Genomic DNA, 121,896 nt, shown 5'->3' on the forward strand with positions numbered 1-121,896 from the left:
TACCTTAGTCCCTTTCTTGAGGTGGTTTCAGCTGTTTTAAGATTTCTATATTCATTCTTGTACAGAGAATATATCACCCATATTCAAGTTCTTAGTTTCCTTCTTTTACCCTACTCCTTCTGTGCATGAACTCCCCTTAGTGTGACCACTGTTTCATAATATTGTTGCTTTTATGTTAGGTCTGTATTCCACATATGAGAGAGAACATGAGACTTTTGGACTTCTGAGTCTGGCTAACTTCACTTAAGATGATGTTCTCTAGTTCCATCCATTTACTTGTAAATGACAGAATTTAATTCTTCTTTGGGGCTGAGTAGAAATGCCACGCTTTCTTAATCCATTCATCAGTATTGGGATATCTTGGCTGTTTCCATAGCTTAGCTATTGTGAACAGTGTGTCAATAAACATGGGTGTGCAGTGACTTTGTTTTATGCTCACTCACATTCTCTTGAGTATATCCCTAGGAGTGATATTGCTGGGTAGTACGGCAGATCTGTTTTTAGTTTTTTAAGGAGCCTCCATACTGTTTTCCACAGTGGTTGCACTAGCTTACATTCCCACCAGCAGTGTATGAGGGTTCCTTCTTCCCTGCATTCTTGCCAACATTTGTTGTTGTTTGTGTTCTTGACAGCCATTCTAATGGTGGTGAGGTGGAATATTAATGTGGTTTTGATTTGCATTTTCTTTATGGCCAGGAATGGTGAGCATTTTTTCATGTGTTTTTTAGCCATTTGAATTTCTTCCTTTGCAAATTCTCTGCTGATTAAGTTCATTTGCCCATTTCTTCATTGGGTCATTGATTTTTGGGGAGTTTAGTTTTTTGAGCTCCCTATGTGTTCCGGTTATCAGTCCTTTGTCTGATGTATACCTAGAAAAGATTTTCTCCCACTCTGTGGGTGGCCTCTTTAGTTTAGAAACCATTTCTTTTTTTCTGCAGAAGCTTTTCAATTTCATGTAGTCCCATTTGTCAATCCTTTCTCTTAGTTGCTGAGCCACTTGTGTTCTACTGAGGAAGTGTTTGCCCATGCCTGTTTCTTCCAGTGTATTCCCTGTTCTTTCCTGTACTAGCTTCAAGGTTTTAGGTCTTTTATTAAGGCCCTTAATCTACTTTGAGTTAATCCTTGTGCAGGGTGACAAACATGGATTTAGTTTCAGTTTTCTTCATGTAGATAGCCAGTTCTCCCAGCAACATTTGTTGAAGAGGCTGTCCTAGGCTAATTTTCTATGAGAAATTGATCAAGACACAGAATTCTGGTGGGATTCCCATGTATAGCTATAAATATTTGTAAACAGTGACATCAGTTTCCCTTCTGTTGCTCTCATTTGTTTACATTACAGTGTGGAGGGTAAGAGTTCAAGCTTTGGAGGAGCTGACGTCACTCCAGTTCTGACTCAGTCATTTTGCTAGCCATGTGACTTTGACCAAGATACTTTGGCTCTTTGTTGGCAGTTTTGTTGACTAGGATTTATACTTCTCTTTGCTAGGATGAACAGTTTTCATTTTCACCTTCTATTAAATAAATATTTAGCTATTTGAATTTTGCTTAATCCACATTCACGTTCCTCTTTTCAATGGGAATCCAAAAGTAACAGCAAAGCAAGTGGTTCATATGATGACATCTCAGAGAATCACCAGGCAGTGGAGGTCAGCTCACTTCCTAATGCTAATTAGTCTTAATTAGACCTCAGTTGCCCTAAAGCTGGCTCTCTTGACATCCATAATTGTAAACCTAGGCCCTGTGAAAGACCCACAAGATAAAAAGTCCCTATTTTAATAATGTCAGAATAAATGATTCTGTGTGGGCCCATGAGAAAAGAGGAAAGAGGAGTTGTCAGAGGATGTGGTGCTGGATAGGGAAGTGTCCTCAGGGTTACTGGACACCACTGCACTATGCTGCCCCTGCAGGAAGGACGTCATCTTAATGTTGAGATGAAAGTGTTAAATCAGGGGTCACATGCACAGTTTACTCCTGGGTGCTTCGTACCTAGCCTTGGGAATAGTGTGAGGTGAAATTTTTCCATTCCTTCCTCACCAAGGAGATGATGGTTTTTCTTAATTTCTGTGACCAAGAAAATCAACTTTGTCCTACCCGCCCAGATTCCTCTGCCAAAGACCTGCCAAGCTTCTGTGTTAGCATCTTTATTATCTGTGTAGGGCTCTCACTTCTCTTTTGTCAACTGGGATATGCAACTTCTCCTTGAAAAGGGGTTGGAGATGGAATAAGAGACACTTGTTATCTGGTCTAGCACCAGGATTTCAATTTTGTTAGTTGACTAAATAATGTCTTTTATAGCATTTCCGCCTTGTGGATCTAGTAGAAGACACAGTCTACAGTCATTTAACGGCTATGTCTTCTAGTCACCTTCCATATGGTACATTTCCATACTTTTCTGGGGTTTTCTTTTTTCCATATCATTGGTTCTCTTGCCTTTTTTTTTTTAAAGGATGTTTCTTATTTTGGATATGCCTGATCCTCAAGAAAAGCCCTACATAAGTGATGGTCCTTCACATGCTGAGGCTCTTGGGTGTTGGATTTCCTCAAAAGCTTTTTCACATCTATGAAAGCAATCATATTTATTTTCTTACTCCTATTAATATGGTGAAGTACATTAACATATTTTTCAATATTAAACCATCCTCAAACCCTCTGCCTAATCATGTTGTATTTAGTGTATTAATTTTGGTTGCTTAAGCCACTCCATGCCCCTAAATATGTTTCTTTGGCAAGTATTCTTTTTTTTTTTTGGCAAGTATTATTCTTGTAGATCTTATGTAAGATAGTAGTTCTCATGTTAAGAAGTCCCTGCTCTACTTATGCCAGAAGAAACTGTTTAACACAGGCATTGGTGGTATGGTGGTTAACATAGCTGCCTTCCAGAAGAAACTGTTTAATACCGGGCTGAAGAGAAAGGAAGCAGGGAGCAAATAGGGATCTTCTCTGTGGTTGAGAAATGTAAGAGTATTGTCATGTCTATGGTAATATCTTGCCCCTACAATGAAATAATCCATTACAAGTGGCTAAATCCATGTTCTGTAATGATTTGTATATACAGTAGCATGGTAACATAAATATGCATCTTATATAGCAAGTGGGAATATGATACACTAGTTTCTGGTACTTTCTTTCCAGTGTTTCCTACTTTAGAAAATAGTGGATTCTCTTTATTTAGTTTGACCAAGAGAATACTTTTCATTCTAATATATCTGAGTTCCACACATTCAGATTCTCTGGTCATCTCCTGTGTGTCTACACTATTATTTTGCCCCAACATTTGGGTGGGAATTGTCACTTTCCCTGTGTCAGGACATTTACTGCTATTTTCAGGGTATGACATTACTTCTTCAAAAGAGGATAGAAATAAAATGAAGAGGATACGGGTAAAGTTTAAAATATGTGGAGATCTTAGTGTTTTATACCCATTGAAGAGATGCAGATAGAATGGAAGCAAAGGCTTTAAAAAATATTAAAAATGTATTTAGGATTCCTTCATTCCTAATTCTCTCTACACTTACCATATCTTTTTTTTTCATTTCTATTTAAATAGTTTTCTGTTGCTATAACAGAACACCACAGCCTAGATACATGCATATATAAAAGTTATCCCATGGTTCTGGAGGGAGGGAAATACAAGACCAGATGACTGTATCTGGTGAGGTCCCAATGCTATGTCATAACATGTCAGGTGATATAACATTGTGGGAGGGCATGTGAAAATGACAAGAAGACATGTAGAAAAGATGAGGGAACAAAGGATGACCTTGCTTTACAACAAGTTGCTCTTGAGAGAACTGATCCATTCCAGTGAGAACTAATCAAATCTTCTGAGAAACATTAATGCCTCTTAAAGGCACATTCCCAACATGGATACACTGGAAACAAAATTTTAACATTTTGACGGGGACAAACCACATTCAAACCATAACAATATATTTACTGATTATTGTTGTATGTCAATCACTGTGCTAGGCTGTGTGGAAAGAACAACAGGACAGGCATGAGTGAAACCTTACTCTGTCAAAATAAATAATTCTAGGGAAAGGCAGAATGTTGGTAATTTGACAGCTTAGGTGTGATGGGAGATTTTTAAAGTAAATAAAGAATTCATCCTTCTTCAGCATGCTTGAAAGTAGTGCATTTATTAAGGGCCTGTAGACCTGACATGTCAGTTTTCTATTGTTACGTAGCCAACCACTTCAAAACAACCATTGTTTATTTACTCTTACAATTGCTGATAATCTAGCTCACAATTTTATAGGTCAGAAATTTGGGCCAGACTCTGTTAGACAGTTCTGGTCTCAGCTAGGCTCACTTCTGTTTCTGTGGTTATCTGCAAGACAGATACTTCTGCTTCTAGCAGGTTGGTGGCTGTCATGTAGGGTAAGTGTCGTGGGCCACAGGTTTCTCTCATTACTCAGCAGCTACCTCAAGACAGATTCCCCAGAGCATCCCTTAATATGCAAGCACTTTTCAAGAGCTTGCAACATGTTTTTTTAACATCTCATTAGAGACAGCAATTAATAAAGGCAGCTCAGATTCTGAGGATAGAGGAAAAACTGCATCTATCAAAGGGAGAAGCTATAAAGACACATTGTATATGATGCAGGCACAGGAAGATTTGTGGCCATTTTTGCAATTTATCATCTATGTATGTATGTATGTATCCATGTATATAATTTGTCTACCTACCCACCTACCTACCTACCTACCTATTATCTCTCTTATCTACCTGAGTCAGGATGAAGACCAATGCTCATTTTCTATACATTCTGAGGGAGAACATTAGGAAGGACCAAAATATGCAAGGACTACTTATTACATATTTTGCATTTGTTTTAGGTAGAAATGTTATAATTTTCTCCTATATTTTCCTTGAATAAATTTATTAAACTCTACTTTGTTCCCATAAAATTTTAACAATGATTTTACTGTGCATAGTACTGAAGTTAGGACAGACATAGGAAAATAGGTTCCAGAGCAAATGTGCAGAAAAATATGTCACAGATCATTTGTATAAGAAAAGCTAGGACATTGGGAAACTACTTTTTGCCCTCATGAACCTCTTGACTTCTGAGAGAGTGCCAACAATTTTGCTAAGCATAGATTGGTAATGAAGAAAATCCCTTACAACTAAGTTTGAACTCAGGGCCTTACACTTGCTAAGCAAAGGTACTCTATCACTTAAGTCACTCTACCAGCCCAAGAAAATCCCTTACAAAGATGAGCACTTCCCTTCCAGAATTGGGAAAACTCTGGTATTGGTGTCTGATTTACATTTTAAAATGTCTAAACATGAGCTGGAGCTGTATGTAACAACAGCAGGCAAAGACAGAGCTGCACTTTCAGTTTGGCAGGAATGGTGCGTGTTTCTCATGACTCACTGTGAACCAGTCTGTATTACTTTAAAGGTGATCTTGTTGCAAGTATATAAAGAGGATGAGGTGACCTCAGCAGAGTTCTATTCACCTGTTGCTGTATTTATTTCCTTCATTCTACTATTTTGAGTTTACTTGAACTTTTTCTAGGCTAAAATGTAAGTTTAGATAATTAATTATAAATGATGTTTCTGTTTATAAGCATTTAAAGATGTAAAATTTCCTCTGAGCTTTACTTTAGCTACTTTCCACAAATTTTGACGTGTTGTGATTTGAATTTCTAATTCCCCTGGAGATTTTTTCTTTGATTCATGGCTTTTCAAGAAGTGTGGAATTAATTCTGAAGTATTGTAAAATTTTAATTTATGTTTTTACTCTTGATTTCTAATTTAATTCCTTTGTGGCTAGAGAACTTTCTTTGTATGACTGAAATCCTTTGATACCCATTTTATAGGCCATAAAGTGAGTAAGTCTTGAATATATTCTATATAATTGAAAAAAAGATTCTTCATTGGAGAGTGTAGTGTTACACAAATATCTATCAGGTCAAGTTAATTGATTGTATTGCTCACATTTTCTGTATCCTTATTGATTACTTTGTCTTGCTTTTTATGTGAAGTAATTAATTCTGTGAAGGTGGGAGGAAGAAAAATGACCTGGCTGAGGGAACAGTAATTATTTATGTCTCAAAGAGGAATGAAGCATGTAAACAGACTTCTGTCCAATAGCTCCTTTAGAAATGCCAGTTAACTGAATCTTGCTAGTAAGCTAGCTCCTCCACCAAGAGATTCTTCAAATCCCCTTCACAGTCCAGCTTCTGAAGGGGTATCTGCCAGTTCTCCATTCTCAGCACACATAAGCAGACCTTGAGATAGGTTTTACCCTTCATCTGATCTATTTGTGGGCCTGTCTCATTATAGTGGGAGCTTTCTCCATGGGATAGCCTTATCACACAGTCTCCATAGAATTGCCATATCTTTGTATTATTGAAGACATCTAGTGGTTGCTCAATAAAGACTGAGAAAATTGATGAAACTGCCCACTTACCTAAGTCATTGGCCATGACCCATGCAATCTATTTCCCTGAGGAAACTTTCCCCAAATCTATATATGTAGAGATAGCATAAAAGGTTTGACAGGCCCGTGGACATAGGCTGATCACAAGAAAACTGCAATACTTCAAAGCAATTATGTCTAATTAGGACAGTCAGAACTACAGACCTTGCAAAGAATGTGGACCTAAGTCGCAGGTGATGCATGTGGAAGACTCAGGTAGGGACTAGGCCTGACTTACTGCTCTTCTTTCTCCTCATTCACAATAAGGGTTGCCTATTGTGATCTAAGAGCTACTGTGTAGACACATTATTTTATGCTCTGCACATCTCCTCAGTGACTTGGGATTGGCTGTCATTCCCATTATGCTCTGTGGAACTGTCCCCTTGGAGTTTTACAGTGCACAACCAGGATGACCCAGGAACAGGGACAAAGTAATACCCAGCAGTAGTTTTGCCTGGGTAGGTCAGCAGCTGAGTTTCCTCTTTCAAGGAAAAAAAAAGAAGCCTGTCTTTATCAGCAGAGGGCAATCTACTCTAACGAATCTTTGAACTTATTATAAGCAGCAGAGACAAGCTCTTAAGAAACAAATTTACACCATCCTATTAGCTATACGTGGTTTAAAGTTGCTGTAGAAATATGTGTGTGTGTTTCTCCAGTTGAAGGCATTTTAAGTAATTTTAACTGTATTTATTTGCTAATAGGTAATATATTTACATGGTTCAAAATTCAATCACATTCCCATCTTCAGCTATTTAGTTTCCATTCTTGCAAGCAACCTATCTTATCAATTACTTAGATAATATTTCAGAGAATTTTATGCATAAACAGATAGCTAAGTACACTTGTGTTTGCTTTTCTTTTGGTATAAATGGTGACATACTTTACACATTGTTTATTATTATCTTCTCTACACAATAGCTCTTAGAGTTCATTCTAAGTCAGTCCATAAATTCCCTGTGCATTTTTATAGGTGAATACTATTCCATTACATGGGTGTAACATAATTTAACATTTCCTCTGTTGTTGAACATAAAGATTGGTTCTTATTGTTCTATATTTCAAACAATAATGCACCGTGTGAATCTGAGTACTTGCTGTCTAGCATAGTTGCTCCATTAGGAAAGGGTTTTTTTTTCATTTATTCACATGTGCATACATTGTTTGGGTCATTTCTCCACCCTGCCCCCCTCTTCCCCTCAGTTCCAGGGGGAAGGGCTTTTTGTATGGGTTATTAATTAATGTCCCCAGTGCCCAGAGCAGTGCATAGTGCATAGTAGATGATCAATAAATAGTTGTGAAATTAACATATTATTTCATAAGCACAAAGACAAATAAGCACATATACCCATATTCAAACCCATCTCTCTCAATATGTGTATATATGTGTGTATATGTGTTAGATATATGTGTATGTTGACTAATTGTGTCTGCTTATGTATTGATCCACCCTCTAATATACAGCACATACATCACACAAAGAAGTTCCCTTATATTTCTTTCTGTCCAGTACACATTCCTCATCCCAGAGCAGCCTCTTTCTGATCCTTACAGCAATAAATTAATTTTGCCTGATGTTGGACATCTTAAAAACTGAACCATACAGTATATTCGCTCTCTGTCTCTTTCTCTGGTAGTACTGGGGTTTGAACTCAGACCTTGCTCTTTCTTGGCAGATACTCTCCCACTTGAGCTACATCTCCAGTGTTCTCTTTTGTTCTGGTTTGTTTCACTTGATAAAATGTTTGTGAGAGTAATATTATGTCTTTTGCATTTATCAGTAGTTTGTGTTTTTTAAATTGCTGAGTACTTCATCATTGTATGAATCATGATTTACTTATTTGTTCTTATGATGCATATTTGGGTAATCTCTAGTTTGGGGCTATTATGAATAAGGTCATGATAAATATATCCATACAAGTACTTTTGAGAACTAATATTCTTATTTATCTGGGATAAATATTAAGGAAGGGAATTTGTGGGTCATAGAGTATATTACATTTTAAAAATAAATGAAAAACAATCCTTCAAAGTAATTGTACTATTTTATACTGCCACAAGCAATGTATAAGAGTTCCAGTTACTCCACATTTCCTTCCCCTGAACTTGGGGCTTTGCACTTGCAAAACAGGCTTTCTATCACTTGAGCCAAACTTCCAGTTCATTTTGGTCTGGTTATTTTGGAGTTGAGGGTCTCTCAAACTATTTGCTTGGGGCTGGCCATGACTGTGATCCTCCTGATGTCAACCTCTCAAATACCTATGATTACAGGTGTGAGCCACAGGTGACCAGCTGGCTTTGCTTAATTATAATTAGTTTGCTCATTTCTTATGCTTGTTTTGTAGGAATTCTTTTTTTTTTCATTTTTCTTTTATTATTCATATGTGCATACAAGGCTTGGTTCATTTCTCCCCCCTGCCCCCACCCCCTCCCTTACCACCCACTCCGCCCCCTCCCTCTCCCCCTGCTCAATACCCAGCAGAAACTATTTTGCCCTTATTTCTAATTTTGTTGTAGAGAGAGTATAAGCAATAATAGGAAGGAACAAGGGGTTTTGCTGGTTGAGATAAGGATAGCTATACAGGGCATTGACTCACATTGATTTCCTGTGCGTGGGTGTTACCTTCTAGGTTAATTCTTTTTGATCTAACCTTTTCTCTAGTTCCTGGTCCCCTTTTCCTATTGGCCTCAGTTGCTTTAAGGTATCTGCTTTAGTTTCTCTGCATTAAGGGCAACAAATGCTAGCTAGTTTTTTAGGTGTCTTACTATCCTCACCCCTTCCTTGTGTGCTCTCGCTTTTATCATGTGCTCATAGTCCAGTCCCATTGTTGTGTTTGCCCTTGATCTAATGTCCACATATGAGGGAGAACATACGATTTTTGGTCTTTTGGGCCAGGCTAACCTCACTCAGAATGATGTTCTCCAATTCCATCCATTTCCCAGTGAAAGATAACATTTTGTTCTTCTTCATGGCTGCATAGAATTCCATTGTGTATAGATACCACATTTTCTTAATCCATTCGTCAGTGCTGGGGCATCTTGGCTGTTTCCGTAACTTGGCTATTGTGAATAGTGCCGCAATAAACATGGATGTGCAGGTGCCTCTGGAGTAACAGTCTTTTGGGTATATCCCCAAGAGTGGTATTGCTGGATCAAATGGTAGATCGATGTCCAGCTTTTTAAGTAGCCTCCAAATTTTTTTCCAGAGTGGTTGTACTAGTCTACATTCCCACCAACAGTGTAAGAGGGTTCCTTTTTCCCCGCATCCTCGCCAACACCTGTTGTTGGTGGTGTTGCTGATGATGGCTATTCTAACAGGGGTGAGGTGGAATCTTAGCGTGGTTTTAATTTGCATTTCCTTTATTGCTAGAGATGGTGAGCATTTTTTCATGTGTTTTCTGGCCATTTGAATTTCTTCTTTTGAGAAAGTTCTGTTTAGTTCACGTGCCCATTTCTTTATTGGTTCATTAGTTTTGGGAGAATTTAGTTTTTTAAGTTCCTTGTATATTCTGGTTATCAGTCCTTTGTCTGATGTATAGTTGGCAAATATTTTCTCCCACTCTGTGGGTGTTCTCTTCAGTTTAGAGACCATTTCTTTTGATGAACAGAAGCTTTTTAGTTTTATGAGGTCCCATTTATCTATGCTATCTCTTAGTTGCTGTGCTGCTGGGGTTTCATTGAGAAAGTTCTTACCTATACCTACTAACTCCAGAGTATTTCCTACTCTTTCTTGTATCAACTTAAGAATTTGTGGTCTGATATTAAGATCCTTGATCCATTTTGAGTTAATCTTGGTATATGGTGATATACATGGATCTAGTTTCAGTTTTTTGCAGACTGCTAACCAGTTTTCCCAGCAGTTTTTGTTGAAGAGGCTGCTATTTCTCCATCGTATATTTTTAGCTCCTTTGTCAAAGATAAGTTGGTTATAGTTGTGTGGCTTCATATCTGGGTCCTCTATTCTGTTCCACTGGTTTTCATGTCTGTTTTTGTGCCAGTACCATGCTGTTTTTATTGTTATTGCTTTGTAATATAGTTTGAAGTCAGGTATTGTGATACCTTCCACATTGTTCTTTTGACTGAGTACTGCCTTGGCTATTCATGGCCTCTTGTGTTTCCATATAAATTTCACAGTAGATTTTTCAATCTCTTTAATGAATGTCATTGGAATTTTGATGGGAATTGCATTAAACATGTAGATTACTTTTGGGAGTATCGACATTTTTACTATGTTGATTCTACCAATCCATGAGCATGGGAGATCTCTCCACTTTCTATAATCTTCCTCAATCTCTTTCTTCAGAAGTGTATAGTTTTCCTTGTAGAGGTCTTTCACATCTTTTGTTAGGTTTACACCTAGGTATTTGATTTTGTTTGAGGCTATTGTAAATGGAATTGTTTTCATACATTCTTTTTCAGTTTGCTCATTGTTAGTGTATAGAAATGCTAATGATTTGTAGGAATTCTTTATATAGTCCAGGAACAATTATTTTTCTTATTGTGACTGTACTACTTTTTTTCCCCAAATTGTGTCTTTTCATAAGGAAAAGAATTTAAGTCTGGGTGTGGTGATACACATTTGTAATCTCAGCACTCAGGAGACTGAGGCAGGAGGGGCATGAGTTCAAAACCAGCCTGGGCTCCACAGTGAGACCCTGTCTCAAAAAAAAAATGGAAAAAAATTAACTTTAATGAAGTCCAATTTATGAAACTGTTGTAAATTATTTCAGCTTTTGTTTCTTACCTAAGAAATCTCTGCTTACTTTTTGACCACCACCAAGACATTTGCCTATGTTTTCTTTTTGGAAGATTTATGGAAGCTTTGTGTTTTGCGCTTGCCTCTGTGATCCACCTCAATTATTGTTGTTATCATTATTACTATTTGTACTGTATTAAGTAAGAAAGAAACCAGGTTCATTTTTTCCATACAGATATGCAGCTGATCTGGCACTATTTGTATTTTTTTAAGCCCTTTTTTCTTCTGATTGTACTAAAGTGCTGTCTTGGTCTTACAAAAATCAATTGACTCTATATATGTGGATTTATTTCTGAACTTTCTACTGTGTTCCATTGATCTATTTGCTCATTCTTAGGCTAATACCACACTGCCTTCATTACCATAATAATCTTGAGATCAAAGAGTTGATGTCCTTCCATATTTTTTTTCTTTTCTCAAAATTGTTTTGGATATTCTATACCTTTGCTATTACATAAATTTTAGAACCAGCAATTTGATATGTTTAAAAAAGCAAGCTGGACTTTCAGTAGGGATTGAGTTTAATCTATGGATAAATTTAGGAAGAATAGACATATTTGACATTGTTGAGTACGCTGATCCATGAATATGATGTAACTATTTATTTAGGTCCTTAATTTCTTTCAGTGATAGTTTGTAGCTTCCAGTATAGAGTTTGTGTAAATATTTCATTTCTTAAATATTTGATGTAGTTTGACCCTGTTACAAGTGGCATTGCTTTAAAATTTTATTTTCTAAATTTCCCTTAAAATATTGAGAGCCAATTGACTTTGTTTTGGCCTTGAGACCTCCAGCTTTGCTAAATTATTAGTTCTACAAGGTTTTTTTCCCATAGACTTTCTATGAGCATAACCATGTTATCTTCAAATAAGAATAGTTTTGCTTCTTTTTAAATTTTTGTTCATTTTCTTAATTTTTATCTTGCCATATTGCATGGTGAGGGCAGACGATTCAATGTTGAATATAGGCAGATAACTTTGTTTCCAACCCCCCACTGTTATGAGTTATTTCTCCCCCAAAAGATGTGTTGAAGTCCTGACCCATAGTACCTGTGACTATGACTTACTTTAGAAACAGTGTTTGCAGAAGTAATAGAGTTAGGATGGGATCATTAGAGTGGAGCCTAATTCAATATGACTGGTGTCTCTGTAAAAAGGGAAATTTTGTCACAGACCATAGAGAGAACATTAGGTGAAGATGGAGGCAGAGGTAGGAGTTATACATTTACAAACCAAGAAACTCCTGCAGATACCAGATGCTGGAAAAGGCAATGAATGGTCCTCTTATAGAGGACTCAGAGAGAGCATGTTTCTGTCAAAACCTTGATTTTGGATTTCTATTCACCAAACTGACAGACAATAAGATTGTGTTGTTTTAAGCCAGTTTGTGGTACTTAAAAAAAAAAAACCCAGGAAATCTTAAACATCTGCACTGTCCTTATCTTTGGCTTCTTTTGTTGCTCCTTTATTTTCTGACCCATTCTTTGAGGAGCTCTTCTCTGCCCCAATGCATCAGGAAGGAATGGAAACTAAAACTTGTTTACACTGACTAACACATAACCTAAAAGTGGTGTGAAGTTCACTCTCCCAGGCCCCTGGCCTGCGGGGGTTGCATGGCTGCACTAAAGAAATTGCTGATGCATTGGCTGGGAGTTAGTAGAGGCCTCTTGGCTTCTCAGCTTTTCTATGTGTCAAAAGTACATAATATTGAAGTTGTCTTCCTGATCTCACATTTGTTCATTCTTTGAGTCTATAAATGAAGTGCCATCTGTGGAATCTCAGATTTTACCTTGATGGAGGGAATAATTTTGCTTTTTTTAGGGCTCCTGACTCTATTGAAACCACTTCAGTTTGTTTTCTGACTTCCAAATTCAAGCCCTCACTGTCTCTCTCCAGACTATTATAATAGTCCCAGTTAGTTGCTTTTCTTGTCACTAAGACAAAATATCTGACAGAAACAACTGAAAGGAGGAAAGATTTATTATGGCTCATGGTTTCAGAGGTGTCAGTCCATCATGTCAGGCAGGGCTTGGTAGAGTACAGCAGTTCACGTCTTGCCCAGCAGGAAGCAGAGAAAAGGGGAACACAAGGTCAGGGATAATATTCCCCTAAGGATAGCCTCCAATGTCCTACTTCCTCCAGGCAGGTATGGCCTCCAGAAGTTTCCAGAACATCTCAAAACAACCACCAGCTAGTGACCAACCTTTCAATGCATGAGCTTTTGGGGAGAGATACTTCATATCCCAACCATAGGATTCCCTAAGAATATTACTACCCTTGGTCCAACCCTCAAAGCCCATCAGAATTATCTTCTGCTTTTATTCCATTTCTCTTTTTAGACTATCAATTCCAAGTGACGACAAGTCAATTACCAAACTTCTTGCCTGAGGACTCAATGCTGCTGTAATTTAAACATTCTTTGTCTCTTTAGACTCTTCCCCCACCAATTTCTTCTACACTCAAGTCACATGGCTCATTTCCTTTTTCCCTATATATACCGATGTTTCTGCCCTTCTGTGATCTTGATGAGGCTCTTCCTTCAGTATGAAATATTGTACCCACATGTTCACCTATTGCTACTCTTATATACCTTCAAGGATGACCTCCTAATCAGATTCAATTTCCCTTTTTCTATTTTTCTGGAACATTTTCTATCTGTGTTCTAATTTTTTTATTATAATTTGCTAGACTTTATACTATGAGTTTAAATGTTATTGAAGTCTGTAGCAGGAAAACTTTGTGCTTATATTTGAAAGAACATAAACAAGATTTATGGAGACTGCATCTCACCAAAGGTAGTCTTGGGGAAGGGGAAGGAGAGAGGACTCAAGAAAATTTTGAGCACATGAGAAATGGAGAAAGAAAGATATAAGGAGCCATTATGGATTTGGGAAGGAGTCTGGATCTGCTAGCAGAGGTGCTCATATCACACACTTCAAACACACTTTCTTCACTTTACAGCTTTAGGAAGGCCCATGGTAGACCAGGTGATCCTGCAGAATGCATTATTAAGGTGCCAAGATACGATGGTATAGACCTATCCCTGGATCTGCAGTGAGACAGTCTAGAAAGGCATCATCAAGGCTCTGTGTTGACCAAATTGAATCAGTTTCTAGATAATGTGAAGAAGAGGGAACAGGATGACTCAGGACCATCCATTGACCCAGTTGATGGGCGATTATGGACAAAAAGCAATGATGCTCAAACACTTTGCACATGTTACACATCTGAGAAGTTCTTCAATCTCCTTGCATTTCTATTTGGCCCCTGCTCCTTTTCCCTGCTCTCATGACATAAAAGCATATGTTCATTTATCTTGTAAATACAAAATAGCGATTTTTCTCAGAGTAGTGACTTTTCTAGAAGCCCAGGGTCTGTTTCTGCTCCCTTTACTTGATCTGATTTATCTCGTCTATAAGACAAATGATAGAGCAGAGTAGGGAGGAGGCAGGTAAGAAAGATGCCCACATTTTCTCCTCTCCCCTTCCATTACTTCCATCCCACCTCAGGCCTGGGTGGGTCTTCAACTCTGGAGGATGTTTATATTCCTCAGTAGACTCCTTTACATGTTCCAGTCTAGACAGACTTTTGCCTCTCACAGTCTCACCCAGGAAAATGGTTGTCTACTTCACTTCACATCTTTGTCACTCCCATCATGGCATCCACAAGGCAGTAGGTAAAGAATGTTGCTTTACATACATTAACAGACCAAGGCAGAGCCTGTCAGAGACACAAGATTCTCACTCAGTGCTCATCAAGAGCACAGAGAAGACGAGAAAACTTATGCCCTGGCAGAGGCCTAGAGTTTGGATGAAAAGCTGTAGAGTAAATGAAACAAAGAATCATAATTTTAAGTAAATGTAGCTATAACAGAAATGGGCAGTAGGTGCCAGCAAAACATGTCAGAAAAAACTAGATGGAATTATCCACAATTCAGCAGGCACCCATCCAAGGTATGCAGGTATGAGACCAGGCCACCCAATTACCAAGGACACCAGAGAGGAAATTCACTTCCCACAGTTTCCTCCTCTGTCACCTCCAGAAGAATAAGCATCCTCTCTACTCTACCCACTCTTTCAAGAGGGAAAACCAAAGAGGATTCCCTGGTGAAAGTGAAATAAAATAAGCCTATAAGGAGTGTAAATTTGGAATTCACTGAATGTGTATGCAAAAGAGGTTGACTTCAGATAAAAGGGGCCATCTATTTTTTCCTTTTTTTTTTTTTTTTTTTTCGGTGCTGGGGACCGAACTCAGGGCCTTACACTTGCCAGGCAAGCGCTCTTCCACTGAGCTAAATCCCCAACCCCAAAAGGGGCCATCTAAAATCAATCAAGGGTGAGGTTGGTTTTAGCTGGTATATATTTAATTTTATTTATATATTTAGTTGGCATACATTTTCTGATGACATCAGCAAGGGTGAGAACTCAAAAATAAGATAAGAAAGAAAGAAAGAGAAAGGAAAGAAGGAAGGAAGGGAATAAAAAAGAAAGAGAAGAGAATTTTAAAAAGAAGAGAAAGACTAATTAAGTCAAAAATTTGACTAACTTCTGATAGCCTCTTCCTCACCAGTTGGGCAGTTCATGGTGCACTCTTACTTGGAAGCCTGAAGTGGGAAAAAAGGGGAAGCTGTTAGTTTCCTTCCTCTTTTTTGTTTCACTTCCCTCCCAACTCATTAGCTGCTATTTCAGTCCCTTAAGAAAAGGGGACAATAGCTGGGCATGGTGGCTCAAGCTATTTGGAAAATGGAAATAGGAAGATTGTGGTATGAGGTCAGCTTGGGGAAAAAGTTCACAAGACCACATCTCAACCAATGACTGGGTGCAGTGGTGCACACCTGTCATCCCAGAGATGTGGTGAAGCCCAAATAGGAGGATCGTGGACCAGGCAGGCCTGGACATAAAGTGAAACCCTATCTCAAAAATAACCAATGTAAAAAAGACTGGCAAAGTGTTTCAAGTAGTGGAGCATCTGTCCAGTAAGCACAAGGCCCTGAGTTTAATCCCCAGTACCTCCAAAAGGAGAATGGGCAGGATGGGAGTATTAATGACAAAGATGTCTTCTGTGAGGGTCAGTGATAATGGCCTGGTACCCCTTGGGCAACACCAGTGTTCCTTTGCTGCTTCTTTAGCAGTATTTTGCAACTTCTTTGGAGATTTGTCTGTATGAACCTACAGTTCCTAGATGCAATAATGCTTCCTTTAGCCAACTACTTATCACTGCCTCACTCTTCTTGAGTCTTTCTCACTTCTGAGGAGGTCACCTCCCAGCTACTCTCTGGGTAGGATCACCTTCAAGATGATCCAGTCTGGCCCACAGAAGACCCTGGGAAACACACATCTTTCCCAGCCAAAATTTGAGTGCACAGAATAGGAATATCCTTTAGATGTTTGCATTAAACCACCAGCCAGAGACCAGTTCAGGGCCCTCCAAGTTCCAGTGGATGCATGTAAAACTATCTGATGAATTTTCTGAGCTCCTGTCTATGTTATGGGGAGGATAAAAGAAAGTGCATAACATATTAGAAACTATTTAAAGAAATTTCTTGTTACAAATTCCATGTAAGCTGATGAAACCTTGGTATTGTCTTATAAAGTTTGGATGTGTAAGAGGGGCTAATCATGATGGCAGTAACCACTTCCACAGCCTTTGAACACATTCTGTGCAAATGTCCTACAACTTATTTTCCCCCTCCTTGGTGCTTCAGCCAAAACTGAAATCATTTGTAAACTCATGCTTACAAATAAAAGAGATGCTACTAAGGATTTTATAGTGGAGATATGAAAAAATGTCAAGAATTTACATTAGTTCCTCACAATGACAAAATCCAAACAAATTCTTACTAAGCATTTAAATTTTTCCAAAGTATTTCTTGTCATTCTCCCAGAAATTGAATCTTGATTCTAACCCTGAAAAGTATAAGGTATCAATGTTCATGTCATATCTGTGTCTAGGCCTGTATCTAAATTTATCTATATCCTTGTAGGGATATTATGCCTTATCTTTGTTTAAGTTTGTGTTATCAAACATTTTATACCATTTTTCATAACTTATTGGTCTCTTTCTGGTGTCAAGCTTAATATTAAAATATTAATAGCATTTAAAATATTAAATCAATTATCAACTATAACTACATAATTAACCACATTAATTAGTATTATCATTGTTAATAAAATATTAATTAGTTAATATTTACCAAATATTAAGGATAGATACTGTATTAATAGTCATAGGGATATAACAAAGACTATGAATAAAATTTTTTCTTAAAATTCTTATACTTATATGGCATCATTAAAAAAATCCTGCCTTTCAGGAAGAAGAAATAAGAGGAATACAAATAGGTAAAGAAAAAGTCAAACTATCCCTATTTGCAGATGACATGATCTTATACCTAAAAGATCCAAAAAACTCCACCCAAAACTCCTAGACACTGTAAACAGCTTCAGCAAAGTAGCAGGATACAAAATCAAATTACAAAAATCAGTAGCTTTTCTGTACACTAACAATGAACCAATTGAGAAAGAATATAGGAAAAGAATTCCATTTACAATAGCCTCAAAAAAGATCAAATACCTAGGAATAATAAAGGATGTTAATGACCTCTATAAGGAAAACTACAAACCATTGAAGAAAGAAATTGAAGACTACAGAAGATGGAAAGATCTCCCATACTCATGGATTGGTAGAATCAACATAGTAAAAATGGTTATACTACCAAAAGCAATCTACATGTTTTATGCAATTCCCATAAAAATCCCAGAGACATTCATCACAGAGATAAAAAAATCTCCCTTAAAGTTCATTGGGAAACACAAATGACTGTGATTAGCCAAGGCAATACTAAGCAAAAAGAACAATGCAGGAGGTATCACAATACCTGACTTCAAGCTATACCACAGAGCCATAGCAATAAAACAGCATGGTACTGTCACAAAAACAGATATAAAGACTAGTAGAACAGAAAAGAGGATCCAGATATGAATCCATGTAGCTATGCCCACCTAATTTTGACAAAGGTGCCAAAAACAAACTCTGGAGAAAAGACAACCTGTTCGAAGATGGCAACTAGAGGGAGGAAGCAGAAAGCATGCTTCCTAAAGTAAAATCTTGGAGAGATGCTAGAGATACACCGGCAGGAAAAAACACAAAGAAGAGGCAAAACTCCAACACCTCCACACCCCGAGCCCGCGCATAGCATCCCCACTCCATGTTAAATGGAGAAACCAGGAGGGCTCCCACACCGCCAAATGCCAGCTCCTAACTTACTTGGCAGGCCCTCAGGTTAGCAAATAAGTGCCACGTGGTACTCCCTGGGACAAATCAGCATAGCCCCCTGGACAGACTGACCCCCGCCCAGGGAAAAAAAGGAAAAAAACCAAACTGAATAATAAACAAGCAGCTGAAAAAAAAAAGACATGTAGCAAAGAGGGCAGGGTGCCCTGAGCTCTGGAGAGTGGAGGAGGGGCACTCTCTCATGTGACCTGTAAATAAACAAGCCTGCCAGAGAAGGCAGGAGTGGAGGCAACCACCCAACAACCTTGTGGGGGAAAGCTTGTAACAGTGGTTGTCATGTGGAAAGCTCCACTGGAGGGGGGGAGGGGCACTCCCCCATGCGAACTGTAAATAAACAAGTCAGCCGGAGAAGGCAGGAACTGTGGCACCTGCCCAGCAACCTTGGAGTGGGGAAAGCTTGTAACAGTGGCTGTCATGTGGCATGCTCCACTGGAGAGTGGGAGAGGGGCACATCCCCACATGAACTCTAAATTTAGAAAAAAAGATTACAATTGCAACAGGCTGGTAGGGCTGTATACTGGAGAAAACAAAAGAGGCCCGCATCCAGGAGAACTCTAAATAAACAAAGCCTGTGGGGCCAGGTGAGTGTAAAGATCATTCCTGAGATCTGCAATCAATAAAGCCTGCAGCAGCAGCTGGCTGACAGTAGGTGGCAGGTGAGCCACAGCCTCAGATAGACATTCACAAAGCTGTTTCCAGACTCTTTTTTTTTCCATTGATGAGACAATGACAGAGCTACTACTCAAGCACCAACACCAGTACTAGATGCTGAAGGACTAAATGAAACTATATTGTATTTGAACATGAGATATATATTTTTCCCCCTTTTATGAGACAATGACAGAACTACTACTAAGACACCAACACCAGGACTAGGTGCTGAAGGACTAACACCAAAACTATTAAGGCTGAAACTTTATTGCATTTGAACTTGGAGATTTTTTTAAATCCTCTCTCTGTTTCTCTAATGCCTGTGTATCTTACTGTTGATTAGTACACTATCTCTCCCTCTTTATTTCATTGGCTCTGTTTTTTTTTCCCTTTTTCTTTACCTTCCTTGCTTCCCCTCTCCTCTCATCCTTCCATTCTAGATATCATCATAGTTACTATTACAAGCTAGACAATACTGAATTAAACACAGTACAGGGACAGTAACACTAGCAAGGGCAATGATGGGAAGAGGGAAATAAGAGGGAAACCATTTTCCACCCAATAATAAATCAGTACAGGAACCAGAGGGAAATGAAGAAAACAGATATCCACATCCAGACTCCAACAAAATGAAGATAAACTATGTCAAAGAACCCAATGAAGCCCACAAGAACACTTTGAAAGAAGAAATCCTGCAAGTAATCAATGAGAATTTTAAGAGATGATACTGGATATCATCAACCAAAATGTACAGGAGACATTCAAGAAATTCCAAGACAACAAATATAGAGAATTTGAGAAAGCACAAGAACAAAAAGAAACTGTAGAAGCACTGTATAAACACCAAAGTGAAACAAAGAACACTATAAATAAAGAGATAAATGAACTCAGGGCGAAAATAGACAATATTAAGGAGGAAGTGACTCAGGATATGGAAAACCTCAGAAAAAAGAATGAAACAGAAATCCAAAACAAAATGGAAAGCCAATATAGCAGACTAGAATAAGCAGAAGACAGAATCCCAGAACTCGAATATGAAATGGTAATTAAAGGAAAAACCAAAGAACTACTAGTTAAACAACTCAAGACCTGTGAAAAGAAAATGCAAGAACTTACTGACTCCATCAAAAGACCAAACCTGAGAATCATGGGCATTGAAGAAGGAGAAGAGGTGCAAGCAAAAGGAATGCATAATATATTCAACAAAATAATAGCAGAAAATTTCCCAAATCTAGAGAAAACTATGCCCATACAGGTACAGGAAGCCACCAGAACACCAAACAGACCTGACCAAAATAGAACTACCCCACGGCATATTATCATTAAAACAACAAGTACAGACACTAGAGAAAGAATATTGAAGGCTGTAAAAGAGAAAAAACAAATAACATACAAAGGTAAACCCATCAAAATCACACCAGACTTCTCAAACAAAAATATTAAAAGCAGGAAGAGCTTGGGGTGAGGTCTTCTGGGCACTGAATGAAAATAACTTCAACCCTAGGATACTCTACCTAGCAAAACTATCATTCAAAATAGATGGAGCAATAAAAGTCTTCCACGATAAGCAGAAACTAAAACAATGTATGACCACAAAGTCACCACTACAAAAGATTCTTCAAAGGATTCTGCACACAGAAAGTGAAACCCAACATAACCATGAAAGGGCAGGCAGTACCAAACCACAGGAGAAGAAGAGGCAAGAAAGTACAGAGTAACATCGATTTAGCTACACACAATCAAACCCTCAAACAACTAAAACAACTAAATGACAGGAATCATCACATATCTATCAATACTAACACTTAATGTCAACAGACTTAATTCCCCCATCAAAAGGCACCGTTTGACAAACTGCATTAAAAAGGAAGATCTAAAAATCTGTTGTTTACAGGAGACCCACCTCATTGATAGAAATAAGCACAGGCTTAAGATGAAAGGCTGGAAGAAGATTTATCAAGCCAATAGCCCCACAAAACAGGCAGGATTAGCAATACTTAGACAAAGTATTGATCAAACGAGATAAAGAAGGACATTCCACACTAATAAAAGGAGAAATAGACCAAAAGGAAATTACAATTATCAACCTATATGCATCCAATGTCATGTTTCATCAAACACACCCTGAAGGACCTAAAAGCATATATTAACTCTAACACAGTGGTCATGGGAGACTTTAACACCCCATTATCATCAATTGATAGGTCATCCAAACAAAAAATCAATAAGGAAATCCTAGATCTAAAACATACCATAGATCAAATGGACTCAGTTGATGTCTACAGAACATTTCATCCAACTTCTACACAATATTCATTTTTCTTAGCAGCCCACGGAACCTTCTCCAAAATAGATCATACCCTAGGGCACAAAGCAAGCCTCAGCAAATATAAGAAAATAGAAATTATACCATGCATTCTATCTGATCACAGTGCAATAAAACTAGAATTCAACAACAAAAATAAAGACAAAAAACATGTAAACAGCTGGAACCTGAATAACTCATTGCTTAATGAACAATGGGTCATTGATGAAATGAAAGGAAATTAAAAGGTTCTTGGAAGTCAATGAAAATGAAAACACAACCTACTGGAACTTATGGGACACAGCAAAGGCAGTCCTGAGAGGAAAGTTTATAGCCATGAATGCATATATTAAAAAGACTGAAAGATCTCAAATCAATGACCTAATGACACATCTCAAAATCCTAGAAAAACAAGAACAAGCTAATCCCAAAACAAATAGAAGGAGAGAGTTAATAAAACTAAGAGCTGAAATCAACAAAATAGAAACAAACAAACAAAAAAACCATACAAAGAATTAATGAGACAAAAGGTTGGTTCTTTAAAAAAATAAACAAGATCGATAGACCCCTGGCAAACCTGACTAAAATGAGGAGAGAAAAAACCCAAATCAGTAAAATCAGGAATGCAAAAGGGGAGATAACAACAAACACCATGGAAGTCCAGGAAATCATCAGAGACTACTTTGAGAACCTATATTCAAATAAATTTGAAAATCTTGAAGAAATGGACAGATTTCTACATACTTATGATCATTCAAAACTGAACCAAGAGGACATTAATTACCGGAATAGATCTGTAACACAAAATGAAATTGAAGCAACAATCAAGAGTCTACCCAAAAAGAAAAGTTCAGGACCTTATGGATTCTCTGCTGAATTCTATCAGGCCTTTAAAGAAGAACTCACACCAACCCTCCTTAAACTGTTCCACAAAATAGAAAGGGAAGGAAACTGCCTAACACTTTTTATGAAGCCAGTATTATACTGTTCCCCAAACCAGACAAAGACACCTCCAAAAAGGAGAACTATAGGCCAGTCTCCTTAATGAACATCGATGCAAAAATACTCCATAAAATAAAGGCAAACCGAATTCAACAATGTTTGGTCGGTGGGCAGCCACCCCATGGCGATCAGGGACTTTCCACTCCACCCCTTCCTTCCTTTCATGGTTACCTGGCAACTCCTGCGCATGGTGATTAGAGACTTCCTGTTTCACCCTCCTCCTTTCTCTCCCCCTCTAGTTACCATGGCAACTCCCACTGGCAGGCAATGGGTCCAGACCTATCCTACAGATCCATATTACCCTGAGCTCCTCCCCACCAAACCTTAACCTATTCCAATGCCCCATAATACCTTAAGCTCTTGACTTCACCCAGGCTATAAAAACTGGGCTGCCATTTCTCTGGTGTGACTTCTCTGGCCCTGTTCTTTGGGGATGGTGAACCTCGCCCAAGAGCACACTCTCAATAAAGCTTGCTTTTAGCCTATTTGCTTTATTATTTGGCTCCAGTTTGGCCTTCCCATCCACATCGACCTAACAAACAACACATCAAAAAGATCATTCACCACGACCAAGTAGGCTTCATCCCAGGAATGCAGGGGTGGTTCAACATATGAAAATCAATAAATGTAATAAACCACATTAACAGAAGCAAAGACAAAAAACACTTGATCATCTCAATAGATTCAGAAAAAGCCTTTGATAAGATCCAACACCATTTCATGATAAAAGCTCTAAGAAAACTCAGAATAGTAGGAAAGTACTTCAACATTATAAAAGCTATATATGACAAACCTACAGCCAGCATTATACTTAACGGAGAAAAACTGAAACCATTACCTCTAAAATCAGGAATGAGACAAGGATGCCCACTATCCCCACTCCTATTCAACATAGTACTGGAATTCCTAGCCAGAGCAATTAGGCAAGAATAAAGAATAAAAGGAATACAAATAGGTAAAGAAACTGTCAAAATATCCCTATTTGCAGATGATATGATCCTATACCTTAAAGACCCCAAAAACTCTACTCAAAAGCTCCTAGACACTATTAACAGCTATAGTAAGGTAGCAGGATATAAATCAACATAGAAAAATCATTAGCATTTCTATACACTAATAGTGAACAAACTGAGAAAGAATATATGAAAAAAATTCCATTTACAATAGCCTCAAAAAAATCAAATACCTAGGTGTAAATTTAACAAAGGATGTGAATGACCTCTACAAGGAAAACTATAAATTCCTGAAGAAAGAGATTGAGGAAGACTATAGAAAGTGGAGAGATCTCCTATGCTCATGGATTGGTAGACTCAACATAGTGAAAATGTCTATACTCCCAAAAGTAATCTACATGTTTAATGCAATTCCCATCAAAATCCCAATGACATTTACAAAGAGATTGAAAAATCTACTGTTAAATTTATTTGGAAGCATAAGAGGCCACGAATAGCCAAGGCAATACTCAGCAAAAAGAACAACGCTGGAGGTATCACAATACCTGACTTGAAATTACATTACAAAGCAATAGCAATAAAAACAGCATGGTACTGGCACAAAAACAGACATGAAGACCAGTGGAACAGAATAGAGGACCCAGATATGAAGCCACACAACTATAGCCAACTTATCTTTGACAAAGTCACTAAAAATATATGATGGAGAAAAGACAGCCTCTTCAACAAAAACTTCTGGGAAAACTGGTTAGCAGTCTGCAAAAAACTGAAACTAGATCCATGTTTATCACCCTATACCAATATTAACTCAAAATGGATCAAGGACCTTAATATCAGACCCCAAACTCTAAAGTTGGTACAGGAAAGAATAGGAAATACTGTGGAACTAATAGATATAGGCAAGGACTTTCTCAATGGAACCCCAGCAGCTCAGCAACTAAGAGATAGCGTAGACAAATGGGACTTCATAAAACTAGAAAGCTTCTGCTCAACAAAAGAAATGGTCTCTAAACTGAAGAGACCACCCACAGAGTGGGAGAAAATATTTGCCAGCTACACATCAGACAAAGGACTGATAACCAGAATATATAAGGAACTCAAAAAACTAAACTCTCCCAAAATTAATGAACCAATAAAGAAATGGGCAAGTGAACTAAACAGAACTTTCTCAAAAGAAGAAATTCAAATGGCCAAAAAACACATGAAAAAAATGTTCGCCATCTCCAGCCATAAAGGAAATGCAAATTAAACCACACTAAGATTCTACCTCACCTCTGTTAGAATAGCCATCATTAGAAACACCAACAACAACAGGTGTTGGCAAGGATGTGGGGAAAAAGGAACACTTTTACACTGCTGGTGGGAATGCAAACTAGTACAACCATTCTGGAAAAAAATTTTGAGTTTTGAGGCTTCTTAAAAATCTAAACATAGATTACCATATGATCCAGCAATACCACTCTTGGGGATATACCCAAAAGACTGTTACTCCAGAGGCACCTGCACATCCATGTTTATTGCGGCACTATTCACAATAGCCAAGTTATGGAAACAGCCAAGATGTCCCAGCACTGACGAATGGATTAAGAAAATGTGGTATCTATACACAATGGAATTTTATGCAGCCATGAAGAAGAACGAAATGTTATCATTCGCTGGTAAATGGATGGAATTGGAGAACATCATTCTGAGTGAGGTTAGCCTGGCTCAAAAGACCAAAAATCGTATGTTCTCCCTCATATGTGGACATTAGATCAAGGGCAAACACAACAAGGGGATTGGACTATGAGCACATGATAAAAGCGAGAGCACACAAGGGAGGGGTGAGGATAGGTAAGACACCTAAAAAACTAGCTAGCATTTGTTGCCCTTAACGCAGAGAAACTAAAGCAGATACCTTAAAGCAACTGAGGCCAATAGGAAAAGGGGACCAGGAACTAGAGAAAAGGTTAGATCAAAAAGAATTAACCTAGAAGGTAACACCCACACACAGGAAATCAATGTGAGTCAATGCCCTGTATAGCTATCCTTATCTCAACCAGCAAAACCCCTTGTTCCTTCCTATTATTGCTTATACTCTCTCTACAACAAAATTAGAGATAAGGGCAAAATAGTTTCTGCTGGGTATTGAGGGGGGGAGCGGGAGGGGGTGGAGTGGGTGGTAAGGGAGGGGGTGGGGGCAGGGGGGAGAAATGAACCAAGCCTTGTATGCACATATGAATAATAAAAGAAAAATGAAAAAAAAAAAAAAAAAAAAAAAAAAAAAAGAAAAAAATGTTCGCCATCTCCAGCCATAAAGGAAATGCAAATTAAACCACACTAAGATTCTACCTCACCTCTGTTAGAATAGCCATCATTAGAAACACCAACAACAACAGGTGTTGGCAAGGATGTGGGGAAAAAGGAACACTTTTACACTGCTGGTGGGAATGCAAACTAGTACAACCATTCTGGAAAAAAATTTTGAGTTTTGAGGCTTCTTAAAAATCTAAACATAGATTACCATATGATCCAGCAATACCACTCTTGGGGATATACCCAAAAGAATGTGATACAGGTTACTCCAGAGGCACAATAGCCAAGTTATGGAAACAGCCAAGATGCCCCACTACTGATGAATGGATTAAGAAAATGTGGTATTTATACACAATGGAGTTTTACTCAGCTATGAAGAAGAATGAAATCTTATCACTCGCAAGTAAATGGATGGAACTGGAGAACATCATTCTGAGCGAGGTTAGTCAGGCCCAGAAGATGAAAAATCGTATGTTCTCCCTCATATGCAGACATTAGATCAAGGGTAAACACAACAAGGGGACTGGACTTTGATCACATGATAAAAGCGAGAGCACACAAAGGAGGTATGAAGATAGGTAAAATACCCAAAAACCTAGATAGCATTTGTTGCCCTCAATGCAGAAAAGCTAATGCAGAAACTTTAAAGTGACAGAGACCAATAGGAGAAGGGGACCAGGAACTAGAGAAAAGGTTAGTTCAAGAAGAATTAATTTAGAATGTAACACATATGTACAGGAAAGCAACGTGAGTAAACTCCCTGCATAGCTATCCTAGCTCAACTAGCAAAAACCCTTGGTTGTCCCTGTTATTGCTTATATTCTCTCTTCAACAAAATTAGAGATAAGGGCAAAATAGTTTCTGCCTGGTAGTGAGGGGTTGGGGGCGGGGAGACGGAGAGGGTAGAGGGAAAGGGAGGGGGTGGGGGGAAGGGGGAGAAATGACCCAAACATTGCATGCACATATGAATAAAAGAAATTAAAAAAAAGACAACCTCTTCAACAAATGTTGCTGGGAAATCTGGATATCTGCCTGCACAAAACTGAAACTACAGTCATGTTTGTCATCCTGTACAAGTATCAAATCAAAGTGGATTAAGGATGTTAATATCATATCTGAAATTTTGATGCTAGTACAGGAAAGAGCAGGGAATACACTGGAAGGAATGTGCATAGCCAAGGACTTCCCCAGTAGAACATAAGTAGCTCAGCAACTAAAAGAAAGGATGGATAAATGGGACTACATGAAATTAAAAAGCTTCTGTGCAACAAAAGAAATAGTCTCTAATATTGAAGAGGCTGCCCACAGAATGGGAGAAAATCTTTGCTAGCTATACATCAGACAAAGGACTGATAACCAGAGTATACAAAGAGCTCAAAAAGCTAAACTGCCCCCAAATCAATGACCCTATGAAGAAATGGGCAACTGAACTGAACAGAACTTTTTCAAAGGAAGAAGTCCAAATGTCTAAAAAACACATGAAAAAAAAATGCTCACCATCCCTGGCCATGAAGGAAATGCAAATCAAAACTACACTAAGATTCCACCTCACTCATGTTAGAATAGCCACCTTCAAGAACACCACCAACAAACAAATGTTGGTGAGGATGTGGGGGAAAATGGAACCCTCACACACTGCTGTTGGGAATGTAAGCTAGTGCAATCATTATGGAAAACAGTATGGAGGCTTCTTAAAAAACTAGAAATTGATCTGCCATAAGATCCAGCAATTCACTCCTAGGAATATACCTGAATGAGTGTGAGTCAGGCACCTGCATGCCCATGTTTGTTGCAGCAGTATTCACAATATCTAAGCAATGAAAACTGCCAAGATGCCCCACTACTAATGAATGGATTAAGAAAGTATGGTATTTATATACCATGGAATTTTACTCAGCCACAAAGATGAATGAAATTTGTCATTCAGAGGTAAATGGACTGGATTGGAGAACATCATCTTAAGTGAAGTTAGCCAGGCTCAGAAGGCCAAAAGCCACACGTTTTCCCTCATATGCAGATTCTAGACCTAAAACAAATGCAGCACTGTTAAGGACACAGATCACACTAAGGGGAGGCTGTGCAAGGGAGGGATAAGGCAAGAGAAGGAAACAAAAAACTTGAATGTGGTTGATGTGCTCACTCTACAGGAATGAATATAGAAAGTTTAAACTGGCCAGGGCCACTATGGGAAGCAGACTAGGGAAGTGTGAAGAGGACTGGAAGAAGTAAATGAATTGGGGCTGTAATACATATACACAAAGAAACAATACAAGGAAACTCTTTGTGTTGCTATCTTTATTTCATACTAGCAAAAACATCATGTTTCTTGTTTTTTTGTTTTTTCTTCTACAAAATCGGAGAACAGGAGGACTAAACAGGTTCTGTGGGGACAGGGGGCAATTGTCACTGGTAGGAGGGGAAAGGTGGTGGCAAAAGGGGTAGGAGGATGAATATGGTGCAAACAGTGTACACACGTATGTAAATGCAAAAAACATACCTGTTGAAACTGTTCCAGGAATCATGGGAGGGGTGAGGGGAGAAAGAAGTGGACAGGGGAATTTAAGTATGATATATTTGATACATTGTAAGAACCTTTGTACCCATATCCAGCACAACAATGAAAAAAAAATCCTGTCTTTTAATATGGTGCTTAGGTCTTAGAAGAACAGAATATCATTAAATCATCTCTACCTGTTATCATCCCCTTTCTAAGATACAGAGACAGTAAATGGTACACAAGAGATAATCAATAGATAGTTGTGGTTAAAGTAGTAATATTTGATTAAAATTTTATTACCAATTTTGGGAGTACTATGAGAGAGGATGACAGAGAATATCTCAGTCTACTCTTCATCTTACACTTCCCTCATATCACTACCAACTCTTTTTTTCCATTTCAACCTCTTTTTAAGAAAGATAAGCTAGTTAATAACAGAGGAGAGAGGAGCTGACAAAAGGCCACTATATGCCTGCATAGGCTACATGCAACAGGAGTCATACAGAGACAAGAGGATTAGCAGACCCTGAAGAAGAAATCTGGTCTTGTAGAACAGAGGTGGTTCTCGTGGTCACATAAGGAAAGCCATCATCTTCTTGGTGAGGAAGGAATGGAAAAATTTTATCTCACACTATTCCCAAGGCTATAGGAAGGGAGCACCCAGGAGTAAACTGTGCATGTGACTTCTTAAGGTGCTCTTTCATTTCATCATAAGGATGACATCCTTCCTGCAGGGGCAGCATAGTGCAATAGTAACCCTGAGGACACTTCCCTATCCAGCACCACATCCTCTAACAACTCCTCTTTCTTCTCTTCTCATGGGCCCACATAGAATCATTTATTCTGACATTATCAAAATAGGGACTTTTTATCTTGGGAGTGTTTGTCTTTCACAGGGCCTGGGTTTACAATCGTGGATGTCAAGGGAACCAGCTTTAGAGAAATTGAGGTCTAATTAAGACTAATTAGCATTATGAAGTGAGCTGGCCTTCCTTGCCTAGTGATTCTCTGAGATGTCATCATATGAACCATTTGCTTTGCTGTCACTTTTGGATTCCCATTGAAAAGAGGAACATGAATGTGGATTAAGCAAGATTTAATTAGCTAAATATTTCTTTAATAAAAGGCAGAAATGAAAATTGATCATCCTAGCAAAAAGAAGTATAAATCCTAGTCAACAAAATTGCCAAGAGTCAAAGTACCTTGCTTAACATCACATGGCTATTAAGTGACTGAGTTAGAATTGAAGTGAGATTGGCTCCTCCAGAGCTCAAGCCCTTAGCCTCTGTGCTGTACTGTCTGTTTTTAGGGATGGTTCCAGAAAAGTTCAGAAAATCACAGGCAGAGCACATCAGGGGCACAAGGACAATCAGTACCAGTTTTTCTGCCAGCACGACACAGATAGCCCTCAGATACAGACAGGGCAGCCAGGCTGACAGGGTTTCCTCCCTGTGGACATCTACTCTGCTGCCTGCTGTCATCTGTCCTCCTTCCTCCTGGATCCCTCATTTCCTATCCTCTTTCCTCTTGGATCCCTCATTTCAGGCACCTGAAGAATAGGAGAACATGATAGCTTTGCTGTGCCTGAGATTTCTCAGCATCCAGAAGGGTCCCCAGACTGACAGGGTCACTGTTAGAATTTTAATAAGTCGTTAAGGCCTCTTTCCTGTGAGTTGTTAGAATTTTTCAATAAGAAATCTTGATATTTGGTGATTTAAAAGATCATTCCATTAAGTAATGAAGTATCTATTAACAGGTCATGGCTGAACACCTATAGTCATAGACAGTTTATGGTCACAGGCACAACCTATTCTGTTTTCAGTTTTTTTTTCTCATAATGAATTAAACGAAATGTTGCCTTGTGGTATCCACACATAGATGGTGTTTTCTCCTCAGAAATCCCATAGAACAAATTAATTCTAAATGCCTATTGACGGTGTTTATGCCCCTCAACCCCCAAGGCCTGGATCTATTCCTCATGTGACACAATTTGAAACTCCTTTTCCATCCTTTTCACTATGAGTGAGGGTACAGGTAAACAAGTGAGAGCAACAGAATGAAATGGATGTTATTGTTCACAGGTGGTTAGAGTTGTATGCAAAACAATCAAATTTACCATAATGCTGTGTTCTGGATCCACTGCTCTTAGAAACTCAGCCCAGAAGAGGTCTGGTCATTCTGGCAACCATCTCAGAGTGTCAGTCCAGCCCACTATATGAGACAATGTGCAGAAGGGCCAAGAGATGGCATTTCTGGTGAATCTAAAGGCTTAATGATGTGCTTTGTCTGATAATACAGCCACTCACTCATTCATTCATTGAGCCAACAATCCTTTTATTGCATGCCAAGAACTGAGAAAGAAGGGGAACAACTCAGATGTTCTCAGCTATTTGCATGGAGTCCACTCCTAATTGTCATACACAATGATTTGCCATTTACCTTGATGCCAAGCCAATAGCACATGGAACTTGCCCTTCATGAAGGTCCACAGAGTGCCTTCCTGCTTCTGCTGCGTGTCATATATTGATGTCCTCCAGACAATAATCTACTTCCACACCGCTTTAGGTTTCCCCAGCCTGTGCCTCCTAGACCATTGTCCTCTTCTGGCTAAGCCTCTTACTGATATCTTTCTCAATTCCCTAAACTCCTCTGCTTCTGAGATCTCCACCTTTGCTTTCTTCCAGGCCATGTCAAGGTCTTGTAATTGCCCAGAACTGAAACTCCTCTAAAACCTGGGGCACTCTTCTTCAGTCTCTGAGCAAGTCCCATCTCTCAAATTTTCTAACACTTTCCCTCACCTTCTCCTGCCCTTCCCCACTTTTCTCCCCACTCTTTCTCCATCCTTCCTCACTGAGGTCCTCACTCTGAGAACTTCTCTTTTATCCTTTTAGCAGCCCATCTCTAGATCCTTTCTAAACCTTGTAACAATTTGAATTGGTCCCTCAAAATTGACATTTTGAGGCTTTTCTAAATCCTGCATCTGTTATGAATCACATTGGGATCTTGAGAAGGAAAGATGTGAGTAATTAGCACTTAGAAACCCATTAATAATAAATCCTTTATGCCATCACTAACCAATATCTTGTGACCACCAAGCACCAGACAGACTGTGATCCAGTCATTCCAAACTATCTACCTGTCATTCCTTACGTAGGCGATGCTGCTTTTGTCTGCTGCACAGCAAAACCTTTTCCCATCCTAATTCTTCACGCCACTCACCATTTAACCTCTGTTCAAGCATCACCATCTCTGTGAAGTCTTCTCTGATTAGCTCTAAGCAGAGGTGACCATTTCCTCTATAGAGTCTTCAAGTTTTCTTTCTTAGTTTTCTTTTTTGGTGGTACTGGGGTTTGAATTCAGGGCTTCAGTCTTGTTAAACAGGCACTCTACTGCTTGAACCATGCCTCAGCCATTTTTGTTCTGGTTATTTTGGAGATAGAGTCTAGTTCTTTGCCCAAGCTGGCCTGGACCTCAATCTTGCTATTTTGTGCTTCCTACCATAGCTGGGATGACAGATGCACACCACCGTACCCAGCTTTCGTCCACTGGGATGGGGTTTTTAACTTTTTTTGTCTCCTGATCTCAGCCTCCCATGTAGCTTGAGATGACAGGAGTGCACCTTAACAGCCAGCTATTGCTTGAGATGAAGTCTTGCTAACTTTTTGCTTGAGTTGGCCTTGAACCACAATCCTCCTGATCTCAGTCTCCCAAGTAGCTAGGATTACAGGCATGAGCCACTAGTGCCTGACTAAAGTTTCTTATGCTTTTCTCTCCGATAGCAGTTTTGACAGGATATTGCTATTACTAGACCTTATCATTTTGGTATGCCAAACTATCCCTCATTTCACAGTGTACACCCTCTATCCAGCACATTGTCTGGAGCTCATAGCTGCTGAAACTCTTTTGGACACAATTATAAGCAAATGAAGAAATACAGGACTAAAAATGAATGCCTACAATGAACCATGCTTTGTGCTAAGTGACCCAAATATTACAAAGAAACTAAGATGTCCCATTTTAGAGGAAAAATCACCCAGCTTGAAAGAGCAGGGGTTGTGTTAGCAGATGCAGTTGAATGCTTGACTAATTTAGAGTTGAATATCTCTTAAAGCACATCAATCCAATATAAACTAATATAGCAAAGCAGAAGGGTCTTAGAATACTGGGTCTTGCTGTTCAGTCTCTGTCCATCATACCTTAGGCCTAATATCTACCTGAGTTCAGTGATAAGGATGTCTATCACAACAGGACTTGTTGCCACTCAGCTTCTAAAAATGGGTACAAACCAGCACAAACATAAAGCAGACCTTCAGATCGGATCCTCAGCTCAGCACTTGGAAAGCTGGTTAGGAATTAGGAAATCCTGGATTATGGCCTATGGGACAGGCCTGCAGGTTATTTCTGCATTTATTCTATGACCTCTGGCTTCTACATTCTCTAGGTACTTCCTTCTGTATTAAAGTAATTCAAATTGGCTTACTTTCCCCACAAACCATCCTTGGAGGCTAAGAATTGTCAGATCTTATAACGAAAGAGGGCCATGTTTGGGTACCTGTTTTTCCTTGTGGAGGCATTTCCTTTGTTTATGTAGTGACAGGGCTGAAGTAGAGATGGGTGGATCTAGGCTTTCAGTAGAATGCAGTTATAATACCCTCTTATAAAAATTTTTGTTTTGTTTTCAGGATCTTTTTGCCAATTCCAGCCACCTCCCTTCCTCTAAAACATGCTGAACCCAGCAGCTCTAGCTCTATCAGTTCTGCCCCCTGGGTCCATTGGTTCTGGTCATCTGATAATGCTTCTGCTACACACAGGACCCTCTTTTCTTCCTCCTCTTAGTACACTTGTAGCTAGTCAAAACTGAATATTGTTACTTGAGGCCTACTTCCAGCCTAAAGTTTCAGTTTATCATCTTCAGCTGCCTGGGTCATGGCTCTTCTGTTCTCCTTGATCCTTGGTGAGTATCTCTGCTTCTACTTGTTTAGAGTTCAGGGTTTTCTGGAAATTTGATTAGAGAATCTCTCTATGAAGTTTCATTTATTGCTCAGGAATGCTTTTCTCCTTCTTTCTACATCTGGCAACTGTTCTAAACCCTTAAATAACCCTTAATCCATTTATGGATTATATATAATCCATAGGCATATATACCTAATTTACTGTATATATATTTATGAGAGTTTATCCTATTCTCCCTTTACAGAATTTTTTCTGAATGTACTATTATGAAGTCAAATGAATGGACACAGAGTAGCAGCAGGTATAAAAAGTAGAGCAGAAAGACTATCACCTTTTATTGGTCCTTTTTTCTAGTTTCCTCTGAAAAGTATTTCATACAATGTTTCACTAACTTTTTCTAGCTCTTATTTTACACAGGTTGATCTAAAATTATCTAGAGATAATCTGGAGTTTTTGGAGCTAAAGAGACCTGGGTTTTGTCCTGGCTCTTAGGTGACTTCACTGTCTGAATTTGTAGATTATTATACCTCTCTGAAATCTTGCTCTCTAATGAAGTGAAGATAATGTTACGTTTCTCAGAAGTTTTTGAGAGCTATCTCATAAGATAACTAATGTAGGATATCTAACAATGTCTTCTAAGTCTTTATACTAATCAATGGCATCTGTTTTTATTGTCTTGGTGATCTAAGGCATTACCAAAGCCCATACAGTTCTTTCAGTTTAGCACTTATATGTCCAGTATAGGATGCTGGCCATAACTTGAACATCTCTACATTCCTCACAACACCCAACAGCTAGTTGTGCCCCTCATGGGTGAACTATTGAACCTCCTGGGCTCCTCCACAGTCCCACCTCCTTTATGAAATTTTTCTGATCTGAGCCACCTGCAGTTACCCACCCTGCAAGGAACTTCAAGTCACATACTTCTTATGTCACTTTTGCACTGTATATCAAGCTTTTCTTTCCTCCTCAGGTACCCAAGTTTTGTGTGGGAGGTTATACAATGATTAACATGTGTAATATAATCTTGAGTTTTAGACAGTTGCAGACAAGGTTTCACTCAGATAGTTGTGGTTATAATCTGAAGATTAAGAACATGGGGTTAATGAGAAGTTATCTGGAAACCCAGGGAAGGAAATACTCTGGTCTTCACCACTGAAATATTTGGATCTTCCTAAAAAACTCTGACTAGAGGCCCTAAGATATTTGCTCTTTCAGAAAAATCCTGTAAGATGGGGGTGGTTGATCAGTTTTTTTTTTTTTTGTGGTACTGGTGTTTTTTTTTTTTTTCATTTTTCTTTTATTATTCATATGTGCATACAAGGCTTGGTTTATTTCTCCCCCCTGCCCCCACCCCCTCCCTTACCACCCACTCCACCCCCTCCCGCTCCCCCCTCAATACCCAGCAGAAACTATTTTGCCCTTATCTCTAATTTTGTTGTAGAGAGAGTATAAGCAATAATAGGAAGGAACAAGGGGTTTTGCTGGTTGAGATAAGGATAGCTATACAGGGCATTGACTCACATTGATTTCCTGTGCATGGGTGTTACCTTCTAGGTTAATTCTTTTTAATCTAACCTTTTCTCTAGTTCCTGGTCCCCTTTTCCTATTGGCCTCAGTTGCTTTAAGGTATCTGCTTTAGTTTCTCTGCATTAAGGGCAACAAATGCTAGCTAGTTTTTTAGGTGTCTTACCTATCCTCACCCCTCCCTTGTGTGCTCTCGCTTTTATCATGTGCTCATAGTCCAATCCCCTTGTTGTGTTTGCCCTTGATCTAATGTCCACATATGAGGGAGAACATACGATTTTTGGTCTTTTGAGCCAGGCTAACCTCACTCAGAATGATGTTCTCCAATTCCATCCATTTACCAGCGAATGATAACATTTCGTTCTTCTTCATGGCTGCATAAAATTCCATTGTGTATAGATACCACATTTTCTTAATCCATTCGTCAGTGGTGGGGCATCTTGGCTGTTTCCATAACTTGGCTATTGTGAATAGTGCCGCAATAAACATGGATGTGCAGGTGCCTCTGGAGTAACAGTCTTTTGGGTATATCCCCAAGAGTGGTATTGCTGGATCAAATGGTAGATCGATGTCCAGCTTTTTAAGTAGCCTCCAAATTTTTTTCCAGAGTGGTTGTACTAGTCTACATTCCCACCAACAGTGTAAGAGGGTTCCTTTTTCCCCGCATCCTCGCCAACACCTGTTGTTGGTGGTGTGATACTGGTGTTTGAACTCAGGATCTATATCTTGAGCCATTCACCAGCCCTTTTTCATGAATTTTTTTTTTCAAGTTAGGGTCTCTTGAACTATTTGCCTAGTGTGGCTTCAAAGTGCAATGCTCCTGATCTCTGCTTCCTGAGTAGCCGGGATTACGGGTATGAGTCACTGGTGCCCAGCCTCAGCCAGTTTTGTAGTTGAAAATGCTTTTTAGTTGAAAATGCCCCAGAGACTACTGAAGGTTTCAGGGAAGCATTAGGAGGAAACTTAATGGGCAGAGGAGTCTAACCATACATAGATCCTATAGGAAAAACTCCAATGTTCCAACTATGTGCTAGTAAATCTGGTGGTTTGGAACTAAGTAAAGAGTTTCTTCTGACATGTTGATCTAAATAAAGTGTCAGCAAACTACAGCTTACCAGATGAGAATGGCTGTCATATTTTTAAATATAAGAAAAAGTCAAAAGAAAAATAATATTTCATGACACACGAAATTTAAATTTGTGTGCATAAACAAATGTTTACTGGAATGTAGCCATGCTCTTTCACCCACATACATATAACTACTCTCATGTGTTACAATGGCAGAAATGAGTAGTTACAACACAGACCACATGGCACACAAAGCCTAAAATATTTTACTGTCTGGCTCTATCCAGAAGAAATTTGCTGACCTCAATCTAAATGCAGTGCCAGTGAACACAGCCAAGTCCTGCCACTGTCCTCTGCCCTATGTACTGCCCATGTGGTACCATTACCTTGCCCACCAATATACCTTCCCAGTGGCCTCCAGTACTCTTTGCCGTTAAGCCAAGGGGCTGCATCACACTTCCACTTCAGGTGGTTATAACCAATCAATTTAATTGACAAAAACAGGAAATCCAATCTATCTGTGCCTGGGGTGGAGCCACAACCACATATAAAGGGAATGGCTGGTAGAATTTGTCTCTGTGATTCCTAGCCAGTGTCCTTTGAGGCTGTTTATGCCAAGAGAAGAAGGTCACAACAGGCCTGACCTTGGAGGCTCTGTATCTCCTACACTCTCACAAAATATTTGACAAGGACTTTCTAGAGAGTTGTATTCTTTGAACAAAACTTTGGAAATTTACTCTATGACCTCACTCCCTTTGTTTTTTATTTCTTTAGCCATCTGTACCAGACCCAGCCTCTTAGGTAAGTTTTTTTTTGGGGGGGGGTGGGGTTAGGGGTAGGGTAGGGTTCCTAAGAAGGTGGTCTCCAGGTTTGGGAGAAAAGAAATTTTGAAGTTTCCAGGGCCATGGAGAGAAACTATGATTCAAGACAGGCCAGTAACATTACTTTCTGGTTTGCCACCTCACCTTATCAGTCTTGTGTGGACGTATTTTACCTCCAAAAAACATGGACGGGTTTATGATGGTTTATTCTGCCAACAGAACCTCTGTGGCAGAGAAGTTCAGCCAGCATCCAAAACAGGAGACAACCTTATTTCAGACCACATCTGGGAAATGAACTTTTTTGCCTTTGTGGGTTCCAGGGCTACCTGCCAGTCTTCTTGGCATTTTTGATTGAATTAGAAATACATCTGCATCTGTGTTGTGCATAGCTTGATCAGAAAAGGTCAGGTTTACTTCAGCCTTATTGACTGCCTCCTTGAGGAGTTTTTGGGCAATGCACCTGAGGAGAGGATAGGGCTGCTGACAGAGAATAGGTTTATGAGAGAGGAAGGGCATAATGGTCCAAACCCAAGGAGACTGGCTGTGGATTACAAATTTCCTTTTAATTATTCCTCTACTCTACCCTTTTGCTTGATAGTAGAGACTTTACCAGAGAGGGAAGCTACAAACTCTACCATTGGTGTATGGAGGATGTAATTTGATCCCTTAAAGAGTGCTACTTCTGGGCTCTCATCATGACGTTCAAATTACTTGGTGCATTTTTCCTCGTCTCCAAGACTGTCACTTTTGGCTGGTGCAGGGAGACACCTGTTCTCTTTACAGCTTCCCCACACCCCAGGATATAGCTCTTGAACCTCTAGGTCCTTCTCTCTGCTGATAAAATAGGCTAAAGGAACTCTCCATTATGCAGCTGCCCTGACAAGACCCTCTACTCTTCCTTCTACCTTTCATATCTTTTCTCAACTCTTCTATTTCCTTCAGCCAAATTTCTTTTACATTTTGCCCTGCTTTTTTTGCTTATTTATTCTTTCCTAAGAACGGCTCTAGTCTTTCTCTCCATAGAATATGAAAATTCATCACAAGAGGGAAATTTAAAATCCAAGAACAAATAAAATAACCTGTGCAAGATCCTGATAGCAATTATTTTCTGGAGCGTACAATAATGTCAATCCAAGCTCTAATCTTAGATCCATTGACCCAAAAATTATTTCTATGTGACTCTCTTGAGTTCTATCTGTACCCAAACATATAAGTTTTAAATTCAAAAATGGAAACTTTCCTTACGTTTTAATAACTTAAATATTAATTTCTGTCTCTAGTTTCCATTCTTTGTATTTCCCTCCCGCAAAAAATTAAGGAAGAAAAGGAAACAAAAAGCAAACCAATAAATCAAACATAAACTTCCCAGTGTAGTTTAAAATTAGCCAGATCAGGGTTTCCTCACTTAACCGCTACTCTTTGGTTAACTCCAGATTCTGGGGAGTTTATGCAAAGTTGAGTCAAGGCAGGCAGTGAGAAATCTTATCCTCAGGAGTCATATTCTGTCTATGCAGGCAGTCGTGTTGGCCTCATTAAGCTGTTCATAGCCTAATGGGTTACAGACCACCAGTCCAAATGTAGCCTTTTCTGGTGCACCAAACCTCTTTCAGCTAACTGTACACTATAACTCCAAACCTCTCATCTACTGCTTTGAGACTTGTAGATTTGGTCCAATTGTCTCATGCTACTAAATACAAGCTCTGTGAGGGCAGAAATCTTACGTGTCCTGTTCATCATTGTTCTCTGAGTTCACAAAATAATATCTGAAACATAATATGTGCTTAACAAATATTTGTTGTTTGATGAGCTGGTCTTTGGTTTCCTTATACTCCACTTCTATATGTTGGTGGGAAGGAGAGAATTTCTTTGTTCTTTTCCATAGTCAGAGTTCTAATTCAGGAAATAAAACTAAGTCCTTCATTCCTCAGAACTTCTCTAGGGGCCTTGTGGTGCCTCTCTTCTCCCGCTATGCCCTAGAATACTCTAGATAAATCTTTGAGGCTCTGAGACTATAAAGCTCTTATTCTTCCTGCAGAGTGCTCTCTGTATATCTTTTGAGTTAGGAGCTTAGACAAGGGTTGAGACAGCAAGGGTGAGTAGGAACGGGTGAGAGAGAGAGAGAGAGAGAGAGATTGTTCAACAGAATATATATGCATATACATACACACATATACATATGTATATGTATATGTATATGTATATGTATATGTATATGTATATGTATATGTATATGTATATGTATATGTATATGTGTGTATGTCACACTGCCCCAATCCAGCCACAATGGAGACAGAGACAAAGTCATAAAGAAGAAGGAACACAAAAGATATCATAAGGACTTCTGTTTTGACCTCAGGCTTCCACCATTGGACATTATGATCAGAGGACCATCATTTTTATAAGGATCGTTTTCCTCATCTGTAAAATAGTGGACTGAACATGGTGACCTGAATAGGTTCTTTTCTGGTGGTTCTGACCACCAGAGAGTCTAAAAACTGCTGAATCTTTAATCAATCTCCTTGCTTTAATGTTCAATCTGAAAAGACCCTCAGTTATGTCTAGGCATCTTGAAGCAGAGTTTCTTGGTAGGATACAATTAAGGGTATGATAGAATCAGAACTCAGATATGGGGTCCTGAACTTCCTCTCCCTCCCTATCCATTCTGACCCCTCTTTTTAGTTCCTCCCAACTCCCCACACCCTCTATCAAGGGTGGGAGAGTTCCAGACTGACTGTGCACATCCCGAAGCATCCTCTGCACTCCTCCCAGACCTCCAGCTAACAATATCCTCCATCTCTTTGCAGAATTTCCATCCAGAGTGAGGCTGGTGGGAGGTCCCCACCGCTGTGAAGGGCGGGTGGAGGTGGAAAGGAAGGGCCAGTGGGGCACTGTGTGCGATGATGGCTGGGACATGAAAGATGTGGCTGTGCTATGCCGGGAACTGGGCTGTGGAGCAGCAAAGAAATCCCCTAGTGGTTTTCAATATGAGCCATCTACAGAGAAAGAGCAAAAGGTCCTCATCCAAATGGTGAATTGCAGTGGGATGGAAGATACGCTGGCTCAATGTAAGCAAGATGAAGATGTTTTTGATTGTTCACTTGAGGAGGAAGCTGGAGCATCATGTGAGAGTAAGTATGGCAGGCTCAAGGATCATCTTGCTCAGGCCCCACATGGCCAGCCACTCTTGTTAGTCTTTTTTCTCTGTCACAGACTTTCACACAATGACTAATTGTCCCCTCATCCCTCAAATCTCACACATTCTCAGTTGTGAGCCCTGGAGATAATAATATCCTCAACCAGAATTGTCTCTATATTTAATTGAATGAATGTTTTTCTCTTAATATCAATTTGTATGAGAACTGGTTTCTGCTACTTACACAGATGCAAATGTTCAGCGGTTGAATGGTATATCCTCTATCTGAAACTGGGGGTGGAGTTCTAGGGAAAGAAATGAGCTCACAAGGCATAATGTGTGTTTTATAATAGTTTCAGTTCTTGAGGAATCTACCATGTTAGTCTATTAGGCAGGAGATACTCATAGGAAACCAACACAATCTCAGAGAGTTAGAAGATAGAAGGATTGATAGCTAGGTAAACACACACAAAACATGTATCCTTTGCTTCCTACATGTATTTGCTTTCTATGTATAACTATTTTTTCCACTCTGTACACTTTCTCCTCCCTTACACTGTGATTTGACTGAGGGACTATGTCTCCTCTTTTTTGTCTCCCCACAGAATTTGTTATCAGAGCAACAGCCACCTTTGTTCTCCCTGATGCTGAAGTCTCATTCCTATTTTTCAGAATGGTTGAATATTGGGAACACTAATGTGACATACTTGGTTAATGCCAACATTGAAATGAGATATTTTTTATTTTTTTTGGTGGTACTGGGGTTTGAATTCAGAGCTTCACACCTGCTAGGCAGTTGCTCTGCCACTTATGCTGTGCCTGAGGTTTTTGATCTTTCATGTTATATATCTATATAATCTATCATCATCTATCTATCTATCTATCTATCTATCTATCTATCTATCTATCATCTATCTGTCTATATTTAAATCTGTAAGTCTCTACTGTCTCTTTGAGAAGCAATGAGAATTTGAACATGAAGATACTTTGAAAAATTAAAATACTAGAGAAATAGTAATGATTCAATCTGGGATTGAGAAACCACTCATGTCATTGATTCCCTCATCCATTCCCTCAGCAAGCATCTATTAGACAGTGCTTATCTAGTGTACACGGTACTGAACACCTAGAACAGAGTCATGTGTACTTTGGGCTCTCTTTTATGAAATAATCATGCTCTTGAAGGGAGCATACATTTTTCTCTTTCCTTTACCCCAGACCCAGAGAGCTTCTTCTTTCCAGTCCCAGAGAGTGTGCGGCTGGTTGATGGCCCTGGGCGCTGTGAGGGACGAGTGGAGGTACAGCACCAGGGCCAGTGGAGCACAGTGTGCAAAACAGGCTGGAGTTTCCAGGGTGCAAAGGTGGTGTGCCGGCAGTTGGGATGTGGGAAGGCACTACTGATCCGAAAACACTGCAACAAGGCTTTCCAGGTACAAGAACCCATCTGGATGAGTCAGATATCATGCACAGGACAAGAAGCAGCTCTTCAGGATTGCCATTTTGGGCCATGGGAAAAGAACAACTGCACCCATGATGAGGACATGTGGGTGGAGTGTGAAGGTAATGTTAGGTAATGCCTGTATGTACAGAGACTAAGTTCACTCACAGATGTGATTAAATGGAACCTATTTAAACAATATTTACAGAGAACTACTCATGCACCAAAGGACCACTCCAAACTTATTTAATTGTGTGGATTGTCAATTGTCTTGTTTTTAAAATGGGGATAATAATAACTGTCTTTATATAGGAAAATGCTTTGAAAATATCATGTACTATATTAACATGAACTGTTTTTATAGTGAATTTTATATCATAGAGACAAGGTACACTTTCTTGTATCTGAGTTCTTCAATTTTTAAAACAGAAAGTTATTCACAAATATTAAATTTATAAAATAGATTAGGAAAGTGAAAAGATTCTAGTTAAGGAAACAGACCTGGGCCAAAAGGGTAGGAACCTGATGGAGCCCTAGAGGAGGATGGGCATGCATGAGAAAAGTTTCAAAAGTGCTGATAGGGTTTGGGAGAGGATGTGAATGATCTTATTTTTGCTTTTTTTGTTTTCTTCCTCTCTCTACCCTCCAACTTTCTTCCCTACCCTACAGATGCCTTTGAATTGAGGCTGGTAGGAAGAGAAAACCTCTGCTCTGGGAGACTGGAGGTACGGCACAAGGGCGTGTGGGGCTCTGTCTGTGATGATGGCTGGGGAGAAGAAGAGGACCAAGTGGTGTGCAGGCAACTGGGCTGTGGAAAGTCCCTCTCTCCATCCTCCAAAGCCCGGAAAAGCTATGGCTCTGGAGTGGGCCGCATCTGGATGGATGATGTTCACTGCTCAGGGGAGGAGCAGTCCCTGGAGCAGTGCCAGCACAGGTTTTGGGGGTATCATGACTGCACTCACAAGGAAGATGTGGCTGTGATCTGCTCAGGTAAGCCTATAGGCAGTGTTCACAAGGGTGGCATATGGAGGATGATGGAGGAAGAGAGGTGGTGGGGTGGAATCCGAGGATAAGGGTAGCTCCACCAAGGGCCACATAGCTGCCCATAGTCATTGTCTACTCCCTGGGTACTTACAGGGATGGGACTGGGACACTCTATCAGGGTTGTGTGTGTGTTTTTTTTAGGGGGAGGGCATGGACATAGCAAGAAGCATACAGTTACTGACTATGAGAACAAGAGGAATTTTGAAAATTACCTGGTTAACATTCTTATATTAAACATGAAAAAAGAGAGAGAGTCAACAAAAACAAGCAACTTTCCAAAATCATAAAAATTCCTTTCAATTCATATAAAGGAACTAAGTGACCAATATTTACTTTCAACCCAGGGTTAGTATTCTTAGATGACCCAGCTCTCAAACCCTGTTGAACAATGCAAGATGCTCCTACCTCATTCTATCTGTTGTTATACCCTAGACTTCATTTCCAGTGTTTGTGGGGTCAGGAGTTCTGTAAAAACATTCACAAGAGTCATAAGATTCATAAGAGAGAACAGGATACCAACCCTAAATTATAGTTTTCTTCAGGAGAGTGAAGGAAAAATCTATTTTAACCTGGGCGAGGAAGTCCAAGTATAGTTCTTGGGTGGCTGACTCAAGAGCCAAGTGGCTAAAGTCCAGTTGTGGAATTAAGGTCAAGGGCTGGCTGTACAGGGTATCTTGATTCAATAACTAATTCTGGAACTAAGTAAGAACTGATATGGTGGCTCATGTCTGTAATCTCAGCTACAAGGGAGGCAAAGATTGGGAGGATCTTGGTTGGAGGTTAGTCTAGACAAAAAGTTAGCAGGACCCCCATCTCAACAAGCAAACATTCCTGTGATCCCAGTTATGTAGGAGACTATAGGCAGGAATTCTGAAACTGTTGACTGAGGCTGGCCCAGGGCAAAAACGCAAGCCTCTTCCTGAAAAATAACTGAAGCAAAAAAAAAAAAAAACAACTGGAGGAATGGCTGAAGTGGTAGAGCACCTGCCTAGCAAAAACAAGGCCCTGAATTCAAATCCCAGAACCCACTCCCTCCCCCCCAAAAAACCTTGATATTTAACCAAGGAGTGTGAATAGCAGTTAATGCTCAGAAAAGTATAGATTTAGTGGCAAAAGGTCAGAATTTGAATCTGGATGCTTCAAAGCTATACAATCTTAGAAAGTCACTGAACGACTACAAAACTCACTGTTTTCATCTATACAATAGAAAGACACCTGTCACATTTGCCCCAAAGACTTTTGTGACTGTGTAAGGGTAAGATATGAATATAGTCAGCCTTATCATTCCATGTGTTCCATATCTATTGATTCAACCACCCATGGATTGAAAATATGTATTTGATGTCTATACTCCCAAAAGTAATCTACATGTTTAATGCAATTCCCATCAAAATTCCAATGACATTCATTAAAGAGATTGAAAAATCTACTGTGAAATTTATATGGAAACTCAAGAGGCCATGAAGAGCCAAGGCAATACTCAATCAAAAGAACAATGCTGGAGGTATCACGATACCTGACTTCAAACTATATTACAAAGCAATAACGATAAAAACAGCATGGTACTGGCACAAAAACAGACATGAAGACCAGTGGAACAGAATAGAGGACCCAAATATGAAGCCACACAACTATAACCAACTTGTCTTTGACAAAGGAGCTAAAAATATACAATAGAGAAATAGCAGCCTCTTCAACAAAAACTGCTGGGAAAACTGGTTAGCAGTCTGCAAAAAACTGAAACTAGATCCATGTATATCACCCTATACCAAGATTAACTCAAAATGGATCAAGGATCTTAATATCAGACCACAAACTCTAAAGCTGATACAAGAAAGAGTAGGAAATACTCTGGAGTTAGTAGGTATAGGTAAGAACTTTCTCAACGAAACCCCAGCATCACAGCAACTAAGAGATAGCATAGATAAATAGGACCTCATAAAACTAAAAAGCTTCTGTTCATCAAAATAAATGGTCTCTAAACTGAAGAGAACACCCACAGAGTGGGAGAAAATATTTGCCAACTATACAGCAGACAAAGGACTGATAACCAGAATATATAGGGAACTTAAAAAACTAAATTCTCCCCAAACTAATGAACCAATAAAGAAATGGGCAAGTGAACTAAACAGAACTTTCTCAAAAGAAGAAATTCAAATGGCCAGAAAACACATGAAAAAATGCTCACCATCTCTAGCAATAAAGGAAATGCAAATTAAAACCACACTAAAATTCCACCTCACCCCTGTTAGAATAGCCATCATCAGCAACACCACCAACAACAGGTGTTGACAAGGATGCGGGAAAAAGGAACCCTCTTACACTGTTGGTGGGAATGTAAACTAGTACAACCACTCTGGAAAAAAATTTGGAGGCTACTTAAAAAGCTAAACATTGATCTAACATTTGATCCAGCAATACCACTCTTGGGGACATACCCAAAAGACTGTGACACAGGTTACTCCAGAGGCACCTGCACACCCATGTTTATTGCAGCACTATTCACAACAGCCAAGTTGTGGAAACAGCCAAGATGCCCCACCACTGACGAATGGATTAAGAAAATGTGGTATCTATACACAATGGAATTTTATGCAGCCATGAAGAAGAACGAAATATTATTATTCCCTGGTAAATGGATGGAATTGGAGAACATCATTCTGAGTGAGGTTAGCCTGGCCCAAAAGACAAAAAATCGTATGTTCTCCCTCATATGTGGACATTAGATCAAGGGCAAACACAACAATGGGATTGGACTTTGAGCACATGATAAAAGGGAGAGCATACAAGGGAGGGGTGAGGATAGGTAAGACACCTAAAAAATTAGCTAGCATTTGTTGCCCTTAACACAGAGAAACTAAAGCAGATACCTTAAAAGCAACTGAGGCCAATAGGAAAAGGGGACCAGGAACTAGAGAAAAGGTGAGATCAAAAAGAATTAACCTAGAAGGTAACACACACGCATAGGAAATCAATGTGAGTCAACTCCCTGTATAGCTATCCTTATTTCAACCAGCAAAAACCCTTGTTCCTTCCTATTATGGCTTATACTCTCTCTTCAACAAAATTAGAAATAAGGGCAAAATAGTTTCTGCTGGGTATTGAGGGGGTGGGGGGGAGAGGGAGGGGGCGGAGTACATGGTAAGGGAGGTAGTGGGGGCAGGTGGGAGAAACGACCCAAGCCTTGTATGCACATATAAATAATAAAACAATAAAAAAAAAGAAAATATGTATTTGAAAAAACTTACATCTGTACTGAACATGAACTGACTTTTTCTTCTTATCATCATTCCCTTAATGGTACAGTATAACAATTTTTTACATAATATTTACATTTTATTAGTTATTATGAGTAATCTAAAGATGATTTAAAATACACAGAAGGATGTACTCAGGTCATATGCAAATTTTTAAGACACAACTTTCTATAAGAGATTTGAGCTCCCATGGATTTTGGTATCCTCAGGGTCCTGGCACCAATTTTCTGTGGATACAAAGGAATGACTGTAGTGTTTGTGACTCACATGTGAGCTGCTCAAATATGTCCCCAGACTACTTCAGATTTTTACCTGGCTTACATCATTGTGGGATATGTAGATGGCTTAGTTGCTTCCTATTCTGGGCCCCAGTTGCTTCCTTAGACATTTTAACTTGAATGGAATAATTCACTCCAGGCCAATGTCCATCCTTACTGCCTTTTTCTCTTCTCTTTACAGAACAGTATCCTGGAATTTTTGAGGCTTGACCTGACCTCCACTGACCCTGCATGTCCCCTGCTTGTTCTTCTGGGCTGTGATTATTCTGCTGGTCACAGTGGGCCTCAAACTTTGGCTCCTTCAGCCTCTCAGGGAGACCTTGGTCCCAGACCACTCAATCCCATTGCTGCCTCTTGATAGGAGCTGCTGGGTTCCCTTATTGGGGAAGATGAGCTTCCTACTGTCCTATGTTCACCACTGACCTTTTGCACTGGCTCTGGTCTTGCCTGCCACTTCCCAACCTGCCAGCAATTCTTAGGATTGTCACTGTGACCACATGTGCAGGCCATTACTAGGGCAAGACCTGTTTGTAAACAACATTAAAGGAATGAAACAACAAAAAGTATATTTGAAAGAGAACAGACACACATTCTCTTTTTCAAAACTTGGGGGGAAACAGTCTTTATGCATCCTCCTTTCACCCACACTTTCCAACCTCTAGGAATCACCATTTTACTTTCAGCTTGATTTTTTTCAGTTTCGACATATAATAGAGAACATGTAGTATTTGTCTTTGTGTGTCTAGCTTATTTCACTTAGCATAATGTCCTCCAGTTCCATCCATTTTGCTGAAAATGACAGGATTCATTTTTCTTTATGGCTGAATAATATACCATTATGTATATATCCCACCTTTTAAAATCCATTATCTGTTGATGGGCATCTAAACTGATTCTGTATCTTAGCTACTGTGAATAGTGCAGCAATAATCATGGGTGTGCAGGGAACTCTTTGGTATGCTGATTTTATTTCCTTTGGATATAGTGCAGAAGTCTGTAACATTATATATTTTATATATGTACATATACATAAGTGTACATAAGTCTATGTACATATATAGTCTTTCTATGCCCATGGGGAGATCTTCACAGACATTTAAAAATGATACAATCCTGCCCACCTGGGCAGAGTTGACTGTACCAAGAGTGGTACATTCCAGGAAACAGAACTATGACCAAAAGTTGAGTAGTTTCTCCAAGCAGCTGGATTTCTAACAAGTTAGCCCAGGATCTGGGGGAGAACATTTCTCATGTACCATGTGGATCAGAGGACCAGAGGAAGCCATTCCACAGAGAAACAATAATGAACAGGGTAATAATGAAATAGGTGCACTTAGAGGAACAGACATGAGCAACACAGAGATTCTGTAGAGAATTTTTAGTTTCTTGTCTCTTCCCAGGATTCAAAAGCATTCCTGAACTTATGTTCTGTGGCAAACTGCTGGGTATTTACAATACTTTTTTTTTGTTTTTTTGACAGTGCTAGGGATGGAACCCAGGGCCTTGCAAGTGCTATACCACTGAACCACATCCCTAGTCCTATAATACTTTTCAAAATGCAAAAACAAAAACCAAATGAAATTCAGTTGTCTCATGTTGGCTTTAGTATTTCCAATCAAAAGAACCCCAACCAGTTTACTTATTTTAAATTAACAACGAAGTGATAACCCATCTTTCTTTGTCAAAGTTGATTAGATAAGCGCGGTTGTTAGCAATGCATAAAGTGTTACTGCATTAATGAAATCAAGCTTATTGTTCTGAAAATATGAGACCCAGGGCCATTGGTCCTCATAACAGAGAAACCATTCCAAGATATTTCTCTTGAGTGACCCTATTAAATGGATGTCCAATCAACTTGATCTATGTAGGTATTGAATAAATCTCATGATCTCCACATTACAATTCAGTGGAGGTGGGTCATAGAAGACAGGAAACTCAGGAGAGACAGTGCTTCATGCTTTCTGCCTCTTCTCCTGGAAAGGCTCTCTTCAACTTTGCTACATGGTAGACTTTTAGTCACTTTCAATGGCTTTAGTATGCAACTCAAATCAGATTGCACTCAATCTTGCTTAAGTCCCTTAGGGAACTTCCCATTGTACCTAAGTGGAATGCAGACTTTTTACTTTGTCTTAAAAGGTTATGCATGATCTGCCCCCCTACCCACTCTCCATTCTTCTCCCGTCCTCCTTCTTCTTTTGGTACTAATGGGATTGAATTAGGGCCTCATCCTTGCTAGGATGGCAGTTGAGTCATGCCCCCAGCCCTTTTGGCTTTAGTTGTTTTTCACGTAGGTCTTGTTTTGTACACCTCCTGCACAGGTGGTATTATAGATCTGTACCACCATGCCTAGCTTGTTTGTTGAGATGTAGGTCTCACTAACATTTTGTCAGGAGTAGCCTCAAACTGAAATCCTCCCCATCTCTACCTACTAAGTATCTGAGATTACAGGCATGAGCCATAGCTATGGCCTTACTCTCTTATCTTATATGGGCATACCTTGTTTTTATTATGCTTTGCTTCCTTAGATACAACAGTTTACTAACCCCTGGTAAATCTTCTACAGGAATAGGTTTTGGGACAGAAACTGTTTGTAAATGTTGTGTCTAATACTTATTGAACCTCTGCATAGATGCTCATTAAGATCTTAGGGGAGAGGTCTGGTCTGGGAGATGCAGCTGAGGGAATCATTGCATACTTGTGGTATACAAAGCCATGAGACTGGAGCACTTCAGTCACAAGAAAACAACTGAAACTGAGAAAGAGAGGAAACACAGGACTGAGCCCAGGATTTAACTTGGATTCCCCTGAAACAAGGACTTGGATGTAGGTTTCTATGGGTGGTAACTCCAGGAAACTATTGTGGGTAATGGGCAAGTGAGTAGGACAGGGGAACCCAACGAAGTGAGCTTTGGTGAGCTTCTTACTGCAATGGGCAATGAGTCTTGCCACTGAGAGTCTTCAGTGGTGTTGTGTAGAAACAAGCCCTGCTACTGGCTTTTCTGGGTCTTCAGCTTGGAGACAACACATCCTGAGACTTCTCAGTTTTCATAATTGTGTGAGAAAATTCCTTATAATAAATATATGAGTACACACATGCTAAGATAAATGGAAAACTATGACAATTGAATCTAGGCAGGATGACTAATGGCCCAGACACTTTAGGAATGAAGATTTGGGTCATCCATGACTGGTAAAGAACCACAGCCAGTTGAAGTGCTTGTTGAAAGTGAAGGGAACACAGAATGAGTGGAAAAGAAAGTAGCTATAGATACCACCCATGACAAGTGACCAGTCACAGAAATGGTGACTGTAATTGTTACGAGCATTCTCCTTGTTTTGCCATGATATATTTGTGTGTGTATATGTGTGTGTGTGTGGTATATCCATGGGAGAGGGAAGAAAATAAAGATATTTGGCATATATGCAATATCTCTGTTTTCTTTCCTCTCTTATTCCTTTATCTTGAAAGATAAAAATGCATTGACTTATTATCATAATAATTAAACATTATTAATTTTACATCATAGTATTTAAACTATGAGACATACAGAAAAGAGTAAGCATCACTTTAGGACTTTACCACCTCTTCTGGATTAAAGGCTAGATTATTTTCAGTTGTTTGAAAGATCACTTTATTATGATCTTTATGTGGAATGGGAGCCACAATATTGTCTTTATTTAGAGACTGAATATGGTTTTAGAAGACATGTTGCCAAATTAACATGGGGTTGACTTGTAATGGTTAAGTTTACATATCAACTTGCTGAGTCTTGGGGTGTTCAGGTATTTGATTAAACAATTACTCTGGAGGTGCCTATGAGAGTGTTTCTAGATAAGATCAGCATTTCTCAAAGTAAAACAAATTGGGACTGTGTCTATTTAAGACTTCACTGGTTCATACAAGTCCTTCCCTAAATTCAGGTTTTCAAAGATTTTCCCTTTGTTTCACCATAATCAGGGATTGCCTCTGAAATTTTCCTTCCTGTTATTTTGACCTTGTCAAGGCTCAATTCTTCTTTTTAAAATTAGTATATATTACAAAATAATGGGTTTCATTGTGATGTTTTCATACATGTATATAACGTACTTTGATCATGCTCACTTCCTATTCTCTTATTCCCTGTCTTCTTTTCCCTGATCTTCTTCCTCTTCCCTGAAGCCCCCCTTTTACTTTCATGTCCAGATTCCCCCTTGATTCAATATATGAGAGAAAACATATGATGCTTGTCTTTCTCAGTCTGGCTTATTTTGCTTAAAAATTGTGATCTTCAGTTCCATCCATTATCCTGCAAACAACATAATTTCATTCTTCTTGATGGATAAATAATGCTTCATTGTATATATGTATCACATTTTCTTTATCCATTCATCTGCTTATGGGCACCAAGGTAGGTTTTATAACTTGGCTGTTATGAATAGTGCCATGATAAACATGGGTGTACAATTATCTCTATTGTATTCCACCTTTGATTCCTTCAGGTGTATCCATAGGAGTGGTATTGCTGGATCATACGGTAGTTCTATTTTTAGCTTTTTAAGGACCTCCATAGTGATTTCCATAATGCTAGACTAATTTACAATGGTATAAGACTTCCTTTTTGCCCCTACATCCTCATCAATTGCTTTTTATTTTCTTGATGATAGCAATTCTGACAGGGGAATCTCAATGTAGCTTCAAAAAATATTTTTAGTACTGAGGATTGAACTTGAATCTTCAGGCTTTCTAGGCAAGCACTCTACCACTTAAACCATGCTCCTAGACCTTTTGATTTGTGTTTTGTTTCAAAAATAGCATCTCACTTTTGCTCAAGCTGGCTTCAATTCTTGCTCTCCTCCTGCCTCTGCCTCTGGAGAAGCTGTGATTATAAGTATATACCACCACAACTGGCCTTGATGTAGTTTTAATTTGTATTTCTCGGATTCATTTTTTGTGTTTTGGAACAAATTTACAAATCAAATAAGTCATAGCTCTTGATAATTTTTTCCTGAGATATATATAGAAAAATCTCTCCTTTTATGGAAATATATGTAGAGAATGTGTACCCCTAACAATACAAAGCAGAGATCCAATAAACAAGTGACTTATTTTGTGTACTAAAAATAGGACTATCATAGAATTGAGCAATACCACTCCTAGGGATATACCTGTAGGAACCAAAGGTGGCATAAAATAGAGATAACTACATACAAGTAAGTGTAATATTTTGAAAATGAAATCAGGGTTATGTGCATGTCAATCCCCAGCCATTAATCAGTTGTGTGATTGTGTTAGCTTTTGCTATGACAACAAATTGCACTAATATCTCATGGCTTATACTGTAAACTTTTATTTCTTACCCAGGCCTATTTTGGGCTACAGGTTACCTGAAGTTTTCCTAGGCTCATCTGGCCTGCACTGAGCTGGGCTCTAGTTTGTGGGTTCAGTTCAAGTTTCCTCCAACTGTCTTCTTATTCTGGGAACTGGATTGAAGCAGCAGCCAAGCCACACCATGCAGGTGCAGTTAAGTATCTTCTTGGGTGTCTGAGATGCCTTGTACACTTACAACCCTTTGGCCAAAATGTGTCATACATCCAAGCCAAAAGCCAGACAGTCAGGGACACAAACTCCTCCCAAAGGATACTTGAGAAAGTCATCTGACAATGAGAAAGCATGAATATTGTCTCATAGGAGGGGGGCCAGTAGTTGAGAGCATCAATCCAATCTATTACAGTAATGTGGAACAAGTTTCTTCTTCTCTATGGGTCATATTGTTTCCATCCATAAAATATGGAAATGAAGATTCCTCCTTTGAAAGTTCATTAGCTTCATATGAGCAATCCTCAGAGAAATAGGACCAATAAATGCACAAATGCAGCAGGCCTTATGTATCCATGGAGTCTGCATTCACGGATACAGAACATGTACAGACTTTTCTTCTTGTCATTATTTTCTTAACAACTCAACAGAACTGCTGTTTACGTTGTATTAGGTATTAAGAGTAATCTAGAGATAATTTAAAGTATAATAGAGGATGCTCATAAGTTATAGGCAAATACTACAATAATTTTAAAAGAGATTTTGGGATCTATGGGGGTCCTGGAATCAATCCCCCATGGATATTGAGAGACAACTGTATACAGAGAAAGAGGTGTGTTTCAAGGAGTTGGCTTATGTAATCTTGGATGCTCTAAAACCCAAAGTCTGAAGGATGGGTCAGCAAGGCAGAAGTTAGGGATGTGCCATAGTGCAGTCAAGTCTGTTGCAAATTCATTTCACTGTCACTTGAGGGATGTCAGTCTTTTGTTTTATTCAGACCTTTGACTAGTTGAATAAAGACTGCCCACATTACAGAGGCCAATCTGTTCTATTCAGAGTCCACCAATTTAAATGTTAATACCATCTGAAAACTATCACAGAAATATCCAGGATAATGCTTGATTACATATTTGGATGCCATGGCTCAGCCAAGTTGGTACTTTCTCCAGACTTGCATCTGAGCTCAGATCACCTCTCCTCACTGCTTCATCGAGAGAAAGGTATAGATTTCCCACAGGTTCCATCTCCAGCTTCTAGTGAGAATTATCCTAACTGTAGACTCAGCACCCTCACCGGTGTTCGTGTTATTAGTAACAGAAAGTAGACTGACATACAATATTAGAAAATCAAATCCAACAATACATTAAGAAGATAATGCATCATGTTCAAAACACATTTATTCCAGGAATGCAACATTTGGTTGATGTTCAAATATCAATATATTCACTGTATTGTAATGGGGCTAGAGATGTAGTTCAGTGGTAGAGTACTTACCTAGCATGTGTGAGGCCATGGGTTTGATCTTCAGCATAGAACATATACATATTACTATTATCAAAATGAAAGATAATCAAGGTGAACATGTCAATAGAGGAATATTTGACAAAATTTAAAATTCACTCATGATAAGAACTTTCAACAAAGTAGGAAAAGACATGAACTTCCCTAATTTTGATATTTGAGGCATCTTTGGAAAACCCACAGTCAATATACTTAGCAGTGAACAATGAATTAATTCTGCTTATGATTGGAACAAGGTAACTATGTTTGCTCTTACCTCTTCAATTAAAAACTGTGTTGGAAGTCTTAGCTAGCATAACAAGGCAAGAAAAAGTATAAAAACTGGAAAAGAGGAAATCAAGCAAGATGGAGGATTGTTGACATCCCTAAACCTCAGCAGTAACTAACTACTCTGAAGAAGGAAGACTGGGGGACCCCAAAAGACACCCATGGGGTTCCATAACCAGCAAGAAGCAAAGTCCTCTCTGAGTCCACAAATAAAGAAGCAACTAACCACAGGAAGAATGATTTGCAGTTCAACACTCTTGATCCCACACCCTGAAGACTTGGCACAGGTCCACTCCAGTGCAGTAGTCCTGCTTCTCAGCACATGTAAGAAGTCAGAGCTCAGTGCTACCCTCTGCTATGTGACCTGCTACCCCATACCCTAAAATGCCAGGGAAACCTGTGCCCCTGCATAAGCAGGACCCAGAGCTCTGGCTACTCCTTGGGTAACAGAAGGTGCAAGCCAGCAGGCTTGATTCCCCCATGCTTGCAGTGCTACTCTACTGGGCTCCTGGAAGCCCATATTCATCAAGCGGGCCCAAGAACTCCTGCTGCCATCAGACTTTGTTCTCTCAAGACTGCAGCAGTTGCTATGGCTTTAGGAAACCCACACCCTGGCACAAACAGATCCCAGGGTTTCCACTGCCTTGTGGGCACTGGAAGATTCAAGCCTGCTGGTTATGCAGCCCCACGCACCTTCAACTTGCTACTCAGTGCCAGGAGCCTGCTGCTGCCATATGTCCAAGTGAATCCAAGGTCCACATTTTGTTATTCTGCTGGCTCCGGGAAGCTTTCCTCCCCACAGAGCACAGAGGCTCAGTGCTCACCACCAAGCCCTCGGGCAGGAGAGCCCCCACTGCCCTGTCAAAGAGTGGGAACCCAACCCTGCCACTGAGTAGTAATCTTCCACTCTGTGGGTGCCAAGAGACTTGCTTCCCTAAGGCACAAAAAGGCCCAGTGCTTCCCACCATACCTGGCCATGGGGAGAGCCCCTCCTCCTTCTTTAAAGAGTGAGAATGCCAGATTCCTTACTGAGAGGAGGAAAGTTGTTACTTGCTACTCAGTGGCAGCACCAGAAGGCCTGCATCCCCAAAGTGCTCAGAGGCCCAACACTTCCCACCTTTCCTGCCTGCAGGAGAGTCCAGCCTCCCTTGTCTAAGAGCTGGAATCCCAGCTCCTCCACTAAGTGGCAATTCATTACTTTGTAGCTGTCAGGAGGCCTGCCTTCTAAGGTGCACAAAGGTCTAGCACTCCCCACTTTGCCTGACAGTGGGAGAGTGCCCACTCCCCCTTTAAAGGATGAGAATGTCAGATTCCCCACTGAGGGGAGGAAAGTTGTAAACTGCTACTGTGTAGGCAGCACCAGAAGGCCTTCATCCCCAAGGTGCACAGAGGCCCAGAACTTCTCACTGTGCCTGCCCACAGGAGAGTCCCATCTCTCCTGTCCAAGAGCTGGAATCCCAGCTCCTCCACTGAGTGGCAATCCACTACTCTGCAGATGTTAGGAGGCCTGCATCACAGTGCAGAGACACAGAGCTCCTCACTGTGAATGTGGGAAAGTCACCGCTCTTCCACCAAAGAGCAAGAACTCTTCCAGCTCCCTCACTGAGGAGAGAAAAGAGATAATCTGCACCACAACAAGAGCCCTGCAAGGGGTAAAGTCTTCAGCATACCCACCTCTGAGGAAAACTGTTGGAACTCCAGGAGAGAAAACTCAAAACCTCAACCACAGGGGCACAAGGGAATAAAACCCTAACCAAAAACAACTCCAGATGAGTAAATCTTAATGCAGAATGAAACAGCAAGACAACTGCTCTTCTTCAAAGGCCAACTCCACCACTAAGGATCTAAACACCTGTGTAGAGGAAAAGATATCAAATAATGAATTTCAAAAAAATGATTAATAAACTCAAAGAAGAAACACAAAACTAGCATCTAACCTCAAAAAGGATGTGAATAAACAATTAAATGAGCTCAAAGAGAATACAAAGAAATTGATAAAAGAAATTAAGAAGACTATGCGGTATATGAAAGAGGAAATCAATAAGATATGGAAACCCTGAAAAATAATCAATGTGAAATAAATGACTCAATATCCCAAATAAAAATCTTTATTAAAAGCTTGGTAAACAGAGTGGAGCAAGTTCAAAATAAAAATATTAGAACAGAAGACAAAGTAGAGGAATTAGACCAAACAGTAAAAGATAATACAAGAATGCTAAGAAAATAAGAATGGAGCATGCAAGACATATGGGACACCATGAAATGACCAAACCTATGAATCATAAGTGTAGAAAAAGGAGAGGAGATACAAACTAAAGCCACTGACAACCTATTCAATAGAATAATAGCTGGAACTTCCTCAATCTTGACAGACAATCACCCAGGTGCAGGAAGTTTACAGAAACCTAACTGTCAGGACCAAAATAGAAACACCCCCAGAAATATTTTAATCAAAACACTCAGCAAACAGAACAAAGAAAGAATACTGAAAACTGCAAAAGAGAAAAGACAAATCATATATAAAGGCAAATCCATTAGAATAACAACAGATTTCTCAACACAAACTCTAAACACAAGAAGGTCATGCAAAGATATAATTCAGGACATGAAAGAAAGCAACTGTCAACTTATACTATTCTATCCAGCAAAACTATCCTTCTTAATTGAAGGAGAAATTAAAATCTTCCATAATAAGGAAAAACTAAAGGAATTCATGACTTCTAAGCCAGCACTATAGAACATACTTATAGGACTTTTACATACAGAAGAAGAAACTAAAGTGAGATAGTAATACTCAAAAAGAATAATCCTTTTTGAGCAAGTGGATCAGTAAACAAGGAAAAGGTAAAACTAAAAAAACAGGGGAATAAAAATGACTGGAAAGAACAGAAACCTCTCAATATTAACACTGAGTGTAAATAGACTCAATGCTCCAATCAAAAGACATAAACTAGCAAATTCGCTTAAAAAAATAAGAACCAACCATATGTTGCTTACAAGAGACTCATGTCACTGAAAAAAATAAACACTGGCTTAGAGTCAAAGGGTGGAAAAAGGTTTTTCAAGCAAATGGACCTCATAAACAGGCAGGAGTACCTATACTCATATCTGACAAAGTAGACTTCAGACTGAAATCAGTCAGAAGAGACAATGAAGGCCACTTCACATTAATTAAACAATTCTTCAAGCGGAAATATATATCCTTAACATATATGCACCAATCACAAGGGCACCCATCTACATTAAAAAAAAACTCTAATGGACCTAAGAGCATAGATAGACTCTAACATAGTGATAGTGGGAGACCTGAATACTGTCACTAATAGGTCATACAGACAAAGGATCAACAAAGAAACTTCAGAGCTACTCCACATATTAGACCAATAGACATACCTACAGAGTATTTCACCCAACAACCAGGCAATACACATTATTTTCTGCAAGTCATTGAACTTTCTCCAAAATAGATATTTTAGGACACAAAGCAAGTCTCAAAAAATTCAAGAAAATTGAAATAACACCCTACATCATATCAGATCACAATGGAATAGAACCAGACACCAACAAGAAAAGAAACCACAGAAAATATTCCAACACAGGGAGTCTAAACAACCCACTGCTTAAAGACCAGTGGGTGACTGAAGAAATAAAGGAAGAAATCAAAAAGTTGCTAGGATCTAATGAAAATGAAAACACAGCAGACTAGAATCTGTGGGACATAGCAAAGGCTGTGTGCTAAGGAGAAAATTTATAATTATAAGTGCCTACATTAAGAAAAAAACAGAGACCTCTCAAACAACCTAATGATGCACCTTAAGCTCCTAGAAAAATAAGAACAAACCAAACCCCAAACCAGCAGATGGAGAAAAATAATAAAGATCAGGGCTGAGATCAACGAGATTGAGACCAAAAAAACTATACAAAGAATCAATGAAACAAAAAGTTGTTTCTTTGAAAAGACTAACAGAGGTCTGGGGTGCCTGGGAAAGGGCATGCATACAAAAAAAAAAAAAAACCATGCTGAGAGATGGAAATGTTCTAGATTGTGACTGTGTTTACATTAGCGTATAATTTTGTCAACAATCATTGCACTGTATACTTACAATGGATTCACTTTAATGTATGTTAATTATACCCCAAGAAGCTGATTTTTAAAAAGCCTTTATTTCTGGGGAGGAAGGAAGATTATACTCTGAAAGTATAGCCTTGGGAAGATATTTTAATCTGAAGAAACTCTGAGGGCCCTGGAGCAGGATACATGAGTACAGGAAAAAGAAATGTGAAATACACAGTGTGTGCAAAACTCCTTACACCTTGGGTTTAGAGGGCACCACATTCTTAAGGAAGAGAATTTTCTGTGTTGGTCCCAACACTTTAAATTTAGCAAATTTATCTCTGCATATAAGCCCATAAGCAAAGCTGTGGGTGCACCTGTCACATTTTCAACAATTTCCCAGGGGCTTTTAGCCTGGTTCTCAGCACTGAACTCTTTTCCTGTCAGGTTTTCACATCCCTAACCACTGCATTCTGTTCTCAGTCTTCCTGTTTGGACTTGATATCTGGATTTGAGTGGCATTCCTGAATAGCACATTTCCATGTTCTCTAGCAGCTTAGTTTCCATACCTTGTTTGGCTATTCTTAATCCTAGATACTCAAAGATTCAAGAAAATTTGAAAATTAGGATAACTTATTCTCCTGTAATCCATAATCTGAATTAAACACAGGCTTGGGAGGGGGCTACAAAGTGGTACCTCTAGTATACTAAGTAGAGCAGTGGGAGAGATTACAGATATCTTGATTTTGGGATGAGGTGAGGGGTAATATCACAAATGCCAGAGGTCATGCTACTGGTGAATTCTTCCTAAATGCCCAGAGGCCAATCTGCATTTGCTTATTTCCTGTATTTTATTTTAAAACATTCTTCAGATTGAAGTTCCCCATGGTTTTGCTTTTCAGCTGTTTCACGCTCATTTATTGATGCACAGTTTAAATATGGAAAATTAGATCTGTATGAACAGCTTGACCTTGTACAAATCATTTGTGATAACTAGCAGACACTATACATAACCCAGTGACAGCCCCATCAATTCCTGGCTTAATGACATGTTTGCATAGTGTGACTACACTAGAGACTGCTGAGAAAGAACAATGTGTTGATTAGACATTGGGGAGACATCCTTAGCAAAGATGCTACTTGAATTTCAGCAGAACTAGTCAGGAACAGTCTTTGGGAAGCCTCATTTGAGACACCTGAGTTCTTTTTTTGTTTCTCCCAAATTCTTCAATTTTGATTCTTTGAATCCATTATGTCTAGTCAGGATGCTTATTGTCAACTAAAAGTGAAGACAGTATCCTCAGAGAGGTAAACTCTCCCTCATCCCCCCACCCTCCCAGAAAGTCCCTTCTCCATTGGAGATCTTCCTGAACAAGCAGACTGGGTTCTGGTCCCATGAGGTTCTGAGATGGGTCAGTAGAGTACAGCATGTTCCATGAGGCCTTTCTACAATCAAAATGGAATTGGAGAACCTCTTCTGTTTTCCATTTCAAATTATTTCCAGCCACACTGACCAACACAACCTACCAGGGGTTACACAGTAAAATTGAATGATATCACAAAGGCATCCCAACAATAAAATACTGAAGTGTAGTGTTCTAGACTTGAACATAAACTCCATCAATATCAAATTACCAGAGTTCAAAGTCCAAAATTAAATCTCCCTACAAGTTAAAGTTCAGAGATGGGAAAATCAGAAATTAAATTATCTCACCCTCAATCAAGGCACAGTTCAAAGACATGAAATTTTAATTTCCTATTCTTTTTAATCCTAGTGACATTTCCTTTTTAGTAACAAATATTAATTGTACAAAGGGGTTTTTATTACAATATTTTCATGCATGCATATAATGTACTTTGATCATATTCACTCCTACTACTTCCTTAACCCCCCTCTCACCTCTCTCCTTTCCCCCCAATTTTTAATGGCTTTCATTTTGCTATTTTCACATGTGCATATAATGTGTTTCAATCATATTAACCCCCATCCCCCCAACAGTTCCTCTTTTACATTCATGTAATGTATATTATTTGTGTATATATATGTATATATATATACACATACATATGTCTAGATTCCACATATGAAGAAAATATTTTTCTTTCTCAGTCTGCCTTATTTAGTTTATGATGATCTCCAGTTCCACCCATTTTCCTGCAAACAACATAATTTCATGCTTTTTTATGGGTGAATAATACTCCATTGTGTATATACACCACATTTTCTTTATCTGTTTATCTGTTGATGGGCACCTATGCTGAATACATTGCTTGGCTATTATGCAGGTATGGGTGTGCAGGTATATTTACTGTATGCTAACTTATATTTCATGGATACCTGAGTTCTTGAAGGCCTTTGTGTATATTTTATCCACGAGTTGTGGAATTGAACAAAATCATAAAAAGGGAGTATCTTAAATGTTCTTAGCTAATATACGAGAGGAAATATAAATTGGCCATTGGAGAGCTTTTTTCTTCTTCTTCTATTTCTGTAAACCTGTGCTGAAGGGTAACTTCCGATCCTGACTTCCTCAAACATCCGACAAGCTGTCACCTCTTGACTCTAAAGTGGATTACTTTTTTGATGAGGTGCATCTTCCTTTATCATCCTTGACCTGGCCCTCATGCTGCTGAGGCTCTTGCTGGTGATCTGTGGTAAGTCAGACAACTCAAAGCAGGGTCTGGGATGCTACCACACTAGACTGTACCTCCTGGAAAGCGATGGGGGCTTCTTAGGGTTGTTTCTGCCTGGTGTTGTTCTGAGATACTCAGCAATTCTCAGATTTCTACTTCCAACTGAGTGCTCAGAGTCAGGCAGAAATAGAAAGCCAGATTCTTTGAAGGAAACTATCATTTTAGTTTTTATATCATAGGAAATGCTCACTGCCTGTCTTCCTTTCCAGTATTAATCTATCTTTGTTCCTGATTTCAACAGCCACAAAAATTGTTACACCTTGGACTCTCAATTCTTTGTTTCTCTTATTATCAACATTTTTCCTTTTATCCCTCTGTGATGACCCATTCCTACTGCCAAACCTTAGAACTTATTGCCCCTTAGTTTTCAACAGTCTCTCCTCTCCATTGTATTTCTAGCTTACTTTCTCTATCACTTTCTCTCCAAACTGTCTTTGGCTCCCTAAGGTTACTTTTCCATTATCAATTATTACACTTCATATGCTCACACACGATTACTCTGCTTAGATGCTGCAGCCCATCACCACAACACTATTTAGGCGACACTCTCAACTCCCTTCCCCCACAGTACTGTCCTGATAAACACATTTTTTCTGCATGCTTTATACCTATGCCTAAGAAGTTGAATAGAACTTTAAATACAAGGACATCCCTGCTGTCTTACCTCCATTTCATGTGGAGCCCCAAATATCAAGGGGTCATGATCACTACCAGGCAATAATCCTACACATTTATGGCCTTGTTCTCCTACTCATAATGACCACTAATTCATACCTTCTTCTTTCTTTTAAAATGTATCCCTTTTTATTCTCAAGCTATAGCTCTTCTTCACATTTCATTGCAAACACAAAAACAACCACAAAAAATTTCCTCATATTTCTACTGCTGTACCTACCAGCCCACTCAGCTCTGAATTCGTACACTCTGCCTCCCCTCCCCCACCATGAATATGACCTCTCTCATTCTATCAAAGACAGGACTCTTTACTTGTGCATTGGGTCCCAGTCCTCTCTTCATTTCTCAAAACTTTCCCTCCACCATTAAAACATTTCTTTATTGTTGATTATTTCCATAGATACACAAAAATGCTGTAATATCTTTTATCTTAAAATTATAAAAATATGACCTAAAGATTATTTCATTCAGTATACCAATTCTCTGCCTCTTCATGTTTTCAGTGAGTTGCTTTGTTTCACTTCCTTCCATCCTTTCTTCTTTTAAACTTCATTTTTAATTTTTAATTACATCAAGATTCACCTTTTTTTTGAAACACTGTGATTTTTGACGAAAGTTTAGTCATGTGATTATCAACACAATCAAAGTATAGATCATTTCTATCACTTCAAATGTCTTCAATGTCTTCAATTTCTATCACTTCAATGTCTTTATGGTCAGCTGTTCTCCTATTCCTAACCCCTGGCAACTGCTAAATTGTTCTCTTCGTTGTTTCTTGAACCAATTTCAACTAACCTTTTATCACCACCACTCCACTGAAACTGTCCTTGCTAATATCATCTACCACCTCCATGTTACCTCATCCAGGAGTCCACTTCCATCCTTATTTACTCAGCATCTCAGGAGCATGCTTTTCACTTGGCTTACAGAATACCATACTCTGTTGCTTCTCTTTCCTGCTTAATACTGATACTCCAGTGCCTGTGCTGGATTCTTTACTGACCTTAAAGTGTTGGCAATTCCCAAGGCTGAAATCTAGATTTCTCTTCATCATATTCACTTCCTATATTATGTTATTTTTGTCACTTAATGTGTCATTTTAGGATTAAACTCAAACTTATGTCTCCGGCCTTGACCTCATCTTTGAGTACCTTTCATGCATTTAATGGATATTCAGGTGTCTAATAGGCATCTTAAACAAACCTCTTTTATTAGCATATAATAGTTGTACTGTGGTATTTATATATGTGCTTAGACTATATCTTAGTTAGATTTACCCCCTCCATTGTTCTCCCTCTTCCCCTTCCCTCTTTTTAGAACAATTTCAACAAGTTTCCTTCCTCTATTTTCATACATGAATTTGAAACACATCCACCATATTAACACTCATTCATCCTTTCCTTATGCCCATCCCCTCCTCAGAAAAGACCTGTTTTACCCTTTGTCCTTCATTTTTTAAGAAAGTGCATATTGATAGTCCAAGGAGGTTTCTTCTTGGTACTTTGGGCCTGTATATATCATGCTTTAATCGATTTAACTCCCCATTACTTACTCTTTCTCTATCACCATGTTTCCCTAATATATAACAGTTTACAATGCATTACACTTTATTACATTAATATATAGATGGGTTGCTAAGCAGTTCTCTTGATCTTTCACCTTTACCTCTACCACCACAAAACTTAACCTATTTATCCTTGCAACTTCTGCATTTTAGTTGAGGTCATTAACCAACCATTCTTCCTGTTGTGGCCACAAATTTCGAATTTATTCTCTCTCTCTCTGTCTTTCTCTTTGTCTCTTTCTCTGTCTCTCTCATACTTTCTACTCTCTAATACTTTCTATCTAATCTATATTGATTCTACTTTAAGATTTTTAAAAAATAGTTTTGTTGTATTTTTGAAATTTAAGCTAAAATATGATCACATCACAGTACCAAGGCTGCCTAATCTGAGCCATTATCTATCTGAGTCATTATTGATAGTCTCCTTGACTAAATACCTACTAAGTTAGTGGGAATTTAATTCCCTGCTTTTCTTGTACTTCTATAGCATGCTTTTCTCGTGGTATCAGAAGGATCTAACAAATATAAATTAAATCAGAATTGTCTATGACTCTCCATCACACCTAGAATGAAATCCCAAATTGTACCCAAGTCCATAAGGACCCCAGGACTGGCTCCTGCCACTTCTTTTTTTTTTTTTTCACAGTTCTGGGGTTTGAACTCAGAGCCTACACCTTGAGCCACTCCACCAGCCCCCCTTTTTGTGATAGTTTTTCTTGAGATAGGGTCTTACAGACTATTTGCCCAGGCTGGCTTCGAACCATGATCCTCCTGATCTTTGCCTCCTGAGTAGTTATGATAACAGGTATGAGCCACCAGTACCTGGCTCCTGCTACCTCTTGCATACTAGTGTCTACTATTGTCCTCCACCTCATTTGCTGCAGGGTCAATTGTCTTCTCATTCCTCCTTGGACAAGCTCTTCCCCCGCATCAAGGTCTTCAGATTTTCTCTTTTTCTCTGCTCAAAATTCTCTTTTCCAAATAGTCAATAGACCTGATGACAACCTGATTTTCCACAGGTTTCTTCTGAAATGGAATCTATCTAGATAATCAAGATCATACTGAGTACTTTGTAACTTATGTCTCTATTTTTCTTTTAGAACCAATCATTCTCTAACTGATTTAGTATATAATATGACTACTACATATTGTTTTTAGTTGTCTCTCCCCCACTGTAGTATAAATTCCTTGTCACTAAAGACCATTGTTTATATCCCTACCTGTAACCTCAGTGGCATGCTCAATGCATGTAATAAGCATTGAAACTCATTTGTTGTATGAATGAATACATAAAATATAATTTTTGTGCTAGCTAGCTCCCATTCATTCTTACTCCTACCTGAGGAACAAATTATTCAAACAAGACTTTAACTAAAAAAGTGGGCATTTCAGACCAAACATAATAAAGATAATAATAACAATGAGACAATTGTTATTGGATGCTAAGGAAATTTTAGGTGCCATTCTAAGCACTTTATACATATCAACTCATTTGATCCTCACAAAACTTTATGTAGTAGATACTATTATTATCTCTGTTTCATAGAAAAGGATATTATGGCACAGAGAGGGGAACCATTCCTCCCCCTCCCCCCAGGGTCACACAGCTTGTAAGATAAAGAATGAAGATAAAAAACTTCACTATCTAAATACAAGCCTGCATTTCCCCTTTTGACCATTATTCCATAATATTATGGTTAAATTCTCGGGGTTAGGAGAGAAGCTTTGGAGAAATCTGTGCACTTTCTTTGGACCCAAGCCTCCTCTGCAGTTGGCAAATCATGGAACCCCCATGCCTTGAGCATGAGACCGTAAGCCTCCTTGCCCAACTTTGTTGCTACTATGAGGCAGTGAGTCCAGAGCTGGATCATTAACACTTTTCAGAGAAGGAGAAAGGAATGGGGACAACAGTGTTGAAGAGAGAGAGCTACTGAGTAGTTAAGAACAGAGGCATCATCTCCTAATCATAGATGACAAAAGTTTTTGGAAATTACTTTATGATCATAAAAAAAGAACGATGTGTTTTGTGGGCAGGTGGCCCGTGGGTGATATGGAATGTGGGGAAGGGAACCAAGAGAAAGAAGGAAGGAAGGCAGAAGAGAAGGGGAAAAAGTTAACAAGGGAGGGAAAATAAAAGAGGGAAGGAGGGAGAGAGAGAGTGAGTGAAGGATAGAGAGAGGTAGAGACATGGGGAGGGCATGAGGGAAGGAGGGTGTGTTGTTGGGAGAGCTCTCTAAGGAGTTAGACTTTTGTGTGCTCTGGGACTCACTACTCCGTACTGATCTTTACTGAATTCTCTTCCAGCTCCACTCTGTGAACCTGCTGGTGAGTTGTGTTTTCTTGTCTTCGTCATAGTCTGTGGTACCTTGTCACTCAGGTCAGAATAGGAGACCTGTGGATGACCCTCTGAGCAGCCCCTGCGTGTCTAAGACACATCTGGTGACAGTTTTTGAAGTGTACAGAAATCAGTGGCTCCCCTGGGCCCTGGGTAACTCTGAGCTGTGTCTGCTCAGCTAGGTGAGCAGGTTTTTCTCTACCATCTCCAGAATCTTATTTCTGGAAAGCCTCTGCATAACAGGGAGATGCCATTTGCACAAAGAAGGTAGAGGGCCTCACAGATTCATGTTAGAAGAGTCTTTGTTTGCCATGGTCTTCTGAATTGGGTACTCCACCACGGGCAATGGATGAAATGCCGAAGTCACACAGCCATGGGGAACAGCACTGCAGTCAGTCCTCAGGTCACCTGTGAAATGAAGCCATATGTTTGCCTCCTATCTTTCGCTCTACTCTGTAGCCACAGCTGTCTCTCTCAGACTTCAGTGTATGCAAATTTACTTTATTATTCTGATCCTGATTCAAAGTCTTACCTTTCCCAGAGGAGAACAGTAGGAAAATTTCTCACCACAAGGAATCTTTCACTAAAGCATATTCAAATCACACATGTGAGAACTACTCTCTTCTGTATAAAATACTAACCACAAGTTTAAAAGAAGTTGTTTTTCCCATTCAAATAACATAGGGTCAGGAATTCACATGATCAGAGAGGTCAAAATCAACCTAATCTTTCTCTTCCCTTATCTGATGCTTGTCTGAGTCTCATACTTCTTTTTTCCTAATTCTCCTCATTCAGTATGTCACCTGTTTTAATGCTAGTCATTCCTTGTGCTTGGTCACTCCTTTATGCCTAAGCCCAGGTGCCCAATCCTAGCCTAAGCACAAATCTATCAAAGATGAAAAAACAGTTTCCAGGTATTTTCCAGGTAATCTTTGTAATATGAGATTATCTGAAACAAATTCTGAACTGTAAGGCAGAGCTCCAGACTCTTACAGTTATCCCTGTCTGACTTCCTGCTCCATTCCCTCCTTGGTCCCATTCTGAGAAGTGGGTTGCAATGGCTTACTTGTTTTTATTTTGTTTTCTGCTCAGCTCCAAAAGCTATGCTGTGTGTCAATGGCCTGGGGACTACAGATTTCTGAGGAGAAAAAGTATGGGAACCATTCTGTAGAGGGAGCATTATTGTAACCATGGATAGAACTGATGCTTAAAAGGTTGAGAAGGGTAAAGCTTTATAGTAGAAAGGATTGGAAATTATAGATGCTGGCCCAGAAATCGTCCCACAGTGATCCAGAGCACTTGGCATTTTCATTTGGTAGGGAGGCAAGAAGAAGGGGAAGAAGAGAGAAAGAGAGAGGAAGAGGGAGAGAAAGAGAAAGAGATGGGGAGAGGGAGAGTGTTTCTTTTAGGACAACTATTAAAATCTCCCAAATGTTAGAGAATATGAGGATTAGATAAATGCACAAAGAGCCAGTGCTTTCAGAGTTGTGACATTTTGTGTGCTATTGCCTTGGTAGTAATAAGGAGAGCGGTGATGGAAAAATGCAACTTTAACCATCTTTATCCAGAAGACAACTCCTAAGTCATAAAAGGATATGTCCTGTCAGTTTAAGGCATGGGTTAAATTTGCTCCTCACATCATGGCTTCTGTGGAGTTCTGTTACAAGTTCTGGATGAAGGAAACTGGGCTGTAGGGATGATGGGCACAGGGCATTTCTAGGCAAGTGCACTCCCTTTCTTCCAACAGGACTAATTATGGTAGGGGTAGGGCAGGGTCAGAAAGAGGTGAATAGTTTCTCTATTTCATTGTCACAGTGACGGATCCTCCAGGTCCCATATTCTGTCATTGAGAGAGATATGGATCTGAGATGTCAGGGAAAGGAAACAGAAGGAAATAGCAAACATGGCCCATAGCAAAAATGAGAGAAATGGGTCTGGAGGTATAGCTCTATGGTAGAGCACTTGCCTAGCATGTGCAGAGTTCCATCCCTAGCAACACACATACACACAAAGAAGATGAAACAAATTCCTTCACTTTTCCTAAAACTTCAAGCTTTACCATCTCCAATGCCAACTTCAGTGATAGTCTTTAATATCCCTCCATTGACTTTGAGAAAGGGAATTTTAGCTCTTGGATAGAAATCTCGAAAAAGAATAAGACTGAAGTCAGAGGTGAAGGTTGCCTCCTGGAAGTAGATGGTGCTGCATAGGAGCAGGAAGTGCTGTAATAAACACTGTGGGTTCATGGTGAAGCCCATTTGCCACCCAGGGGATGTGAGGGATGTTCTCTGTGTCCAGCTGGCTGAGAACACAAAATGCCTCTCACCATGAATTTTGATTCCTATTGCCCTGGATTTGTGTTTAACTCTTCTCTCTAGAGTTGCTTCCACGTCCTGTGCTGAAAGCTCAGCCCTCCAAGCCTATAGAGGGGAGTTCAGTGATCCTTACCTGTGAGATCCAGTTCCTTCCACAGAAGTCAAATGTACAGTTCCAGTTCTGCTTCTACAGAGATAGCCAGCTCTTGGCGTCAGGTTGCAGCAGCTACCCAGAACTCCAGATACCTGCCATATGGAAGGAAGACTCAGGGTCCTACTGGTGTGAGGTAGAGACTGAGACGCACAGCACCACAAGGAGCCCACGGTTTCAGATCTATGTGCAGAGTAAGTGTTAGAGGGATACTCTTCCAGAGTCAGAGCTGGGGAGAGGAGAGCAAAATGTGACGTACCTCCCCTGCCATTCCCTGATGGTGGATGTAGCTATCCTGATGTCCTTCCCTCTTTAGGCTCAGCAAAGCAAGGTAGCAAGTGAAGGCTTTTTGGAAGAAGTGTGTGGAGTAGTCTTTTGGAAAAGGACTTGTGGAGGGGGTTGATTTTGAAAGAACACAAAGAGGGTGTTTCATTATTCTGAATTATGTCATTCCATGTCAGAGTTGAAAATTATGACATTTTCTTCCATAAAAAACAAATATTTAGTACCTACAGAGTACTAGGTAGTTCCAGACTTGCTAAAAATTCATTTATTAAACAAAATCTACCCTTACCCCATCCTACCACCATAAAAACCTTGAACAGCTTAAATACAATGGGAATAGGAGGCACTTTTCTAACACTTTCACATTGTAGTTTAATTGAAACCCTCAGCTGCAGGAGATAACTACATTATTCTCTCCATTTAAAGATGAGAAATTGGGTGTTAAAGAAGTTAAGTAATTTGATCAAGCATGTACAGCAAGTAAGAGTTGGAACAACCAATTCAATTTACAATTTGGACTTCCAGTCACTATGCTATTATGCCTTGATAAAGGAAAGTTTGAAAATCCAGGCAAGGAGAATCCTGTGTCCCAGAGAGGGAGGTGATACCACGTTCTCTGTGGTAATATTTTGGTGTCTTTCTCACCCTATAGTCATTAACCCAACCAAAGCTGATTCCAAGTCAGCAGAACTCTGCCCCCAAGTTATGCTATATAAGTTATTGACTTTGCCAGTAGCCTTTGTTTTTTTGACTATTATATACACCCCTTGTCGCTGAAACTCTTCCTACTCAGCACCATCCCCAACGTCCTGTTATCTCATGTTTCTGCAGGAATTCGCATCTCTGATGTAAGCTTGGTGACCCAGCCCCCAGGGGGATGGGTAGTGGAGGGAGACAAGCTGGTTCTCATCTGCTTGGCTGATAACGGCACTGGAGACATCACCTTTTTCTGGTATAGAGGGGCTCTGGGTTTAAACCTGGAAACAAAGACCCAGCGTTCACTGAAAGCAGAGTATGAAATCATCACCATGAAGGAGAGTGATGCCGAGCAATATTACTGTGCAGCTGACAATGGCTACGGTCCCACTCTCAGTGGGCTGGTGAGCATCACTGTCAGAAGTAAGTGATGCTTAAGGCTCACAGCTCAGCTAGCATGTTGCACTCTCATCTTCACATTCCCATGGACCACCTTGAGGAAGTTCAATGGGACTGATCCTCTGGGAACAGGCAGGGATATAGGCCTATTGTACCACTGGAGATCCCTCTCTGACAGTCCACTGTTTTTCTCAGTTCCAGTGTCCCACCCTGTCCTCACCCTTAGGACTTCTGAGGCCCAGATTGTGGTGGGAGATGTGGTGGAGCTTCACTGTGAGGCCCTGAGAGGCTCTCCCCCTATCCTGTACCAGTTTTATCATGAGGATGTGATCATGGGAAATAGCTCAGCCCCATCCAGAGGAGGAGTGTCCTTCAACCTCTCTCTGACTGAAGATCATTCTGGAAACTACTCCTGTGAGGCCAATAATGGTCATGGTGCCCAGCGCAGTGAGGTGGTGACTCTCAACATCACAGGTATAACTTAGGTTATAGCTTTCTTGGTCAATGCCTCTTTCCCAACATCTTAGAAGAAACTGAAACCAGACAGGGCTTCTGCTCATGGTGCTGCCATGGGTGATGTATCTGAGGGGCATGGAGGACATGGAAGTTAAGTGCCTTTGTTCTTTCATAAGTTGAAGGTCCTTAGGTAAATAAGGAAATGCCTCCTGGGAAAAGCAGTCTTTAAGCAGAGCCCATACCCAAGATGTCTGATTTTCAACCCACTCGCTTCCTCGCAGCAGCTCACATACCAGTCTTTCCCCTCAGTGCCTATGGAGAACAGAATCGAAAACCTCACTTCAAGAATCCTTGAGGGACTGCTCGGCACCATCAGTCTCATCATTGTGACCCTATTATTTTGCTACTGGTTCAAGAGAAAAATAGGTTAGTATTTATATAGATTGGTATTGTGCTACTGTGACCTTTGTTTTCACTAACAGGCTGGATTTGTGACATGTATACTGCAAAGGATAAATACATGCATTAAGTCACCTTACACACAGATGTACTCACAAACTTCCAGAGCCTACTAAAGTAGTGTAACATTTTTAGTCAGGTTCTTTATCCCCCATATGTCATCAGCTGACATTCAGCTGATTCTTATTCTTCTATTCTTCTTAGATATAAAACATAATTATTTAAAATAATTAACCATTCACCTGAGAGAAAAACATTTAACAGCTTATCCTGGCCAGCTCTTGGTTCTGAAGTCAATGCACCAACTCTTATTCACCTTAGGGTATTGTCAAATGAATTTCCTTCTCTCTGAAGTATGCACCATACATCCACAGGTTCTAATCATTGCTGGATCTTCCTCACTTTCCTGCTGAACTGTTACCTTTTTCAGGAGGTTTCACCTATGTGTATATGACACATCCTGCAATTGCTCTCTTCTATTACGGATTGCAAGTTATGTATCTTCCCACTTTATCACAATTTGTAATTGCATATTCGTTTATGTATTTAACTTTGCACCTGCCTCCCAGGACTTTTGGCAGGATAAGATTGAGTGGTGTGGCTACAAAGCATATTGTAGACATGAGGTTTCAAACACCTGGGTTCAAGTCCTACCTCTGGTACTTACTTCTTTGGGAAGCTTACTTAACTATTCCAGACCTGAGTCTCCTCATGTATGTCCTCTGGTCACATGATGGTGTCCTGGCAGTAGGTGCATCACTGCACAAGTGGCTGTATGGAAACATTGACATGTATACCCATTTTTTTTGTCTTGCAGGAAGATGCTCAGGTGATCCACTCAGGTGAGACCCCCTGCTTTCTCCCTAGGTTCTGATAACACAGCAAAACTTAAAAAAAATTGAATTGTCTTCTCCCATGAGCTTTCTCCCTGTCATCTTATACTTAAAACTCATTTCTGAGTTGTCTGACTGGCAACTTTGACCCTTTGCTTGCTATTTCCCCTCATTTAGATTTCATGTGGTAACTAATTACTTTAAATTATTTCACCATTTCCCCTATTGATGCCACTTAATAAATTTGCAAAATAAGAAAGTTCCATTGCTTTAGCTAGGACCATTCATTCATCCAAACAGTCAGCCAATATCTGAGGGTTTATAAGTCATTCTGTTGACTGCTGAGAGGTGTGACTACACGGAAAGAGCTTGAGAGTCTTATTTTAGGGTAAGTAAAATAAACACAGATCTCTGAAATGCAAGACAGAGTGATAACGTACTGAAAAATTATTGATGAGATTCTTTAGAGGTTTAGAAGGGGAAAACATCTCTAAAATACTTCCATCTAGGGATACCAATGTTTAGTTGATGTATTTTTATAGTGCATTATTGTTTATGATGACAATAAATAGATTTTTTCCAAATCAGAGTAATCTCTGGGGGTACATTACAAGCATAATCATGTTCTTCTAGTTGCTTGTGCTGGCTAGCTACCTGCTTTCCATATTTCTTTGTTTAGTATTTACTGAGCCTTTCTAATGTGAATGGGTATGGACAACACTACAGTGAAACAGTCACCCAAGGACCTTACACATATGCAATAGAGCACTGCAGTATCCCACTCAGCCTGTGTATAAGGCTGTGGTTCATAACACACAGCTGCACATTCCCGCTGCTCATTGTTCAGTGCATTTGTATTCTCAGGACCATTTTAACAGGCCTCTCTCCTTCATATTTTACAATCTCAGATAATTATATCTGGGACATTTGGGATGCAGTCCCAGACAGATAGTATGTATTTCTGTATTTGCAGGACCTTTCCCAACCCTGTACCCCAAGAACCAAGCTACCTCAACTCATCTGACCCTGTGCAGCTACAGCCTATATATGAAAATGGTGAGCCTTCCCAAATGACCTGGGTATGGCAAGCTGGGAGGTGGACCAAAATGATGTCTGCTCATCAAAACTGATACTGCTGTGCCCCAGTTTCTCTGCATATAAATGAATCGTCTGTTTTCATGGTTCTGATAGGCAGTGGGTATGGAGTAAGTTGAATGACAGGAAGAAGCAATTATGTACTGATGTGTTCTTTTTTCTCTTTCAGTGAATGTTGTAAGAGGGGATGAGGTTTATTCTTTGGTGTACCAAATCCAGCAGGAACAGGAACCAGCAGCAGGTGAGACACAGGGTATGTACGTGTGTGTATGTGTGTGTGTGTGTGTGTGTGTGTGTGAATTTTTCTCTGACTTTTGTCTTTCCCAGAACCAAGAGTATGGCAGTATGGCAGTGTTACTCAGAGCGGCTGCCTCTGCACTTTGTGCTACTGTAAGCATCACTGTGCCTACTTGAAGTCTGACTTTTGCTCTGGAAGCTGCCTTGAGTAGAGCCCTGTGCTAACACTAACTTGGTCTATGCCATGCTTCATATGGCAGCCTCAAAGATAGTGGCCTTTGCCTGCTCTCTTTAAAGAGCCCTACACATTCCATCACAGCTGCCTAGTTGCTGTGGTTGACCCATGCTGTACATGGCAGGCCCAGAAAAGCTGAGAGGTATAAAGGCATCCCTTATGCCAGAAGGGGCATACTTACCCACTCATCCTAGGCTGTCAGAATTTCTCTGGATACTAAGGTAATCATACTTGTGAAAATCAACCGATGGAAATGATATGGATGAGGAAGAAGCCTTTATTAACAGGAGTTTAGTGATGAAAGACTTTAAGTGTAAGTGGGATCTCAAAGCACTGACTTTTCTTCCACAGCTGAACATCTGAGAACACATGGTGAGAATAAGGTGAGAAGGTCTCCTATTCTTCTTCACTTCATGCACTTTTTCTGTTTCCTCTGGGAATGGTTCTCAAACTTTAAATAGTGCCACCCCGAAAGAGGTAAAATCTTATAGTCCCTTACTACAACACAATGAAAGTAAAAACATTTAGCTATAACAGTAAGGAATTAAAAGGGAATTTTGGAGAATTACATGTACATGTAGCTTAGCAATGGACATATGGAGGCTTTGTAGTTCAACTGCAGTGTATAACTAGTTTTAAATTTCTACTTATTTGAAAATCTTTACCTTAAAACACTGTTAAACCATACATCCATCACTGCAAGATTAATGAAGCAATCTGTAGCAAACTAAGTTAATATTGAACAAAATTAGGCTAATAGTGATATGTTATGAAAAATCAGCAATTTGTGAATCTTGAACAATTCAAGATACACCTGATACCATAAAAATACTTTCTGAAAACTTTAAGTATTCCAACTCTGTCCAAGTGTGGATGACAGTAGGTAATTTTCAGTTTTGTCTAGTGTAGTATGGCAGCCAGATATCTCATGACAGAATTCAAGTCCTTGGAAAACTCCAGTGACATACTAAATTTAGTCTACGAATTCCAACATCCTTAAGAAATGACAGTTCATGGGACTGCCTAATAATGGCCCGTGAAAATGAGAGATCCATTTGCAGCTCTTCAGGAGCTCTGTAGCCTCCAGTGGGCTATAGGCCCTCTAAAAATGCTGTTGGTGGTCCACAGTCTTCCAAGAAGCTCTTATTTATGTGCTATGTGGGGTAACATGATACATGACACATCCAGGCTAACCAAGGAAGAGGGCCAGTGGAAGGCACATCTGCTTGTCTTTCCTCCTGTGGTCCTAACTATGTGACTTTGCTTCCAGATTCCCTCAGACATCTACTCTAGGATAAGGAAGGCAAATGTTGTGGATGTGGACTATGAAGACACCATGTAAAATTACAGAAGTTTCTGCTCTTTGAAAACCATCCATGACCCTGAGCCTCATACTCAATACGACCTTTAAGAGATTGTGGGGAGTCAGTTTTTTAGTACACCTCCTCCAGGTGCTTTTCTTCCTGAGATGATTCCTTCATCTACTGCAAAATGACATTGGCACAAACCGTGATGAAACCAATAGGAAAATCATCTTAGACCCAAGAATGAGAAGGACATGCAACCAGAGTTTGATTCCTGCTGGTCCTTTTGGGAATTGGTCAAATTGTGCACTTCTTTTCACAAGAGGAAATAGGATAGGATAAAAGAAATTGAGCTCTTGGAGTAGAAGGACAGTAAAACTTAGAGCACATGAACACAAAATTAGTCATTTCTAGGACTGTTTTATAAAAAGGAGCTGTGTCCATCATTTGTACAACTATTTTCTCTGTGCACAGTACAGATCCCTCACTCTGCCTTTCCCTTAGCTATTCTGTTTCCACTGAAAATAATATGCTTCAATATATTTCATGTTATTGTTGCCATGTTTTTTTGAGAAAGGGTCTCACTACATAGCCCAGGCTGGCCTCAAATTCACAATCATCCCCCAGTTGGGATTATAGGCATGTGGCACCATGCCTGGCCCCCTTTTACCAGTTTAGAATTAAAACAGTTACATAGAAAGTTATTGTGATTATACTCAATTTTTAGTGAGATCTTTGGTATACACAAGCCAATCTAAGTGCCCCATATTTACTATAGCCTTTGTAAATTTCATCACAACCTAAATCCTGTATCTATTGCAGCCTCTATAGGCTTTATGAATGCAGTGCTCCTTCTTTTATTCCCAAACTTTTGAAAATGTGTTAATATGGTTTGATGTCTGTATTCTAATTTTAAATCAATCATATAATCACTTTTGTAAATTAAAAGAATTTAAAGATAAAAAGTAAAAGTATTTCCTATAAGCTAATACCACAAGTGGTAACCATTGTTCAAACTTAGTATGTATGTATGTCTCTAGGTATTTTTGTATTTTCGTACAGTTATAGATGAATGTAAACATATAAATATCTGAAAGCATATCTATTTAACAAGCAATGTAATATTTTTAGATCTGTGTATAGATCTATACTATTTTAAAACACTGCATAGTATCTTGTTGTATAGATAAATTGTGACATATTTTTTCTTTTTTTTGTGGTGAGTTTACATATTGTAAAAATGATCATTTTTTTTCTTTTATTATTCATATGTGCATACAAGGCTTGGGTCATTTCTCCCCCTTGCCCCTACCCCGTCCCTTACCACCCACTCCACCCCCTCCTTCTCACCACAACCCCCTCAATACACAGCAGATACTATTTTGCCCTTATTTCTAATTTTGTTGTAGAGAGAGTATAAGCAATAATAGGAAGGAACAAGGGGTTTTGCTGGTTGAGATAAGGATAGCTACACAGGGCATTGACTCACATTGATTTCCTGTGCGTGGGTGTTACCTTCTAGGTTAATTTTTTTTGATCTAACCTTTTCTCTAGTTCCTGGTCCCCTTTTCCTATTGGCCTCAGTTGCTTTTAAGGTATCTGCTTTAGTTTCTCTGCGTTAAGGGCAACAAATGCTAGCTAGTTTTTTAGGTGTCTTACCTATCCTCACCCCTCCCTTGTGTGCTCTCGCTTTTATCATGTGCTCAAAGTCCAATCCCCTTGTTGTGTTTGCCCTTAATCTAATGTCCACATATGAGGGAGAACATACGATTTTTGGTCTTTTGGCCAGGCTAACCTCACTCAGAATGATGTTCTCCAATTCCATCCATTTACCAGGGAATGATAACATTTTGTTCTTCTTCATGGCTGCATAAAATTCCATTGTGTATAGATACCACATTTTCTTAATCCATTCGTCAGTGCTGGGGCATCTTGGCTGTTTCCATAACTTGGCTATTGTGAATAGTGCCGCAATAAACATGGGTGTGCAGGTGCCTCTGGAGTAACATGTGTCACAGTATTTTGGGTATATCCCCAAGAGTGGTATTGCTGGATCAAATGGTAGATCGATGTCTAGCTTTTTAAGTAGCCTCCAAATTTTTTTCCAGAGTGGTTGTACTAGTTTACATTCCCACCAACAGTGTAAGAGGGTTCCTTTTTCCAAACATCCTCGCCAACACCTGTTGTTGGTGGTGTTGCTGATGATGGCTATTCTAACAGGGGTAAGGTGGAATCTTAGTGTGGTTTTAATTTGCATTTCCTTTATTGCTAGAGATGGTGAGCATTTTTTCATGTGTTTTTGGCCATTTGAATTTCTTCTTTTGAGAAAGTTCTGTTTAGTTCACTTGCCCATTTCTTTATTGGTTCATTAGTTTTGGGAGAATTTAGTATTTTAAGTTCCCTATATATTTTGGTTATCAGTCCTTTGTCTGATGTATAGTTGGCAAATATTTTCTCCCACTCTGTGGGTGTTCTCTTCAGTTTAGAGACCATTTATTTTGATGAACAGAAGCTTTTTAGTTTTATGAGGTCCTATTTATCTATGCTATCTCTTAGTTGCTGTGATGCTGGGGTTTCATTGAGAAACTTCTTACCTATACCTACTAACTCCAGAGTATTTCCTACTCTTTCTTGTATCACCTTAAGAGTTTGGGGTCTGATATTAAGATCCTTGATCCATTTTGAGTTAATCTTGGTATATGGTGATATACATGGATCTAGTTTCAGTTTTTTGCAGACTGCTAACCAGTTTTCCCAGCAGTTTTTGTTGAAGAGGCTGCTATTTCTCCATCGTATATTTTTAGCTCCTTTGTCAAAGATAAGTTGGTTATAGTTGTGTGGCTTCATATCTGGATCCTCTATTCTGTTCCACTGGTCTTCATGTCTGTTTTTGTGCCAGTACCATGCTGTTTTTATTGTTATTGCTTTGTAATATAGTTTGAAGTCAGGTATTGTGATACCTCCTGCATTGTTCTTTTGACTGAGTACTGCCTTGGCTATTCGTGGCTTCCTGTGTTTCCATATAAATTTAACAGTAAATTTTTCAATCTCTTCAATGAATGTCATTGGAATTTTGATGGGAATTGCATTAAACATGTAGATTACTTTTGGGAGTATCGATATTTTTACTATGTTGATTCTACCAATCCATGAGCATGGGAGATCTCTCCACTTTCTATAGTCTTCCTCAATCTCTTTCTTCAGAAGTGTATAGTTTTCCTTGTAGAGGTCTTTCACATCTTTTGTTAGGTTTACACCTAGGTATTTGATTTTTTTTTGAAGCTATTGTAAATGGAATTGTTTTCATACATTCTTTTTCAGTTTGCTCATTGTTAGTGTATAGAAATGCTAATGATTTTTCTATGTTGATTTTATATCCTGCTACCTTGCTATAGCTATTGATGATGTCTAGAAGCTTCTGAGTAGAGTTTTTGGGGTCTTTAAGGTATAGGATCATGTCGTCTGCAAATAGGGATATTTTGACAGTTTCTTTACCTGTTTGTATTCCTTTTATTCCTTCTTCTTGCCTAATTGCTCTGGCTAGGAATTCCAGTACTATGTTGAATAGGAGTGGAGATAGTGGGCATCCTTGTCTGGGTCCTGATTTTAGAAGGACTGGTTTCAATTTTTCTCTGTGAAGTATAATGCTGGCTGTAGGTTCGTCATATATAGCTTTTATAATGTTGAGGTACTTTCTTTCTATTCCTAGTTTTCTTAGAGCTTTTATCATGAAATGGTGTTGGATCTTATCAAAGGCTTTTTCTGCATCTATTGAGATGATCAAGTGGTTTTTGTCTTTGCTTCTGTTAATGTGGTTTACTGCGTTTATTGATTTTCATATGTTGAACAACACCTGCGTCCCTAGGATGAAGCCTACTTGGTCATGGTGAATAATCTTTTTGATGTGTTGTTGAATTCGGTTTGCCATTATTTTGTTGAGGATTTTTGCGTCAATGTTCATTAAAGAGATTGGCCTATAGTTCTCCTTTTTTGGAGGTGTCTTTGCCTGGTTTAGGGATAAGTGTAATAATGGCTTCATAAAATGTGTTTGGCAGTTTTCCTTCCCTTTCTATTTTGTGGAACAGTTTAAGGAGGGTTGGTATTAGTTCTTCTTTAAAGGTCTGGTAGAATTCAGCAGAGAATCCATCAGGTCCTGGACTTTTCTTTTTGGGGAGACTCTTGATTGCTGCTTCAATTTCATTTTGTGTTATAGGTCTATTCAGGTGATTAATTTCCTCTTGGTCCAGTTTTGGATGGTCATATGTATCTAGAAATCTGTCCATTTCTTTTAGATTTTCAAATTTATTTGAATATAGGTTCTCAAAGTAGTCTCTGATGATTTCCTGGACTTCCATGGTGTTTGTTGTTATCTCCCCTTTTGCATTCCTGATTTTACTAATTTGGGTTTTTTTTCTCTCCTCATTTTAGTCAGGTTTGCCAGGGGTCTATCAATCTTGTTTATTTTTTCAAAGAACCAACTTTTTGTCTCAATAATTCTTTGTATGGTTTTTTTGGTTTCTATTTCTTTGATTTCAGCTCTTATTTTTATTATTTCTCTCCTTCTATTTGTTTTGGGATTTGCTTGTTCTTGCTTTTCTAGGAGGTTGAGATGTATCATTAGGTCATTGATTTGGGATCTTTCAATCTTTTTAATCTATACACTAATGGCTATAAACTGTCCTCTCAGGACTACCTTAGCTGTGTCTCACAGGTTCCGGTAGGTTGTGTTTTCATTTTCATTGACTTCCAGGAACTTTTTAATTTCCTCTTTTATCGCAATGATGATCCACTCTTCATTAAGTAATGAGTTATTTAGTTTCCAGCTGTTTGCATGTTTTTTGTCTTTACTTTTGTTGTTGAGTTCTACTTTTACTGCATTGTGGTCAGATAGTATGCACGGTATTATTTCTATTTTCTTATATTTGCTGAGGCTTGCTTTGTGCCCTAGGATATGATCTATTTTGGAGAAGGTTCCATGGGCTGCTGAGAAGAATGTATATTGTGTAGAGGTTGGATGAAATGTTCTGTAGACATCAACTAGGTCCATTTGATCTATTGCATATTTTAGATCTTGGATTTCTTAATGGATTTTTTGTTTGGATGACCTATCTATTGATGATAATGGGGTGTTAAAGTCTCCCACAACCACTGTGTTGGCGTTTATATATGCTTTTAGGTCTTTCAGGGTATGTTTGATGAAATTGGGTGCGCTGACATTGGGTGCATACAGGTTGATAATTATTATTTCGTTTTGGTCTATTTCCCTTTTTATTAGTATGGAATGTCCTTCTTTATCTCGTTTGATCAATGTATGTTTGAAGTCTACTTTGTCAGAGATAAGTATTGCTACTCCTGCCTGTTTTCAGGGGCCATTGGCTTAGTAAATCTTCTTCCAGCCTTTCATCCTTAGCCTATGCTTACTTCTGTCAGTGAAATAGGTCTCCTGTAAGCAACAAATTGTTGGATCTTCCTTTTTAATCCATTTTGTCAAGCGGTGCCTTTTGATGGGTGAATTAAGTCCGTTAACATTAAGTGTTAGTACTGATAGGTATGTGCTGATTCCTGTCATTTAGTTATCTTAGTTGTTTGAAGGTTTGATTGTGTGTACCTAACTTGATGTTATTCTCTACTGTCTTGCTTTTTCTTATCCTGTGGTTTGGTGCTGCCTGCCTTTTCATGGTTAAGTTGGGTGTCACTTTCTGTATGCAGGATCCCTTGCAGAATCTTTTGTAATGGTGGCTTTGTGGTCACATATTGTTTTAGTTTCTGCTTATCATGGAAGACTTTTATTGCTCCATCTATTTTGAATGATAGCTTTGCTGGGTAGAGTATCCTGGGGTTGAAGTTATTTTCATCCAGTGCCTGGAAGATCTCACCCCACGCTCTTCTTGCTTTTAATGTTTCTGTTGAGAAGTCTGCTGTGATTTTGATGGGTTTACCTTTGTATGTTACTTGTTTTTTCTCTCTTACAGCCTTCAATGTTCTTTCCTTAGTTTCTGAACTTGTTGTTTTAATGATGATATGTCGTGCGGTAGTTCTATTTTGATCTGGTCTGTTTGGTGTCCTGGAGGCCTCTTGCTTCTGTATGGGAATATCTTTCTCTAGAGTTGGGAAATTTTCCATTATTATTTTGTTGAATAGATTATGCATTCCCTTCGCTTGCACCTCTTCTCCTTCTTCGATGCCCATGATTCTCATGTTTGGTCTTTTGATGGAGTCGGTGAGTTCTTGCATTTTCTTTTCACAGGTCTTGAGTTGTTTAATTAATAGTTCTTTGGTTTTTCCTTTAATTACCATTTCCTCTTCAAGTTCTTAGATTCTTTCTTCTGTTTGTTCTATTCTGCTGGATTGGCCTTCCGTTTTGTTTTGCAGTTCTGTTTCGTTCTTTTTTCTGAGGTTTTCCATATCCTGGCTGGTTTCCTCTTTAATGTTGTCTATTTTTGTCCTGAATTCATTTATCTGTTTATTCATCGTGTTCTCTCTTTTACTTTGGTGTTTATACAGTGCTTCTATGGTTTCCTTTATTTCTTCTTTTGCCTTTTCAAATTCTCTATTTTTGTTGTCTTGGAATTTCTTGAGTGTCTCCTGTACATTTTGGTTGACCCTATCCAGTATCATCTCTATAAAATTCTCATTGAGTACTTGTAGTATGTTTTCTTTTAAATTATTCTTGTGGGCTTCATTGGGTCCTTTGGCATAGTTTATCTTCATTTTGTTGGAGTCTGGATCTGAGTACCTGCTTTCTTCATTCCCCTCTGTTTCCTGTACTAATTTTTTGCTGTGGGGAAACTGGTTTCCTTGTTTTTTCTGTCTTCCCGTCATTGTCTTTGGTGTTGTTACTGTCCCTGTACTGGGTGCAATTAAGTATTTTCTAGCTTGTAATAATAACAATGGTAATATTTAGAATGGAAGGGTGAGCTGAGATGGAAAGGAAGAAGTTAAAGAAATGGGAAATTCAAATACACAGACTGGAGGGAGAAAGCAGAACAAGGTATCAGACAAGAGAGTTTCAAAGGTATAAACAGGGAGTTTTAGTGTATTAATCGACAGTAAGCTGAACAGACATTAGAGAGAGAGTGGATTGAAAATCAAAATAAAAAAAAGAAAGGTAAGAATAAAAATAAAAAAATAAGTAAATGAAAGAAAAATCTATTTATAAAAATGTATTAAAATAAAATGAAAAAATAGGAAATTTAAAAAGAACCAAAAAACCAAAAAACCTCCAAGTTCACATGCAATGAAGTTTCAGTCTTAATAATTTGGTTTTCCGTCTCAGTCTTCAATCCTGGAGATGGTGCCTCAGATGTTGTTCTGTAGTTGTCTCATCAAAGGGGACGCATAAAGTAGAACATAACTACACACAGACACGCACAAAAAAACCCCAGCAAGTGTCCCAAGTTCAAATGCAATACAGTTTCAGTAAGTTTTTCAGCTTGCAGGTGTAATTCGGTTGTTCTCTCATCAAAGGTAAGGAGACAAAGAAAAAAAAAGAGTCTGGAGACAGTTCTGAGAACAGTATCTGCAACTGTGGCTTGCCTGCCTGCTGCTGTCAGCCTGCTGTTGCTGGAGGCATTATTTATGCAGATCTCTGGGGTGAGCTTAGCACTGACCTGACCCTGCAGGCTTTGTTTGCTCGGAGTTCTCCTGTGCGGGAGCCTCTGCTACAGGCTTTCCCCTTTCCAAGCACTGGGAAAGGTGACACTGCACCCGCGTTCTCAGGCCTGCGTGTTTATTTACAGTTCATGTGGGAGGTGGGTCTTCCCCCCTCTCCTGTGCAGTTCTCCTCCCATCTCCACTTTCACAAGCTTTCCTGCTCCTGATTACTGGGCAGTGCTGCTGCTCCTGCCAGCCACCATGTTTGTTTTCAGCTCATGTGGGAAGTGGGTCTTCCCTCCTCTTCTGTGGAGTTTTCCTCCCTCCGCCACTCTCACAAGCTTTCCCACTCGTGGTTGCTGGGCGCGCACCCCCGCTCCCGCCAGAGGCTCTCCGGCCTTCCCAGCTTGTTTATTTACAGTCCCGGGAAGGATTTCCTTCCCCCAATCTTCGGTGCTCAGTGCACCCCACCCTCTTTCCTGCATGTCTTATTTGTTCTTATTGCTTATTACTCAGTTTCTCTTTTTTGCCCGGGTGGAGGTCAGTCTGTCCAGGGGGCTATGCTGCTCTGGCCCAGGCTTGTCTGTAGGAGTACCACGGTTCTGCAAAGCTCACCTTGTCCGTGTCTTCCCAAGCCGTCTGGGTGCTGGTGACTGGCAGCCCAGGGGCCCTCCTGGTTTCTCTGTTTAGCATGAAGTGGAGATTCTCTGTGCCGGTTGGAGGTGTGGAGGGGTCAAAGTTATGCCTCTTCTCAGTGATTATGCCTGCAAAGTGTGTCTCCAGCGTCTTTCCAAGATTTCACTATAGGAGGCTCGCTTTCTGCTTCCTCCCTCTAGCCGCCATCTTGGAATCCCTCGCTCCATCAATTTTTAATGATAGTTTTGCTGGGTAGGGTATCCTAGGGTTGAATTTATTTTCATTCAGTGCCAGAAATACCTCAGTCCATGCCCTTCTTGATTTAAGTTTTCTGTTGAGAAATCAGGTATTATTTTAATGGGTTCACCTTTATATGTTTTTTGTTTTTTCTCTCTTATAGACTTCAATATTCTTTCTCTGTTCTCTGTGTTTGTTGTTTTAAAGCTAATATGCCATGAGGAGGTTCTATTTTGGTCAATCTGTTTAGTGTCCTGGTGGAGGCTTCCTGTATCTGAATGGGCAAAACTTCCTTGATATTTGGGAAATTTTCTGTTATTATTTTATGGAATATATTATGTATCCCTTTGACTTGCACCTCTTCTCCTTCTTCAATGCCCATGATTCTCAGATTTGGTCTTTTAATGGAGTCACTGAGTTCTTGCATATTCTTTCCACAGCTCTTAAGTTGTTTAAGATTTCTTCTGTTATCTTCTTTAATTTCTGTTTTATCTTTGAACTCTGAGATTCTGTCTTCCACTTGTTCTAGTCTGCTGGAGTGCCCTTCCACTGTTTTTTTGTTTGACTATAGGGACTTTTTATTTACATGATTTCTGTTTGATTCTTTCTTCTGAGGTTTTCCATATCTTTGTTCAACTTCTCTTTTATAATTTGTGTTGTCCTCTTTAATTCACATATCTTTTTATAGTGTCCTTTGTTTCACTTTGATGTTTGTTGAAGTCCTCTCTGAGTTCCTTTATTTGTTTCTATGTCATTTCATGCTCTTTATTTTGGGTGTCTTAAAATTTCTTGAGTGCATCTTGTACATTCTGGTTAACCATGTCTAATATCTTCTCCATGAATTTCTCAGAGATTTCTTCTTTGAGGGTTTTTTTTTTTTATGTGTGTGACACTGGATTCCTTAGTTACATTTATCATTGTTTCTTTGAGGTCAGGAACTGGATATCCATTTTGTTCATTTCCCACTAATGTTTTATTGAATTTTTTTTTGAGGAAAATATTTTCCACCCCTTCATATTCCCATTGCTCCACTTGGTGCTGTGCAACTGTGTTTTTGGTAGGCCAGTTGGTGGATTTGATTGTCTGATTTCTTTCCCTTATTCAATTTTTGTGTTGTGGCTGACTTGGCAATTAGCTAGGTTGATATGCTTTACCTGTCACTAGTCTGGAAGTGTAATTTAGCAATAACAAATTCACAGGTTCAATGCCAGACCAGTTGTTTATGTATTATATAGAAAACCCCTTGATGATAATATCTATAACCAGTCAGAGTTGGGGAGGATAATGATTATTAGACTAGTTTTAGATTTTTGGGAATTGGTAAAGGTGGCACTAAAAAGGGGGGAGGCAGGCAAAGAGGTAAAGAGGTGGGTGGATGAATTAAGAGGTATGGGGCTGCTGTGTTTTGTGACCCTTGTGTGTGTTTGGGTGTATTTCTGTTGTTATAGTGGAGGATGTTGTGTGAGGGATTGCAGGGGGCTGGAGTTGTGTACACTTAATACAGTAGGCTATTTAGCAGGTGGTGAGTATATAGGAGGGAGGGGTAGTATGGTGACATGTTGGGGGAGGATAAGAGGGAGAAGTGAAGACAGGGGAAAAAGTGCATGAGAAGGGGCAGAAAGAGTAGTTGGGAGGGAGAACAATGGCTTGTAGTATAGGAAAAGGAGAGAGAGTTAAGAGGGTGAGAATAGGGATTAGAGATTAGTGATGATGGAGTTAATAATATAGGAATAAAAAGAAAAAGAAAGAAAGAAAAAGAAACACAATAAAAAACACCAGGTTCAGGACCATCGAAAGTTCAGTCTATTTGTAAGAGTTCTGGTGTTATTCCTTAGCTGTCCAGTCCTGGTATTTTCATTGAAGTGGAAATTCTGATGTGGTCTCACCAGGTGACTGGGTGGTTAGCTTGTTGGCCTGCCCCTGCTCTCAGCCTTTGCTGCTTTATGGTGCATCACTGAGAGTTCGGCACTGAGAGTTTGGCACTGAGAGTTTGGTACTGAGAGTTTGGTGCTGAGAGTTCTGCTCATTGCCTCACCCCTGGCAGTTCAGCACCGAGAGTTCAGCTTCTTGTTCCACCCCTGAGCATTCAGCAAGAGAGTTTGGCTCTTTGCCCCATGCCTGTTCTTTGGGGTGAGTTCTGCATTCTACCCCCATCTTTGATGTCGGTGTTAAATTAGAGTTCACTGTTTATGATTTTCAGTTTTGCTCATTGGGGTTTCAGTCTGCCCAGGGGCTGCACTGGATTATTTTCCTGGGGGGTGGGGTGGGTAGGGGAGCCATGCATGGTGCATGATGCTCACCTGTTCCTTCGGTAGTTTCATGCAGGCAGCTTTGGAGCCAGCTAGGGGGGAGAAATGGTGATGTTGTTTTCAGTGCAGCATTGCAGTATAGGGAGGCTTTCCACAAGCTAGGGGTCCAGATGTCACAGGGTTTGATTATGATTGGTGCTGTCTTCTGCTTGTTGGGAGAAGAAAGAAAAGAAAAAAAAAAAAGGAAAGAAAGAGCCAGGGTCTTTTTTTCCCCAGGGCTAGAGGCTGGACCCGCCTTGCTAGCTGTGCCAGGCAGGATTTTTGTGGCTGTTAGGTGCAATTAAAGGCTGATTTAAGGGTCAGTCTTTGAATTTTATCTGCACCTCATGTGATAGCAGTTATTATTTTTGCTAGGTGCAATCAGAATTACCCAAGTGTGGCTCCAGCATCTCAAGGAGGTTTCTGGAGTCACGGAGCTTAGGAAATCTGATTCCCTGCCTTAGCTGCCATTTTGGATCTCCTCCTGAATAATATTTTGACTGTTTCTCTGTCATGTGTGATGTGAATGCTAATCTTAGACTTTACTTTTTGTTTATAGTGAGTTTTAAGTATGGAAGGCTAGTTTTTGTGCAAATAAACTCAAGTTTTTCCACCTTGGCTTCTGCTTTGTCTTCCAATTATCTTCTATCAGACCATATTGACATGCTTCAAAAATATTCTCTTGTTTTCTTATGCTTCCATTGTTCTCTGAAAATGTTATGAATATGTTTTGTGTGTGATAAGGATCTATTTTTACTGTTTTTGTTTTTATATTTATATATTTATCTTTTGAACTAAAATGTGAGGGTGAGGTAGAGACCAAACATTATTTTTCTAAGCATATATAAATTATCTATTATTTACTTAATTGTTGTTCTCTTCCCTGCTATTTTCATGCTGCCTTGTCTCATCCAAATTAAATGTAGTTTTGTTTTTTGGATTTTTTTTAATAACAGATTTTCTTGGTAGCATCCACATGCAAAAAGCACTTCAACCACATTTGCTTGTGTTCCTTTAGGAAGTTTTTAAACTCAGATGTAGTCCCAACTCAGGAACTTTATTTTCTATCTTCTTTGCCTTGAATACTCTTCCTCTTGATGTATTTGCTTTCTTTTTTTATTCAGTTGCATTTTCTGCTTTGAGTTTCTGTTTCTGGTGCATGGAAATTTTTTTCTTTCTTTCTCTTTTTTTCTTAAATACAAACATAGCTGTTTATGTTTTGTATTTTGCCTGCCACTGCTCATATTTGGAGCTCAGGGGAACATCAAAGGATGAAATTGGGACACTATGTGACCAGAACCATCAACTTCTTTGTATGAGCATCCCTTTATCTTTGGACTTACATAAAACCCATCTGTGGCTTTTAACTTTCCACTGCTTATTTTGTGGTCTATTTCTTTCTTCATAAATTTGAATTTTATAGTACTATTTGATGGGATCTGTAAGTTGATTTGTTCAAAACATCAAAAAATCGAATTTAAGAGATAATTTTGCTCTTTATAGTTTTAATATTTGATTCCTCAGCTCTCTGGCTTCTGTTGTCACCTTTGAGAAGTCTCTCAATTTAATTGTGGATTCTTTGTGTTGAATCTGTCTTTCCTCTTTGGTTGCTTTTCATACTTTCTATCTTTGGTATTAATGCCATTTCATTACAATATGTCTATTAATCTAAAGCAAAATAATTTCATGTTTTAGATTAATGGCTATTAAATCTGAGGTTTCATGTCTTTCTTCAATTTTAGAAAGCATTTCATTATTATTTTTCTTTTTGTTTTATTTTGAGACAGGGTTTCACTACGTGGCCCAACCTGTCCTGAAACTCAATCTCCTCCTTCCTCAGTTTCCAGAGTGCTGGGATTGTTGACATTCACCACCATTAGCAGTTATTATCTGTTGATTATTATGTTACTTCAACATTGTTTTAATTCTCTCCTTCAGAAATCCATAATAGAAGTTTGCTAGACTTTTTCATTATATTCTCTTAATTCTTAATTAACATTTTATAATTTTCTTTTCTTTTTTCTGATGCTACTAGGGATTGAACTCAGGGTCTTGACCTTGCTAGGGAAGTGCTATACCATTTGAGCCACTCCCTTGGCCCTTTTTACTTTTATTTTTTCAAACGCAGTCTCACTTTTTCCCCAGGGTTGGCCCCAGACTGCAATTCTCCTACATACTCTGCTTGCATAGCTGTGAGTCTGTGTACCACTATGCCCAGCTTGTTTTCTGAGATGGCATCTTGGTAACTTTTTGCCTGGGTTGACCTGAAACTGCAATCCTTCTGATCTCTGCCTCCCAAGTAACTAGTATTATAGGTGTCAGTTAGTGTATGTGGCCCCAAATTTTCAATTCTGAATCACACTGGTTGCATTATGGGTTATTTTTTATCACTATCTTAATCTTATTTCTTACTAATTCTCTTTTCAGCTGTATTTGTCTTGTTGTTTGACCTATTTTGATCCCATCTCAGTGACCAGACATATTATTAGCAAAATGATTAAAAGCAAGGTTTCTAAAGAAGGATGGTCTAGATTTCCATTTTCTTTCTATCACTTACTAATCCTGAGCTTTTGGTCTCATTAGTTAACCTCTTGTATTTGTGTGTAAAATTAGGACAGCAATTGGATCTAAATATAGTATTGTTTTGATAGTCAAGTAAAAATCATTTGTGTAAAATGCCTGGAACAGTTCCTGGAACATATGAAATACTTAGTAAATAAACTATTATAATCACCTTCCAAATTTGACTCTCATTATTTATAGTGTTTTATTTTATGATTTTAAACAATTTAAATATTCTTTTGTTTTTTGGTGGTGGTACTGAGGATTGAACTCAAGGGCTTATGCTTGTTAGATGGGCACTCTACCACTTGAGCCATTCCCCTAACCCATAAATATTCTTAATTTATTATAATATTTAGAGAATTCAACTACTTGAAGCTTTAGGAATTTAATATTGTTTTTATCACATACTGTAAATTGTGTCTTGGTTGTTTTGTGATTTTACATTGAGAAGCTTCTTGTGCAGTGTGGAAATTCCATGTGGTCTGGGCTCCTTTCTTTGCCCATTTTATCAAGGTTATTAAGATATAAGTGACAAATAAAATTATATTTCTTTATCGTGTATAATGTGACATGACTAATTTGAGCTAGTCAGCATATATATTACTTAATGTATTTATCTTTTTCTTTTTGTGGGGAGAATGTTTAAGATCTATTCCATGCAATATCAAGTATACAATGCATTATATTATCTCTAGCCCCATGCTAAACAGCAGATTTCTAGAACTTGTTCGTTCATTCTAACTGAATCATTGAACTGTGTGACCAACATCTCCCTCCCACTCCCATCCTGTGCTGCTGGCAACTACAATTCCATTCTCTGCTTCTATGAGTTTGACTCTTACATTCCACATATAAATGATATCATGTGATATTTGTCCTTGTATGCCTGCTTTACTTCACTCCATATAATGTCCTCCAGGTTCATCCATGCTGTTCAAATGACAGGATTTCCCTCTTTATAAATGACAGGATTTTCCCCTCTTTATACTATTTATATAATAGTATCTCATTGTGTGTGTATATCTGTCTGTCTATCTATCAATCAATCATATATCTCTATTTATGTGTGTATGTATGTATGTATGTATCTGTGTATCTATCTATCACATTTTCTTTATCCATTCCCCCATTGCTGGACTGATTACTATTATAAATAATGATGCAGTGAACACAGGAGTACAGCTATCATTTTCTCTGGGAATGTATTAAATAGTGGGCTTGCTGAATCATATGGTAGTTCTATTTTTAACTTTTTGAGGAAGCACAATAATGTTTTCCATAATGGGTATATCGATTTACATTTCCACCAATCAGAAACAAGGGTTCAGTTTTTCTCACATTCCCACTAGCACTGTCTTTCATCTATTTTATAATAGCTATTCCAACAGGTGTGAGGTAATAGCTCATTGTGGTTTTTATCTGCATTTTCCTGATGATTAGTAGTTTGAACATATGCCTATTTCATACACCTGTTGGCCATTTGTATGTGTGTTTTTGGGAAAATATTTTGTTTTATTACTACTAAATTGAGTTCTTATATATGTTGATATTAATCCTTTATCAAATATATGATTTGCAAATTTTTCTTTGTAGATTGTTTCTTCACTCCATTGCTTCTTTTCTTGGCAGGAGTTTTTCATTTATTCAATATCACTTACCTAATTTTGCTTTTGCTGCCTGTGATTCAGAAGATATTTGCAAAAAATCATTACCAAAGCCAATATCAAAAAGTTTATCCCACCTTTTCTCTAGTACTTTTACAATTTTGAGTCTTAATGTTTGAGACTTCAAAATATTTTGAGTTTGTTTTTGTCTATGGCTTAAGTAAGGCTCCAATTTTATTCTTTTTACAGGTATCCAGTTTTACCAAAACCATTTATTGAAAAGATTATCTGTTCTCCATTGTATTGCACCTTAAAATATGATAAATTAATATAAATTCATGCAACTACTTCTGGGATTTATATTCTGTTCTGTGGGTCTGTATGTCTGTTTTAATGCCAACACCATTCTGTTCTATTTAATATGGTTTAGTAGGGTATTGCAAAATCAGGCAACAGAATACTCCTAGCTTTGTTCTTTATGCTCAAGAACAAATTTTTCAAACAGAATTAAATTATAGCAGAATTGATTTGCTAAATTACTTCAGCTATTCAGAGTATTTAGTTATTTCATATGAATTTTAGAATTATTTTTCTACTTCTGTGAAAACTATCTTTGCAATTTTGATAGGGCATGCATAGAATTTGTTGATCATATTGAATAGTGTGGATATTTTTTAACAATATTAATTCTTTCAATCCTTTAAAATAGTATTTTCTATTTATTGGTATTGGTCTCAATTTATTCCATCAATTCTTTGCAGTTTTCACTGTACAGATCTTTTACCTCCTTTGTTAAGTTTATTCCTGAGTATTTTATTCTGTTTTCTTTTTCATGCTCTTGAGGTTAATTCTATAGGGATCCAGCTTGACATGACTATGGTCATCTTGATCACAACTACCATATTGCCCTTCAGTTGACCTGGCATGCATTCTAAACCCTACAGAATAAACAAATACATTAAGAAGGTCAGCTGATCATGTCATGCTAGACACTGGTTTCTGGACTGTATCTTAAGTCACACCTAGCATGTTAATAGTTTTTGAGAAAATCCAGGTAATTTCCAGTTGGTTATAGGCTACCCTCATCTAACTCAGCAATATTAACCCCTTTCTCCTGCAAGAATCCTGCTAACTTGCTGCTGCCTAAGACATGCTTCTTTCAATAAATCCCAAATAAATTACATTTTGAATAATACTAGATTCATCTTTCCCCTCTTCTTTTTGGTCTCTTGGCACCTTTTAACTTTGGTGGCCTGTTCTCATACACCAGGTTTTCCTAGATTTTTAAAAATTTCTTTTTTAGATGGTTCATTGCTAGTATATAAAAAATGCTACTGATTTTTGTGTGTTGATTTGTATCCTTCAGTTTTATTTTATTTGCTTAAAAAGTCTAGTAGATTTTTTTGGAGGAGTCTTTATGATTTTTCTATGTATAAAATCACATAATTTCCAAGTGGAAACAAATTTCACTTCTTTTTTCCCATTTGGATACCTTTGATTTCCTTTTCTTGCTTAATTGATCTTGCTAGGAAGTGGTGACAGTGAGCACCTTTATGTTGTTCCTAATCTAAGAAGAATAGATTTAAACTTTTTACCACTGAGTATTATGTTAGCTGCAACTTATAATATATTGCCTCTCCCTTGTTGAGGTACACTCTTTCTATCCTAATTTGTTGAGTTTTTAATGCCAAATGGATACTGAATTTCATCAAATGCTTTTCTGCATCTATTGATATGTTCATATCATTTTGCCCTTTTGTTAATGTGATATATCAGTTTATTGATTTGCTTATGATGAACTATCTTTGCATTCCAAGGATAAATTCCACATGATCATGGTGAGTTATCACTTTAATGTACTGCTGAATTTCCTTTGCTAGAATTTTGTAGAGAATTTTTGCATCTATGTTCATCAAGGCCTATAATTTTCTTTTTCTTGTAGTGTATTTGTCCAGCTTTGACATCAGGTTAATGTTGATCTTCTAAAATGAGTCTGTAAGTCTTTCTCATTCTTCAGTTTTTACTGAAGAGTTTGAAAAGAATTAGTTTTTTTGTTAAATGTTTGGTAGAACTCATTCCTAAAGCCACCTGGTCCTAGGCTTTCCTTTGATGAGTATTTTTTTTAAATTACTGATTTAGTCTCCTTACTCATTATTATTCTGTTCAGATTTTCTATTTCTTCATGGTTCAGTTTTGGTAGGTTGTTCATTTCTAGCAATTTAACTATTTATTTGAAATCAATTTGTTGGCAAATAATAGTTCATAGTAGTGTCTTATGATATCTTTATTTTTCCCTGGTATTAATTATAATGGATATTTTTCATTTTAATTCTATTTATTTGAGTTGTGTCAGTACATTTAGTTTGCTTAGCTAAAAATTTGTCAATTTTATTTCAAAACACCAACACTAGTATCATTTCTATTTTTTTTGTCTTCTGTATTTTATTTATTTACACTCTGATCTTTGCTCTTTCCATCTTCCTACTAACTTTGGGCTTAGTGTGTTCCTGTTTTATTTCCTTCAGGTATAACATCAAGTTGTTGATTTGATATCTTTCTTCATTTTTAATGTAGGCATTAAGCTAGAACTGCTTTTACTGCATTCCATGTTTTGTGTTTCCATTTTCATTGGTCTCAAGATATTTTAAAGTTCCCCTTTTGATTTCTTTCTTGAATCATCAGTTATTCAATATTATATTGTTTCATTTTTATGCACTACATAAATTTTCCCATTTTCTTCTGTTATTGATGTCCAATTTCATACCATTGTGGTTGGAAAAGGTACTTGATATTATTTCAATCTTCTTAAATTTGTCAGTACTTGTTTTGTGGGCTAACATATGATCTCTCCTGTGCACTATTCTATTATTTTTAAAGAAATTTTTATTAGTGTATCTTAATTGTACAAAGAGATTTCTTTGTGATATTCCCAACCTTAATATAATGCACTTTGATTATATTTACCTCCTTTATATTCTATTGCTTTTTAATGTAATAGTCTGTATATGTTTGTCAGGTTCATTTGGACTCAAGCATGCTTCAAGTGCCATATTTCTTTATGAATTTTCTGTCTGAATAATCTAAATGTTGTTGAATGTGGGGTACTGAAATACTCTACTGCTATCATAATGCAGCCTATTTTTCTCTTCAGATCTACTAATATTTGCATTTAGGTACTTTAGCCACACCATTTTAGGTACTCTAACATTGAGTGCTTACACATGTGACAATTGTTATATCTTCTTGATGAGCAGATGTCTTTATTATTATTATGATATCCTTCTTTTGAGTTGGGAGTTTTTTGTTGCTTTTTTTTGAGCAATTACTCTCTTTCTGGGAGTCCTCAGCAGGTATATCTGTTGGTTACCACAGTGGTAAAAGGTGCTGGTTTCCCTTGCAGATTAGGTCACTGAGGACAATGTGGCACCTGATTTATAACTGATTTTGATAGTCCCTGTCCTTCATTTTCACTAACTGTCTTCAGATGTCTCAAGAAGGCCAATTTCTCTGCAATTCTTTCTATGTGGTTATTACTCCCTTCCCCCTTTTTTGATCTATTGTGTCACTTCACATTTTTTAATGGACTCTAGAGCCTTCCCAAAACTACTATTGTTCATAGATACCTGTCTGAGTGTGCTTTCTGTTGCTATAACAGAACACCTGACACTGGGTAATTTAAAAAGAAAGATGTTTATTTTAGATCATGATTGTGAAGTCTAAGAGCATTGAACTTGCATTTACTTGGCTTCTGTTTAGGGCCTTGTATGACTCCATGCATGGCAGAAAAATGGAAGGGCACTAAGGTATATGTGGAAGGGAAATTACATGATAGGACAGGAAGCAAGAAAAAGCTGAGACACTCTTGTTTTATAGCTACCTACTTTCAGGGTAACTAATCCAGCCCCAAGAGAGTGGGAAATTACTCATTGGAGAAAGGCACTGAATTCTGATTTCTCCTAGTCCTCTATCTTGCTGATGTCATTCTAGCCTGGGTTTCTGTTATACCCTCCAGAACTCATTTTGAATATGTTTCTTCTAAGCCTTAGACATGGACCATGGCAAATTTTTATGGTAATTTCTTATTTGGAGATTACCAAATAACACCTTGAATATGGTTGTCCAGAGTGTTAGTTAGTTCATTTTGTTTGTTTTCTAATTTCAGGGGAATCTTTCTATTTCTCCCTAAGTTCATACAAAGGCCATCCTCCTTGTTATTGGTCTTTGCTTCCTCTCTCATAGACCGTTGTGTATCAACCAGTCTTTGGTGGGTAGATTCATTCCCCTACTAACTACTCATTTAATAAAAGGAAAATCTTTTGAGGGTTCAGACCTCATGCACATGTTTTAGTTTCAAGTTTCTGCCTTTTGCAGAACCAAGGTTTCATCTTCTGGTTCCACATGGACTTTAAACACTAAGCCCACAAAAATTATCTGATGTAGAAATTCCTCCTTCACATCTCCCAGGGGAGCAGTAATGCTAATTTACATATTTAACACTCTGTTTTTACTTCCTTTTTTATCCATATGGGGGAATTTCCCTTCTTTCTTACATGTTTAGCTATGCATTTAAAAATTATGTAATATTTATTCATCACTTATAAGCATTTAATTTGGGAAGATTTTAAATAATTTTTTTAGTCTCCCACAACTTGTTAAAAACAGTATTCTCCACTTCTTGCTTTCCTAGTGGGGTTGTGTTTTTATTTTTAAATTTTCCTGTCTGTTAATGAGACTTTGAATGTAAGGAGATTTAAATACCAGTCCTTAGTTTGTCAAAAAAGATCATTAACTACTTATAATGGAAAACACACATTTTATTTAATATGATAATAAATTTTAAAAATATTCTTAGCTACTAGCAAGTATGAAGTCTTGAGTTCAAACACCAATACCACCAAAAATATCTGTATCTCTATATCTGTCTCTATCTATATTTCTGGCATTTATGGGATTCTTTAATTCCCCCTTTCATACATACATAGCATTGTATCCTCTAATTCCACAGTCAGAGTTTGAAACTTCTTTTTTTAGCCTTTTATATATCTGATGCCACATAAAATGGAAGAAATTTTAATTAATAGAAAACATTGGAAGGAAACTCTAATTTCAGTTACACACAGGTGCTGGAATTGTTAGATGACAGCTTTAGAACTGATTTCATTCTTTGCTTTCTCCTGTCTAAGTTCTGGACTCCTTGCCCAGTTGAGGCTACTGTATACTTCATTATGGCTAGTCCTCTTGAACAAGTTAATAACAGTAGATGGTTTGTTACCACCAAGGGTGGGAGTTTCCTGCAAGGGGCAGACAAACCTGTTACTATGAGATTCAGGAAACGAAATGCTGAGTTTGGGTGAGATGGCTAAAGCGAGAAGAAAGAAGGAGAAAGAAGCTAAAGGTGAGACAAATATCTGAGAAAGCAGCCAATCTAGGCGAGCCCTGTGGAATTTACGTAGTTGCAATTTGCTTGATTGCAGGAAGTCCGGAATGGCTTCTAGGGAATTTCAGGGTAAAGAACAATGTGGAAAAAGACCTTGATTAAAACAAAGCAGAACAGGATACCTTAAACAAACCAAAGTAAATTTGTAACTCAGTAAAACTGAATCTTTAAGAAACCAGGAGTCTGCCTGGATTCTGGGTTCCCTCTCACACCCTACATCTAATCAATTAACAAACTCCATGGATTTTTACTCTCTGGCATTTCTTGTACTTACTTTTTTCCCCTCCACCATCACCACCTTTATTCAAGCCTTTCTTTTTTAAAGCCAGAATTCTATCAGTGGTCATCCAACTACCCTATTTCTCTCTCTAGTTGTTCCCCTCTAGTGCACCATAAATCCTGCTTTCAAAATCCAAAATGATCTTGTTATTTATGATAATGGTTAAAATGCTCACAACGGTCTTGGAATAGTTAGTTTATCAGTGCTTCTCACTCTCATCTCCTTTCCACTCTCTAAACTAATTCAAGTAATAAAGCCATATTGGAAGAAAAATATCAGCTTTATTAAACCATGTTGGACTGGATCATGGGGCTTGGATCTGAGCCAAATGGAAGTTTTCTCTACTTCTCTCAATAAACCTTCAGTTTTGTCTGTCAGGAATGTTGCATTCAGCTAGATGGAAGATAATGACTCCTTATAGAGATAATTTCACTTGGGAATGTGATAGAAAGAGATTGTTTTCTGCTTAAGTACAAGCAGAGAAGAGGAAACAAGTAGCCATGAGCTGGTATTTACCCCATCTCACCAATAAGAAGAGCCTATCCTTCCATGTAGAAGAATATGTGGCAGGAATGAGGGGGCATTGATCAAAAGACTGAAGAAGCTTTATCTAATACTGTTCTTTACTGGTAAATGGAGTAGAAGTCTCCATCACCCTGTTAAAATATGAGGGAGTTCCCAGATTTTTAGAGTGGCTTGCAAGGTGTTCCCTGATCTTGCCCTTGGGTTTTATCTCTAGTGCTTTCCCTTCTTGTACCTATGCACCTGCTCTTCTAAAGTGCCTGCAGGTCTCTGAGCTGCTTTCCAGACCAGGAAGCTCTATTTCCTCCTAAGTCTTATTTATTAAAAGCTAACCACCTCTCAATAATCATTTTTTCTGACAGTCTTTGCTTCTCCTTTTCTTAATCTCCCTTGTGTGTGCATTCATATGCTATGTAGAACACCGCAGTAGATGCCACACAAATGTGTTTACTTTATTATGTTAGTTTTCTACTGTTAAACTGTAGTTCCCATAGGGGTAGGGACCATGTATTTTTATCTGTATATATGTATTTCCCTAACATAGTGCCCAGAAAGTAGAGGGCATTGACTAAAAGTTTATTAAATAATTGAATGCATGTATGCATCAATGAATGAATCAGTGAATGCTTCCTCCACTTGAGAATCATTCCTTTGTGAATTGGAAAGAAAATATTGGTAGAGTACGTTAGAAGAATAACCAAAAATCTTAGGGGGAAACCAAGAGAGAAAGCCAGGAGTACAATCTGGATCTTGGTTCTCAGCTTTTCTTCTGCCACAACACAACTGGTACTCACCTGCCTGCTAGGAAGTCATCCCAAAGGGTGACTTTAGGAGGATTGGTAGATCTATGCTCATTGGCTTCCCTTCGGGGAAACCCACACATGTAGAATTAAAACAGAAAGTAGAGAACTTCATTTGAATTGTCTATAACCTCAAAGGGTTCTCCTCCACCTGCTGTCCCCAGGGAGTACAAACCATGTACCAAGAAGTATTTTTCACTCACAGAGGGAGGAACCCTGATGCAGATGTTGCTTTGATGTCTTCCAAGAGCCTCACAAGTCTTCCTTATTCAGCCTTCTTCAGACACCAAGACTGGTTCCCCTTCATTACCTACCACAGTTACAGCAATGCCTTGTTGAGCAAGGGGTTATCAGAGCTTCTATAGCTACTGAAAAAACTGGAACTCTTCATGGAAAGAAAAAGCTAAGCTCTAGTCACTAAAGAAATTACTATCTGAAACTACAACTTATGCTTGCCATTCTCTGATTGTCTGGAGCAAATATGTGGATATAAGTCTTTTAACAACTAGATCTCTGGGACATGTCCTTTTTCATATCTGCAAAGGAGGTAATAGATGATAACTTCCAGGCATTCTTATCCAGTCTGAATTCCCTGTCATGCTGTTTGGCCTATGAAGGGCACCAGTGGAATTTTATAAATTAATGAATTGCACTATAGCAGATCTTCTTGGCAGAAGGGGATGAGCCTGCAAAACTAACATCTGGAGAGTGTCTACTTAGACAATGTCTGGATTTCCACTAACCAATTCTGTCTCAGGAGTTTTCTAACAGAATAACCTCTATACCAAGTCTGGAAGTATACATTTATAACTTTGGACATGACATTCTTCTGTCAGGCCCTATTCAACAAAGGCACATCAGGTTGTTTAAGGTAATTGTAGTAAATGCTAAAATTATTATGACAACTCCTACACGAACAACTATATTAGCCATGACTATAGAGTCTTCTATTTTCATTTATGAAGGAATTACTCTGATAAGTAAATTATTTTGTTAATATTATGACACTTCTCTCATAGTGGCCCTGGAGCTCCAAGTTCAATTAAAATATCTAGAGATCACTGAAGTGAACCAGATCTATTTCTCCACTTTAAAATCCCTAGTTATGGATGAGATTCCAAGATGGCGGCTAGAGCCAGCTCAGAGAATCTCCACTTCATGTTAAACAGAGAAAAGAGGAGGGCCCTAGGGCCGCCAGTGGCCGGCACCCATACTGCTTGGGAAGACACGGACCAGCTTACTGTCAATTAGTACACTAACACTCCCTGTTTATACCTTTGAAACTCTCTTGTCTGATACCTTGTTCTGCTTTCTCCCTCTTGTCTGTATATTTGTTTTCCCCTTTTCTTTAACTTCTTGCTTTCCATCTCAGCTCACCTTTCCATTCTAAATATTACCATTGTTATTATTACAAGCTAGAAAATACTTAATTGCACCCAGTACAGGGACAGTAACAACACCAAAGACAATGACGGGAAGACAGAAAAAACAGGGAAACCAGTTTCCCCACAGCAAAAAATTAGTACAGGAAACAGAGGGGAATGAAGAAAGCAGGTACTCAGATCCAGACTCCAACAAAATGAAGATAAACTATGCCAAAGGACCCAATGAAGCCCACAAGAATAATTTAAAAGAAAACATACTACAAGTACTCAATGAGAATTTTATAGAGATGATACTGGATAGGGTCAACCAAAATGTACAGGAGACACTCAAGAAATTCCAAGACAACAAAAATAGAGAATTTGAAAAAGCAAAAGAAGAAATAAAGGAAACCATAGAAGCACTGTATAAACACCAAAGTGAAAGAGAGAACACGATGAATAAACGGATAAATGAACTCAGGACAAAAATAGACAACATTAAAGAGGAAACCAGCCAGGATATGGAAAACCTCAGAAAAAAGAACAAAACAGAACTGCAAAACAAAACGGAAGGCCAATCCAGCAGAATAGAACAAACAGAAGACAGAATCTCAGAACTTGAAGATGAAAAATGGTAATTAAAGGAAAAACCGAAGAACTATTAATTAAACAACTCAAGACCTGTGAAAAGAAAATGCAAGAACTCACTGACTCCATCAAAAAACCAAACTTGAGAATCATGGGCATCAAAGAAGGAGAAGAGGTGCAAGCGAAGGGAATGCGTAATATATTCAACAAAATAATAATGGAAAATTTCCCAAATCTAGAGAAAGATATTCCCATACAAATGCAAGAGGCCTCCAGGACACCAAACAAGCCAGATCAAAATAGAACGACTCCACGACATATCATCATTAAAACAACAAGTTCAGAAACTAAGGAAAGAACATTGAAGGCTGTAAGAGAGAAAAAACAAGTAACATACAAAGGTAAACCCATCAAAATCACAGCAGACTTCTCAACAGAAACATTAAAAGCAAGAAGAGCGTGGGGTGAGATCTTCCGGGCACTGGATGAAAATAACTTCAACCCCAGGATACTCTACCCAGCAAAGCTATCATTCAAAATAGATGGAGCAATAAAAGTCTTCCATGATAAGCAGAAACTAAAACAATATGTGACCACAAAGCCACCATTACAAAAGATTCTGCAAGGGATCCTGCACACAGAAAGTGACACCCAACTTAACCATGAAAAGGCAGGCAGCACCAAACCACAGGATAAGAAAAAGCAAGACAGTAGAGAGTAACATCAAGTTAGGTACACACAATCAAACCTTCAAACAACTAAGACAACTAAATGGCAGGAATCACCACATACCTATCAGTACTAACGCTTAATGTTAATGGACTTAATTCACCCATCAAAAGACACTGTTTGACAAAATGGATTAAAAAAGAAGATCCAACAATTTGTTGCTTACAGGAGACTCATCTCACCGACAGAAATAAGCATATGCTTAGGATGAAAGGCTGGAAGAAGATTTACCAAGCCAATGGCCCCCGAAAACAGGCAGGAGTAGCAATACTTATCTCTGACAAAGTAGACTTCAAACCTACATTGATCAAACGAGATAAAGAAGGACATTCCATACTAATAAAAGGGGAAATAGACCAAAAGGAAATAATAATCATCAATCTGTATGCACCCAATGTCAACGCACCCAATTTCATCAAACATACCCTGAAAGACCTAAAAGCATATGTAAATGCCAACACAGTGGTTGTGGGAGACTTTAACACCCCATTATCATCAATAGATAGGTCATCCAAACAAAAACTCAATAAAGAAATCCAAGATCTAAAATATGCAATAGATCAAATGGACCTAGTAGATGTCTACAGAACATTTCATCCAACCTCTACACAATATACATTCTTCTCAGCAGCCCATGGAACCTTCTCCAAAATAGATCATATCCTAGGGCACAAAGCAAGCCTCAGCAAATATAAGAAAATAGAAATAATACCATGCATACTATCTGACCACAATGCAGTAAAAGTAGAACTCAACAACAAAAGTAAAGACAAAAACCATGCAAACAGCTGGAAACTAAATAACTCATTACTTAATGAAGAATGGATCATTGATGAAATAAAAGAGGAAATTAAAAAGTTCCTGGAAGTCAATGAAAATGAAAACACAACCTACCGGAACCTATGGGACACAGCTAAGGCAGTCTTGAGAGGAAAGTTTATAGCCATGAGTGCATATATTAAAAAGATTGAAAGATCCCAAATCAATGACCTAATGATACATCTCAAACTCCTAGAAAAACAAGAACAAGCAAATCCCAAAACAAATAGAAGGAGAGAAATAATAAAAATAAGAGCTGAAATCAAAGAAATAGAAACCAAAAAAAAACCATACAAAGAATTAATGAAACAAAAAGTTGGTTCTTTGAAAAAATAAACAAGATCGATAGACCCCTGGCAAACCTGACTAAAATGAGGAGAGAAAAAAACCCAAATTAGTAAAATCAGGAATGCAAAAGGGGAGATAACAACAAACACCATGGAAATCCAGGAAATCATCAGAGACTACTTTGAGAACCTATATTCAAATAAATTTGAAAATCTAAAAGAAATGGACAGATTTCTAGATACATATGACCATCCAAAACTGGACCAAGAGGAAATTAATCACCTGAATAGACCTATAACACAAAATGAAATTGAAGCAGCAATCAAGAGTCTCCCCAAAAAGAAAAGTCCAGGACCTGATGGATTCTCTGCTGAATTCTATCAGACCTTTAAAGAAGAACTAATACCAACCCTCCTTAAACTGTTCCACAAAATAGAAAGGGAAGGAAACTGCCAAACACATTTTATGAAGCCAGTATTACACTTATCCCTAAACCAGGCAAAGACGCCTCCAAAAAGGAGAACTATAGGCCAATCTCCTTAATGAACATTGATGCAAAAATCCTCAACAAAATAATGGCAAATCGAATTCAGCAACACATCAAAAAGATTATTCACCACGACCAGGTAGGCTTCATCCCAGGGATGCAGGGGTGGCTCAACATATGAAAATCAATAAACGTAATAAACCACATCAACAGAAGCAAAGACAAAAACCACTTGATCATCTCAATAGATGCAGAAAAAGCCTTTGATAAGATCCAACATCATTTCATGATAAAAGCTCTAAGAAAACTAGGAATAGAAGGAAAGTTCCTCAACATTATAAAAGCTATATATGACAAACCTACAGCCAGCATTATACTTAATGGAGAAACACTGAAAGCATTCCCTCTAAAATTAGGAACCAGACAAGGATGCCCACTATCTCCACTCCTATTCAACATAGTCCTGGAATTCCTAGCCAGAGCAATTAGGCAAGAAGAAGGAATAAAAGGAATACAAACAGGTAAAGAAACTGTCAAAATATCCCTATTTGCAGATGACATGATCCTATACCTTAAAGACCCTAAATACTCTACTCAGAAGCTTCTAGACATCATCAATAGCTATAGCAAGGTAGCAGGATATAAAATCAACATAGAAAAATCATTAGCATTTCTATACACTAACAATGAGCAAACTGAAAAAGAATGTATGAAAACAATTCCATTTACAATAGCCTCAAAAAAAATCAAATCCTAGGTGTAAACCTAACAAAAGATGTGAAAGACCTCTACAAGCAAAACTATACACTTCTGAAGAAAGAGATTGAGGTAGACTATAGAAAGTGGAGAGATCTTCCATGCTCATGGATTGGTAGAATCAACATAGTAAAAATGTCGATACTCCCAAAAGTAATCTACATGTTTAATGCAATTCTCATCAAAATTCCAATGACATTCATTGAAGAGATTGAAAAATCTACTGTGAAATTTATATGGAAACACAAGAGGCCACGAATAGCCAAGGCAATACTCATTCAAAAGAACAATGCAGGAGGTATCACAATACCTGACTTCAAACTATATTACAAAGCAATAACAATAAAAACAGCATGGTACTGGCACAAAAACAGACATGAAGACCAGTGGAACAGAATAGAGGTCCCAGATATGAAGCCACACAACTATAACCAACTTATCTTTGACAAAGGAGCTAAAAATATACAATGGAGAAATAGCAGCCTCTTCAACAAAAACTGCTGGGAAAACTGGTTAGCAGTCTGCAAAAAACTGAAACTAGATCCATGTATATCACCCTATACCAAGATTAACTCAAAATGGATCAAGGATCTTAATATCAGACCACAAACTCTTAAGTTGATACAAGAAAGAGTAGGAAATACTCTGGAGTTAGTAGGTATAGGTAAGAAGTTTCTCAATGAAACCCCAGCAGCACAGCAACTAAGAGATAGCATAGATAAATGGGACCTCATAAAACTAAAAAGCTTCTGTTCATCAAAAGAAATGGTCTCTAAACTGAAGAGAACACCCACAGAGTGGGAGAAAATATTTGCCAACTATACATCAGACAAAGGACTGATAACCAGAATATACAGGGAACTTAAAAAACTAAATTCTCCCAAAACTAATGAACCAATAAAGAAATGGGCAAGTGAACTAAACAGAACTTTCTCAAAAGAAGAAATTCAAATGGCCAAAAACACATGAAAAAATGCTCACCATCTCTAGCAATAAAGGAAATGCAAATTAAAACCACGCTAAGGTTCCACCTCACCCCTGTTAGAATAGCCATCATCAGCAACACCAACAACAACAGGTGTTGGCGAGGATGCGGGGAAAAAGGAACCCTCTTACACTGCTGGTGGGAATGTAGACTAGTACAACCACTCTGGAAAAAAATTTGGAGGCTACTTAAAAAGCTAGACATGGATCTACCATTTGATCCAGTAATACCACTCTTGGGGATATACCCAAAAGACTGTGACACAGGTTACTCCAGGGCACCTGCACACCCATGTTTATTGTGGCACTATTCACAATAGCCAAGTTATGGAAAGAGCCAAGATGCCCCACCACTGACGAATGGATTAAGAAAATGTGGTATCTATACACAATGGAATTTTATGCAGCCATGAAGAAGAACAAAATGTTATCATTGCTGGTAAATGGATGGAATTGGAGAACATCATTCTGAGTGAGGTTAGCCTGGCCCAAAAGACAAAAAATCGTATGTTCTCCCTCATATGTGGACATTAGATCAAGGGCAAACACAACAAGGGGATTGGACTATGAGCACAAGATAAAAGCGAGAGCACACAAGGGAGGGGTGAGGATAGGTAAGACACCTAAAAAACTAGCTAGCATTTGTTGCCCTTAATGCAGAGAAACTAAAGCAGATACCTTAAAGCAACTGAGGCCAATAGGAAAAGGGGAACAGGTACTAGAGAAAAGGTGAGATCAAAAAGAATTAACCTAGAAGGTAACACCCACGCACAGGAAATCAATGTGAGTCAATGCCCTGTATAGCTATCCTTATCTCAACCAGCAAAAACCCTTGTTCCTTCCTATTATTGCTTATACTCTCTCTACAACAAAATTAGAAATAAGGGCAAAATAGTTTGTGCTGGGTATTGGGGGGGGGAGAGGGAGGGGGTGGAGTGGATGGTAAGGGAGGGGGTGGGGGCAGGGGGGAGAAATGACCCAAGCCTTGTATGCACATATGAATAATAAAGGAAAAATGAAAAAAAAATAAAATCCCTAGTTATCAATTCATCAAGTGGGAGATTTGATTTATTTTATTTTGACTTGTATTTAATAAAGACTGTATTTGTTTCTGTTTCAATCCTGGTGTGCCCCAACTTGGCACTATATTTTGTACCTCATTTAAGAGATTGAACATGATTCGCAGATAAGATTGTTCCTCTGAATCTGGCAGACTATTCTTCAGTATGAATCTCCAAGTTAAAAGTCTGTCTGGTGGATCTAAAGGAGTTTTACATGTCTATCTAATGCTGCTTCCCTCTAAACTCTGTAACTCCATCCTGTTGGTAACTAAGTATCTTTGCATAAAGAACATTATTATCTCTCAAGTACATACAATCCCACTCCTTGACCACAACCGTAATCATTAAGTTACCCCCCACAAGGAAATTCTAAGCCTCTTAGTTGGGGTTGTGGTCCCTCGTTTGCATGCAAGTTTAGGTATACTTCCAAGTTATGTCCATCTTCCTGTAAATGTGTACTATCTGTCAAATACATAGCAGTAGCTACATGCAGAATGAAAATCTTGAAAAACCTGTTGCCATTCTTGTGTCCTATCCACCACACTACAATAGTATAATAGTGTTTAGTGTCTAAAACTATTTCTCTTTTCTACCCAACACTTATTTTAAAATTAACCCTGAATTAAACCTCATACTATTTGGTAATACCTTGGAAATATTAATTCTCAGGGGAACAGGCCACATTTCTATAGATGGCATATCAAAGTCAGTGCAAGGACATCAGTAGTTTGAACAAATCTTCTCAGATGTCTATGAAAAACATGTACTTACCATCAAATCCAGTCCATCTTCTGAATACTTCTCTCTCTACTCCTTTCTATCTATCAGAGTCCTGTGCCTCTTGGATGGCGAGATTGAAAGGAATTATAGACTACCTAGAAGTCCATTGGCAGGCAGGCCTTGATGAAAAGGTCAGTGACAGCTTTAGCTCCAGGGAAAAAACAATTTCCTCTCTTACAAATGTCTGTCATCCATTTGCTTATGCAGAAAGTTAAAGTGGCATTGCTTGGTGCACTTTGAGGTGAGTGAAGCCATAAAACACAGGGCTTATTTTCTATGAACCCTTCAAAAATACATAAATTACATACATTTATTGTAAGAACAGTGGAAATAACTAATAAGAAAAATGAGAAAAATAAAAATCACATTTAATTCCATTATTCAGCTATAATTACATTAACATTTTGGTGTTTACTGTCCCAGACACCTTTTTCCAGGCAGGGTGGGTGATGTTCAGCAGATAAATTGCATTCTGTAGCTACTTTTCTTTTAACTGTATATCATAAGCATCTTATTTTACTATTATTATTCTACAGAATCATTTTTAATATCTACTTGTCATTCCACATAATTTTGACACATCATTTATTTGTAATCTTCCCTCATTGAGTATTTTTAGTATTTTCTTTTTATATAATTATAAGAAAGTCTATGATGTGCATCATAAAGAAGCATCCACATTCCCCCAGTTAAACTACATATAGTGAGTAATAAAATGTCAAATATTTATCTGAACATATGCAATTTAGCCTGTGAAAACTTCACTATCGGTCAGTCTCCACCTATGATTTTGTGATTTTTTAAAAATTTTTATTGTTTTATTATTCATATGTGCATACAATGCTTGGGTCATTTCTCCTCCCTGCCCCCACCCCCTCCCTTACCACCCACTCCGCCCCCTTCCTCTCCCCCCAACCCCCTCGATACCCAGCAGAAACTATTTTGCCCTTATCTCTAATTTTGTTGAAGAGAGAGTATAAGCAATAATAGGAAGGAACAAGGGTTTTTGTTGGTTGAGATAAGGATAGCTATACCGGGAGTTGACACACATAAATTTCCTGTGCATGTGTGTTACCTTCTAGGTTAATTATTTTTGATCTCACCTTTTCTCTAGTTCCTGGTCCCCTTCTCCTATTGGCCTCAGTTGCTTTTAAGGTATCTGCTTTAGTTTCTCTGCATTAAGGGCAACAAATGCTAGCTAGTTTTTTAGGTGTCTTACCTACCCTCACCCCTCCCTTGTGTGCTCTTGCTTTTATCATGTGCTCAAAGTCCAATCCCCTTGTTGTGTTTGCCCTTGATCTAATGTCCGCATATGAGGGAGAACATACGATTTTTTGTCTTTTGGGCCAGGCTAACCTCACTCAGAATGATGTTCTCCAATTCCATCCATTTACCAGGGAATGATAACATTTTGTTCTTCTTCATGGCTGCATAAAATTCCATTGTGTATAGATACCACATTTTCTTGAGCCATTCATCAGTAGTGGGGCATCTTGGCTGTTTCCCTAACTTGGCTATTGCACTATATCTAGCAATAAAGGAAATGCAAATTAAAACCACGCTAAGATTCCACCTCACCCCTGTTAGAATAGCCATCATTAGCAACATCACCACCAACAGGTGTTGGCAAGGATGCAGGGGAAAAAGGAACCCTCTTACACTGTTGGTGGGAATGTAAACTAGTAAAACCACTCTGGAAAAAAATTTGGAGGCTTCTTAAAAAGCTAAACATTGATCTACCATTTGATCCAGCAATACCCCTCTTGGGGATATACCCAAAAGACTGTGACACAGGTTACTCAGAGGCAACTGCACACCCATGTTTATTGCAGCACTATTCACAATAGCCAAGTTATGATTTTGTGATTTAAAGTTTCATGCTGCATAAGATCCAAAAAGGTAACTTGCATCTAACTGGACACTAATCCTGTGAAGGTGTTGTACAGTGGACTCTTCTCTTATCCATGGAAGATACATTTCAAGAACCTCAGTAGATGCCTGAAACTACCAATAGTATCAAACTCTATATGTACTGACTTTTTCCAAATATACATGTCTATAATTAACTTTAATTTATAAATTAGGCACAAGAGATTAACAAAAACTAATGATAAAATAGAACAATTACAACTTTATGCTGTAATAAACATTATTTAAAACTTATAAATTATTTCTGGAATCTTCCATTAATATTTTTGGACTGTGGTTGACTATGTGGTTGTAGAAAGTGGAATGCTGTGTATAACATTTATGGGGACTGCATGTAATCAGAATGAGAGTGATAATGGGTTCTGCCCTGATGCATGCTTTTCTTTGCAGGGGACAGCTACATTAGATCAGCTTATGGGGCAAAAAGCAATATAGACTATAAACGGGAAAAGAGACAATTTTTTTTGGTTTTTTGGTGGTACTGGGGCTTGAATTCAGGGTCTCACGTGAAAAAAACTGTTTTAAACGGTATAGAGCAAGTGCTTGTAAGCTTAGTAAAAATCCCATTCTAGGACTGGTGGAGTGGTTCAAGTGGTAGAACACCTGCCTAGCAAGTGTGAGGCCCTGAGTTTGAACCCCAGCACCACTAGAAAAATAAATAAATAATATGAAATAAAACAAAACCCCATTGTAGAAAAATAAAAAACTGCCCAAGGAAAATCTCACCTAATAAATCGGCCTTTGAAACAATGGCCTTGTTACTTTAAACAATACAGAGAAGTAATGTACCACAGTAACTTCAGTACTTAAGAGCTGGACTATGGAGCTAGATTGCCTGGGTTTGAATCCCAGCTCTGTTATTACTAGAAAGTGATCATGTTTAACTTACCTTCAATTCCTTATGTTGATAATTAATCCCCAATACAATAGAATTAAGAGGTAGGACCTCTAGGTGGTAATTAGATCATGAAGGTATAACTCTCATGAATGAGATTAGTGCTCCTATAAAAAAGGCTTGAGGGAATTTATTTGCCTCTTCCACCATGTGAGATACGAGAAGTCACCATCCATGAGAAACAGGCTCAATGTCAGCAGACACCAAATCTGCTGGTCCTTGAACTTAGACTTCCCAGCCTTCTGAAAGTGAGCAATGTTGTTTGTAAATTACTCAGTCTAACATATGTTGCAATAGCAGCCCAAATAGACTAAGACACTGGCCTTTATAAAGTGCCTCACTTTTCAAAATTGTATAAAGGGAGCAGTGCTGACCTTAAAAGCTTGCTGAGGGTATTTAGTAACTAACTATAAGGCACTCAGAATTGTGTTCAGCTCGTGAAGAGCTGTACACAAGTGTTAGCTATCCTCATTAATGCAAAGATGTGAACTTTCTCTGGCATTGAGAGGATCATCTCTAATTCTCTTAGTATCCACAGGACAAAAGATAGTGGTCAAACATCACAGGGCTGTTCTACTTCCTTTTTTTTCTAATTATACAAAAACATATTCTGAAAGGCTCTTTTCATTCTGTGCTCACAGGTCTCAGATGGTGGCTGAGAGAATACTTCTTCTAAAACACCTGGATCAAGTCCTCATGCTGCTGTGGTCATTGCTGATCATCTTTGGTGAGTTCAATAATCTGAGTTAGAACAGAGATGGCCACAGGAAGAGATCTCCAACTCCTGAAAGGTCTGGGGCTTTATCAGAGCCCAGAGAACAGTGGGAATGCTCAGGTGTCCATTTCTAGCTTCAGCTTTAGAAGCAGATGCAAAGCTGGGGACACAGAACATGAAATTGCAGTGTATCTTAATCCTTTCTTGTCAAGGCAGGCCACTACCATTGGTTGATCATGAATTTATGCTTTGATATCTTAGGTCTGATTAAATAATATGATATTCTCATAAGTAAAATATTCATAATTTCAATACTTAATATTTCCTCTCTTTTCCATGAAAACTAATTATCTGTAAGATTTGAGTTTAGAAAATACATTGATCCCCTTTGCTAGGGTTCCTCTGTTAAATCACACACTTTGAGGAAGACAAGGGCTGCTGCTAGGAAACAAGATTCTTTTCTCTAGTTTATTAGGCACTAAGTAAATATTTTATTATTGGAGGAAAGGGGTTCTAACAAAAAATATGACCCAAGGTAAGGAGTTAATTTAGAGTGAGTTCAACTCTCATGTGTTTCCTGATGAATTCTTTGATTCTTATGACTGTGTTGCCATGTTGCAGCATGTCTACCACTTGGAAGTGAGGAAGGGTTCTAAGGTGAGGAGAAGGAAAACAAAATATTGGGCAGAATTACTAAATATTCAACATCCATGATACTTGTTCCTGGCAATCCCTTTGGTCAAGTTATAGTTTTAAAAATTGACTTGTACTGATACAACTAATAAAGGTTAATTGTATATTTGAGGGTGATTGAAATTTTAGTTTTAAGAGAGTACAAGGATAGAAAAAGAAAGACGGGAAGAACTTTTTGAGCCACTTATCAGAGTAATCTAAATTTCTAAATTATGAAAACAAATGCTCTGTTCTAACCTCTGACTTTTGCTCCCCTCACAGCTTCATTCAGTGAACAGACGGGTGAGTCTTCTTTGTCTTTGTTGTTTTCAGTACCTGGCGTGTCACTCACTGGCCACTATAGGGTCCAATAGGAAGACTGTGGAGATGTTCGGTAGTTATTGCTCCCTTGGGCCAACATACCCTGCAGTTGGTCACACAGCCTCTGCTCTGACACTTCCTGCTTGCCTGGGTGATGGGCATCACCTAGCCTTCTCGTTAAGAGCCCAGGTGCAGGAAGTAACATCTAAAAGGGGACCTGCAGACCGGATGGAAGATTGGTTTGGAGAGAAGTGCTTTCCTGCCCACAGGACTGTAACTCCTTAACACCCTCTGAGTAAAGGCCCAGCATCCTCGCAGCTCTAAAAACAGTTATTCACAGAGGAAAGTTCAGGGCTAAACATTTCTGCATGGTCAGAGTCAGCACATGCCATGGTTGCTTCTTTAGCTCTAGGTCAGAAGTCAGAAAAATTCAGTAAGACCAGAGAATGAATAATTTTCAGGTCTTTTTTTATGTCTCCAAGTTAACTGGTCAGCTCTGTCTTCCTAGAAGGAAAGCCACTATGAACCATATGTAAGTGAAGGGACTCACCTGTCTTCCAATGGCACTTTATTGACCAAAACAGGACACCAGCCAGTCCACAGGTTATAGTTTGCCTAGATTCATTACTTCTGAATTTTTAAAATGCATGTGTTACTCTCCTAAAGTTGTGTGACTAAAACTAATTTCATTTCATTCATTCATTCTTTTTTTTTTTGGTGAAACTGGAGTTTGAACTCAGGACTTCACACTTGCAAAGCAGGGACTCTACTACTTGAGCCAGACCTCCAGTCCATTTTGCTCCAGTAATTTTGAAGATGGTGGTCTCAGAAATTATTTTCCCAGGCTGGCCTCTAACAGAGATCCTCCTAATCTCATCCTCCCAATAGTTAATATTATAGACATAAGTTACCAGTACCCAGCTTATCTCACTCTTTTTGACTTAAAGCTGTGCTCAGTAAAGGAAGTAGATGAGAAAAATATTTTATTCTACATTCAGAATTTCCACATGAGCCAAGACTAAATCTAAAAAAAAAGTGAGATTTGTTCCCTTACCTATCCAATGCTAGCCATCTAGTGGAAGTGGAAGTGGAAGGGCCTCTTTGGACTCTGAGGAACTATGCTGGAGTAAGTAGATCTTGTCTCACCTTGAATGGAACAGAAACGTCCAAAGATACCTTAGAAGTCAAGGCCTGAGATGAATTTAGGAGCAAGTCTCATCTGTTTGTGTTAATTCTGTACCAAGTAAATTCCCTGACCCCTGCATTATGATACCCATCACTTCACTTCCTATTTCGGTGGAAATTAGGGGAAGCCTCAGTTAGCACTTAGCTGATTTTCGACCAGAAGTGGAAATCATGCTTTTATTCAGCGTGATGGGAGTCAGGCTCCCCCAGTCAGTCATGCACAGCATTCAGAGAGCACTACAACAGCCACATTACCATCTTTCCTTTCCCTCTTCTCAGAAAGCTGGATGTTCCTTATAATTTTGAGAGCTCTCCCTTAACAAAGAGGGATAAAAAAGACCTTGGTTTAATATGATGTAGTGAAAAGAGCAGGAGTTACAGAGCCTAAAAGACCAGATTTAAACCATGATTTCATTGTACCCCTGCTTTGTGGGCTGGGCCATCACCTGGCCTCTGAAATCCAGTCTTGTCTCTAGTGAAATCTCTGACCTGTCAAGAATTACACTTCTCTGCCAGGTATGAAAATGCCATTTAGTACAGCAGCTGAAAATGTCTTTTTTTCTCTCCATTCATGACCTCAGTGTAGCCCTTCTCTCTCATTTCTTCCTTATAGCTCCACCCATACCCTGTACTCACCACCTACCCCTGCCATGCAAACCTCTGAGAGATATTGTTTGCATTTTGTTCACACTATAGTGCTAGTGAAAATATTCCCTCAAATTCTTGCAAAAAATTCTTCAGTTCTGTATATCTTGCCCTCTGTTAAGTCTTTTTGGTCCTGTTTATTTGCTCTACTTAAGTCAGCTCCCCAGGATGTTATGCTCAGTGGCTTTGACTTCAAGTCACCTTCATCCCTTCAGGCTCCCTACCTCCACCCCATCTCACAGACTCAAAGCCCATTCTTTTGTTGCTCTTGAAGTGCAGTCACGATGACCTCTTGTTCTCCCTCAGACATCATTGCTTCAGTAACAAAGACATTCACAACATCAAGGTTGCGAACGTTCATAGTTAACTGAGTGGTACATATATGCAAGCATGGTTCTATATTTATCTCATAAAATTCTTTAAAAGCCCTAGAAAAGCAAATGTTATTCATTGTTCCATTTCTCAGATGAGCAAACTGAGGTACAGAAAGGTAAAGTGCTTTGTTTAAGATCATTCAGCTAATAAGTAGCAGAGTTGGACTCAAAACAATGTGACCTTGCTCTTAACAATTAAGTTAAACATTTTGAGAACCCAAATTAATCAGTAATCCTTGGCAATGAATCACCCTCACCGCAAATTTTCTTCCGAATCTCCAAGCTCCATGTCCCTTTCTCCCAGTGGATTCCCCTAAAGTCATCTCACCCTGCAGCTACTAATTGCTGGTTGCAGATTCAGCACTATCTAGTTCCTGCTACTCTCCACTCCATGCCTTTCTCCTGGGGATGTTCTGCCTCTGAAGGAGTTTGAGATCATGAGCTTACTGACCCAAGGTATTGCTTAGCAGTTCCCAGAGCCTGTGAGACTGCTTTGTGATACTTAACAGAAATATCTCTAACCAGGACCCAGATGTTTCCTTCCTATCCTCAATAGCGTTCTCCCTAGTAATGTTTCCAGTTTCTACATGAAGAATGTACTTGTAGTCTAAAAGAAATGATGCACAGCCAAGCTTGGTGGCTCATGTCTATAATCCCAGCACTTGGGAGACTGAGGCAGGAAGATCATGAGTTGGAGTGTAGCCTGAGCTACACAGTGAGAACCTGTCTCAAAAAATGATTACTCTGATACAAACACTGCATAATATAAACATGTATTGAAATATTGCACAATACCCCATAAATGTGTACATTTAAGCCCAACTTTTCTGTCCCTACCATTTCAATGTTTGAAAGAAGATTGTCTCCTAGCATCTAACAGGGATTCTGGCTTTCCTGGAATAGTCAGTAACAAACCATATAGTTTCCTAAAATTATCATCCCATTAATGAGGCTCCAATGTCATGATTTATAGGTTTACTGAAGTCCCTACTTCTTGTGGTATTTTGGCTCTGATTCTTCATTGGTATTTTATGAACCATCACATTTCTTACAAGATTGGCTTCTGCTTCCTTCCACTACACACCCATATCCTGGCAGTCATGAGACAACTGAACAGGACTGGGAAATTTGTTTACTTGAGATATAGTTTAGTTCTTTACCTTGAGTCAAAGTCCTTAACTGTAATCCTAAAATATAATGGCAATGTCACAAACAGAACAGGTTCTGGTACCATAAGCCAATGAAGTGCCAGGATAGAAATTAGAGAACCTCGGACTCATCTAAGGAGAGGGCCCTGGAGAGCACAGTTGACTTTTGTTTTTTTCAATGCAATTAAACCTTAGGAACTGAACCTTGGGTTATGCATTGAAGGAACAGAAAAAATATTCTAAAAATATTCAAATAGAAACTTTATTGATGATCCCGAGGTTTAAACTCAGGACCTCGCATTTGTTAGGGAGTCATTCTACCACTTGATCCACATCTTCAGCCCTTTTTGCTTTAGTTATTTTTCATACAGAGTCTTGAGCTTTTTGTCTGGGGCCAGCCTTGAATTTCAGTCCTTTTACCTATGCCTTCCACATAGCTAGGATTTCATCTATGCCTGGCTTGTCTGTTGTGATGGAGGTCCAGCTAACTTTTTGCTCAGATTGGCCTGAAACCTCAAGCCTCCCAAACTCTGCCTCCCAAGTAGTTGGAATTATAAGCATGAGCCACAGTGTCTGGCCTTCAAATGAAAACTTCTGAGAATTAAAGGTACCAGACCTTATTCCAGTAATTGGAATAAGGAGTGACCCAGGAATCCAGGTCACTTGGTGGTCCATCCGGTGAGACAAGAAGAAGGGAGAGGACCTGAATTTATAATAGTGTAGTGTCTCTAGAGCCAAAGGGAGACATGGAAGGGTGGGAATTAGACTGCCCACTTAGGACGATGGTCCTCCATATGATATTACCAATAGAGACTGCTTAGGATGTAGAGCTTTTTCAGAACACTCCCTCATCCATATGAAAAGTTTGGCTTACCTTGACATTTCCTGAAATGGACTGAACGTTTGTGTCGTTCCAACCCACCACCAAAATTATATGCAATTTATATATGATGGTTTGGGGAAGGAAGGACTTTGGGAAGTAATTAGATCATGAGGTTGGAGCCCTTGTGAATGCATGAATGCCCTTGTAAGATGGGACCAGAGAGCTAGATATCTATTTTCTTGACGTATGAGGACATAACGGGAAGTCAGCAGTCTACAGCCTGGAAAAGGCCCTCACCAGAGGCAAATGACATTGGCACCCTGAACTTGGGCTTCCAACTTTCAGATCTGTGAGAAATAAATTTCCATTGTTAATGAGCCACTCTGCCTATGACATTTTCTGATAGCAGTCTGGGCTAAGATACCCCCTCAGGAGAAATGGGATGCAGCCCTGAGCAATTAAGGCATGGGTTGCCACCTCCATTCTGTCTAAAGATGTAGAGGCTATATGCCTGACCACTCACTGCCCAAGAGCAGAGTGAGACATCTGGGCTTTCTTCAGAAATAGTAAATCCAATTTCTCTTCATCTTTTGCAGATGGACTGACCCTCCTGGCACCTTCTTCTGTCTTTGAAGGAGACAGCATATTTCTGAAATGCCAGGAAGAACAAACCTCAAAAATCAAGTTGATGACTTACTATAAGGATAAAAGATTGTTATTTTATTCAAGACAAGCCTCAAGCTTCCCTATACAAAATGTAGTTTTGAGTGACAGTGGTGAATATTACTGTACTGCTACTTTTAAAAACATCCTGCAAAGGAAAAAAACTTCAGCAATAATAAACATCAAAGTCCAAGGTAAAATTTTCCTCCTGTGAGAGCTGGGCTGGGCAGGAAGCAGAGCAGGGTAGGTACCTTATAGGAGAAAGCTACCCAGAGACCAAATGTGGACTGGAATGCTTGTGATTTGATCATGCTAGGGAAATGTGCTGGAAGACATGTGCCTGGTCCTGACTGTTGTTTGCTGGAGTTGCTTCTCACCAAGTGCTTTTCAGCAAGCACCCTGAACCTCATGGGTTTTCATGTTCTGGTGGCTGTTGTGATCTTTCTCTCCAGAGCTGTTTCCATATCTTATGCTGACAGCCAGCACCTTTCAACCCATTGAGGGAGACCCAGTGACCTTGACCTGTGAGACCCAGCTCCCTCCACAGAGGTCAAATGTCCAGCTCCAGTTCTGCTTCTTCAGAGATGGTCAGGCTCTAGGATCAGGCTGCAGCAGCTCCCCAGAGCTCCAGATTCCTGTCATGTGGAGGGAACACTCAGGCTCCTACTGGTGCAAAGTAATCGCAGTGAGTAACAGGGCCAGAAAACAGAGTCTCCAACACCAGATTCATGTGCAGAGTAAGTATCAGTGGGGTTGACTTTAGGGATGGGGTGGGGAAAGACAGGAGTGCTGGAACTTCACCTTGAACTTCTAGTCTTCTTGTGTCTTTGTCAACTCAGCTAGAAATTCCAAATTGTTCTTCACATCTTTCTTCATAAGAATCAGAAGTGGACTAAGCTCCTTATACTTTTCTTAATTATTTAAGAGATATTCATTGTTTAAGTATTCATCACTGACTATGCCTCAGTGTTCAGCAGTGGACTAGGTACTTTAAGAGGCAAGGCACCTGCTTTCCGGTGGCTGCCCAAATGCTTCACATGCTGGAATCACAACAAATTGACTTATGCCAGGGCAATGTGGTACTACAACGTATGGGGCTAAATGGAGCAGCAGACAAAGGTGAGATCAGGATAAACTGGAGTAGTTGGATGGGCGCTTTGAAGTTAGGAATAACAGAAGAATTGTTATTGAAAATGCTATTAGGAAAAATGTCTTTTCCGAGATAGGACCAATGCTATCATTGTCCCTATTCATTCTGTGCAAAAGACATCTGACTTTACAGCGACTCATCCAAAAATAATTAAACATTTCCTATCTTATGAAATTGATGATCCATCACAAATTCTTCTGTTGTTGCCCATAAAATTAGCCAGGATCAACCTTAGGCCATACAAATATCTGTATCCAGGTTCTTTTTTTTTTTTTTAAATTTTACTAGGATATATTCATTATACAGGGGGGATTCATTGTAACAATTCCAAATAGGCTTATATAATACATTGGTTAGGTTGCCCCCACCTTCTCTCCCCCTGGACTCCATCCTTGTCCCACTTCAAGCAACTGCAAGAGGTTTCATTGTTCTATTTCATATAGGTAAATGAAATCTATCAATAGTATTCTCTCACTTAATCTCCTTTGCTCATCCTCCCTCCTTCCACGAGTATCCCCCCTATACACATTGTACCAATTTTACAGTCCTGTCTTTCATTATTAATTTCTAGTGTATCCACATTCTTAAAAGATAATTGTCGTGGGTTCCCTATCTCTGAAGGAATAGTTATGATGTACTACACACACAATCCCCATATTCCTACTCATTGCATTAGAATCAGTCTAGTGTCTGTTTCAGAATGTCCAGCTCAGGGTTCTCACCTGTTATCTTATATCTATCCAGGAATCCCAGTCTCTGATGTGAGCTTAGAGACCCAGGCCCCTGGGGGATGGGTAATTGAAGGACAGAAGCTTGTGCTGCTCTGCTCAGTGGCTAAGGGCACAGGAAACATCACATTCTCCTGGCACAGAAAAGCCACAGAAAACAGTCTGGGAAATAAGAAGACCCAAGGTTTCCTGTCAACAGAGCTGGAGATCCAGGCCATGAAGGAGAGTGATGCTGGTGAATATTACTGTAGAGCTGACAATGGCCATGAATCCATCCAGAGCAAGGTGGTGAATATCTTTGTGAAAAGTGAGTTAATATCTCAATTCATCTCAGCCAGAAATTCTAAAACTATTTCATGGGTACCTAGGAGATACAAATAAGTCCCAAGAGTTCCTAGGGATCCATGCTATGGAAAACCAAAAGCAATTTGAAGATGGGTTACTCATTCAAGCTAAACTGCTGACATCTTTCTTTATGTGGAAGGAGCTTCAAAGAGGGTTGGATTGGTGTAAGACAAAATTAGATGAGAACAACAAATGACCATGTCTCTAGACAGTACCGCAGAATCAGTACTCCTCCAAATTTCCAAATATGGTTGACCCTTGAAACATACATGTCCACAAATACATGGATTTGAGTTTTGTCCTGTTTGTTTGAGAAATTTTTTTTGACATTTACAACAACTTTAAAAAACTCACAGATGAACCATATGCCTAGAAATATTGAAAAAATTAAGAAAAAGTTAAGTATGCCATGGATCCTTAAAATATTTAAGTAATAGCCTATTTTTATCATTTAATTCTGCAAAATAAGCACAAATCTATTATAAAAAGTTAAAATTTATCAAAACACAGACACAGACTGTACATGGCACCATTCACAGTGGAGAGAAATGTAAACAACATAAAGATGCAATATTAAATCAAAACTGCCTATAACCAACTGCAGCAATACCATTCCCCTGTGATAACTTCATAACCATCTCCTGTTGCTATTGTGGGCTCAGGGCTCAGTTGTTCCAAGTATGCACTTAAAATGTCCTGTGATGCCTCATCTGTTTATGGGTAGTTTTCTTCAGCAAATTGTGTATTTCAGTAAAACTGTGATCTCTTATGGTTTTAGCATATTTTTCACCATATATAATACAAATAACATACAAAATAGTGTGTCAATCAACTGTTTCATTATTGGTAAAGCTGCTGAGCAACAGTCATTTTTGGTGTGACTCTAGTGTAGGAGTCTAAGACAGTATCATAAATTTTCTCTGATAGCTCCTCTGTGTCTGTCAGTTCCAGTGTCCTGCCCTGTCCTCACCTTCAGGATCCCCAGGGCCCAGGCTGTGGTGGGGGATGTGGTGGAGCTTCACTGTGAGGCCCTGAGAGGCTCTCCCCCCATCCTGTACCAGTTTTATCATGAGGATGTCATCATGGGGAATAGCTCAGCTCCATCTGGAGGAGGAGTGTCCTTCAACTTCTCCCTGACTGCAAAACATTCTGGAAACTACTCCTGTGAGGCCAACAATGGCCTGTGGGTCCAGCGCAGTGAGGCAGTGTCATTCTCCATCTCAGGTGAGTTGGTGGTCCCTAGATATGAAGTGTTATGATCAGTGGCTCTGTCCCACCTATCTTTATTGGTACAAACTTGAGGTTTTAGCAGACAGGAGGTGTCCTGGGTGATGTCTGCTGTGTGTGGGGAGAGAAGGAGTTCTCATTGTCTGGCTGCTTCTTTTCTTCCCTATATCTTGAAATGTACAGACCACATTTAAATATCTCTTAAAAGAATTTATATTTACCATTCCTTCATAGTACTGACAGAGATTCTGTGACTTAAGCACTGGTTTCTTCTCCCAGATTCTGATGGTCACAGAAGAGACTTTGTCACAGTCAGAATTCTCGGGGGACTGTTTGGTATCCTTGGTTTCTTTGGTGTTGCTTGGCTGTTTTATTGTTGGTCCCACAAAATATCAGGTTGGTATCTACTATTTCTTTTGTTTTCCCTTTAATGCTATGACCTTTTCCATTACTGTATAGATTATTTTTACAGAAGAAAAAAATAAAAAAACCAAATCTTCCAAAATGCAATAACTTCTTATGCTTCCAGCTCTGTAAGTTTCCACAAGGTGGGTGATGCTGCCATGCTACTAATTTAACAATTAGTATCCCATGTTCTCACTTGTGAATAAAATATTAACATATTTCTTCATGCTTAACTTTTAAATTAAAAGTCTAAATATTGACTATAATTCAATAATTTTCAGTAAGCATAATTAGTTTATACACAGTGAAGTATGATATAATAAGGATCTAAATTTAAAGGATCTAAAACAATTTAACTAAATTTTTTGCTTTCATTTATTTATCTCTTATTTGTCACCCTACTCTCAATAAGAGCAGTGCCTCCTCTTTGAATTCTTGGATGCACTATATGTGTTCTATGGAGCCAATATTACCCACATGTCTGGTGGCTGATGCTGGCTGTAAGTTGGAATCCTAGCCAACATTGTTAACTAAAGCACACATCTGTGCGTGGCCTCTCAGTGTGGCCTTTTATTTCTTTTCACAGCATGATAATTCAAAGTAGACAGACTTTTTACATGTTGGCTCAGGCTTTAGAAGCAAGTGTGATAGCGAATCTTCAATATCTCTTACCAACTAATTTCAAAATTATGCTGCAGCATCACTTCTACCATCATTTTATCTTGTACTAGTGCCTCCATAAGCTTGGCCCAGAATAAGGGGAGGATCATGGAATCTACCTCTAAAGGGCAAACATGTCAAAGAATCTGCAGCCACATTAAAAAATTTTCTACATACACCATTGTTAATCTCAATCCATATTCCTAGTCCCACAAGACCAGGAAAACCACAAGACTTCAGGCTGCCCTCTCAGGAACTGGCAAATGTCCCATGGAACAATTGATTCCAGGAGCCAGATTTATTGTCCTGAGCCTCTGTCCTCAAACCTTGCCTCAGTGTTTTTTCACTATCTTATTACCAAATAATTACAAGACAGTCATATAACCACTTGGCTACTATACTGGACTCAATGCCTCTGAAAACATATTTTCCTTAGCACTCCTAGTTGTCATACGTAGAAGGACTGGTTCCAATTTCTTTATCAATCATTCCTAAAGATGTAACATAAAGCATCTGTGTTTTTGTCATTTCATTATGACTATGTATCACTGTAATGTATTTTTAAGATGAATAATTTAGAGAATTCCTCTAAATGATTTCTCATAGTGATCTCTGTTAGTACTCTATCTGTCAAAAAATTACCAATGACCAATTATTAGATAAAAAAAATAAAGTGTGATTATCTGTAATAATCAAGAACAATTTTAAGTGTGTATTATTATCCACACTTAAGAATCTTGGGTAAGTTTGTCATGCTCACACAACCAGCAGAGGGCAGAGCATACACCAGCATTCAATTCTACCTGACTAAACCCTGCAAAACCCTCAAATTGGCCTTGCTGCACTTCCTGGCTTTACTCTTCGTCCCTCATTTCACCTATTTCAGTAAAATATTACTGATTTAATATGTCAGGTACAGAAAAAGCATCAGCGCACATCAGAATCTCAATGTGAACTTTTAAGCTCTTACAAAAAGACTTCCTTAGACTTGTCTACCACCATTAAATGAAAGGAAATTTGAAAACTCATCAGTTAACTTTTTTCCATGTACTAAATATTTTACCCAGTATTTTCAAGTCTAGTTCATTTCTGAATTTTTTCAGCACCTTCATAGTTTTATATATACTGTCAAGTGCTATTCATAGTGCTTGGTTCAAATTATACACCTATAAGGATATGAAAGTTCTTAATTCATGATATACTAGTCACACAGCATGTTGTAAGTTTTTTTATTTTTGCACTTCTTGTTAACTTAAAAACTTTAGTGCTTTGTAGTTTTGATTTGTGTATCTCTATTCAGTGAGCTTTATGCTCATGACATTTCATTATTTTGAACTGAATTTTTGGTAGTCTTCTTAGTGATTTTAGATAATTTCTAGCAATAAATATATCTTTATTCGCAATATGAATAGTAATGGGCTTTAAGAGATAAATCTTGCTACACTGAAATGACTGTTCCTTTACCTATTTTTCAGGAGCAAGTTCTGTCACTAATGGACCCAGGTGAGAGCTATTCCCAGCCAAAATTTCAACTTCAGTGGTCTCCCTCATTCACAGTTTTGAATATCTATTACTCAAACTCAAATTATTATCTTATTTATAACTTTTGAAAAAGCCAAAGTTAAGGAATAGAAAATTTTTGCCAAGTCAAAGTAGACAGTCTATGCAAAGTGCCATGAATCACTTAAGTGGCTTTTACTCACTCTCTCCCCAACCTCTTTCCTGTCTGTTCTCACTACTACCCTAGAGACTACCATGTAATAAGTTCACTGTTTCACAGAGGTGCTGATGTCCCAAACCCTCAAGAATCTACCCACTCCAGCCCAATCCCAGCCATAGAGGAGCTTCAGCCAGTGTATGTCAATGGTGAGTCTCCCTACTGGGACAGTCTCTGGGACTGAGACATGCAAGAGAGGAAGCTGGAGAAAGACCCTGAGGTAGTCTAGCCACCCCAACCTCAGAAGGTTCAGTCATTCCAATAAGCAAATGCTTTCCTTGAAACCATATTAGGGCTGGAAGGGAGGATGTTGTCATGAAGCAGAGGACTGGGAAGATGTGCATGAAATTTGAATGTAGCCATATACATTGGAAATTCTTGTCTTCTTGCAGTGGACCCTGTAGGTGTGGATGTGATTTACTCCCAGGTCTGGACCAGCCAACATCCAGAAAGCTCAGGTAAGAAACTAAAAAGTGGTTCCTCTCAGATGCATCTTCTCAAGAAAGTGGTGAGTTGTATGCAACAGAGATTTCAATATATCACTTGCCCTTGTTATGATTAAAGAAGGACCAAAAGACAACTGGAGACAGGCTTTCGTGGAAAAGCTGAGCTAAAGAAGTAGGCAGATATCCAGTGAGTCTTCATTGGGATAGAACTAGACATTCAGGGAGCATCTGGGATACAAGGCAAAGGGAGAAAATCAGGCCAGACTTAAAGTATTTAAAGTCTAATATCTCAAGTCAGTTGAAACTGCTTCCTTGTGCTGCTTTCAGAGGAACTGCAATCATAGCAAGGGATGAGAGAAGTCACTGAATGAGTCATTCTGATCAGAGAATTGTCATTTTGACATGTAGCTTTGCAAGAACTGAGATAATACTTCTGCAACAGTGCAAAGCTGTCTTTCAAACTGCTGCTCAGTGTGCTGAAAACTGCAACCCTGAAGTCTGCCCTTTGCTCTGTGCTCCCAGCTACCTCTGATAGAACCAGTGACTGTTGATAACTCAGCCAATTTCCTGGTCAGTGGTCATCTAACCTTACTCCCCTGAGCCCATGAATCTAGGTCCTCTTTTAATCTTGCTTAGAGTTGTGCCAGTGGAGCTTGCTATAGACATCTGACTGTGCATCAATTCTTCTTCTCTGACTATGACCAGCCTAGCAGAATAAAAAAGGAGCAGTAGTCTGCTGGATGCTGTTCTTCCAGGTCTTCTAGGTGTTGCTCTCAGTTAGTGGAGGAAAGAAAATTCAGTCCCACTATGCATGCCCAGAAAGAAGAATGAAAGGAGCAGACATAACTGAGGGACCCTACAGCTAAACTCAAACTGCTCTGTGACTCAAGATCTGTCCTTTCTTATCTATTCCTCTAACTTTTTTCTATAAGGTAAGATGACCCACCCATGGTTGGTTATCTACAAAACATAGAAGAATGGCAGGAACGTGAACCCTGACAGAATATTGCAGTGGTCAGAAACCAAAGGACAATATCCTCTAGGAAATTGCATTAGAGAGGAAGACCTTTGTTAATAAGTGTGTGGGGGGGGCACTAGGGGATGAATGATGTCTTAGTGGAACTGCAGACTAAGCAAAATTAAAGGACAGATTTTACAGAACTGGAAAAATTGGAACTTCAAACATTAAGCACAGCAGGTCTATGCCCTGGGGCTTGAAGTATGGGAGTGAGGTCTAAGTAGGAACTTAAGAACTCAGTACCTTTTTTTTTTAACTCCACAGCAAATGCCAGAAGGACATTTTCAGAGAACATGGTAAGCTAGACTTCTTGGAAGATCTATCTTTCCTTCCTGCTCCATGTTCCTTCTCTTGCTCACTTAGTCCTGTGTGTCCCTCCCAGGACTCACAAGTTATCTACTCTTCTGTGAAGAAGTCATAAACTTGGAGGAATCAGAGAAGATCAGCACCAAAGACAGAGCTTCACTAAAGGAGTCCATAAAACCTAATGAAAGAGCTCAAAGCTTATCACTGGTCAGAGCCAGAATGCGCAAGCCACCTGAGGTCATTACTTTGTCTCCATCATTTTCCCTCCCCAATATCTTCTTTTATTCATTAAATATTTATTGAAATATTCCATACCCAACACTGAGAAAGAAAATTATTCCTGCTGTCTTCTTTTATGCTATTAATGTGCAAAGAGTGAAGAAGAATAAACCAGAGAGAGACAAGGCCTCACTTTTACCTACTTTTTAAAAAACATTCTAAAAAGCACATTTATTTATTTATTTATCTATTGTTGTGCTGGGTGGGAGTACACTGTGCCATTTACAAAAGTTCTTATGATATATCAAATATATTACACTTGAATTTACTCCCTCCATGTTTCTTCTTTATCTTCCTCTCCCCCAATCCTGGAATAGTTTCAACAGGTATCATTTTTTCATTTACATGCCTGTATTTACAGTATTTGCACTATATTCACTCTCCTACACTATTTACCCACCTCTTCCCCCCTCTCACTGGTATCAGCCCCCCTAGGTAAGACCTGTTCTGCCCTCCTATTCTCTGATTTTGTAAAAGAAAAATAATGTCATTTTTGCTTGTCTAAGATAGCTACATGGGGAGTTTCCTTGTGGCACTTCCATGTATATATGCATTGTAGCCTAAACTGGTTCATCTCTATTTTTTTTCTTTCTACCTTAGTCCCTTTTTTATGGTGGTTTCGCAGGTTCATTCTGTGTAGAGAGTACATCAACCATATTCACCTTCTTAACTTCATTCTTTTACCCTTCTTTCCCTTCTTGTATGTGACCTCTCCTTAATGTGAACTGTTTTTCATAATATTACTGTATTTCTATTAAAATAAATATATTTTCCTTTTTTTTTTTTGGTGGCATCGGGGTTTGAACTCAGGGCTTCACACTTGCCAGGCTGGCGCTGCCATGCTACCAACTCACCTTCACTTACTTTGAAGTGATGAAAACAGAATCCACTTATGCACTGCTTTTTTTCCTCTCAAACTAGAATTCAGATGTCTTCTATTTCTCCAGAGGTATCCAAGTTTTAAATTTAATTCTTTATTGCTTTTGTGAGAACTTGAGTGTTGAACTTGTAGAGGAAACAGCCTGAGTTAGCTTTTCATGTTGTCTAGGCTCTTGAATATTCAATTTTATATCAATTTAAGCAATTTAAGACAGGCATTTATTTTTTAATACTAGATGTTTTACATTGATTACCTCCATATTGTAAGGAATAGGAACACATTCTGTGGAGCCCACTACCTGCAGGGGTGTCCCAACCCCATCCTCTACCTGTAATGTGGTTTTTGAGCACAGTACTTAACCCCTCCATTCCTCAGTTTCCTTACCTTTAAATGGGGGATAACCCATAGGGTTATTATGAGGATTAAAAAATATTCATATATTGCTTAGTAGAATTTCTGTCATATAGTTAACTCTATGTAAGAGTTCATTAGTGTGAATATACATATTTTTCACTCGGCCTGCAAACTCAGCACTATGAAAATAAAAAAAGCTGGATTCCAAGATGGCGGCTAGAGGTAGGAAGCAGAAAACGACCCTCCTATAGTGAAATCTTGGAGAGATGCTGGAGACACACTTTGCAGGCATAATCACTGAGAAAAGGAATAACTTTGACCCCTCCACATCTCCAGCCGGTGCAGAGAATCTCCACTTCACGTTAAACGGAGAAACGAGGAGGGCCCCCAGGGCCACCAGTGGCCGGCATCCATATGGCTTGGGAAGACGCGGACCAGGTGAGCTTCGCGGTACCGCAGTACCCCCACAGACAAGCCTTGGCCAGAGCAGCATAGCCCCCTGGACAGACTGACCTCCACCCGGGAAAAAAAGAGAAACTGAGTAATAAGCAACAAGAACAGTTAAGACACGCTGGAAAGAGGGTGGGGCGCCCTGAGCGCTGAAGATTGGGGGAAGGGAATCCT

General features: G+C 38.9%; 3 protein-coding genes across 8 annotated transcripts; all 3 read left to right on the top strand.

The window, feature by feature from the left end:
- Positions 1-32,936: 32,936 nt before the first annotated feature.
- Cd5l (CD5 molecule like) lies at positions 32,937-46,266 on the top strand. Its single transcript, XM_020183027.2, has 6 exons — positions 32,937-33,133; positions 36,502-36,528; positions 39,353-39,676; positions 40,900-41,241; positions 41,789-42,109; positions 45,880-46,266. Exons 1-6 carry the CDS (start codon positions 33,106-33,108, stop codon positions 45,906-45,908), a joined length of 1,071 nt encoding a protein of 356 aa, XP_020038616.1. The 5' UTR covers positions 32,937-33,105; the 3' UTR covers positions 45,909-46,266.
- A 13,096-nt stretch (positions 46,267-59,362) lies between these two features.
- Fcrl1 (Fc receptor like 1) lies at positions 59,363-75,727 on the top strand. 3 transcript variants are annotated; one of them, XM_020183024.2, is made up of 11 exons: positions 59,375-59,491; positions 64,074-64,094; positions 66,483-66,764; positions 67,687-67,974; positions 68,146-68,424; positions 68,716-68,832; positions 69,683-69,707; positions 70,672-70,754; positions 70,963-71,034; positions 71,617-71,648; positions 72,536-75,726. In XM_020183024.2, exons 1-11 carry the CDS (start codon positions 59,461-59,463, stop codon positions 72,605-72,607), a joined length of 1,302 nt encoding a protein of 433 aa, XP_020038613.1. In that variant the 5' UTR covers positions 59,375-59,460; the 3' UTR covers positions 72,608-75,726. The 3 variants fall into 3 exon arrangements, with proteins under 3 accessions (XP_073903867.1, XP_020038613.1, XP_020038615.1); XM_074047766.1 differs by lacking the exon at positions 64,074-64,094 and having other exon boundaries at positions 59,363-59,491; XM_020183026.2 differs by lacking the exon at positions 71,617-71,648 and having other exon boundaries at positions 72,536-75,727.
- A 3,156-nt stretch (positions 75,728-78,883) lies between these two features.
- On the top strand, positions 78,884-120,097 carry Fcrl2 (Fc receptor like 2). 4 transcript variants are annotated; one of them, XM_074047765.1, is made up of 13 exons: positions 78,884-83,165; positions 105,853-105,938; positions 106,881-106,901; positions 111,691-111,951; positions 112,210-112,494; positions 113,652-113,942; positions 114,926-115,204; positions 115,487-115,603; positions 117,748-117,775; positions 118,020-118,138; positions 118,382-118,447; positions 119,718-119,749; positions 119,836-120,097. In XM_074047765.1, the coding sequence occupies exons 2-13, from the start codon at positions 105,860-105,862 to the stop codon at positions 119,872-119,874; spliced, it is 1,617 nt and encodes a 538-aa protein (XP_073903866.1). In that variant the 5' UTR covers positions 78,884-83,165; positions 105,853-105,859; the 3' UTR covers positions 119,875-120,097. The 4 variants fall into 4 exon arrangements, with proteins under 4 accessions (XP_073903866.1, XP_073903865.1, XP_073903864.1 ...); XM_074047764.1 differs by lacking the exon at positions 78,884-83,165 and having other exon boundaries at positions 105,640-105,938; positions 112,237-112,494; XM_074047763.1 differs by lacking the exon at positions 78,884-83,165 and having other exon boundaries at positions 105,642-105,938.
- Positions 120,098-121,896: the final 1,799 nt, after the last annotated feature.

This window comes from Castor canadensis, chromosome 11 (genome assembly GCF_047511655.1).
Source record: "Castor canadensis chromosome 11, mCasCan1.hap1v2, whole genome shotgun sequence".
Classification (NCBI taxonomy): domain Eukaryota; kingdom Metazoa; phylum Chordata; class Mammalia; order Rodentia; family Castoridae; genus Castor; species Castor canadensis.

Coding starts and splice junctions, on each gene's coding strand:
- Cd5l (XM_020183027.2), top strand. CDS start 33,106: ATGGCTCTTCTGTTCTCCTTGATCCTTG. Junction 33,134..36,501: donor TCTGTTCTCCTTGATCCTTG/GTGAGTATCTCT, acceptor TTATTTCTTTAG/CCATCTGTACCAGACCCAGC. Junction 36,529..39,352: donor TACCAGACCCAGCCTCTTAG/GTAAGTTTTTTT, acceptor ATCTCTTTGCAG/AATTTCCATCCAGAGTGAGG.
- Fcrl2 (XM_074047763.1), top strand. CDS start 105,686: ATGCAAAGATGTGAACTTTCTCTGGCATTGAGAGGATCATCTCTAATT. Junction 105,939..106,880: donor GTCATTGCTGATCATCTTTG/GTGAGTTCAATA, acceptor CTCCCCTCACAG/CTTCATTCAGTGAACAGACG. Junction 115,604..117,747: donor TTGGTCCCACAAAATATCAG/GTTGGTATCTAC, acceptor CCTATTTTTCAG/GAGCAAGTTCTGTCACTAAT.
- Fcrl1 (XM_020183024.2), top strand. CDS start 59,461: ATGCTGCTGAGGCTCTTGCTGGTGATCTGTG. Junction 67,975..68,145: donor GGTGAGCATCACTGTCAGAA/GTAAGTGATGCT, acceptor TGTTTTTCTCAG/TTCCAGTGTCCCACCCTGTC. Junction 68,425..68,715: donor GGTGACTCTCAACATCACAG/GTATAACTTAGG, acceptor CTTTCCCCTCAG/TGCCTATGGAGAACAGAATC.